Source organism: Panicum hallii, chromosome 3, assembly GCF_002211085.1.
Source record: "Panicum hallii strain FIL2 chromosome 3, PHallii_v3.1, whole genome shotgun sequence".
In the NCBI taxonomy this organism is placed as follows: Eukaryota; Viridiplantae; Streptophyta; class Magnoliopsida; order Poales; family Poaceae; genus Panicum; species Panicum hallii.
The window spans coordinates 40,681,180-40,825,358 of record NC_038044.1 but is presented as its reverse complement, the minus strand read 5'-3'; the positions used below and the strand labels follow the sequence as shown (position 1 = coordinate 40,825,358).

The following is a 144,179-nucleotide window of genomic DNA, read 5'->3' as shown; positions in this document are numbered from 1 at the left end:
TAAAGAGGTGCATGTTAGTATCTTCACCGGGAGGGCAGTTGAGGTCTCATGTTTTCTGTCCCAGAGTCAGTGTGGCTATAAGGGGGGTAGATTTCGTTGCGAATCTGATGGTGCTAGACTCCAAAGGCATCGATGTGATCCTCGGAATGGAGACTCTTGCTAAGTGGGGAGTCCGGATAGATTGTGCTCAGAGGACTGTTCTTCTGTCAGCACCGGATGGTCAGGAGGTCACTGTTGGTGCCACAGAGCCTTCTGGATTTCTTCATCAGATGGAGGCTAGACCCACGGATGGTATTCGCGTGGTGTCTGAATTCCCGGATGTCTTTCCGGATGATTTGCCAGGTATGCCGCCTGATCGCGACATTGAGTTTTCTATTGATCTCTTGCCTGGCACAGCTCCTATTGCTAAGAGGCCCTATCGTATGGCTCCTGTCGAACATGAGGAGGTTAAGAAGACTGTCGACGAGTTGCTAGCCAAGGGCTATATCCGTCGGAGTTTCTCTCCTTGGGCTTTTCCTGTATTGCTGGTAGAGAAGAAGGATGTGCTTGACTGGGTTGTACCGCAGACGGTGAAGGAAGTCCGCTCTTTTCTGGGCTTAGCAGGTTATTATCGGAGGTTCATTGAGAATTTCTCCAAGATTGCGAAGCCTTTGACTTCCTTACTGGAGAAGGACGTGGGTTTCTCTTGGACTGATGAGCGTCAGAAGGCCTTCGAGGAGCTGAAGAAGAGGTTGACTACGGCGCCAGTCCTTACTCTGCCAGACCAGAGCAAGAGGTTCACAGTGTATTGTGATGCTTCGAGGGATGGTCTTGGTTGCGTCCTGATGCAGGAGGGCAGAGTGATAGCTTATGCCTCGCGGCAGTTGCGCCGGCACGAGCTGAATTATCCCACTCATGACCTGGAGTTAGCCGCAGTTGTGCATGCTCTGAAGATATGGAGGCATTACTTGTTTGGGCAGAGGTGTGATATTTACACCGATCACAAGAGCCTCAAGTATATTTTCACTCAGAGTGAGCTGAATATGCGGCAGAGAAGATGGCTAGAATTGGTCAAGGATTATGACCTGGAGATTCACTATCATCCGGGCAAGGCCAATGTTGTAGCAGATGCTCTGAGCAGGAAGAGCTATGTTAACATGGCCGTGGCTTTTCAGATGCCTCAGGAGTTATGCGAGGAGTTTGAGCAGTTGAGTCTGGGTTTCTTACATCATACCTCGGGTACATCGTTCGAGGCAGAACCTACTCTGGAGGCAAAGATCAGGCAGCATCAGAAGGAAGATCAGAGGCTGCAGGAGATTCGTGAGTTGCTCAAGATGGGCAAGGCTCCTCATTTCAGAGAGGATGAGCAGGGTACCTTGTGGTACAAGGGTCGTATATGTGTGCCGGATGTGGCAGATCTCAGGAAGCTGATTCTGAGTGAGGCTCATGATACCGCATATTCTATCCATCCAGGCAGTACGAAGATGTATTACGACCTGAAGGAAAGATTCTGGTGGTATGGAATGAAGCGTTCCGTTGCGGAGTATGTGGCTATCTGCGACACTTGTCAGCGTGTCAAGGCAGAGCATCAGAGGCCAGCAGGTTTATTGCAGCCGCTGAAGATTCCAGAGTGGAAATGGGAGGAAATCACTATGGACTTCATTGTTGGCTTGCCTCGTACTCAGAAAGGGTACAACTCCATATGGGTAGTAGTGGATCGGTTGACGAAGGTTGCTCACTTCATTCCGGTGAACACTACTTACTCCGGTGCTAGACTCGCAGAGTTGTACATCTCCAGGATTGTCTGTCTGCATGGTGTTCCAAAGAAGATTATATCCGATCGAGGATCTCAGTTCACTTCACGGTTCTGGGAGCAGTTGCACGATTCGTTGGATACAAAGCTGCGCTTCAGTACCGCTTATCATCCTCAGACAGATGGTCAGACAGAAAGAACCAACCAAGTGTTGGAGGATATGCTTCGAGCTTGTGCTATTCAGTATGGTACCAGCTGGGATAAATGCCTGCCGTATGCAGAGTTTTCGTATAACAACAGTTATCAGGCCAGTCTGAAGAAGTCCCCTTTCGAGGCCCTGTATGGTCGGAAGTGCAGGACTCCGCTGTATTGGGATCAGATTGGCGAGAGGCAGGTGTTTGCTCCGGATATTGTTGAGGAGGCCGAACAACTGGTACGGCAGGTGAGAGAGAATCTGAGGGTCGCTCAGACTCGTCAGAAGAGCTATGCGGATGTTCGTCGCCGAGATTTGACCTTTGCAGTGGGTGACCATGTATATCTGAAGGTCTCGCCGATGAGAGGAATCCGCAGGTTTAATGTACGAGGGAAGTTAGCCCCTCGATACATTGGTCCGTTCAAGGTGTTGGAACGGAAAGGTGAGGTGGCATATCGGTTGGAGTTGCCGCTCAATCTATCGGGAGTGCACGATGTGTTCCACGTGTCTCAACTGAAGAAGTGCTTGAGAGTGCCAGAAGAGCAAGCACCGATAGAAGGGTTGGATGTGCAGGAGGATCTGACCTATATTGAGCATCCGGTGAAGATTCTGGAGATGTCTGAGAGAGTTACTAGAAACAAGAAGTTCAAGGTGTGCCGTGTTCAGTGGAGTCATCATACGGAGGATGAGGCTACTTGGGAGCGAGAAGACGAGCTGAGGAAGACATATCCCGATCTCTTTGCTAGCTAGCCTATCCGAATCTCGGGACGAGATTCCTGTAAGGGGGGTAGGTTTGTAACACCCTAATGCAATTTTCCCAAATTTTAAGGAATTTATTTTGGGCTCAAATAAAATTTTCCAGAGTTTTCTCTAATTTACCTTGCATTTAAAGTAATTTTAAAACGTAAAGAAATAAAATTTATTATAAGGTCAACATGTTTGTGCATTCATGCTGGTGCATAAGTTTTATTTGGTTGAGTGCATACAAGTTGAATTCAAATTCGAACTGAATTCCAATAGATTTGAGTGGAAACAGGAAAGTGAGTCAGTCATTCCTTCTTTTCTCAGTCACTCCCGTAGTCCCTCTTTTCTCAGTCATTCCTTCCTTTTTCTCAGTCATTCCTTCTGTTCTCAGTCATTCCTTACATTCTCAGTCATTCCTTCTGTTCTCAGTCATTCCTTCTTTTCTCAGTCATTCTCGTTCTTTCCTCAGTTATTCCTTCTTTCTCGGTCATTCCCCCAGCTCGACTCCTCCTCTGTTTCCCTTCCCCGCCGGCCGGCCTCCCTGTCGCTGCCCGTGGCCCCGCTCTGCTGCGCGCCCCGAGCCCTTGCGCCGTACCCGAGCCCGCGCCCTGGCCAGCACCCGAGCTTCCCCTTGCTTCTAGAAGCCGCAGCGCCTGGATTGAATCAAGCCGCAACGACTCCGGGAAGGGCGGAGTTCCGTTGCCCGATTGACCGCACGCCGAGGACCGCCCCCTTCTTAGCCGCGACCACTTCTTCACGTTTCCCCTCGGCCGCCTCTGCCTTCCCCAGTTTTTCCCCCAAGCCCCGCGTTGCCGCTCCGCCGCTCAATCCGAGGGCTGCGCCGTCGTTGACCGAGCCGCACCGTCGCAATTACATTCCGGCATCGCCACTTCTCCACCGCCAGCAGTCGTCGCGGTTTCCAGACGTGGTAAGGGTCGCGCCGTGCTTCTCTCCCTTCTTCTCTCCCTCCGCGTGAGCATGTTCCGCTTGTCACCGTGAAACCGAGCCGCCCCTGCCGTGGGGAACCCCAACCCAAACCCTAAACCGCTTCCTTGACCGCCTAGATGGGTTTGCCGTCGTCCTCTCTTTCTCCCAGTGCCAGCCGTACCCCGAGTAGTGGCCGGAAATGCCCGACAGCGTGTCCTCCGGCGAGCCCCGGCCGCCCTCCGCCGTGCCCAGTAGCCGCCGCCACCAGAGCCGCCGGAAAGCCCTCAGCCGCTCGATCTGTAGTGGAGGTGTAGGATTAGATCTCGCTTACCTCTTGGACCAGCACCCTTCGATCGAGATCCAAGCGTCCAGATCCGTAGATACCCCTTCGCCGTGTGAGTCTAGTCCCAGCCCTCCGATCAGGATCCAGTGGACCGGACCCCCTCGGACAGATCGGACCGTCCGTAAACGGCAGTTAGATCGGACCGTCCGAACTGAATCGCGTGTAAACCGTTGGATCTAGATCCAGCGGCCACGATGCGCACATACCCCTTCGCGAAATAGATCTGATCTGGGCCGTAGAAGTTAGATCCAATGGTCCAGATTAGCGCGTACTGCTTCAGCCTGGCCATTTTGTTAAAGAGCCCCTGAGTTTCCTTGGAATCAACCCGCAGTCCACCCGTAGTTCAAAAATAATTACGGTTAGGTCCTTTTCTTCTCGTTTAGACCCCTGAGCTCCCGGTATTTTTGAACCCGCAGTCCATATCCAGTGTTTTCTCGTGCTAGCCCCCGAGTCTAGGGTTTATTTACGTTTAAGTCCTCAGTTTTTGTCCAGAAGCCCTGGTTTTCCTGTTTTTTTTCGCAAATAGGTCCCTAGAACTTGTTTTAAGTGTAGTTTTCGCGTTTTAGCTCCGTTTTAAGCGTTCTTTATATCCACGCGATCGTTGTAACGTGTAGAATAGTTCTAGGCCAGAATTATGTGCTGTTTCATTATATTGGTGTACTGTTTCTTATAGTTTGCCATTGTTTGTGCATGTGTGTATGTATGGACTATGTTTTGATGATCGTGAGTAGACGTGGAGCCTTTAGACGAGTACCAGGAGCAGCCATCTTCCGAGCAGTTCGAGCAGCAGCAGGGAGAGTACGAGGAAGGCAAGTATAACATGAACCTCCTATCACTTTTAGATACAATTTCATACTGCATTTAAATTCTGTATGCCTATAAGGATTTCCTAGCCACTTTATATCCTAAATATATATCCTTTGGGTTGCATTGTGGTTAGTTGTGCTAGGTTGCTGCGCTATAACACACTTGGTCCTTTTTAATTAATTTGTTAATGGTTATATGCAACTTAATTCTGGAGCCGACCCTCTGTGCTGTGTGCTTGAGTGGTTTGTGCGTCCTTAAAAGATGTTTTTGTTAGAAACCTGGTTTAGGGGGCCAGCACGGTGCTTAGTGCTTGGTTGGCCACTCTCCATAAGGACCGGTTCATAGAGTGACAACCTGGGATAACCGCGCAACCACAAGACTGGAATGGGACGGTCTTGACCTACTAATTAGGTCATTTTGGTTCGGGAGTAACTTACCTGCGTGGGCAAGAGGGGTGGTAAGCTTCAATGGTCCCTGCTCCTCCGGCTTGGTCTGTGCTGTGTGTCTTGTACCCCCGGAGGTGGGCCCCATCGTCGCTGATCCAGAATCCTTAGCGGTTACACCTTACCAACGTGATCCTTTGTAACGGTCTCGTAGTGTGCTTGCTAGCCATCTCACCTAAGGAAGTGTGATGAATAACTAGCGTAGCTCACGACTTGTGGGTAAAGTTGTGCAACCTCTCGAGAGTGTAAAACTGATATATCAGCTGTGCTCACAGTCATGAGCGGCCCAGATCCTCCGTCTGATTAGTGGGGTTATCAACCTTTGACGAGGGCGATTCCCCGGGTGGTTTTGGTTTGGATGGTTCTCAGTAGTTCTTAATTAATACTGATTAATTTCTTATGCAACTTGGGTTTATGGTAATTCATCCACTTGTAGTAATTAGCTTTAATAAAATTTGCCAAGACTAAAAGCTAATGCAGTTGAGTCAGCTAACCTTAGAGCCTCATGCTCGTGTTATACTTGTTGAGTACTAGCTTGTACTCACACTTGCCTCTCTACTCTTCTGTTCTATTTTGGACATCTTCGACTGCTGCTCAGTGCCCGGCAACGTGGAGGACTACGTCAGCGGCTTCGACGACTTCTAGGCGTTTGTCTCCCAGTCGACGTCCCTGTGGCGCCCAGCTCTTCATGTATTCATTTTACGCTTCCGCATTCCTTGAACTGATTCTTGATTCAGTTGTAATAAAGATACTCACATATTAATTTATACGCTTTTATTCGTGACATGTGTTGTGATATCTTGATAATCTGTTGTATATATGCGTGACTTGATCCTGGCGCATATATGATTGCTCGATTTATGTTCTTATAAATCGGGTGTGACAGGGACGGTTGGCGCTCGTGGGGGAGGTCAGTGCAGGCCTGCTCCAAGCTTCTGATCCCCTCGAATCGGCTCGTGGTGTTCCTGCGAAGGTGCTACGGGGGTTATGACGATCGGGGAAACACCGGTGGCAGAGAATCGAGGCGGCGGAGCTTCTCACCGGCCGCGGTCCTCGGTGCGATTCTGGCCGTCGCGCGGGCCGGGTCACGGTTGAAGGCCTCGGGAGGCTTCCTGGCACCGAGGTGGAGTTGATGCGGGGCTTGGCAAGGACGGAGATGCAGCGGGGCGACCGGACCACGGCGGGGCAGAGAGCTCGGTGTGGCGGAGCAAGGCGGTGACGGCGCTGGAGCTCGGTGGCGGCTGCAGGTCTTAGGGTTAGGGTTCCAGGGGCGGGGAAAACCCTTTTGTAGGGCAGCGGGGCACCCTTGACGTGCGGGCCCGGCGTGAGAGCCTCACTCGAGATCTCGGGCAGCCGGTGCTCAGGGAAGAAGAAAGGAAATGGGGAAGGAGGCGCTGACTTGCGGGCCCGGGGTGTCAGCGGGAGAAAGAAAGAGAGGGGAATGGGAGATGGGCCATCGATGGAAAGCGGGGAGCGACCGATGGGAGGCGGAGGCGGGGGCGGCCGATGCGGGGCGGCCGATGTGGAGCGGCCGATGGAAACAGGGGGAGGCGGCCGATGGGGACGAACTGGGCAATCGGCCGCAGGGGAAAGGAAAAGAAAGGGGCTGCAGGTGGGCTGCTGGCTGACTTCTCTTTTCTCTCTCTCCTTTTCTTCTCTTTTTCAAACTAACTCAATTCTATTTGAATTCAAATGAGATTCGAATTCAAACTTAACCATTCAAACAAACAAAAGAGATGTACCAGCATGAATGCACAAACATGTTGACCCTACAATAAATTTTAGTTACTTGTGGTATAAAATTAATTTAAATGCAAGATAAGTCAAAGAAAACCTTAGAAATTTTATTTAAGCCAAAATAAATTCATTAAAAATTAGGAAATTTACATTAGGGTGTTACAAACCTACACCCCTTATAGGAATTTCATCCCGAGATTCGAATAGGCTAGCTAGCAAAGAGATCGGGATATGTCTTCCTCAGCTCATCTTCTCGCTCCCAGGTAGCCTCATCTTCCGTGTGATGACTTCACTGAACACGGCACATCTTGGTCTTCTTGTTTCTGGTAACTCTTTCAGACGTCTCTAGAATCTTCACCGGATGCTCGGTGTAGGTCAGATCCTCCTGCACTTCCAACCCTTCCAATGATGCTTGCTCTTCCGGCACTCTCAAGCACTTTTTCAGCTGAGATACATGGAAGACATCATGCACTCCTAAGAGACCGGGAGGTAACTCCAAACGGTATGCTACCTCACCTTTCCGTTCCAACACCTTGAACGGACCGATGTATCGAGGGGCTAGCTTCCCTCTCACGTTAAACCTGCGGATTCCTCTCATCGGCGAGACCTTCAGATACACATGATCATCCACTGCAAAGGTCAGATCTCGACGACGAACATCCGCGTAGCTCTTCTGACGAGTCTGTGCGATCCTCAGGTTCTCTCGCACCTGCTGTACCAGCTGTCCTGCCTCCTCAACGATATCCGGACCAAATACCTGCTTCTCGCCAATCTGATCCCAATACAGCGGAGTCCTGCACTTCCGACCATACAGGGCCTCGAAAGGAGATTTCTTCAGACTCGCCTGATAGCTGTTGTTGTATGAAAACTCTGCACACGGCAGACATTTATCCCAGCTGGTACCATATTGAATAGCGCAGGCTCGAAGCATATCCTCCAACACTTGGTTGGTCCTCTTTGTCTGCCCATCCGTTTGAGGATGATAAGCGGTACTGAAGCGCAGCTTCGTATCCAACGAATCATGCAACTGCTCCCAGAACCGTGAACTGAACTAAGATCCTCGGTCAGATATGATCTTCTTCGGAACACCATGCAGACAGATGATCCTGGAAATGTACAACTCTGTGAGTCTAGCACCAGAATAACTAGTGTTCACCGGAATGAAGTGGGCAACCTTCGTCAACCGATCCACTACTACCCATTTGGAGTTGTACCCTTTCTGAGTACGAGGCAATCCAACGATGAAGTCCATAGTGATCTCCTCCCACTTCAACTCTGGAATCTTCAACGGCTGCAACAGACCTGCTGGCCTCTTATGCTCTGCCTTGACACGCTGACAAGTGTCATAGATAGCCACGTACTCCGCAACGGAACGCTTCATTCCATGCCACCAGAATCGTTCCTTGAGGTCATAATATATCTTTGTGCTGCCCGGATGAATGGAATACGCTGTATCATGAGCCTCACTCAAGATCAGCTTCCTGAGATCCTGTACATCTGGCACACATATCCGGCCCTTGTACCACAAGGTACCCTGATCATCCTCTCAGAAATGAGGTGCTTTGCCAATCTTGAGCAATTCACGGATCTCTTGCAGCTTCTTATCATCTTTCTGATGCTGCGGATCTCTGCCTCTAGAGTGGGTTCTGCCTCGAATGATGCACTCGAGGTGTGATGTAAGAAACCCAGACTCAACTGCTCAAACTCCTCACATAACCCCTGAGGCATCTGAAAAGCCACGGTCATGTTAACATAGCTTTTCCTGCTCAGAGCATCTGCTACAATATTGGCCTTGCCCGGATGATAGTGAATCTCCAGGTCATAATCCTTGACCAACTCTAGCCATCTTCTCTGCCGCATGTTCAGCTCACTCTGAGTGAAAATGTACTTGAGGCTCTTGTGATCGGTGTAAATGTCACACCTCTGCCCGAACAAGTAATGCCTCCATATCTTCAAAGCATGCACAACTACGGCTAGCTCCAGATCATGAGTGGGATAATTCAGCTCGTGCCGGCGCAACTGCCGTGAGGCATAGGCTATCACTCTGCCTTCCTGCATCAGGACGCGACCAAGACCATCCCTCAAAGCATCACAATACACTGTGAACCTCTTGCTCTGGTCTGGCAAAGTAAGGACTGGCGCCGTAGTCAACCTCTTCTTCAGCTCCTCGAAGGCCTTCTGACGCTCATCAGTCCAAGAGAAGTCCACACCCTTCTCTAGCAAGGAAGTCAAAGGCTTCGCAATCTTGGAGAAATTCTCATTGAACCTCCGGTAGTATCCTGCTAAGCCCAGAAAAGAGCGGACTTCCTTCACTGTCTGTGGTACTACCCAGTTAAGCACATCCCTTACGTTGCCGGGGTCCACAGCAATACCTCCTTTGGAGATGACATGACCGAGGAATGGAACCCCATCAATCCAGAATTCGCACTTGCTGAGCTTGGCATACAGCTTGTGCTCTCTGAGCCTCTGTAACACGAGCCTCAGATGCTCCTCATGTTCTGCCTCTGACTTGGAATATACCAGGATATTATCAATGAATATCACCACAAAGGTGTCCAGATAATCCATGAAAACCTTATTCATCAGATGCATGAAGAAAGCCGGAGCATTGGTCAAGCCAAAGGACATGACCGTATACTCGTATAGCCCATACTTGCAGGTGAATGCCGTCTTCGAAATATCCTCGGGACGAATCTTCAACTGGTGATAACCCGAGCGCAGATCAATCTTCGAGAATACACAAGCACCCTGAAGCTGATCAAAGAGATCCTCAATACGAGGTAATGGATGCTTGTTCTTGATGGTGACTGCATTCAGATCCCGATAATCGATGCACATTCTCTTCGCGCCATCCTTCTTCTCTACAAGCAATACAGGAAAGGCCCAAGGAGAGAAACTACGACGGATATAGCCCTTGGCTAGCAACTCGTCGACAGTCTTCTTAACTTCCTCATGCTCAACGGGTGCCATATGATAGGGCCGCTTAGCAATAGGAGCGGAGCCAGGCAAGAGATCAATAGAGAACTCAATGTCGCGATCAGGCGGCATACCTGGCAAATCATCCGGAAAGACCTCCGGGAATTCAGACACCACGCGAATACCATCCGTGGGTCTAGCCTCCACCTGACAAAGAAATCCAGAAGGCTCCGAAGCACTGACTGTGACCTCCTTTCCATCCGGTGTCGACAAGTGGACAATCCTATGAGCACAATCAATCCTGACACCCCATCTAGCAAGGGTCTCCATTCCCAAGATCACATCAATAGCCACCGAGTCAATGACGATGAGCCCGGTGCAAAACTCTACCCCCCTTATGATCACACTAATCCTGGAACAGATAGAGCACGTATGGATCTTGCCTCCAGGTGTAGTAACTACCATAGGAATCCTCATACAGGATGCCGGTATATGATGTTTCTCAGCAAATGACCGGGTAATAAACGAATGCGGAGCACCAGTATCAAAAAGAACTGTAGCAGGGTGAGTATTGACCATGAACGTACCAATAACCACGTTGGGAGCCTCGGCCGCTGACTCGGCCATCACGTGGTTCACCCTGCCATGGGATGGCGCCTTGGGCTGAGCTGGGCGCCCCTGCTGTCCAGACTGCGCCTTCCGGGGACAAACGTTGGCGTAGTGTCCCTGCTCGCCGCAGTGATAGCACGCCTGTGGGAATGCCGGAGCTTGCTGTCCGGCAGAAGGAGTAGGCACTCCCTACCGCGGAGCTGGTGGAGCCGGTGGAGCAGAGCGTGCCGGAGGCGCTGGAAGCCTCTGACCCTATCCCGCCTGCTGCTGCTGAGGACGAGGCAGGTACTGCTGCTGTCGCTGCTGGTACGACTGGATCTGCCTCTGCTGCTGCTGCGGTGGAGGAGGTGGTGGCTGCGCATGGATTTGCTGCAGAGTCTAAATAGTGTTGTTCAGAGTGGCCATCATCTGCATCTGGAGCTGGAAGAACTGCTCCAGAGTCAGAGGTGGAGGCATCGGCATCGGCGTCTGCTGGCCGGTACTCTGGTTATTTTGCTCCTGCTGACCAGAACCGGGACCGGTGCTCCTGGTGTTCACCATCTGTTTACAGCAGAACAAAATTTATAAGAGACAAAGGTGGCACGATTCCGAAAAGAAAACTCTGATGGAATAACATAGAGAGTAAAGAGTGTACGGTTTTAACCCCCAACGATCTATCTCAATTTTATTACTTAACTCAAGTTTGCATTGAAAATCAATTTGCATATGCAAGTTTAACTACTAGACTATGCAATCAACCAAAGATCCAAATCAAACATTTTGCACAATCACAAACACTCAATATTCAAACGTTAGTCGAGTTTATCACACCACTCGACTAAAACAAGCAGGCGCTCTAGCGTATTTTTCTTTTGCAAGGCAATCCTAAGCTTATGAGAACAAATAGAAAATTGCAGACCAACGTCTACGGAAAATACCAGACTAATCCTCGGAAAATGTAGAGAGGATTAGCAAAATCGAGGTTTAGAGCTCAAGGAATAGAAGCAGAAACAAATGTTGAGTTTTGCGGAAGCAAGGCAAGAGAAAGGAATTCCCTAAACTCGACCATTTCTTGACCATTTCTATCTAGACTTCGTCCTACAGTCGACACGGCTCTCATACCAATTCTGTCACACCCGATTTGTAAGAACATAAATCGAGCAATCATATATGCGCCAGGATCAAGTCACACATATATACAACAGAATCTTCAAGATATCACAACGTGTATCTCAAAATAAAAGCGTATAGATTATAAATGAATATCTTTATTAAACTGAATCAAGGATCAGTTCAAGGAATGCGGAAGCGTAAAATAAATACATGAAGAACAGGGCGCCACAGGGACGTCGGCTGGGAGACAAACGCCTAGAAATCATCGAGTCCGCTGATGTAGTCCTCCACGTCGCCTGGTACTGAGCAGCAGTCGAAGATATCCCCAATAGAACAGAAGAGCGGAGAAGCAAGTGTGAGTACACAACTTATACTCAACAAGTATAACATAAGTTATGAGGCTCTACGGTTAGCTGACTCAACTGCATTAGCTTTTAATCTTGGCAAATTTTATTAAAGCTATATACTACCAGTGAATGAATTACCGTAACCCAAGTTACATAATAATTAATCCAAAATTAAACATGAGACTACTGAAAACCAAGCCAGAACCACCAAGGTAAACCCCACTAATCAGATGGAGGATCTGCGCCGCTCATGACCGTGAGCACGGCTAGTATACCAGTTTTACACTCTCGAGAGGTTGCACAACTTTACCCACAAGTCGTGAGCTATGCTAGTTGTTCATCACACTTCCTTAGGTGAGATGACTAGTAAGCACACTACGAGGCCATTACAAAGAACATGTTGGTAAGGTGTAACCGCTAAGGATTTTGGATCAGCGACTATGGAGCAAGCCTCGAGGGGGTACAAGCACACAGCACAGACCAAGCCTCGTAGCGCGAGGGCCATAGAAGCTTACCACCCCTCTTGCCCCGCAGGTAAGTTACTCCCAAACCAAAATGACCTAATTAGTAAGCCAAGACCGTCCCATTCCAGTCTTGTGGTTGCGCGGTTGTCCCAGGTTGTCGCTCTATGAACCGGTCCTTATGGAGAGTGGCCAACCAAGCACTAAGCACCGTGCTGGCCCCTTAAACCATGTTTCTAATAAAAACATATTTTAACGAGACGTGAGCCGCTCAAGCACACAGCACAGAGGGCCACTCTCAGAATCAAGTTGCATATACCATTAATCAAATTTAATTAATAAGGACCATAATGTGAGAGCGCAGCACCTAGCACAACTAACCAAAATGCAACCCAAGGTGTTTATATAAGGGATAAAAGTGGCTAGGAAATCCTTGTAGGCATACAGTATTAAAATGCAGTATGAAATTGCATTTAAAAGTGATAGCACATTCATGTTATACTTGCCTTCCTCAAAGTTCCCCTGCTGCTGCTCAAATTGCTCTGCAAGAAGGGGCTCCTGGTACTCGTCCAAAGGCTCAGCGTCTACTCACGATCGCAACACCAAAACATGGTCCAGCACATACACACACATGCAAACAAAGACAAAAGATAAGAAACAGTACAACATTACATAAAAACAGCACACAAAACTATGATAGGACTGTTCTACGCGTTACAATGATCGCGTGAGCACGAAGGCCAACTAAAACGAAGCTAAGACGCGAAAACTAGGGCTAAAACAGGGTCCAGGGACCTTTCTGCAAGAAAACAGAACTTCCAGGGGGTTTCTGGGCGAAAACCGGGGACCTAAATGTAATTAACCTATAGACGCAGGGTCTAGCGTGTAGAACTGCACTTCAGGGAAAGCGGACCCTATTTCTGGAAAGCTCAGGGGCTTCGGCGTAAAAACTAGGACCTATCTGGAATTTCTTTTGAACTGGAATGGACTGCGGGTTGATTCCTAAGAAATACAGGGACTCTTTAGCAAAAGCGCGAGCGCTGACCGGTATCTTCGGTCGTAGGCCGTCGAATCTGGATCCAACGATCTGGACCCCTACTTGTCCTAGATCTAATCCTGCGCATTGAACACGGATCGGGCAGTTCAGGGGAATTGGGGGGTCCGAGCGGCGGCGATTGCTCGCCGGAGACCACTCCCGCGGTGGCCCTTCGCCGGCGTGCGGCGTTCCGGTCCAAGAGAGAGCTAAAGGTCTACCACATCTAGCGCAAAGGACCAGGGGGACATGCTGATGCTCACCGAGGGCTTGAATCGGCCGGAGCGATAGCGCAGGGTGATTGGCAGCGAGGTCCGAGCGGCGGGGACGGTTGGTGCTCGTGGGGGAGGTCAGTGCACGCCTGCTCCAAGCTTCTGATCCCCTCGGATCGGCTCGTGGTGTTCCTGCGGAGGTGCTACGGGGGTTATGACGATCGGGGAAACACCGGTGGCAGAGAATCGAGGCGGCGGAGCTTCTCACCGACGGCGGTCCTTGGTGCGATTCCGGCCGTCGCACGGGCCAGGGTCACGGTTGAAGGCCTCAGGAGGCTTCCTGGCACCGAGGTGGAGTTGATGCGGGGCTTGGCAAGGACGGAGATGCAGCGGGGCGACCGGACCACGGCGGGGCAGAGAGCTCGGTGTGGCGGAGCAAGGCGGTGATGGCGCTGGAGCTCGTTGGCGGCTGCAGGTCTTAGGGTTAGGGTTCCAGGGGCGGGGAAAACCCTTTTGTAGGGCGGCGGGGCACCCTTGACGTGCGGGCCTGGTGTGAGAGCCTCACCGGAGATCTCGGGTGGCCGGTGCTCAGGGAAGAAGAAAGGAAATGGGGAAGGAGGCGCTGACTTGCGGGCCCGGGGCGCCAGCTGGAGAAAGAAAGAGAGGGGAATGGGAGATGGGCCATCGATGGAAAGCGGGGAGCGACCGATGGGAGGCGGAGGCGGGGGGGCCGATGCGGGGCGGCCGATGTGGAGCGGCCGATGGAAACAGGGGGAGGCAGCCGATGGGGATGAACTGGGGAATCGGCCGCAGGGGAAAGGAAAAGAAAGGGGCTGCAGGTGGGCTGCTGGCTGACTTCTCTTTTCTCTCTCTCCTTATCTTCTCTTTTTCAAACTAACTCAATTCTATTTGAATTCAAATGAGATTCGAATTCAAACTTAACCATTCAAACAAACAAAAGAGATGCACCAGCATGAATGCACAAACATTTTGACCCTAAAATAAATTTTAGTTACTTGTGGTATAAAATTAATTTAAATGCAAGATAAGTCAAAGAAAACCTTAGAAATTTTATTTAAGCCAAAATAAATTCATTAAAAATTAGGAAATTTACATTAGGGTGTTACAACTCAGCAGAGGAAATCAGATGCCATGTCTTGCTCCAGTCGGCCCGCTACTTACAAGGAGTCCATCGTTACCACGACCAGAATGTTCAACGACGTTCTTTCAATGTTGGAGATATGGTTCTTCGACGAATCCAGGACGATACCGGGTTACACAAGCTTAACTCATGATGGGAAGGGCCTTCATTGTGCACAAGGTTATAGGCCATGGGTCGTATCGATTATAGTACCCTGATGGCCAGGAGGTTCCTAATTCTTGGAATATCGAGCATCTATGCTATTTTCATCCTTAATCAACCAAGACATCTTCCGTCGGTGCCTGGAGATTAATACTTCCACTATAACTCCGTTTTACTCATTTATGATTGGTATTATATGCAAGTTTGCTGAAGGGGCTTCGCTCCTATACTTCCAATAACAAATTACTAGTTTCCGACTAGTATCTTATATTAGTGAAGGGGCCTCGCACTCATACTTCCAGTATAACTCCGTTTTACTGGTTTACGATTGGTATTACACGCAAGTTTGCTGAAGGGGCCTCGCTCCCATACTTCCATTAACAGATTACTAGTTTCTAACTAGTATCTTATGTTACTTAAGGGCCTCGTACTCATACTTCCAGTATTACTCCGTTTTACTGGTTTACGACTGGTATTACGCGCAAGTTTGCTAAAGGGGTCTTGCTCCCATACTTCTAATAACACATTACTAGTTTTCGACTAGTATCTTATGTTACTAAAGGGGCCTCACGCTCATACTTCCAGTATAACTCTATTTTACTGGTTTACGACTGGTATTACACGCAAGTTTACTGAAGGGGCCTCGCTCCCATACTTCTAGTAATAGATTACTAGTTTCCGACTATTATCCTATGTTACTGAAGGGGCCTCGCTCCCATGGCAAGAGGTTTACTAGCTTACGACTAGTTCTACACCTGTTCAACTACTTCGACTACTCGTCTCGCCTACAAATCTAGTTGAAATCAACTCCAACTAGATGGCTTTATCGACTGTTCAAGATCCAGCGGTTACTTGGCCGATGCCTGGGCTCGGGGGCTGGCGCCACTGACTGCTAGGTATATACTATGCTACTCATCTAGCTCCCTGGCTCGGGGGCTGGATGTGATAAGGAACTCAGCGTGTTTTCAGTGACAGTTCTCATGCTTTAATGCTGGACGCTGTAAAGCTACTCAAAAGTTCTCGATTCAAGAGGCTTTTGAAGATTTATCTTGGAATGATGATTCTTAGCCATTATTTTGGGGATTTTATTCCGAAATAAGTGGTTTTTTCAGATTATTACCCAGAGGTCTTATTTAGTCATTGATTCAGGGAACAAGATCTGATTTGAGAGGTAATTTTGGGCACTTTTTGGAGAAGTTATTTGCTTAACCATTTTTTAAGGGAATTCTTCCTAAAAAAAAGGTTTTCATATTTACTGAACCGATTTGCCCATCTTAACCATCAAATCTTTACTGTCACATATTGCATGCCATGATTCTTTGGATCCTTTATTCCAAACCTTGGGAATTTGGATTCAAAGCTTGGGGGCTGCGGAACATGTGTCATCAGCGACTTATGTTTCAAATCTGTTGGAAGATAAGAACAGAAGACTCAAGATTAAATTGACCCTCAGCCTGATTCTATGAGTCAACCTAAGCCTCGGGGGCTACTCCATATGGAGTGCGAGTTTGATCACACCCCATATAAAAGAAGACTTGACAACTACTCGGGGCATGAGCACCTCACAACCTCGAAGCAGCCAAGGGAGTACTTGGAGGACAACTTCAAGATGAAGTTCGGGAGAACTCGAAGACGCCTTCAGAAGTACTCGACTATGAAGACTTGGGGGCTTGTCAGACCCGAGCCCATGGGACTGTGCACATAGCGTACATCTTACAGGATGAGGGGTGGGATATAGCCCACGCCCTACACCAGTTGTAACTACTTGTACTATAGTAGAACTACTCGAGCAGTAGTAGAACTAGTTGGAAATGGTAGGAAACTACCCGAAAAGTACTAAGGTAGGACTCCTAAACTCGTACCTAGCTAGAATTTCCATGTAACCCTGTTCCCCCAAATTGTATAAGGGCGGATAGGGACCCCTCCAAATAGGAGATCACCCGATCACCATCTAAAGCAATACAAACCACACAGGATGTAGGGTATTATGCTCTCGGTGGTCGGAACCTGTCTGAAATTTGTGTTCCTTGCACCTTCGAGTTCCTGATCTTGGCGACACCCTACCTACAAACTCACCACCTCGGGGGTATCCCTCGGTGGGCATGGCGGTAAAACACCGATACTGGCTTTGTTCTGTGGTTCATGGACCTCTGTACTCGAGAGAGATGGTCCTGATCCACAACTCGGAGAGAAAGGGGAAAAGTTGTATGGGTGACTCCCCTGGGCCCATGCATGTGTATGGGTGACTCCCCTGGGCCCATACATAAAACTAAGGATTGATCGGCCATATTTGACCGATATGGAAAACAACTAGAATCGGCTTGGATCGGCCGATAGAAAGAATCTTAATGTGACAGTTCATGTACTGTAAGCTAGGCATATAATTTGTTAGTGTGAAATATGTGCTTGTTAGTGTAAAGCTTGTGTGTGTTTACGTGAAGCTTTTGAAAATTTAAAGTGCAAGTAAAAAGGGTATTTTTGTAATTACAGAAAAACCTAGGGTTGCTTTTGTAAAATGTATTTGGATTAGGGTAATTTCAAAATAAGTGAAAGGTGGATTTGTAAACATGTTTTTCTTATTTTATCCCTTGTAAAAAAAATATATATATTTATCCAAAAGTTTCATTTGAAATGTGTGTGTTGAAATATGTAAAAAAATTTTTGGGTAAAATGGTGAAAATAGGGGTATTTATGTAATTTTATAAAATTACAAGTCTTTTTATGCAAATATTCAATTTACAAAAGTAACTTTCAAAATTGCTCACGACTAAAGTGTAAAAGGTGCAAGTCATCATGACATGTCTATCCAATCATTATGATGAGTCTATCCCGTCATCATGACGTGTCATAAATGCTTGCATTTAGGTCCTGAATTTTATAAAGTTACGCTATTTAGGACAAAAGTAATTCAAATCCAACTTTTGTTCAAAAACCTCACGTGTAAAAATATAAATTTTGAGTTTTTGAACTTGAGCCCTAAAGCAATGTTGTAGAGTTTGAAAAACTCTCCAACTTTCGTTTTGGGCGTTTCTTCATTAGGGTTTTGGATAGATTGATGGGATATTTTGCTTTACAGAAAGGTCCCTGCAGTTTTTCTAAATTGCGCACAAGTCCTTGGAAGAGTTCCACTTCTCCTTCTCAGCTTTTCCTTTCCTGGTGCCCTTCCTTTTTCTCCCCACCGGCAGCACAGCCTCCTCCTTATCCACTTCTCCCTCTCTCTCTCCTCCTACGCCCGGTTTGGCACAGAGCGGCGCGCGTGAGCTGGGCGCTGGCGCGTGGGGGCACAGCCGCGGTGGGCGGTCCCGGGCGGCGGCCGCAGGGGCAGGCGCGAGCTGTAGCAGCTGGAGCGCAGCGCGAACGGCAATGGCTCGGCTCGGGCGCAGCGGATCCAGGCGGCTCAGGCAGGCACGCGGTAGGGAGTGGCGCTGGGTGCTGGCGCGCAGCGCGTGAGTGCAGGCGAGTGGAGGCGCGTGGCAGGCGCGGGCGCGGAGGCAGGTGCGGGAGCTGGGCAGGAGCAGGTGGCCCGAGCTGGCGCACGGCGGTGAGCGGAGCGGGGACGGCTCGGGCGTGGCGCTGGCGGCGGGCGCGGCTTGGCTGGGCAAGCAACGGGAGGCTGCAAGCACGGTTGGCGATGCAGCTCAGGCCCAGGCGCGACTCGCGGGCGCAGGCGTGGAGCTGGCGGCTCCAGGCGGCAACTAGGCAGAGCGCTGGCGGAGCGGAGATGGCGCGGGGCGGCCGCAGCAGGGCTGGTGCGAGGCGCGTGGCTCGGGCGCTGGCCCGCGCGACAGGCGCCGGAGTGGGTGCGGCGCAAGCACGCGGTGCAGGAGAGCATGTGCGGGCAGTGCCAAGCGGGCGGCGTGAGCGAGCGCGCAGGTGGAGCCTTAGCGCGGCAGTTTGACGTGGGCTAGCACGAGAACAGCAAGGCCCCGTGCGTGAAGTACCTGGTGATGGTCTGGCACGGGCAAAGCAATGCAGGCAGGACGCGATGCGGGCCAAGGACGCGCGCTGTTCGGGTGTGCGCGGATGAAGGAGAAGCGTGGCGGCTCGAGGCAGACCCACACGGAGGGCAATGAGGCCGCGCACGGCGGTAGCTTGGCGAGGATGGCCGCGGAGAGACCTGCGATGCGGCAAGATCGGAGCGAAGCGCGGGTCCGGCAACAGAGGAAGGAGGAGGAGCTATGCAGAGTGACGACGTGCAGGGCAGCGACGCCGCGACCAAATTGGTGTACAGGAAGGTCGCATGCGGTGCGGGAGGTGCTGCAGCGCGACAATTCGGGGCGGACCCACCCAGGGGGCAGTAGAGTCATGCGTAATGGACATTAGAGGCCGTCGAGGAAAGGGCAGCGGAAGGCACGGCCCTAATACAGGCAGACCACGGTCCTCGCGAAGGCGGAGGTGTGAGCGTGGCGTGGCAAATTGGAAGGAGAAGCTGCGGAGCGAAGGCGACGGCTGGGCATGATGAGCTCGGAGGAGCCACGGAGCAGCCAGACACGACGAGCTCACTCCACCCATGCAGGGATCGAAATGAGAGCAGCGCGCAGGGGTTGCGACCAAACACAGCGGTCCTGCAGGAAGCTATGCGGGTGTGCCGGCCATGCTTCAACGGCACACGTGCGTGAGCAAAGAAAGCTTAGCTCGTGAGCAGGTGGACCCTGGAGGTTCGCGGAGGAGTTGGCCTAGCGAACCAATCCGGCTCTATCGTCTCGTCCCAAAGGTCCACGATGTCCAACAGTTCCTACTCTCGTCGATCGCTCAACGAACTGCCATCACCACAAATCACCGCGAGGATTACCTCTTCGGCTATTCTCTACCCACTACAATCCCCGGCAAGCTTCTTCGTCACCCACGGAATCTCGTCATCGTCGAGCTCATCTTATCGCCGATTCTGTTCATTGCGGGAAATTCACTTTCCGCCCGTTCTCCTTCACAACCAAGGCTACCCCAAGGTTTGCCCTGATACACTGAATCTTCCTAATGCCGGCGACTCCTTTGCCGGAATATCATCGTTATCTTCCTGTTATCTGTTTTCCCCCGACCAGAGACTTAATTGCTTCGATTTAGAAAGTTCTAGGGTTTTTTCTATTAGATTTCCAGAACTTTCTTTATTTCAAATCAGTGAACTTCTACATTTCATAGATTTTCGTAAGAAGTTCATAAAAGTACAAAATCAGTTTTGTTTAAAACCCTAGGTCAAAATCTACAAGTTTTATGTTATTATCTTGAATTGAAATCTTTGATTTGTGATCTAGGTTGAATACAAGGAAATGAATGCTTTATTTGTACCTTGAATTGTATGCATGTGTTGTAGCTAAAGGGTTAATCATAGGATAAATATCTTAGGCAGAAAGGTGTGAGGTCTAATTAATCCTTTCACACGAGTGCTCATATCCCTGCCATCAAGACTCTGTCCTTGTTTTGATTGCCGTTTCCTTAAGGTCCTCTTCGTATAAAGCTCCTTGTTAGTTCGTGTGTATCTGCTGCTTATCCAATACATCTCTGCAGCTATGCTTCAGCGTCGGCTATCAGCTCAGTCGCTAAGCATCCGTTTCCTTTGAATCTAAGATGTTTCTGTATAACGGCTATCAGCCGATGCATTTCTTTTGTTATGCTTCTACCATCGGCTGGTTAGCTGATGCGGTTGTTATCTTCCTAATATCGGCTACTGCCAATACACTTCTTTTGTTCTGTCGTACATCGGCTGCACAGAGTCGATGTATCGAAGATGCACACACAGCCTTAGGAATCTTGCTATCGGCCGATCCAAGCCGATTCTAGTTATTTTTCATATCAGTCAAATATGGCCGATCAATCTTTAGTTTTTCCATCCTTATCCACACACTTCTATCAGCTGATTTATTGACTGAAGGATCGGCTATATATCTATCGGTCACATACCCTCAATCACACTCCAATCGGCTGTACGTCACTCAATTGTTGTGCTGACGTAATCAAGCCGATACAACCACACCTAGTTACCCAGCATAACACTTAAGCACATCTCAATTAAGACACAGCTGCTTTAGGAATCATCCCTCTGCTAAAGTAATCGATGCTTTCATCGATCAATTAGGAAACCGATGCACCTTTCAATCGACTAAACCCCGTTGTTTCCAGTCGGCTCTGTTGTAACCCTCAACAAGCAGCTGATTCTAATTAGTTGTCCACCTAAAGCTCTATCTAAGTTTAGTTTCAGATCTTTTTGGTTGTGATGTGAATAGTGTGTTATATGAGTGCTGGATTGCAACTGTATTGTAAAGTAAGGTAGTTTTATGTGCACACTTTGAATGAAATGTTGCATTGCATGTAGATACGACTACTTCTGCAAACGGTACCTACAAGATCTCCCAGAGATATGCGGAGGATCTTCCTGAAGACCAAGTGAACGTCACCAAGGGATTAACTGAAGCCCCGAACCAAAGTTCGGAAGATATTGACATTTCTGACTTCAGCCCCACCAGTAAAGGCAAGCCCCGGACATATCCCACTACTTTATTTACACTGCAATCTATGTCTATTTATATTATATCTTGCATTAAGTCTAGGAGTTGTAATAAAACTCTAGATGCATGAATCTTAGGAATCCAATGTATTGTACCCGAGTCCTTATCGCTTAGATGCACTGCTAAATAGGACCGGTAAAAGTCGGGTGATTTCCTGTCACTCGCGCGATATAGGAGTTGCTTGTTTACAATTCTGCAACCACTATAAGGATAATGGACAAGGTCATGTGCTGTATCATGACCTGAAAGTTTGCCCTGTCTGTTTTGATAAAAGTTTTAAGGTCGAAATGTGTGGTAGTGGTGGCTAAGCGTTTGAAAGTACTAACCACATACCGCGAAATATGGTAAGCGGTAAGCCTAGTAACCAATCGGCCCGAGGAGTGGACATACCTCCCACCACTCGTCTTGCTTCTTCTGGTTACTTAAGTTCGACGTGTGGGAATACGTGTTGCAAGGGCAACCAGGAGTACGGGTTTTGTAGTCGCGCTACAGACGTACGTCCTGCACTTTGGAAGTGCGTATGGTCCTGCAGTCGCTTGTGGTGGATCTGATCCACGAGTCGGAATGAAAGGCAAACGGTTGCTTCGGAACGACCCTTTGGTGTTCCAAGCGTGTGAGTTAGGTTTACCTTGCAAGGTTGAATTTCGATTCAGGAATCGTCCGCCTCTCACGATGAATGAGACTGCTTATCCCTTTTACCACATAGAGTAAGAAGTGTAACTAATGACGGAACAGTCTTGATGGATGATAATCTCTACCTTGCTTGCTTAGTGTAGGTGCTAACCTAGAATGGATAATCAACTAGAATGTGAAAGCTAAAATTTGAAAGTAGTTCATACTCTTTGTTGCTTTTCAGCTGAAAATAAACCCAGAACTTTTACAATGCCTCCATGAGTCTAGTTATGCTCTAAAGTATACCGCATCCCGGGTAAGCCTTGCTGAGTATTAGTATACTCAGCCTTGCTAGTTTTATGTTTTTTAGGTAAAGTCTGTGAAGACCCTACTCTTCCCCTGTCTTGGCCCTGTGCTCTTCCAGAAGGTTGGTTCGTGGAATGGGATCCGTCCCCGACCAACACTGATGATCCCGAGTGATGTCGTGCCCGGGCTTAGCATGACATCCGTCTTGACGACGTGTTCTAAATCATCGTATATGTTTTTCCGCTGCCAAAACCATAACTTTAACAGTTTGTAATAATCTCTCTGAGTTGAAACTTCGTACTACTTTTGGAAACTCTTATAATGTAATTCCCTGTGATGTAAAATATGATGGTGACTGTATCTCTGGACTCACCTTCATGTGAGGTAACCTTATAGTCTGTGAAGACCCTACTCTTCCCCTGTCTTGGCCCTGTGCTCTTCCAGAAGGTTGGTTCGTGGAATGGGATCCGTCCCCGACCAACACTGATAATCCCGAGTGATGTCGTGCCCGGGCTTAGCATGACATCCGTCTTGACGACGTGTTGTAAATCATCGTATATGTTTTTCCGCTGCCAAAACCATAACTTTAACAATTTGTAATAATCTCTCTGAGTTGAAACTTCGTACTACTTTTGGAAACTCTTATAATGTAATTCCCTGTGATGTAAAATATGATGGTGACTGTATCTCTGGACTCACCTTCGTGTGAGGTAACCTTATTGATCCTGTATTCGGTGGTTTATCGGGACGTTACCCGACAGGCCAAGTGATTATACCGTTTGAAGCACGTTGGAGCCCTCAGGAATGGACTCATGTACTTGAGCCAGTATAATTCAGGTTGGTTCTGCCACACTTAAGATTGTGTGTGCATCTCCGATACATCGACTATGTGCAGCCGATGTAGGACAGAACAAAAGAATTGTATCGGCAGTAGCCGATATTAGAAGGGTAATAACCGGATCAGCTAACGAGCCGATGGTAGAAGCATATGAAAAGAAATGCATCAGCTGACAGCGGTTACACAGAAACATCATAGACTCAAAGGAAACTGATGCTTAGCGGCTGAGCTGATCGCCGTTGCTAAAGCATAGTTGCAGAGATGTATTGGATAAGCAGCAGATACACACGGACTAACAAGGATCCCTATACGAAAAGGACCTTAAGGAAACGGCAATCAAAACAAGGACAAAGTCTTGATGGCAGGGATATGAGCACTCATGTGATAGGATTAACTAAATATCACACATCTCCACTTGAGACATACATCCTATGATTTACCTTTCAGCTACAACACATGCATATCACATAAGGTACAAACAAAGCACACATTTCCTAATATTTAACCTAGACCACAATTCAAAGACTTCAACTCAAGAGCACAACATAAAACTTGTAGATGTTCACTGATTTGAAATAAAGAAAGCTTTGGAAATTTTACAAAGAACACCCTAGAACTTTCTAAATCAAAGCAATTAAGTCTCTGGTCGGGGAAAACAAAGAACAGGAAGATAACGACGATATTTCAGCAAAGGGGTCGCCGGCATTAGGAAGATTCAGTGAATCAGGGCAAATCTTGGGGTAGCCTTGGTTGTGAAGGAGAACGGGTGGAAAGTGAATTCCCGCGATGAATAGAATCGGCGACGAGAAGTGCTCGATGGTGACGAGGTTCCGTGGTGATGGTGGTCGGTTGAGCGATCAAAGAGGGGTAGGAACTGCTGGATGTCGTGGACCCCTGGGACAAGACGATGGAGCCAGATTGGTTCACCATGCCATCTCCTCCGCGAACCTCAGGGTCCTTCTGCTGACGGGCTGAGCTTCCTCTGCCCACGCACATGCGATGCTAAAGCATGGCCGACCGAACACCTCTGCTCGCACAAGACCTGACTGCTCAGGTGCGTGCACGGCCAGCATACTTGCGCAGCCATTCGCAAGGCCGCCGCTCCCGTTTTGCTTCCACACCAACGGCCCCCAACTTGCCTGCACGTGGTCTGTTGCCTTGCATACGCACACGCCTGCGGGATCGAGCCGAGCCGGCCACCGGTAGAACACTCCCGCTTGCACCCGCGGACGCGCCGGTTCAATTCCGCTCGGACCTCCGGGTCCTGTAACTCCGCCGCCCTCTCCATCTGCTGTGACGCCATCAGGACTGGTCTACACCGCCGCTGGTCATACGCTGCGCATCGAACCCGTGCCGCGTTGCTCCTGCCCTGACCGCCTTACCGCTGCGCAGCTGCTCCTTCCGAGCTCGACGCGCTATAACCGCCGCCTACACTTCGTCGCTTCTCCTTCCGGCTCGCCTTGCCATAACCACAGCCGCATCACTATCCGTGGCCTCAGTCGCCCCACGCCGAGCACTCGATGTGGTCGAACCCTGGAAGGAAGCCCTGGATGCCATGCTGTTTGCAGACAAGTTGTTGCCAAACCCACCTCTGCTGCTCCTCTGCTCCCTTGCGCGTGCTTCTGCCGCTCGCACATCCGCTCGTCGCTACTCTTCCTCCTCTGCCGCCGGACCCGCACTTGCTCCGGCCTTGCCACGCCTTAGCGCCATCTGTGCACGCCCGTGCCGTGTGCGTCCTTGGCCCGTGTCGCGTGTGTGCCGCAGTTGCTCGTCTGCACAGGAGTTCGCGGGGGAGTAGACCCAGGACGTCGCCGCCGTTTGACCCCGGGTGCCCGCACCGACTCGCGCAGAAGCCCTTCACTGCCACGTCCTGCGCCGTCTGCGTCTGCTTCCCCCGCGCCGGCTCACGCCAGCGCTCTGCTCTTGCGATGCCTGCTGCTTGCACTGTCGCTCCCGCGCACGTCGTCGCGCGCTGCTCTAGCGCCGCCCGCTGCTCGGGTCGCCCGCTCGCGCCTGCCACACGTCTGCACCGCCCGTGCACGCGCCCCGCACGCCTGCTGCCGCCCAGCGCACGCGCCGCCTGGGCTCCGGCCGCCCAACGCCTGCGCGCGCCCAAGCCAAGCCGCCCCGTGCCGAGCCGCGGCCGCGCCGCGCGCGACCCGCTTGCGCCGCCCAAGCCTGCTCCGCCCGAGCCTGCTCTTGCGCCCGCCGCCTGAGCGCCTGGTGGAGGAGAGAGAGGGAGGGAGGGGAAGAACCAGGGTGGAGATGAGGATGGAGCTGCCGGTGAGGAAAAGCAAAGGGGCGCCAGGATAAGGGAGAGCAGAGAAGGAGAAATGGAATTCTCCCAAGGACCTATGTGCAATTTTAGAAAACTGCAGGGGCCTATCTATAAAGTATAAATTTCACATCAATCTAAAACCCTAATGAAGAAATGCCCAAAACGAAAGTTGGAGAGTTTTTCAAACTCTACAACATTGCTTTAGGGCTCAAGTTTAAAAACTCTAAACTTATATCTTTACACGTGAAGTTTTGAACAAAGGTTGGATTTGAATTACTTTTATCCTAAAGACTGAAATTTTATAACATTTAGGATCTAAATGCAAGCATTTATGACACGTCATGATGACGGGATAGACTCGTCATAATGATTGGATAGACATGTCATGATGACTTGCACCTTTTACACTTTAGTCCTAAGTAACTTTGAAAATTACTTTTGTAAATCAACTACTTGCACAAAAGGACTTATACTTTTATAAAATTACATAAATACCCTTAATTTCACAACTTTACCCAAAATTTTTTACATATTTCAACACACACATTTCAAATGAAACTTTTGGATAAATATATATATTTTTTTACAGGGAATAAAGTAAGAAAAAGTATGTTTGCAAAACCACCCTTCACTTGTTTTGAAGATATCCAAATACATTTTGCAAAAACAACCCTTGTTTTTCCATAATTACAAAAATACCCTTTTTACTTGCACTTTAAATTTTCAAAAACTTCACATAAACACACACAAGCTTTACACTAACAAACACATACTTCACACTAACAAAATATATGTCTGGCTTACAAACACATGAACTGTCACAGCCTTCCCCCCTAAAAAGAATCTCGTCCCGAGATTTAGGACGAAGGACTCTTAAGGGAAGAGAAGCAAATCACTCATCAGAAGTGGCAGGAAGCAATCACACCAGAGAAGGTTGATGTTGATGGTAAAAGCCATTGGAGTTTGACAAGATGAGTATAACGAGAGCATGGATAGATTGTACATGGATGAGTTTGACGAGAGAAGAGAGAGAAAGGTGATCAAATTCTCATAGAACTAAGATCACAACATGAGATCACAACATGAGGACGATAAATGTTGGCGACATTCATCATAAACTTATGGATAGCAAGTGAGGATAGTACGAAAGATTGATGAGTGATGTTTGAAACATTTCTGCTCAGAGTTTATTACCTGAATGATTTAGATGAGGTTGATTGCAAAACATGCCTATTTATACCGATGCAAACAAGGGATAGTGACAAAATGCTCCAACTCAGAGTGCAATGCTCGATATATAACCATGAACATGATGCACTATGGTAATGTATGGTTACTATGATGGTGCAACACGGGGATGGAAGATTCCATGCATGACCAAAATGGTGCATATGACACAATGCAATTATCATGATGCAATGTTTATACCATAATGCACGGTTTGCACTATGATGCAAAGATGACGATGCTTGCAATGTATGCACATAAGAAATGCATAAAGTATGATGCATACCGTCATGAGTTGATGATGCACATGACTCATACTCTGCAACCGTTCTCTCGTAACTAACACCTGGGTAGTTCTATATCCTTGAGCGAGGATCAAAAGTTAGGACACTAGTAAGGTTGTATAAGAAGAGATTGCAGTGGGGTTACATCACATATACCTAGTCACCAGTGCGCTCCTAATGGCTCAATCATGTGGCTGCAGTGCACATGAGGCCTTAGGTTCTGACACGGCATCATGGTCATGTAATTAAACACCACCACAAAAGAGGAACAACAACCCTGTAGTGCCAACAGCAACAAGATAGATTTAGGAAACTGAAAACAACCCGAAGTTGTACTGGAGGCACACCCATTAGTCAGTCTATGGATGTTCGATGACGATGCAACACCATGCACTGACCAAAGATGGTATTTGTTATGATGCATGACTTTTGCCGGGAGAATTGTATTCAAAAGCAGTTATTGTCATAAATCTTTTTAATTTATCCAAAATCATCTGAGCAAAAATGGAAGGTGCAACTTTCAAATGTTGTAACCAGAATAGCCAACGATATAAGGTACAACATCAAGAGACGATAGATGAATCACTGAATGATGGACTGAAGGGTTTACTAACAATTATCAAGGTTTAACCATCAAAGGAGAAGCTCAATGTTTCTGCCGAAACAGATTCAAAGCACGATCAAGGGTTTGATTTGGCTGTCAAGCTAAGATCAGCGATAAGGTTCAAACATGACCCACCCCACTTGATTCTCAAAAGACTTTCCCAACTCTAAGATAGCCTAGCAAATTACATTGGCTCCTACAACACAAAGTCTAGACAGACACTCAGATACAAGCAACATATTTTAGTACAACAACGTAACAAGCAAGGCAATCAAATCCATCCAAGATGTCATGATGTATGCACGTTCTACACGTCCTCACAAACAAAAATAATTGCCAAGTAATCTTGGTCTTACGTGGTTAATTACGGTGGCACAATATAAATACGCCTCTCCCTGTAATATCTAGTCGATAATCCTAACCATTCAGAACCTATCGAATCGTGGTTAGCATTCCTGCAGAAAACACAATATGTATATACTGAACCTTTCATGCCAGCATGTCATGAAAGCGTTCCCAAACATTACTGTTCACTATAGAAACAGCATCTGTACAATTACCGTCGTACAAATAACGTTAACATACGTCGTGAAAACAACGTATTCACGGTGTACCGCAAAATGCGGGGGTATGAACTGCGATCGCCATACCCTGCGCCGAACCATATACTCCCAATGTAGTCAACTGAACTTGGTACATTGGTAGCATCTCAAGTCGGCCACTACTTGAGAATCAGCGTTCGGTTCGCATCACCGACGGGAAGGCTAACTCCCCAGTTAGCTGAGGATCCTTACCTCCTTACCTCATCGTCGAAGGTGTCGTTACATAATGTAAAGTTGGGGTTGTGCATGAATTTAAGTTTTGACAGAAAAGTAATGCTGGTAGTTAGAGTTATATATATATAGCCACCTCTACTTCCCTCATAAGCATTACCCTAGGGCTTTACGTACTAAGCACAATCCTTAACGAATCCAACGCGGCTTTGCCAAACATTTTTATTGGCCAAATTTTTATACTGAAAGCATTTTTAAGGTAAAATGTATCTCCAGAGTAACCTTATAGCTCTCATACCAGCTGTGGTAGAACCAACCTGAATTATACCGGCTCAAGTACGCGAGTCCACTCCCGAGGGCTCCAACGTGCTTCAAACGGTATAATCCCTTGGCCTGTCGGGTAACGTCCCGATAAACCACCGATACACAGGATCAAATAAGGTTACCTCACACGAAGGTGAGTCCAGAGATACAGTCACCATCATATTTTACATCACAGAGGATGACGTTACAAGAGTTTCCCACAGTAGTATGAAGTTTCAAGTTTAGAGAAAACATTACAAACTGTTAAAGTTATGGTTTTTGGCAGCGGAAAACATACACAATGATTTACAGCACGTCGTCAAGATGGATGTCATGCTAATCCCTGGTACGACATCACTCGATATCATCAATGTTGGTCGGGGACGGATCCCATTCCATGGACCAACCATCTGGAAGAGCACAGGGCCAAGGCAAGGGAAGAGTAGGGTCTTCAAAGACTTTACCTGAAAAACATATAACTAGCAAGACTGAGTATACTAATACTCAGCAAGGCTTACCCGTCTCATGGTATACTTAGCCATGTAACTAGACTTATGAAGGCTTGTAATGGTTCTGGATTTAGTTTCAGCTGAAAAGCAACAAAGAGTAGATCCTTAACTTCAACTTTTAGCTTCCAGGTTCTAGTTGGTTATCCATTCTAGGTAAGCATCTATAACTACTCAAGCATGGTAAAATCTTTAACCAAACATCATCTTTGATAATCATAACATTGCTCTTGTTACTCTATGTGGTAAAGGGATCAAGCAGTCTCAATCTTCGTGAGAAGCGGACGATTCTGAATCAAATTCAACCTTGCAAGGTAAACCTAACTCACACGCTTGGAACATCCAACGATGATTCCAAAGCAACCGTTTGCCTTTCATTCCGACTCGTGGATCAGATCCACCACAAGCGACTGTAGGACCATACGCACTTCCAAAGTGCAGGACGTACGCCTGTAGCGCAACTACATGTCCGAACTCCTGGTTGCCCTTGCAACATGTATTCCTACACGTCGAATCAAGTAACCAGAAGAAGCAAATACGAGTGGTGGGAGGTATGTCCACTCCTCGGGCCGATTGGTTACTAGGCTTACCGCTTACCATATTTCGCGGCATGTGGTTAGTACTTTCAAACGCTTAACCACCGCTACCACACACTGCGACCTTAACAAATTCAACAACACAGACGGGGTATCATCTCAATCATGATACCATACAAGGATGGTAAATGCGTGAATGTGATGGACTAAAAAATCTGCGGTTCCTAATGGAATAGGTAACAAAGCGACTTTGCCGTCCGTCATCCTTATAGTGATTACAGGAATGTAAATATTACAACTCCTATATCGCGCGAGTGATAGGAAATTGCTCGACTTCTACCGGTCCTATTAGCAGAGCATCTATGCGATAAGGACTCAGACACAATACATAGGTTCCTAGGATTCCATGCATCTAGGGTTCCATTTCATTTCCTAGACTTAATGCAAGATATAATATATAAGTATAAGATTGCATAATGTAGTAATTTGAAATACTGGGTTATGCACCGGGGCTTGCCTTTACTGGTGGGGCTGAAGTCAGTAAAGTTAAGATCTTCCGAACTTTGGTTCGGGGCTTCAGATAATCCCTTGGTGACATTTGCTTGGTCTTCAGGAACACCCTCTGCAGACTCCTGGGAGATTTCGTAGGTACCGTCTGTGGAAATAGTCACATCTACATGCAATGCAATATTACATTCAAAGTGTGCATATGATACTATCTTATTTTACAATAAAGTTGCAATCCAACACTCATTTAACATACCACTCACATAACAAACAAAAGATCTACAACTAAATTGGATAGAGCTTTGGGTGGACAACTAATTAGAATCGGCTACTTGTTGAAGATTATAACAGAGCTGATTGGAACAACAGGGGTTTAGTTGATAGAATCGGTAAAGAAGGGAGCTCTTTATACAGTTTTAGGAGATCTACTGATTTCTGTTTAGAAGAGAAATCGGCATGAGTAGTTTCTGTATATGAGCAGAAGAGATTAACCGGTTTGGTTTCACCAAAGGTTAAAACGGCTGATAGAGATAGGAATATTAAAGGTATAGTGTTACAAGGATAGATCAAGGGAAGATCTTGCCGATTGGATTATCAGCATGTTTCTGGTCTATCTAATTGGTTGGTGTATTGGTCTTGGCCCTAACCAATGAGGATGCATCAGGTTTAGCCGATTTATGTGCTTTGGTCGTGCCTAACAGAGGCGTGTTTACTGTGCTATCTTACTAATCTATGGTTGTGTACTTTGGCCTGCATAGCCGATTGATAGTGTTTCCTAACTGATCGATGAAAGCATCGATTACTTTAGCAGAGGGATGATTCTTAAAGCAGCTGTGTCTTAACTGAGATGTGTTTAAGTGTTATCCTAGATAACTAGGTATGGTCGTATCGGCTCGATTATGTCAGCACAACAATTGAGTGACGTACAGCCGATGGGGTTATGTTCTACAGATGTGCAGCCGATTGGAGTGTGGTTAAGGGTATGTGACCGATAGGAATATAGCCGATTTCCTAGCTGATAAATCGGCTGATAGAAGTGTGTAGATAAAGATGGGAAAACTAAGGATTGATCGGCCATATTTGACCGATATGGAAAACAACTAGAATCGGCTTGGATCGGCCGATAGCAAGAATCTTAAGATCGTGTGTGCATCTCCGATACATCGACTATGTGCAGCCGATGTAGGACAGAACAAAAGAATTGTATCGGCAGTAGCCGATATTAGAAGGGTAACAACCGGATCAGCTAACGAGCCGATGGTAGAAGCATATGAAAAGAAATGCATCGGCTGACAGCGGTTACACAGAAACATCATAGACTCAAAGGAAATGGATGCTTCATGTGTTCACAGAAGCATAGTTGCAGAGATGTATTGGATAAGCAGCAGATACACACGGACTAAGCAGATACACACGGACTAACAAGGATCCCTATACGAAAAGGACCTTAAGGAAACGGCAATCAAAACAAGGACAAAGTCTTGATGGCAGGGATATGCGCACTCGTGTGATAGGATTAACTAAATATCACACATCTCCACTTGAGACATACATCCTATGATTTACCTTTCAGCTACAACACATGCATATCACATAAGGTACAAACAAAGCACACATTTCCTAATATTTAACCTAGACCACAATTCAAAGACTTCAACTCAAGAGCACAACATAAAACTTGTAGATGTTCACTGATTTGAAATAAAGAAAGCTTTGGAAATTTTACAAAGAACACCCTAGAACATTCTAAATCAAAGCAATTAAGTCCCTGGTCAGGGAAAACAGAGAACAGGAAGATAACGACGATATTTCGGCAAAGGGGTCGCCGGCATTAGGAAGATTCAGTGAATCAGGGCAAATCTTGGGGTAGCCTTGGTTGTGAAGGAGAACGGGTGGAAAGTGAAATCCCGCGATGAATAGAATCGGCGACGAGAAGTGCTCGATGGTGACGAGGTTCCGTGGTGATGGTGGTCGGTTGAGCGATCAAAGAGGGGTAGGAACTGCTGGATGTCGTGGACCCCTGGGACAAGACGATGGAGCCAGATTGGTTCCCCATGCCATCTCCTCCACGAACCTCAGGGTCCTTCTGCTGACGGGCTGAGCTTCCTCTGCCCACGCACATGCGATGCTAAAGCATGGCCGACCGAACACCTCTGCTCGCACAAGACCTGACTGCTCCGGTGCGTGCACTGCCGGCATACTTGCGCAGCCATTCGCAAGGCCGCCGCTCCCGTTTTGCTTCCACACCAATGGCCCCCATCTTGCCTGCGCGTGGTCTGTTGCCTTGCATACGCACACACCTGCGGGATCGAGCCGAGCCGGCCACCGGTGGAACACTCCCGCTTGCACCCGCGGACGCGCCGGTTCAATTCCGCTCGAACCTCAGGGTCCTGTAACTCCGCCGCCCTCTCCATCTGCTGTGACGCCATCAGGACTGGTCTACCACCGCCGCCGGTCATGCGCTGCGCATCGAACCCATGCCGCGTTGCTCCTGCCCTGACCGCCTTACCGCTGCGCAGCTGCTCCTTCCGAGCTCAACGCGCTATAACCGCCGCCTTCGCTTCGTCGCTTCTCCTTCCTGCTCGCCTTGCCATAACCACAGCCGCATCACTATCCGTGGCCTCAGCCGCCCCACGCCGAGCACTCGACGTGGTTGAACCCTGGAAGGAAGCCCTGGACGCCATGCTGTTTGCAGACAAGTTGCTGCCGAACCCACCTCTGCTGCTCCTCTGCTCCCTTGCGCGTGCTTCTGCCGCTCGCACGTCCACTCGTCGCTACTCCTCCGCCTCTGCTGCCGGACCCGCACTTGCTCCGGCCTTGCCGCGCCTCAGCGCCATCTGTGCACGCCCGTGCCGCGTGCGTCCTTGGCCCGTGTCGCGTGTGTGCCACAGTTGCTCATCTGCACAGGAAGTCACGGGGGAGTAGACCCAGGACATCGCCGCCGTTTGACCCCGGGTGCCCGCACCGACTCGCGCAGAAGCCCTTCACTGCCACATCCTGCGCCGTCCGCGTCTGCGCCGCCCGCGCCAGCTCACGCCAGCGCTCTGCTCCTACGACGCTTGCTGCTTGCGCTGCTCACTCCCGCGCACACCGTCGCGCGCTGCTCTAGCGCCACCCGCCGCTCGGGCCGCCCGCTCGCGCCTGCCGCGCGTCTGCACGGCCCGCGCATGCGCCCCGCACGCGTGCTGCCGCCTAGCGCCCGCGCCGCCTGGGCTCCGGCCGCCCAGCACCTGCGCGCGCCCAAGCCGAGCCGCCCCGTGCCGAGCCGCGGCCGCGCCGCGCACGACCAGCTTGCACCGCCCGAGCCTGCTCCTGCGGCCGCCGCCTGAGCGCCTGGTGGAGGAGAGAGAGAGAGAGAGGGAGGGGAAGAACCGGGGTGGAGATGGGGATGGAGCTGCCGGTGAGGAAAAGCAAAGGGGCGCCAGGATAAGGGAGAGCAGAGAAGGAGAAATGGAATTCTCCCAAGGACCTATGCGCAATTTTAGAAAATTTCAGGGGCCTGTCTGTAAAGTATAAATTTCACATCAATCTAAAACCCTAAAGAAGAAATGCCCAAAACAAAAGTTGGAGAGTTTTTCAAACTCTACAACATTACTTTAGGGCTCAAGTTCAAAAACTCGAAACTTATATCTTTACACGTGAAGTTTTGAACAAAGGTTGGATTTGAATTACTTTTGTCCTAAAGAGTGAAATTTTATAACATTTAGGACCTAAATGCAAGCATTTATGACACATCACGATGACGGGATAGACTCATCATAATGATTGGATAGACTTGTCATGATGACTTGCACCTTTTACACTTTAGTCCTAAGTAACTTTGAAAATTACTTTTGTAAATCAACTACTTGCACAAAAGGACTTATACTTTTATAAAATTACATAAATACCCTTAATTTCACAACTTTACCCAAAATTTTTTACATATTTCAACACACACATTTCAAATGAAACTTTTGGATAAATATATATTTTTTTATATTTTTTTACAGGGAATAAAGTAAGAAAAAGTATGTTTGCAAAACCAACCTTCACTTGTTTTGAAGATATCCAAATATATTTTGCAAAAACAACCCTAGTTTTTCCATAATTACAAAAATACCATTTTTACTTGCACTTTAAATTTTCAAAAACTTCACATAAACACACACAAGCTTTACACTAACAAACACATACTTCACACTAACAAAATATATGTCTAGCTTACAAACACATGAACTGTCACATGCCCACCGAAGGGTATACCCAAGGTGGCAAGTTTAGGTGAAGAGACGCCGAGATCAGGAACTCGAACGTACAAGGAACACAAGATTTAGACAGGTTCGGGCCGCGAGGTGCATAATACCCTACATCCTGTATGGTGGTTTGTATTCCCTTGGGTGTTGAATGATCTTGATGATCTGTTTTGAATGGGTCCCTGCCCCCTTATATATCCGGGAGGTCAGGGTTACAAGAATCCTAGTTCAATACTAGATAAGGAATCGTAACTGAATACAACTCGAGTAGATTCCTTCTGTACCGACTAGCTTTATCTCCTATTTATACGGGATAAATAAGAGATAAATGAGATAAATAAGAGATAAGACGGGCTTTATCTCTTAAGCCTGTTTAAACTACGTTATGTACACAGTTCCGTGGCCCCGGGTCTGACAAGCCCCCGAGCTCTTCGTAACTGAATACTGCAGGCTTCTTGAGTACTTTCGAAGTAGTTTTCGGCTGCTTGCAAAGCTTCGCCTTGAAGTTCTTCTTCGAGTACTTACTTGGCTGCATCGAAGTTATGAGGTGCTCATGCCCCGAATTATTTCTTTGGTATGGCGTGCGATTGAAAAATCGCACTCCATATGGAGTAGCCCCCGAGCCTTAGGTTGAATCAGAGAATCAGGTTGAGGGTCGCATTAGTCTTGAATCTTCCTTACTTACTCTTCAAATAAATTCAAAAAAAAAGTAGCAGATGCCACTGTTGTCGGTCAAAACCCGCCGGCGGGCAGCGACAGGCAACACGAGGAGCCGGGAGGCTTCCGGGACGGCTGGCAGGCCCCGGTCCCTCGGTCAACGGCCCAGCGATCCGGCACACGCCCTGGCTTGGAGTCGCTAGGCGTGCCACCTGATCCTGCACCCGATCAGGAGGGTGTGACGTGTCAAACTCCTGCGTGCACAGACATGTGTAAAGATTAATCTGAGCCGTGATCGGCTCATCACCTCCTCCCCGGTATCGGCTATAAGGAGCCGATTGCATCAATACCGGATCGGATCTTTGGAACGGGCAATATAGAAACATATGCATATATTTAAATAGAACTTGCTCCATAAATATCAATCTAATCCAATCTACGACGACCTAGCTCTCACTGCACGATCGGAACATCCTACACGTGATTGAGCCTAACAAATACGCGAAGGCATCGGAATAACAATCCAAACAGAGATCGAAGAAACAACCGAAAAGCTGATTCCTGAAACAACCTCTATTCAAGCGACAAGCCGATACACAGCATATCATCGGATTATTCAACTCGTTTGCAAGGCCTAATCATGCACATATCAAACCAAGCTTCTAAATAAATAGAAACCAGCCATAACAGATTGGATCTACTGACAACTACGAAACAAGACAAAACCATCGTATCCATGAACGAACACGACGATCAAACATGCAAGAGCAACACATAAAGCATGATTAAAGCACAAAAGGAAAAGATTACTCTACGCATGCTAAGATAAATAACGCTACTCGCCATCTACAAGGCTTCAGCATGAGCAACGTGTGAACGAACGAGCAGGGATAGTGCTACCCCGATCACGCAGAACATGATCGGGGTCGCATGGCACTTACTCAATGAGAAACCCTAGAACAGGGAAGGCGATGCGCCGAGAGTTGATGATGAACGATTCTGTCTTTCTTGTTTATTCGTGATACATATTTATAGTCCGTAGACTTGTTCTCTTTAACTAACCCTAGCCTAACACGACACGAATCTTAACTGCTTATTCCTAACTTACACGGCCTTACTGGCCTCCATTATCCGCACCGGGCCCAATTCGCAAGCTTGTCACGACTGCCTTCTAAGCCCATCTTGCTCCATGGCCCACTTCTGGCCCGGTCAAAATACGGCGATAACACATGCCCCCCTGGTTTCGGTAATGGTAATTCCGAAATCATCACCGCCTTGACCCTTCGTCTTCCGATCCGTACCACCATGCCCTTTCGACTTCTGACGGACGTGACTGCTCTGCGCCGGCTTCCTAGGGAATCGTTATGGTGCTGATTCATTTCACCCACTCGTTGGCTTTTATAAACTTGACTCCGGCACCTTCCTTAACCACTTCCCCTCACGACCATTGCCAACTCCTCCTCCCTCCTTTTACCATGGCCTCTTCCTCTTCTGCCTCTTCCGTCATCTCTTATGAATCCGAAACCACACGAGAACCAACTCCAGAATATGACCCAATCTCCGCTTATAAGGTTCGTGCTCCCCTGCATTGGGATGCAGAGGAGTGGGACTTCCATTACCAGTCGGAGGACGACGCATCTTTGACTGATGGTGAGGATCTCACACTCCTCCTCGGAGCCGAGCTGGAGGAAGAGGAAGACGATGCCCTTTGGGGAGAAGACCTTTCTCTCTCAGAGGAAGAATCCGATTCCATCTCCTCCAAGGAAGATCCGATGGCAGGTACCTTTCTTTTTGACAGGTCATCGGACGATACTTCCGACGGCCGCGAAGGAGCCGACGATGATGACAGCTTCACCAGCAGCAGTGGCGAGGACGACGATGATGGCCACAATGGTAGCAGCAGCAGTGGCACTAGCGTTGCTCCACCATCCAAGCGCCGCAAGACCTCTGATGTGTACTGGTGGTAGACCGTAGTATCCCTGCTAGGTCATCTTTAGGACTAGTTAGCTCCTCTTTTGTTTTACTGCCTTGCTGTGAATGGAATTGGCTTTCGTATTAACTCCTCTTCTTGTGCACAATAATTTGTTCAAGAGCCGATGGCAACGCATCGGCCTTAGGATATACCAATACGGATCTGAAACCGCCCTTCAATTTACTTTACCTTCTGCCGGCCTTTCAATCCAGCACAAATCTCTGAAGGTTAACTCCGATCTCCTTTTCGCTCACAAACCCTAGCCGCAAGATCCCCCTTAGTCCTTGAGACACCCGTCCGACCTTGCGCCGCCGAGCCTAAATCCACTCTCCAGGGTCTCGATTCAAGATTCCCGATGGCGGAATCCTCGCGTACCGCCACCGCCGCCTTTGGTCTGAAGGTAAACTCCAACCCCTATTAATTTAATGCAGCATCCGCAAATTTTCACTGCGCAGTTAAATGACTTTTCCCTCAGCAATCTTGATTTCTTGGGGATTTTCAGGCCTCCGATATCTTCTTGCCACATCCTTCTTCGCCCAATTCCTTCTGCCTTGGACCTCGTTCCTACGAGAAACCCGTAGATCTGATCTCGTGTGAGGCCAACCGGATCCCCTTTGTGAGCCAGGATGTAGACCTAGAATCTTGGTCGGATAGCCTCCGCGCCTGGCCAAACCCCCCTGAAGGCTGGACAGTTTGGTACAACAGGGTAGCGAACACCTACCAGCCCTTATGGGAATCAATCGGGATAGCCGATGCTCTGTCTTTGTCCCTCTCACCCCTTGAAAAAGATGAGAACCTTCTAAAGACCATCGGCTATTTCTGGTCTGACGCCTTGAATTGCTTCCTCTTCGGGCATGGCCCATTGGCACCAACGTTGTTAGATGTTGTGATGATCACCGGCCTAAACATATCTTCAGCTTGCCCTTCCGCCTATAGCCTCCATGTAGTCCCTTACAAACTGTCTTCAAAAACTGAATGCACCAACTGGAGCACATACCTGAGCCAACACCAGAAAAGCAAAGGCCCTGTATCAGAAAAAGAGCACACGGCCTTTCTGAACCTATGGCTTGAACACTTCCTCTTCTGTGGTCCTTCCCTTGCCCCGACCAAAAAATACCTCTCCTTAGCTTATGAACTGGCCAGGGGTCAACCTGTTGGCCTCGGTAAACTATTTCTGGGGGAAATTTACAGATATCTCCATCTGATGACTTCCAGCCTTCTTACTCAGAAGAAAATCATAACTGGTGGCCCATGGTGGTTCATCCAATTGTGGGCTCGTCTTTATTTCCACAATTCTGACCCTGATTTCCCCTCCTTAGTCGGCAATTCCTTCCCTGATCTGAGTGGGAGATAGATTAGATGCACTAGTTTCGGGCAGGCCCTATACAGTCTCCCTGGTAGGAAATTGAATCCTCCAGATGCTTCCCGTTGGTTCAAGATTTTCTATAAAGGCCTTGATAACCCAGACTTTCTTCCTTATGCCAATTCTGAACTCTTCGAGAACCCGGCTACCTTCCGTTTGGCTGATATTGCCTATGATGCTGACACTAGACACCTTTACTCCCTTATGGTTCAGCCCTGCCTTCTCCCAGTCGGCATGAGCACCTCTAACCGGATTCTTAAGCCCGGTTATGAGTTTTACCAGCCGGTCGTAGCAGCCCGGCAATTTGGCCTTGCGCAGGTGCCTCCCAACTTCCTTCTCCACCTGCTGACATCCAACAGGGTAGATCTTCCTGACGCTCTGACCGCCCAAAGATGCTACAGCTTGTTTACGGACCTTTCCTTATCCGTTCCTGCCAATTTCACGTTTTCCGAAGAGCTCTGGGTCCGATGCTACAGCAGCTCCACCCCGAATATGACATCCCCGATGGAGAGGTACCAACTTTTGGATTAACATTCCTTCTTTAAACTTTGCTAGATCCCTCCTGAATTCACCTTATTCCGGCAGCAAGAAGATGGCTCAGAGCCGATGAACGAGGATGGATCGCCTTTTTATTTCCGGGCGGTCGCTCCTGTAGTCCTTTTTGGCAGGAACGCACCCCCTCCATCAAAGAGTGTGATGCAGATTCAACCGAGCATCGCCAAGTTGACCCCCAAGCGAAAACGGCTTTCTGAGGCTGCTGCCCCCCGGGCCCGCACTAAGACGAGGAAGACTCTCGTCAGGAAGGTCCGGAAGGAAGCCGCGCCGTCTTCCCCTAATCCTCCATCTCCAGTCACCAACCAGGTTTGGCCCCTCCTCCCGCTTTGCAATCGGGTTTTTGTTTATATCCCTTTTAATGATACTTTCTTTTCTTGTAGCCTGCCGTTGTAGAAGTCTCCAGCGGGGAGGAGCCCCCGTGCCAAAAAGGTTCGTCTTCGGAGGCGCCAGAGGACGTGGATGCCCCCATCAGGGCCTTGATCACTCTCCGTGATCCTGGTACAACAAACTTGAAAGGCCCTTCTGCATCGGCTGCTGTCCCAGCTGCTTCGCCAGGTCTGCAGGTCGTCGGCCCCTGTCTGGAAGGACCCTCTCCTGCCCCAGCTATTGCTGATGCCCCTGTGCGAGAGGTACGCTCAGCGGAGCCGATCGCTATTTCATCGGCTGTTGCCTCCGTAGAGCCAGTTGCTGCCCCATCGGCTGTCGCTTCTCCCTCTGGAGGGGCAATCCATATGGCCTCTGCCGCCACCGTTCATTCCTCGGAAGGAACGCACTCCCGGGAGCCGATCACCCCTACGTTGGCCATCGCCGCTTCCTTCTCAAGACAGGTTCGTCTTTTCTTTGTAGCCTTTTTGGTCTTTTCCCGTAATGCCTGTCTCACCCTCTTTTCCTTCAGAACCTGGACCTTTTGAAGCTCCTTGCGTTTGACCCTGCTTCGATCGGGTCAACCATATTGGAAGCCGATGACTCCTCCTCAGGCCTAACCAGCGCTGCCGATCAACTTCTCCGCGTGAAGGATCTTCTGTCGGGTTCCATCTCCGCCTTGATTCAGGATTCCAGTGCAATCAAGCAGATCCTCGACGAGGTTAACTCCCAGCTCCCTGTAAGCCTCCAGGTCAAGCTCTTGCCAGCAGGGTACCTTTCTTCCTTTCAAGCAAAAGTGGCAGAAGCTCGCCGCAGGATCGAGACTCGGCGTTCCCTATCGCTCTTAAGGACCATTATCGCTGAGATGTGTCAGTCGATCAACAAGAAGAAGGCCGCACTCGACGCTAAGATCGACACATCTGCTTCTGCCCATCGGCTTCACCTCTTGGAGAAAGAACTGGAAGACCTTGAAGCTAAGGTCCAGGCCACCAAGCAGCGCATCCAGGAGGAGAAGAATCTCATCGCGGGTTCCAAGCAGGAGGCAGAAGTCTTGACCACCGAGCTGAAGACAGACTTGGCCGAGCTGAACAGCTTAAACAAACAGGTGGTGCCGGGGGCAGACGAAGCAGTGCTTGCTGAGGTTGACCGCATCCGTCTTGATGCTATCGCTGCTATCGACGCCTTCCTTCTGCAGTCCTGTCCAAGATAAACTTTGCGTTTGTGTGGTGAACCTGTGGTGTTTTTATGTAGCGAACCTAGAGTCGATGGTGGCACATCGGCTGTTTGATAACCTGTTATGCTTGATTGCCATAAGCACACCTCTAAAGTCGATGGCACCGCATCGGCTGTTCTAATCTGATCGAGCCGATCAATACTTATTGGTCTTTTTTGTTTCCTGTATTGCCAACGCCGATCGTTGTCGACTCAGCCTTTGCCCCCCTACTTAGCTTGCTGGTTGCATTGGCTTGTAGCCTGATGGGTATCATCGGCTTCATTGTTCATTGGCCCACATACTCGGGAAGTATTTCTTAAGGTGTTGGCCATTGACTGCTACCGGGAACTTAGTGCCGTCTAATTCTTCAAGCATGTATGCGTTCCCAGGTAGGACCTGGTTGACTCTGTACGGCCCGTGCCAATTTGGGGACCACTTGCCATATGCCGTGTCTTTAGTTCCCAATGGTAATACTGCTTCCCAAACCAAGTCTCCTACTTGGAACTCCTTTGGCTTAACCTTTTTATTATATGCACGGGCCACTTTAGCCATATTCTCCTTGATCTTCTCTAGTGACCATAGCCTGAGTTCTGTGAGGTCTTCCACATTATCGCTCATCAGAGTAGCATATTCTTCAGCGGATAAGTCATTCTGGAATTCCACGCGCCTTGACCCGGCCGTAACCTCCCATGGTAACACGGCCTCCTGCCCATAGACCAAGTGGTAAGGAGAAGTTTTTGTCACCCCGTGACATGATATGCGGTATGCCCAAAGTGCTTCTGACAAGACCTCGTGCCAACGTCTAGGGTACTCATCGATCTTCCTTTTGATCAACTTGATAAGACTCTGGTTGGACGCTTCGGCCTATCCATTTGCCTGAGCATAATATGGGGACGATCTAATCAGCTTGATTCCCATATCAGCAGCAAACTTCTTGAATTCTTCTGAAATAAAAACTGAGCCACCATCTGTTGTAATAGTCTGTGGAATCCCGAATTTGTGAATGATGTGCTCCTTGACGAACTGAATAATGTCCCTGGATGCCACCGACTTCATCGGGACCGCTTCCACCCATTTGGTAAAATAATCTGTGATAGCTAGAATGAACTGATGACCCTTGCTAGATGGAGGATTAATTTTGCCGATCATGTCCATACCCCAGCCTCTGAACGGCCATGGTTTAATGATGGGGTTCATAATGGACGCTGGCACCATCTGGATCTTTCCGAACCTCTGACATGCTTGACACCCTTTGTAATACTTAAAACAATCTTCCAGCATGGTGGGCCAGTAGTATCCTGATCGCCTAATTAGCCACTTCATCTTGTGGGCCGACTGATGGGTCCCACACGTTCCTTCATGGACTTCATGCAGGAGACGATTGGATTCAACTGGCCCCAAACACTTAAGCAGTAACCCCTCCAAGATCCTGTAAAACATATCATCCCCTATGAGGACATATTTCATAGCTTTGTATCGTATCCTCTTGGGTGCCCCCCGAGCCGAATCCTTCAAGTAATTGAAGATATCGGCTCTCCAATCTCCCTGGTTTAGGAAATATGCCTAATGATGTGACCCATCGGCTTTATACCCTGAAGCCAGTTGCGCTAGATCATTGGCTTCGGCATTCCGAGCTCTAGGTATCCAATAAAAATTAATGTACCTGAACTGAGCTATTAGCTCCTGGCATTGGACCCACATTGGGAACAGCAGCTCGCTTTCGCACCTGTATTCTTCTGTAAGCTGGGAAATCACTAATTTTGAATCCCCAAAAACTTCCACTGCTTCGGCTCCAGCCTCTAGAAGCAATTCCATACCTTTTCATACCGTCTGATATTCCGCAAGATTGTTGGTACAGGCAACAGGTAATCTGATCGAGAAAGAATACGTTGCCCCCGAGGCGATACCAGTAAGACGCCAATGCCGCATCCATCTCCACAAACTGATCCGTCAAAGTACATAGCCCAGGCTCGTATAGAAAGTGCTGTAATACTGGTGTTAACCCTCTCGGCAATGAGATCTGCTAACGCCTGCCCTTTAACCGCTTTTGCAGGTTGATATCGGATATCAAATTCTGACAACGCGAACATCCATTTCCCCAATCGGCCTTTCAAGACAAGAGCCGATAGCATGTGTTTTATGACATCCGACTTGCAGATGACGACCACTTCAGCCGATAGCAGGATATGGCGAAGCTTGGTGCATGTAAAAAATAAACATAAACAAAGTTTTTCCATATCGGGGTACCTTGTTTCTGCATCCAACAACCTTCTGCTGAGATAAAAGACCACCTTCTCTTTGCCATCATATAATTGTACCACTACTGAAGCAATAGAAGTGTTGCCCACTGATAAATATATATATAGAATGGTCTATCTTGTTGTGGTGGCACCAGCACAGGCGGTTTTGACAAATATTCTTTGATTTCTTCGAATGCCCGTTGCTGTTCTGCCCCCCAGCGGAACTCGTCAGTGGTTCTAGTCTTGACTAACTCCATAAAAGGCTCAATTCGTCCAGATAAATTAGAGATAAACCTCCTGACAAAGTTAATCTTACCAATGAGCTGCTGGAGCTCCTTCTTGGTGGTGGGTGGCGCCATGGTGCGTACGGCTTCCTGACTTTTTAGGCCAATTTCTATTCCTCTTTCATGAACCAGAAATCCCAGGAACTGCCCAGCCGACACACCAAAAGCGCACTTCTTTGGGTTCATCCTGAGCCCGAACTTTCTAGTTCGTTCCAGAACCCGCCGCAGGTCGTCTAGATGTCCCTCGACCGATGCTGACTTTACCACGACGTCGTCGATATAGATTTCTACTAGGCTGCCGATCAAATCATGGAAGATGTGGTTCATCGCCCGCTGATACGTAGCACCAGCATTCTTCAAGCCGAAAGTCATAACCACGTACTCGAACAAACCCACTGCTCTAGGCACTCTAAACGCAGTTTTGTGTATATCTTCAGGGGCCATGAAGATTTGATTATATCCTGCATTACCATCCATGAAACTCAAAATCTTGTGGCCGGCGGCAGCATTGATCAATGTCTCTGCAATGGGCATTGGGTATTCATCCTTTGGAGTGGCCCTATTAAGATCCCTAAAGTCCACGCACACTCTCCATCAGCCGTCTTTCTTTTGTACAGGCACGACGCTCGAAATCCATTCAGCGTACCTGCAAGTCCTGATAAATCCGGCTTCCAACATCTTTTCTACTTCTTTCTTTACTTCAACCAGGACTTCGGCTTTCATCTGCCGTGCCCGCTGTTGGAACGGTCGAAAACCACTCTTAAGGGGGAGCCGATGCTCGACTATACTCCTATCCAGTCCCAGCATCTCTGTGTAATCCCAAGCGAAGCAATCGGCATATCCCTTCAGCAAAGCTATCATCGGCTCTCGTAGTGACGGGTGTAACTTCCTACTTATGAAGGTTGGTCGTGGCTTATCCCCAGGACCGATGTCTATCTCCTCAAGTTCATCAGCCGATGTGAAACCATATCCTAACTTCCCTTCTTCCATTAGATCAACATTGCAGATGAAGAAAGGACACAGCATAAAAAAACTCGGCCGATCGTTAAGGTCGGCCGTTCCACACATCCCATTATTTTCCAAGTTTTTGTAAAAAGAACAAGGCCGGCTGCCAATGCTGACCAGCTCATAACAACCATGTAAAATACTTGTCTTTACAACTTCGACTTTTCGGGGCCGATTGCAAGAATCGGCCTCTATGGCTTTGCTACAACGCGTCGCCCCTGGCTGCGTTTTTATTCTGTGAGGCCGGTGGAAGCGGTCCCGATGAAGTCGGTGGCATCCAGGGACGTTATTCAGTTCGTCAAGGAGCACGTCATTCACAGATTCGGGATTCCACAGACTATTACAACAGATGGTGGCTCGGTTTTTATTCTGTGAGGCCGGTGGATAAGACCAGCCTTACTCCGTTTTTTGTAGCCTCGATGCGGTCACACCCTTCTAGGCTCATCCCTGAAATCGGCTCTTGGTCCTCTGCATCCTAAATACTCATGGCAGCATGTGAAATTTCGATCGAGTCGTCCGCCTGGATCACTTCCACCTCGTCTCCATCCCATTGGATCAAACATTGATGCATCATGGAAGGGATGCAACAGTTGGTGTGGATCCAATCCCTACCAAGTAAAACATTGTAGGTGCTCTTGCTGTTGACGACGAAGAACGAAGTTGGGACGGTTTTGTTTCCAATGGTGAGATCCACACTGAGGACACCTTGGGCTTCTGAAGTCTGCCCATTAAAATCACTTAAGGTGACATTGGTCTTTTTTAAGTCCGTAGTGGACCGTCCCAAACGGCGCAGGACTGAGTACGGCATAATGTTGACCGCCGCTCCCGTATCCACCAACATCTTATTCACGGGCTGACCATTAATAAACCCCTTAAGATATAAGGCCTTCAGGTGTTTGTAATTCTTAGCTTGCGGCTTCTCGAATATCACCGGCCGAGGTCCCAAATCAAGTTGAGCTACCGATGGCTCCCCCTGAGGCCGAGCATGGAACTCTGCAGGAAGTACAAAAACCATATGTGCATCAGCCGATACCTTCTTATCGGCTTTTGTTGACTTGGGCCGCCATTCCTTCCTGGGCGGGCGCAACTCCTTTTCCTGCACATAATGAACTTGTTCTGCCAAATCCGGTCGCGCCTTCCTTAAAGTCTCGATGTACTTGGCTTCGGCCTCCTCCAAGCTACGCAGCCGCTGAACCCTGCGCTTCTGGGAACGATTAAGTCCATCGGGGCACCAACGAGGACGATGACACCTATCTTCTTCTTCGTCTTCCTTTCGTGGTGACCGAACCCGCACTTGCCGGATTGGGGCAGGTCCTATCCGCTGGAAAACCGAATCCCTTGCTTCTGGTCTCCTTGTTCCACACTCTGGGCAATCCCTGATTGTAGGCAATCGGCTCATACCAGAATCCCAACAGTATCTGAAAAACGGGTAATGCCAATGATCGCGGGCATCTTCGTGCTTCCTCAAGCGCTTCCCAGTGCGGCGCTCATACTCCTCTTCCTCAGATTCCCGATGGAGGCGCTGCTGGTACTGGTATTCGTACTTCCTGAGAAGATCAGAAGAAGTTGGCCGTTGATTCCTTACGTACCTTACTTGTCTTTCTGTAACATATTCATTCTTTTCTTTTTGGGGCCGATTGCTCGAATCAGCCTCTCCATCCTTGCTCTGACTGCGTGATGCCACCCCCGCCATGTTGATGCCCAGCGCGAAGTCCAGTTGTCGCCTTGCCGTCCGATCGTTGCTTTCCACCATATTGACACCAGGGAACGGCTGAGTGTCAACTTTCATGGCGGTCTGACCCAAGATCAATCGGCCTTGCTCAATAGCCAATTGGATCTACCGACGAAGCTCCTTACAATCGCTTGTGCTATGGGTGAAAGAATCATGCCATTTGCAATATGATCTTCCTTTCAACTCTTGCGCCGTAGGGGGTTTGTAACCTTCTGGAAACTTCAACTGTTTTTCTTTTAACAATAAGTCAAAAATTTGTTCCGCTTTGCTCACATCAAAATCAAACCCCTTTACCGGTCCTGTTTGCTTTACCCACTTGCACGATACGGGATTTGCACCACGAGCCCATTCTGCAACCGATACTTCCACTTCTTCCCCGGAGTCATCGGCTTCTTCAGTGTCAGCTAGCGCTACTTGGCGCTTGAACTTTTCCTGGTACAGCTCAGGGTGACGCTGCTCATGCATCGTCAACTTCTGGACGAGATGTGCCACTGTTGTCGGTCAAAACCCGCCGGCGGGCAGCGACAGGCAACACGAGGAGCCGGGAGGCTTCCAGGACGGCTGGCGGGCCCCGGTCCCTCGGTCAACGGCCCAGTGATCCGGCACACGCCCTGGCTTGGAGTCGCTAGGCGTGCCACCTGATCCTGCACCCGATCAGGAGGGTGTGACGTGTCAAACTCCTGCGTGCACAGACATGTGTAAAGATTAATCTGAGCCGTGATCGGCTCATCACCGCCTCCCCGGTATCGGCTATAAGGAGCCGATTGCATCAATACCGGATCGGATCTTTTGAACGGGCAATATAGAAACATATGCATATATTTAAATAGAACTTGCTCCATAAATATCAATCTAATCCAATCTACGATGACCTAGCTCTCACTGCACGATCGGAACATCCTACACGTGATTGAGCCTAACAAATACGCGAAGGCATCGGAATAACAATCCAAACAGAGATCGAAGAAACAACCGAAAAGCCGATTCCTGAAACAACCTCTATTCAAGCGACAAGCCGATACACAGCATATCATCGGATCATTCAACTCGTTTGCAAGGCCTAATCATACACATATCAAACCAAGCTTCTAAATAAATAGAAACTAGCCATAACAGATTGGATCTACTGACAACTACGAAACAAGACAAAACCATCGTATCCATGAACGAACACGACGATCAAACATGCAAGAGCAACACATAAAGCATGATTAAAGCACAAAAGGAAAAGATTACTCTACGCATGCTAAGATAAATAACGCTACTCCCCATCTACAAGGCTTCAGCACGAGCAATGTGTGAACGAACGAGCAGGGATAGTGCTACCCCGATCACGCAGAACATGATCGGGGTCGCATGGCACTTACTCGATGAGAAACCCTAGAACAGGGAAGGCGATGCGCCGAGAGTTGATGATGAACGATTCTGTCTTTCTTGTTTATTCGTGATACATATTTATAGTCTGTAGACTTGTTCTCTTTAACTAACCCTAACCTAACACGACACGAATCTTAACTGCTTATTCCTAACTTACACGGCCTTACTGGCCTCCATTATCCGCACAGGGCCCAATTCGCAAGCTTGTCACGACTGCCTTCTAAGCCCATCTTGCTCCATGGCCCACTTTTGGCCCGGTCAAAATACGGCGATAACAGCCACGTACCCCGCAGCCCCCGAGCCTTGAACCCAAATCTCCCAGGTTTGGGAAAAAGGATCCAAGAATCGTGGCATTGGTGTTACTCTGAAGTTCCGAGAAAAACTCTTCGCCTTCTGCATAGTGAAATTAAGCCTCCCGCTGGTTTATTTAACCGCGCGGTGACTTAGGGTTTCTTTTGCACTCTCAGTCTTCATATGAGTCGTCTTCGAGTAGTTTTGTAGCGTCCAGCCCCCGAGCTTACGAGCCAGGAGAGCCGAAGGAGCCATGTCGAGTAGTGTGCATCGCCCAGCCCCCGAGCCTGGGAACTAGCGGAACTGTGATGGCACGCCGTGCTGCCTTGAGGGTTGTTGCCGAAGCTTGATCTGAAAAAAAACAATGCATACATTATGTAGCATAATGCGAAGATACCGAGTAGTACTCAGTAATAACGTAAAGACACCAAAATTTATTCGGTGTAAAAATTGCTGTGTCGAGCTCTTTTTTAGGCCATTTAATCTCCCGATCAGTCCACCTGTTACGTTTAAGCACCTGGTCCTTTTTTAGCCATTGCTCATAGCGTGTATGAGATCTTTGTCTCGTGTACGCGTAGAGGCGTTAGGTGTGACAAAAGAGCCGAGGTTTCACGAATTAAGGTATGTGCTACTCAAGTAGATTAGCGACCGTTAAGAGGAGACAACGAGCAGAAAGTAGTCGTCATGCCACAAAGAGGATGCGCAGTGCGCAAAAGTAGTCGACGAAGTGTATCTCTGGAGGGTTTCAATGCCCGTCGAGAGACGTACAGAGATAGGTAGTCGGCGAAGTATAGCTCTGGAGGGATTCATGCCCGTCGAGAGACGTACACAGATAAGTAGTCGATCATGGTGTAGCCCCCGAGGGTTTCATACCCGTCGAGAGGCGTACCCAAAAAGGTAGCCGATCCTAGGAAGAACAAGTCGGAAAAGGTATAAGTCACTTAGCTTGATTCGTGGATGAATGTCGATGAAGCCGTGGAGCTCGTTGATGGAGTTGTGACGATTTGTTGATGAACCTCGACTAGTCGGAGTCGATTCCGACTAGTTTTCAAGTCGAGGCGAGTAGTCGAAGTAGTCATCGGCAGGCCGCCGATCGTCCTCGCGAAGTCGAGGTGCCCCACGGTGGGTGCCAGCACGGCCTTCTGGTGAACTGGAAAGATGCCATCGAGTTCGCCGGTGGATCTTCGATGCGCTCCCCTATCTGGCACGCCAGCTGTCGGTGTTTTACCGGCTACCCACCGAAGGGTATACCCAAGGTGTTAAGTTTAGGTGAAGAGACGCCGAGATCAGGAACTCGAAGGTGCAAGGAACACAAGATTTAGACAGGTTCGGACCGCGAGGTGCGTAATACCCTACATCCTGTATGGTGGTTTGTATTTCCTTGGGTGTTGAATGATCTTGATGATCTATTTTGAATGGGTCCCCGCCCCTCTTGATGATTTGTTTTGAATGGGTCCCTGCCCCCTTTATATATCCGGGAGGTCAGGGTTACAAGAATCCTAATCCAATACTAGATAAGGAATCGTAACCGAATACAACTCGAGTAGATTACTTCTGTACCGACTAGCTTTATCTCCTATTCATACTGGATAAATAAGAGATAAATAAGATAAATAAGAGATAAGACGGGCTTTATCTCTTAAGCCTGTTTAAACTACGTTACGTACACAGTCCCGTGGCCCCGGGTCTGACAACTGTCGTTTTACTCTATTTTAAGTGCGTGTAAGCCCGGATTGCCTCTACAGTGATGGTTAGCGCACTCAAGCCGGATTAATTCATGCGGTTCTGCTATAGTGCACCAATCAAAAAAGGGTCGGTTTCAGAAAGCACCATGGCCAAGTTAACAGTATATTGTGAGCGTGAGAGTACGTGCGTATTTGTGAGTATCTACGTTTGTACTGTGTTTCGAAAGAAAAGGTTAACAGTATATTGATTAGTGTGTTTTCTTTTCCATTTTCTTAAAGGTTCCATAGTTTAAAATCATCGTTCTAGTTCATCCTTTTCGTCCTTATTTTGTTAGTGGTAAATTGGAAATTTACCTTGTTGAATTTGAAACTTTCCATTTTTTCATTATATAAATTGTGAGATTACTTGGAGGGAGTTAGAAGAGTGATAGGGCAATGCTTCCTCCATTTTAAATTATTAGACACTTTAGATTTGTTATAAATCAAACCTCTCTAACTTTGACTAAGTTTAAAGAAAAATATGTTAATTTGTACAATATCAAATAAATATACTATTATTTCATGGTGGATTTAATGCTACTAACGGCTGATGAAATATGCTATTGATACTTGGTCAAAATAAGTTGATTAGGAAAAAAGAATTTGAATATGCAGAAGAGATGCACGTCATTATATTAAGATAGGAAGGAAAGGTCAAAATAGTTGTACAACACACTCCACACACAGACCCCCTTGAGCTTTTAGACTGGATGGCGCCTTAAAAAAACTAACACAACGACCCTAGACCTTACAAACACAACGCTGTGGTCTAACACAACCAGCGCCCTGAGCCCTTTGCCGCCTGCAAGCATCCAGAGATCGGCTTCTTCTTGTGCCAAGAGAAGTGCCTGATCAATCCTTGGAGATGCCCCATTGAACACCACATCGTTCCTTGTTTTCAAAGTATAAGGCCCCTAGCATGACCAAGGTGTTCCACGCCGAGCGTCTTTTTTTATTGCAACACAGGCATGCTGCCACCAAACAAAAAAGATCAGCCGAGTTGGCTTGAGGTGTGATGTTCGGGAGACCAAAAAGGCGCAGCATCCTATGCCAAAACTGTTGAGTAAGGGCCTGTTTGGGACTGCTTCACTTCACCAAATTTGACTTCGCTTCGTGAAACTGTAGCCAAACACCCTCAGCTTCACCAGCTCAGCTTCACCAAAAAAACGTGAAGTTGGCCCCAACTTCACGAAATCCATGAAGCAGCCAAAAGGGTACTTCACGAATAGCCGTTTTGAACTCCCTCGTGAAGTTGGGGGAAAATTACCCACCAATGCCACTGATTACACACCTGGAATGAAACATTTTTCTTCTATCTCTCCTGTACCCGCGACCCCCCCTCTTCCTCCCTCTGTCCGCTCCCATCCCTCTGTCCGCTCCCATCCCTCAAAACCCTAGCTGCCGGCATGTCCACGGGCGGCGCGGGCCCCGGCGTGGGGCACGGCACGGGCGGCGTGGGGCACGGCGCGGCGGCGCGGGCGGCGCGGTCGGCGCGGCGGGAGCGGGGGGCGCAGGCCACGGCGCAGGCGGCGCGGCGGGCGCTGGGGGCGCGTTCCACGGCGCGGGCGGCGCGGCGGGTGACGGCGCGGGCGCGGGCGTCACGGGCGCGGGCGGCGCGGGCGCGGGCGGCGCGGCTGGCGCAGGCGGTGCGGCCTAGGGTGCGGCCGGCGCGGGAGGAAGAAGGGGAGGCGCTGGGAGGGGCGGCGCAGGCAGGGGCGGCGCAGGAGGCAGCAGGGGTCATGCCCGCATCTCCAGTCTTCCGAAATCGGTATAATTTCTTCGCTTGGTTTCTTTTATGGCTGCTGGTCAATTCCATTGCTGCTGAGTGTATGTATGCTAGTCAATTACATAATTTGTCTTGTCATGTATGCTTGAAAATATTGCTCCACATAATTGTTGATTAGGGTGATTCTATGGAATGGACGGATGATTATAATCGCATTGTATGTGAGTTATTCACTGAACAAGTAAGGAGAGGGAATAGGCCAAATACACATTTGAACACTTTAGGTTACATTGAAGTGTCGGGAAGATTTTACCAAATGACCGGAATCGACTTATCAAAGACACAAATCAAGAACAAGTGGGATAGGTTGAAGAATGATTGGTCAATTTGGCAAAAGTTACTGTGGAATCAAACCGGAACCGGTTGGGACAATACAAGAGGAGTAATTAACATGGACAATGAATGGTGGGAAAAAATGAAAGTGGTAAGTATTGTTTTGTTCACAAATTTTAGCTGTTCATCTATGTTCACAATACCTTCTTGGGGTTCTGATTACCTTCCTTGTTCAGGATGTGCCGGGTTCTGGAAAATTCAAGAAGAAAGCGCTGCAAAATAAAGACTTACTTAGAGAAATGTTTGGTGACATTTCTAATGATGAAACTGATCATTGGAACCCGATGAGTGACAATCCTGTTATACCCAAAAGCCAAAAAGACACTGAAAACATAGATGGAGCAGGAGAGGAGGAAGAGGAGGACAATGTGTTGCATGATTGGTCATATAGAGAGGAAGAGGATGAGGAGGTTCAGGAGGTATCTCCTGCTAATGGAAATAAAAAAAGAAGAGCTCGTGTTGTTCTAGAGGTTCCTAAAAAGCAAAAGTCAAGTACAGCTCTTATAATTCAAGAACAAATTACAAAGATTGCTGATTCGGCCGAGTCGTTTACATCAAAAAAGTAAGCAGAAGTCGTTTCTATCAAAGAAGTGATGGATGTTGTCTTGGATTGTGGGGCACAATATGATAGCAATGAGCATGATATTGATACCCAATTGTTTGTGAAAAAGGAACAAAGAGAAATGTTCTTGACCCTTCCTACTAGAGAAATTCGTTTGAATTGGCTTACAAGGAGATACAACGACAAGTATAGGAATTGAAGGCTTTGAGAAATATTTTTGGGTGCTTTTTTTCAGTAGTGCTATTTTTTTATTTTATTTTAGTTTTCAGATTGCTGCTAGGGAGTACCTTGTTGTTGAGTAAATGTAATCATGACATTGTTACTACTACTTGTATCCATGACATTGTTACTATTGCTACTTGTTATTATTTTCAGATGTATGAAAGTGAGAGTGATGGTTCGGAGGAGCCAGATGATGATAGTGCTGAGTTTTGGAACTTGATTTTGTGTGGTGCTAAAGTGGCAGAGAAATATGTTGATATCTACCTTAACAAAAATCCACCAAGGATAGCGGAACAAAGTGGCATGGGCTGGTTACAATATATCTTCAGAACTCCAGGTGAATGTCATTCTTAGTTGCGCATGAGCACGGAAATATTCATGGATTTGCATAATTTATTGGTGTCAAGGTATGGACTGCAACCATCTATGCACATGAACACCTATGAGGCTCTTGCAATTTTCTTGTTCATATGTTCTGAAAATGAGTCCAATAGGAAATGTCAAAATGGTTTCAATCACTCTGGTGAAACTATTAGTAGGAAATTTACTGAGGTTCTAGAATCTTTGATGGAAATGGCAAAATATTTTCTTGTTCCAAAAGATGCAAACTTTCGTACCATCCACAAAAAGATAGCAGATGATAGAAGGGCATTTCCACACTTCAAAGATTGTATTGGTGCTCTAGATGGGACACACATTAGGGTATCTCTACCCCCTAGTGGACAAGTAAGGTATATTGGAAAAATAGGGATACCGACTCAAAATATCCTAGCAATTTGTGACTTTGACATGAGATTCACTTATGTTTCTGTGGGGCAGTCGGGTTCTGTGCATGACACCACTGTGTTGTATAATGCAATGAAGTTGGATCGAGAGTTCTTCCCAAAACCTCCCAAGGGTAGGTAATTTATGGCTGGTTTCTATATTTTTCAATTTTGCAACTCTAGTTCTTTATTATCTAAACATATCATATACTTTTTATTTGTAGGTAAGTATTATGCTGTTGATGCCGGATATCCTAATAGACCAGGATACCTAGCACCATACAAGGGTGAGAGGTATCACTTACCCGAATGGCATAGAGGTGTAGAACCAAGGTCTCCTAAGGAAAAGTTCAATCGTATTCATGCACGAGTTCGTAGTATTATTGAGAGGTCATTTGGAGTCTTGAAAATGAAGTGGCAAATTCTCTATAAAATACCGATGTATCCATTATGGAAGCAAAAGATGATACCGATAGGACTTATGGTGATCCATAATTTCATCCGTGAGCATAACAGTGGTGATTTAGACTTTGAACGTGTGGAGCGTGATGAAAATTATGAGCCTACAATACCGGAAAGGTATAACAAGTATGTAGTGCCCTCGGATGGATCATCTCCAGTACCCAATGCGCCTACTATGGATGTTTTTCGTGATACATTAGCAACGGCTATTTCTCAAAGTTGGATGTAGTATGAGTAGTAGATCATTGAGACTTGATATGTAATGGAATTATTTTGGAATATTTGTACTTTATTATCTATCTATTATCTATTTATAATGTACTGTTATTTTTTAAATAAGCATTTAGATGAAAAATCATAAATGAAATCCTCTCATACATTGTTCAAGGGCATAAGGGACTTTTCCGATCCGAATCTCTTTTTTCTGAAGCTGAAGTTGATCTGCTAGCCAAACACTTTCAAAAACTCTGCAACTTCAAAGCTGAGCTGCTCTGCTGTGAAGTTCATGAAGCTGAGCTGCGATTTGTGAAGCAGAGCAGTCCCAAACAGGCTCTAAATAGACAATCCCTGTATTAAATTTTATATCAAATAAATCATAATGAACACAAGAATTAACATAACAGCATAAACAACAAAGTTAGTTTGGATCTCAAGATTCATGCTTAAAAAATAGATCAGATCACATATTACATACTAAGGCCTGGCTGGAGGATTGACGACGACGAACTGCCGCTGCTGGAGACGACGAAGACGGTTGGCCCGTGAAGCGACGGAGTTGGGTGGAAGGCGCGCCGTTGTGAAGATTTTAAGATGTCGCGCGAAGCGCTTCCAAAAACCTTATTCGCCCTCTCCCGGTGCAGGATCCCAAAGACGAAGGGTTCCGAAGACCTGCTCTCCCGTTCACCAGTGCACACCGGCGCTCGGGATGGAGAAGGCTACGGTGGCGGCGCAGCAGTGAGAAGAAGCAAAACCGTAGCTTGTTTAGATGTGTTTTTGGTGGATGCCGATAGGTCTCATATTCTCTCTCCTATCACAGGGATGAAGATAATTTCCATATTTATGTTGCCCATCCTACTCCTCCACTGTCAAGATGGGACTCTTACACACGTATGCCTTTAAGATTTATAGGAATTTTTGAAATTGTTAATGGGCCAAGCACACGAATGGGCCTAAAATTCCAGTAAAAACTGCTGCGAGAAGACACATGCTAACAGGAGGTGTTCGATTGTTACCTCCTGATCGCGAAGAGGGCAACACACTGGTTGGGGGAGGCTGCGCTTTGCAAGTCTGTCCGCCGTCCAGCAGCGATTGTAAGCAGCAAGTCAAAGGAAAATTTTGCATTCCCTCGGTGCCCACCACGTATTCCAGATCAATTTGCTCGGCGCAAAGAAAGTTGAGCCATTGAACAATGCCTCGTAAGCAGATTTGGTTGTGAATTGTCCTGTCGTCCTGATGGATCCAGACGCCACTTGTGTACATCATCATCAGGTTGGAATAGCACTTCCTGTAACAAGTCTTAAATGTCCAAGAACTTAGAGAGGACAGCCACGAGTAATGCCCTCTGAATATCCTGTAACCAACAATTCTCAAGGAGAGCATCCTGCACAGGACGCCTTTTAGCTCGCCGCTTTGGTACACATGCCAAGAGGTGGGGGGCAGTAGGGCAATAGAGCAACCATGCAGCCATTTATCTGTCCAAAATTTAGTATTTGCCCCATTATCGACATCTGAAATCACTGCAGAATCAAAGAGGGCCTAAGAGCAGTTATGGACTGAAACTTAAAATGCTACCCACACTACAGGAAAATAGTGTAATTTCATCGGCCAGAAACCGACGAAAATAGTCCGAAAGCTATCGAAAATAGCTATTTTCGTCGGTGGGCCGACGAAATAAAGTAGATGAAAATAGCTTTATTTTCGTCGGCAACCGACGAAAATAAAGCTATTTTCGTCGGCCAGCACGGCGATGAAAATATGTTCACATTTTCGTCGGTCTCGCTGGCCGAAGAAAACAATGGTAATATTTTCGTCGGCCACCTGGCTGACGAAAATACTGGACACGCTACAGTATTTTCGTCGGCCAGATACTGGGATCCTATTTAAAAAAACAGCTGCATATAATAGCAATTATGAAATGCAATCATCCATAAGCAGTTACTTAACATATCCATTATGAAATACATCATCACACAATCATCAAATACATCCAATAAGTACAATCATCAAATACATCCAATAAATACATCATCCAATAATCATCAAATAAAGCAAGTTACTAAAACCTCAACGAAGTTAGTAACTCGGTACACAATGAAGCCCATTAGAGAAGAAACAAAGGTAAGAGCTGACCTGCATCAGGGCAAATGATAGGATCAAGTTCATCCAAACATATTGGTTCAGATTTCTGATCCACTTGGCAATTATCTTCATTTTTACGTACCTGTGCCTAGACAAGTTGCTTCAGAGATCATAACAAGGCAGATAATTTAAAAATCTTATTGGTGAGTACTGTAGCTAAATTTCAAGTGCATGCAGTGAAATCCAGCAGATTTGTACTTATCAGTTATCACTCTTCAAAAACTTGAGTTAGACAAAAATCAACACATAGTTCAAGAAACAGATGATCATGGATGATTGCCAGATTATCTAAGAACGAAATAACCACAGATATACCTGATGGGGAAAGCAAAAGATGGATATACCTTATTGAACAGGCTTAGCTGATTGCTAATCGTGCAGAGAGAAACAACCACCAAAGGACAAGAGAAAGATCAGAACAGTTATTGGACGTTGTAAATCGAAATTTAGATGGTGCAGTTGAGGGTCCACTATCCATCCATGGTATAGTGGGATATCCAGAAGATCAAATATGGCACGCTCTCGGGTGAACTCAAAGTCATCAATCCTGCAACATACACACCCTAGTGAACATCAGAATAAACATACATTCACACAAGCACACGATAAATCACCGATCAACAAGCTGAAAACCCTTACGCACTTCCTGAACATAATAGTCATGTCAATACTTGTCGTGAGGCGCGGGAGAAGGTCGATGGCATCCGCGATGTTCTGCTCCCGGTTGCAGACGTACTCCTCATCCTTGTCCTATGAATTGCATCCCAAAACCATTATCACACCGATCAATACCACAGCCCGCAACCTAATTTAATCTAACCTGCACACTGCTGTTGCATCCCAACACAACACCATTCTCATGTTGATCAACTGAACAGAAACAACCCCCTATAGAGAGAATTAAAACCGAACCTGTACGGCGCTGTTGGAATCGATGAGGCGTTGGGCGACAAGTGATAGCAACTTCTACTGCGACACCTTGCTGGCGTCCGGGTTCAGGCTGATCACATTCTTCAACGGTAGCACGTTACCTGCACAAACAAAAACCGAAGACATAAGTACCGCTGGAAAAGCACTTCGCGCGTGCGGTAAACTCGCAGGGGGTTCGGAATCGAGCGGGAGCTCACAGATGGCGAGGAGCGGGCAGGGGCCATTGTCGTTCTGGTAGACGATGGGCGTGCAGCATCCGAGGAAGTCGACGGCTCTCGTCCGGTGCATCACCTCCGGCGGCTCGGCGGGTGGCGCGGCCGGCTGGGACTGGGGATCCACCTCCGCCGCGCCCGGCGGGGCCACCGGTGCGGGGAGGTGGGGCAAGGGGTTGGACGACATGGACGGATCTCCCACGTGATCCCCGGGGCGCGGAACTCGCTGGAACCCTAACCCTAGGGCGTCGCCGCGGGAGTCGCCGTCGCGGGAGGAGGCGCGCGTGCGATGTCACGAGGTGGAGCGGCGGCGGCGGCCCCCGGTGCGCCGCGGTAGAGGGTCGGCCGCGGGGTGGCGGCAGGGAGCCCCCCGGGGCGACGGCGGGTGGCAGCGCGGGGCAGCGGTGGGGGCCCACGGGGCTGGAGGAAGGGGGCCGCGCGGGGTGGCAGGGGGCGGCGGTGGCGGGGGCCCCCGGGGCGGCGGCGGGGGCCCGCGGGGCGGCGGCAGGGGGCGGCAGGGGCGGCGGCGGTGGCGGCGGGGCGCTGGGGGGGCGGTGGCGGCGGGGTGTGGGGGCGGGAGGCTCGGGCGCGGGGGGAAGTGCTATGCGGGCTTGGAACAAGACATCAAAATCCTAATAATTAGGGTATCTATATTTTCGTCGGCCGGAGCGAGCCGACGAAATTAGGTTTATTTTCGTCGGCCTACAGAAGGCCGACGAAAATATGCTCTTTCTTTCGTCGGCCCGGGCCTGGCCGACGAAAATATGAACTGTTCTTCGTCGGCCTACGCTAAGCCGACGAAAATAAGTTCAAATTTCGTCGGTTTGTGTTGGCCGACGAAATAAGCTAGTTATTTTCGTCGGCTTGTGTTGGGCCGACGAAATTACATGTGGCCGACGAAATTGAGCTGCTTTGGTGTAGTGCCAGGGCTTTCCAGGTTCAGTTTAGAAAGGTCCTCTTGAAATGCTGCCCAGGGCTTCTACTTCTGTACGGCTAGGTCTTGCTACTTTTAGAAGGTTTGAAGAACTATACATAGTTCCATACCTCTTCCTATATCGATTCAGTAGGACTACATCGATCAAGTTCAACCCATTAGGATGACTGATCAAGTTAGGAACGGTGCATCTAGTGCCTCCAGGATCACCCGGCTTCAAGGTACCTCATGAACTTCTGGGCTTCGCTAATCCGCGGGCAAGCGCCAGGAGGCCTACTAACGATCGGTCTCTAACTGCACGCAACTTTTTTCAGGAAAATTTCTTTGTCCACAATTTTCTATATTTAGAAGTGAACAACTTATACGTAAAACTTTAACATATAGTTTTTTTTGTACAACTTATAATAAGATGATATTTTAGTATAACTTTTTGTGCACAACTTTTATGTATAACTTCTTCCCGTCAACTTTTTAGAAGGATAATCTTTTAGCACAAATTTCATGATAGATATAACTTTTATTCATAACTTTTTTTGAAATCCTATGGAAGAAAAGTTTTGAGCACAATCTCGTTTGCACACAAAGTTGTATGCAAAACTTTTACAATCAAATCTGAAACAAAGTTGTATGTAAGGAAGAAAACGAAATTGAAGGAGAAAAAAAACAGCGATGTGTCTCCACGCCGTCGCTTCCATCGGTGGAAACTGGGGATAAAATAGAAGGAGAAAAGATAAAGGAATGAGAGAATGCGAATAGAAGGAGTGGATAAGGCCAAAAATCCACCGATAAAATAGAAGTGGCGGTAGGTCCCACAGGTGGCACGTGCGCACCCGGCTCGTATGACCGATCGCCACAAGGCGTCCTAGCGGGCGCTCTTGGAATTAGCTTCATGTGAACTTCTTGTGGTTCATATTTCTTTTCATATTAAATAGGAGTTTAAGTATGAACATGTACATATGCTACGTTCTGATAATATCATGATTTACCTAATATATTTCAAAATCAAAATATATTGTAGAATAATGCCTATATTTCTCGCCATAACGATTTCTAAAATAAAAAAAAACTTTTGAATGAGGCTGAATGCCAACTCAACTAGACTTGTGTTGATTCTCAGGTATATATGATACATGTACAGCACACCTAGCACTAACAGAAACGCTAACAGCTTTAGCTAAAAGACCGGGTCAAGCAGATTACAAAGAGAATGTGAGGCAGTCCGTTAGGAGACCGGGTCCTCCCCTAACACTCCGCCGCAGTGGATGCTTTGTTCTTGTCGATGCAGAGGCTGGACCGAAAATCATTGAACAAGACAGTGGCCGACCCTTTTGTCATAATATCTGCAAGCTGTTGGCCGGTAGGGACATGAAGAACACGCACAGCTCCTATGGCAACCTTTTCCTGTACAAAGTGAATATCCAGCTCAATATGTTTGGTTCGCCGATGATGCACCGGATTTGAGGCCATATATACAGCTGAGATGTTATCACAATACACGATTGTAGCTTTACCAATTGGAGCTTGAAGTTCGTCAAGTAGCTGCTTCAGCTATGAGCATTCAGCAACACAGTTTACAACTGCATGATATTCAGCTTCGGCTGATGATCGGCTGACAGTGGTTTGCCTTTTGGATGACCAAGAAATCAGCGAATTTCCCAAGAAGACACGGTAGCTTGATGTCGATCGTCGTCTGTCCGGACATCCCGCCCAATCCGCGTCTGAATACGCCACAATATCATTGTTGCTGGAGCCATGGAGATGAAGACCGTGATCAGAAGTACCACGAATGTACCGTAGAACTCTCTTTGCCAGTGACCAATGTGCATCTCGTGGAGCATGCATATGAAGGCAAATTTGTTGAACAGCATATGTGATATCTGGACGAGTAATCGTCAGGTATTGTAGAGCCCCTGCAATGCTGCGATAATATGAAGGATCTGAGAGAAGATTTCCATCCGACGAAGATAACTTAGGCTTCGTATCAACAGGGGTTGGCAACAGCTTGCAATTTGCCATGCCAGCGCGTTCAAGCACATCTTCAGCATATTGACTTTGGCTGAGAAAGAACCCAGAGGAAGAACGTTGGACATCCACGCCAAGAAAGAAGTGCAGAGGCCCCATATCTTTGATCTTGAACTCTTGCTGCAGCTGTGCAATGATAGCCCAAAGCAGTGCATCAGTTGAAGCAATCAGCACCATGTCATCAACGTACAGAAGAAGGAAAGCTGTCTCTGCGCCCCGCCGTAGTACAAACAGCGATGAATCAGACCGTGTTGCCGTGAAACCCAGCGTCTTGATGTGCCTTGTGAACCGAAGGAACCAGGCACGAGGCGCTTGCTTTAGTCCATACAATGATTTGGACAGCGAGCAGATATGATGTGGCCGAGCTGGATCAACAAAGCCGACTGGCTGCTGTGCAAACACTTGCTCCTGAAGATGCCCGTGAAGTAAGGCATTAGAGACATCAAGTTGATGCGCTGGCCAATTCTTGGAGGCAATGATAGACAGCACGGTACGAATTGTTGCTGGCTTCACCACTGGGCTAAATGTGTCACCAAAATCAATGCCGGGGCGTTGAGAATCAAGGGAGCCATCAGGATTAAGCTTGTGACAAAAAACCCACTTTCCACTGACAACATTGACACCAGCAGGCCGTGGCACCAATGCCCAGGTCTCATTGGCTCGTAGAGCACCAACTCAGCTTGCATAGCTGCAAACCAGTTCGGATCCTGGAGAGCAGCACGAGCAGACTTGGGAATGGGAGAGATGGCAGCCGTAGAGACTGTGTGAGAATACCGTGGGTTGGGTTTAAAAACCCCAGCACGAGCTCGGGTGAGCATATGATGGCGAGGATGATCATCAGATGTCGAGGTGTCGGTGCTGGCGGGAGGCTTGCCATCAAGGGCAACAAGAGGCATTGACGATACCCCAGGAGTCGGTGGAGGCGCAGCTGATGCCGGCGAGTCCATCGTCGCGGGTGCTGGCGAGTTCGACGTCGACATGAGCGCTGGCGAACGCGGTGTCGAAGGAGGGGGCGAGCTCGGCGTCGTGGGCGCGGGCAGGCTCGGTATTGCGCGCGGGCGAGCTGGAGACGGCATGGTTGCCGGCGAGCTCGACGTCCTGGCTGCAGGCGGGGGCGACGTCGTGGGCGCAGGTGGTGTCGACGTCGTGGGCACGGGCGAGATTGGCATCGTGGGCGTTGGCGAACGTAGTGATGGAGATGCCGGAGAGCGCGACGTCGTCCGTGCGGCCGACATGGTGCGCGGAGTCGTGGCTGGAGAAGCGCGCTGCGTAGCACGTGTTGGTCGTGCCGGCCGTCGATGTGCCTGTGGCATGTCAATAACAAGAGCGCCAGGGCGGATGGATGCGCCAGGAGGAGATGATGGCAAGCCATAGGCCGGACGAAAGGGGAAAGGAAGCTCATCAAACACGACGTGGCGAGACGTATGAACTTTGCGAGTGGCCCGATCATAGCACAGATAGCCAAGATGATCAGGTGAATAGCCCAAGAAGACACATGGTGTTGAGCGCGGCGCTAGCTTGTGCGGCGTGGTCGTTGAGAGGTTCAGGAAGCACAGACACCCAAAAACCCTGAGGTGCTCATAGGCGAGCGGCACACCAACGAGAAGCTCGTATGGTGTTGGCATAGTGGAGGAGCACGGTCGGCGATTAAGGAGGTAGGTTGCTGTGGCGAGAGCCTCAGCCCAGAAGGATGGGGGCACGGAGGCATGGAAGAGAAGTGCACGAACACCGTCGTTGAGAGTACGCAACATACACTCAGCCTTCCCATTTTGTGCTGATGTGTAAAGACAAGAGAGGCGAAGAATGATGCCATGCGCAGCAAAGAACGACCATAAGGCATGATTATCAAATTCCCTACCATTGTCAGTTTGCAACGCCAAGATAGGTCGTTGAAATTGTGTCTGAACAAAAGCATGAAAAGAGAGTAACAGCGGTAAAACGTCAAACTTGTTGCGCATGGGAAAAGTCCATACATAGTGAGTAAAATCATCCAATATAACAAGATAATATGTAAAGCCGGAATTGCTTGCAATTGGAGATGTCCAAACATCGGAGTGCAACAGTTGAAAGGGGAACTGAGTTTGTGTTGTGGAAGTAGTGAAAGGCAGCCTCTTATGCTTACCAAGCTAACATGCATGACAAAGATGCTCAGCTGATTTATTACATGTGAAATCAAAGGAAGCTAGAATAGAAGCCAAGGAGGGACAGCTAGGATGGCCGAGCCGCTGATGCCAGAGCTCGACGGTGGTCGTGGCCGATAGGTTATGTGGTGGAGAAGGCCGGAAAGGGTAGAGATCGCCGGAGCTCTCACAGCGATGAATCACCTCCCGTGTGCAAAGATCCTTGATGGAAAATCCAAAAGGGTCAAACTCCACAGAAACATTTTTACCTCTTGTAACTGAGTGCACAAATACAAGATTCTTAAGAAGGGTTGGAGAGTATAAAATGTTCTGCAAGGATAAAGAAGTAGAAGTTGTGGAGAGGGCACTATTTCCGGTCTTGACAATGGGAAGAGCAGTGCCATTTCCGACAATAATGCAAGATGGAGAATTAGAGGAGCAAGGAGAATGGAGTATACCGAAGTTATTGGTCATGTGTGATGAGGCACCGGTATCAAAGAACCATTCAGAGGTCCCGCCGGACGATGGAGGGGCAGAGGAGTTCAGAGCCGCCAGGAGAGCCGAGTGATCCCAAGGGTTCATGCTTGGTGCCTGAGTGGATCCAGCAGAGTTGGCGCCATGGGCCAGGTAGGCCTGCTGGTTGGAAACAGCAGGCCGAGACCCAAGAAGCCTAGTAGTCGGTGGACACCAGTTGACAGGCCAGGCCTGAACTAGGCCTGTCCAAGAGTTGACGCTGGTGGCCCACGGTCCAGTGGGGGAAGGACCAGCACCGTCGCTTGTTGTTCCAGAGGAGGCGCCGCCGGCTGCGGCGGTCGATGTGCCGCCGTCGCGCCCCTTCTTCTTCTTGCTGTAGGTGTTCAAGCGATTGCCAGTGTAGTGGCCACCGATGTTGGATCCATCAACATCGGGCGCAGTCGGGGATGGCGCGGTGGAGCGGCAGGCAGTGTGGCTAGCTTACATTGCCTGAGCACCAGCCTGGCGAGCTTCATGGTCCTTATGAAATTCCTCCATGACGAAGAAGGAACACCCCTCCATGAATGAGGGGAGCGGGTTCTGTGACATGATGGAGGGGACAGAGGTGCTGAGCTTGGGATTCAGACCGCGAATGAGATTCAGCACCTGGTCAGTGTTGCTGATGGGCTTGCCGATGTCGCGAAGATTATCGGCGAGATCCTTCAAGCGGGTGCAGTACTCGTTGACGGTGAGATCCCCTTGGAAGAGAGTGCGAAACTCAGCCTCGAGGTAGACCGCGCGGGAGTTGGTGTTGTCGTGGAAGACGCCGTGGATCGTGCGCCAAACATCATGGGCAGTGTGGTCGGGGTCCATGATCATCTTGAAGAGGGGGGTGGAGACGGAGGTGTACAGCCAATTGACGATGCATTCGTCAACCTTGACCCAATCAGGGTCATTGCGACAAGGATGGCCTGTGGAGGAGATGTCGCGCAGCCCGAACTTGCTGAAGACGGTGTCAAAGAGCCGGCGCCATTGGGAGTAGTTGGAGTCGCCGAGATCAAGGACCAGAGGTACGTGTGCCTTGATGTTGACCATCTGAACAGTGCTGGCAACAGAAGATGGTGGAGGCAGAATCGTGGTTGCCGGCGGAGGCGTCGCGGGCAGCGCGTGAACTGGAGGCGTTCGGGTTGCCGTGGCGAGCGCGATGCAGGATGTCGCGATGTTGATCCGGCGAGCTGGGAGGAGAGGATTCCGAAGAGAGGTTGAAGGAGGCATCCATGACAGCGGAAGCGATTGGAGAGGATCGAGAAGCAAATGGATTGGTGAATGGTTCCTCGAACCCGTCTGATACCATGAATGAGACTGAATGCCAACTCAACTAGACTTGTGTTGATTCTCAGGTATATATGATACATGTACGGTACACCTAGCACTAACAGAAACGCTAACAGCTATAGCTAAAAGACTGGTCAGGCAGATTACAAGGAAAACGTGATGCAGTCAGTTAGGAGACCGAGTCCTCAGCTAACAACTTTCTATAATATAAATATCCTCATAAAAAAGGGCCCGTAATTTGCTTTTATATATTGGAGCTAGTGTTTTACACTAATTTGTGATTCGTGGTACCATCGATTTCATTCTGAACAAGAAAAGAAATATGACGCAACCGGCAATCCTGATCAGTTCTGCCGATAAGCGATGAACCGCGCCAGGTGACGCAGTGGCGCCGCGCGTCCGGCGTCGAACCGGTCGAGCTCGGCCTCCGCGCTTGCCACGAGCTCGGCGGCGTATGCGCGCGCCCCGTCGATGCCCATGAGCTTCGGGTACGTGGCCTTGTCCGCCGCGAGATCCTTGCCGGCCGTCTTCCCCAACTGCTCGGACGTGCGCGTGACGTCGAGCACGTCGTCCACAACCTGGAACAGCAGGCCGATGCACCGCGCGTACCTACGAATGCTCTCAACCTCTTCGTCGGTGCCACCGCCGACAATGGCGCCGCACACGGCCGCGGCCTCCAGGAGCCGCCCTGTCTTGTGCACGTGGATGTACTCCAGGGTGGCCAGCCCGACGGCCGCGCCCTCGCTGGCGAGGTCCACCACCTGGCCGGCGGCCAACCCCTCAGCGCCCACGGCGTTGCCGAGCTCGGCCACAGCACGGAGCGCGCGCTCGGCGGGGACGCCGCCCGCGCAGCCACGGGCCACGTGCTCGAACGCGAGCGCCAGGAGCGCGTCCCCGGCGAGCAGCGCCGTGCTGATCCCGAACGCGACGTGGTTGGCGGGGCGGCCGCGGCGGAGGTCGTCATCGTCCATGCAGGGCAGATCGTCGTGGACGAGCGACATGGCGTGGACCATCTCGACGGCGCAGGCCACGGGCGCCGCCGCGGCCTCGTCGCCGCCCATCAGCTCGCAGGCCGCGATCGCGAGCACGGGGCGCACGCGCTTGCCCCCGGCGAGGAGGGAGTAGCGCATGGACTCGTGGAGCCGCTCCTGGTGCCGGAGCGGCAGCGCGCGGTCCAGTGCCTCGTTCACGGCCGCGACCTTGGACGCCATGTACTGCTTGAAGTCGTCGAAGCCGAAGCACTCCTTGTCAGGTTGCAGTTGCAACACGCTGCTGCTGGCCGTGCTCGTCGGATCCGCTGCGGCGCACCTGAAGGAGACGGCCGAGTGCTTAGTTTTGAGTGGAGCGGTTCTTGGAGGGATGTGGAGCTTGAGGTTGGGCGCCATGGGAGCAGCATGGTGCAGGAGACCGCGGGGTCCAAACTTGGCCATCCTTTTGTGTGTTACAGAGAGTGGTGTAGGAGAGTACAAGTTCCTGTAGGCTGCAGGATGGCACGCACTTGGTGGTATATATAGCATTACACGCTAAAGGAAAGGCACAATGGATGATTTCTCAGTTTTTCTCTCTATAAATCTGATTAGTCCATGTCAATTACTGACACACCTGCACACCACTATATAATGTTGAAGATTATATATAATATACTAATAAGTAATAATTATATCTGCTAGATCACAAATGCGTATCCTTCCTTACAACATTAGAGGTGCAAAGGATATTATTTTTATTATGTTTTAGATGATCTCCAAAATCAAGTGTGTCGGAGTGAATTTGAGAATATACACATGATCCTTGCAACTTACAAGATTAGCATCTGATTGTGTAGGTGTGAGGATCTACCTGGGTACCTCGCCTGTTTAGGGTGTTTGCTTCTTTAGGACTAAACTTTAGTCCCATCACATCGGATGTATGGACACCAATTAGAAGTATTAAATATACTCTAATTACAAAATCTATTTATAATGTATAAATAGAGGCTAATTCGCAAGACAATCCATTAAGCCTAATTAGTCAATGATTTGATCATGTTGTGCTACAGTAAATGTGCTAATGTTGGATTAATTAGGCTTAATAAATTTGTCTCGTGAATTAGCACCAGCTTATGCAATTAGTTTTATAGTTAGCTCATGTTTAATTCCTCTATTTTGTATCCAAACATCATATGTGACCCGGATTAAAATTTAATATGAATCCAAACACTCCCTTAATAGCTGTTAATTATTGCTGTTGACGAATTCAATAGTTGAGCCAAGGAAGATGCCTTTGTGGCAGTAAACAGGGAGCAGATAATATTCCCTCGAGAGCAGTTTTGTAGGCACGTGGTCAAGTAGCTTGCTCTGTTTTCTTTCGGAGACAGGAACACAGGGCATCTGTCTTGTGAATCATGTGATGGTTGGTCCAGCAAGATACCCATTTGGGGATATGCATACTAAAATGGCATCAATTTCTGCTGCTCCTATGGCTCCATTTGTTCGATCTTACTATCGGTTTTGAAGGTTCGATTTTGAAAAATAAACTCAGATGACTCTCAGAATCTAGAATCGAGAATTCATAATCAGCTAGATTCTCGGTTCTAGAGTCATCTAACTTTTAGATTTTTCAAAATCAAACTTTCAAAATCAGCCATAAGCTAAAACAAAAGATCTTAGGATTAAGAAACAAACTACCCATAATCCCTAGATTAAGAAAAGCCGAGGTCTTAGAGAGCAGAGGGCCCTTAGGATGTCGGGGGAGGGACGCCCTTTGAAGACGGGAAGGATGACAATGAGCTTCCACAAGAGGAAGAAGAAAGAAAGAAGGCTGTCTGATGGTGATGGAAAGGTCCCAAGACCATTGAGGGTTTCTCTAATTTTAATCCATGAACGCTTCCATCACCTTATTTCTTTTCTTATTGAGATAGAACGGTCGCAAGTTAGTTTCAAAAGAAAAAAAAAGAAGGAACATTTGGAAGTTCATAAATTGATAATTTAGTGGCCAAGGTTCACGGAACCACGTGAGCTTGTTTAGCGTTCGCTTTCTTTTGTCTGCCAGCAAACCCCTCCTTAATTGAACCAAACTTCTCTTACCTACTTCCGTTTCAAAATACATAGTACTCTCCTAACGGAAAACTTTGAACTGTAACGGTTATCTGCATGTGATGCCCGTGCAGTACAATATCTAAGCCCGATTACATGAGCAAATCCATTTTGAACTGTGACATATCTTCAGCATAACCACTTTGACCAACTTCTTCAAATGTTGCGTGCAACAAAATAAAATCACGAAAGAAATGTTTGTGATGTACCTAGTTTTATCAATTTTCTTTGGCCAAAACAAAACATATCTTACCGGCATGGTAAATGCTTGTTATTGCGAAAGGATGGAGTAATTGCAATCTTTCTTATGGGTCCAAAATGGTTGCCAGTGACACATTATCTGAATTTTTATAAACCAATTCTATGACTTTTTTTTTAAGAAATGGGAGGGGTTTGCCAATATTATTGTGGGGGCAATGCAGTCATCTTCATTTACCTTTTGCCCAACAAGCATCAACAGGTGCCATGAGTCTACCTTGGGAGTCCTAGCAATCCACGATACTCTGCCAGCCTGCCTGCTGCGCAAGCAGTAATTTTAAGCTTCGACGAGAGTTGCACAGCAGGACCTTTCGCGGCCGTGCACAATGCCGTGCAATCACAAAGACAAGATAAACAATGAGTAACTGCAGCCGATTAAGCATTTAGCAGGAGTCACGCCAACGCGACATGTAGACATGGTTTTTTGCAGGTCGTTTTGCCTAGCCTACTACTTGTTCAATTAAGGCTAGAGAATAATATACGCCAACGCATATTAACAAAAATGGATCAGGAGATCCTAGCACCAGCATAGTTCTCTAACAGTTTTACCTTAACGAAATTCACAGACAAATTCGCTTCAGACGAACTGCTGAAGCCAAGGATTGTCAGCTGCATCTTTCTGCAAGTCAGCTTTCAGTTTGGTGGCTAACTCCATGGTCTTGCTCCCATCCATCTCATCTATAGGCAACGCTGCCATTTCCTCCAGGAAAAGCCGAGCTCGAGCAGCCCCTCTGGTCACGTCATCTGGGCTAAATACCCTCTTGCGCTTTGACCCAACCTGTACAGGACAACACTCACTATCTTAGGTCAAGTTTCAGCACAGTATGGGTAGGATACCCCAAGCAACCTGTCACCACCGAAGCTCCCACTAATTATGCAGTGGATCAAAGTAATTATTTTACCGTATTTGCAGATACACCAATAGGAACTCCCAAAATTTAGTAAAGCGAGAATTCTGAATCCAATATTCAATTGTTTATGCTAAGATCGCTAGCATAGGAAGCAGGTGCATTTTAATTGATATTGAATCTATAGCATTTATTTTGAATTTTTTAGTTGTACATACCTCATCTTTTGAGTCGTCAGAAAATGCGGGTGTAGTAGAAAAGTCTTCTAACTCTGCTGCTTTGCTTTTTGCAAGAGCAACAACAGCTTCTGGAAAATTAGCAAATTCTGCAACGTGAATACCAAAACTTTGGTCGCATGCCCCAGGTTCAACCTACAACACAAACAGGAAATATCCATAGAGGCATCAGTTCACACGCCACTAATGCTGACTTGCTTCTGAAAGCTAAAAAAGGGAATTTCAAATGTGGTTCAGAATTTCACATCATGAAATACCTTGTAAAGCATAGTTAACTTCCGACTTGATGGGTCTATGTGAGCACCCACGTGATAATTTGAAATTCCAATATCAGAAACATGTCGGTGCTCATCATCATTTCTATGTGCTAATGCAGTTAATTCATGGAAATGGGTTGCAAACAAGGTAGGCGCTCGAGTCACTTCCACTAGATGCTCACATATAGCCCATGCGAGACCTGATAAAAAAATATATCAATCCCAATAAGAATTAAAAGTTCCAGTTTTCTGGAAGTCTGAGCATATTGCAGCATTAAGAAAACAACGCTGATTAACTAGTATCTCCATTGGAGCATGAAAAGGGAAATCCTTGTAGTTTTTAACTATATTCATCCAGTGATGTCTCTGATAACATGTAGATTGACAAAAATGGATGCACCAAACTTCACAATTTTCTAAAACATGCAATGCTAGTAGAACGACTTTATAAGTATGTGGATTGCCTGCTTCAAATCTAGTACTAACATCAGGAGCGGAACCAGGCCCTACTCAAAAAATTGAACACACACACACAAAAAAAAAAAGTTTTGCCCTGTGTCCACCCCTGACTAACATGATTTTAAAAGACAATATAGCTTTAGTAGTAATGCAGATGAAAGTTTGCACATGCAAAAAGAAACAAAACCAAAGATGATTATCAAACTTGAAAGAGAAAAACGATGAAAGGTTTCCAACACTTACCAAATCCATCATATGTGGAAGTTCCACGTCCCAGCTCGTCAATAATAATAAGAGACTTGTCAGTGGCGCCTTTCAGGATGGATGCTGTTTCAAGCATTTCTTGCATAAAGGTTGATACACCACGAAGCTGTCAAAAAAAGTAAAAGTAACAGTTCGTGACATTAATATTTTGCATAAATATATAAACTTAATGCTTGCTCAAAAGTAACAGAAAGTTTCCATCTTCCTATTAGAAAAGACTCTGCCATTATTATCCATTTAATTTAAATAAAAAGGAATTTTTACACAAATGGTATATGAGGATTTGTATGCTCTAATGTGCCAAGTCAATTTTCGAATTTTAATTAGGATCAAGGGCTTTAGAGGAAGAAAGTATTGAAAATTGTACAATTTTTAGTCATTAGAAAAAAAACAAACTTGATTGATATAGCAAAGGTGCTACTCATCTAATATTTTCCTGCTCATGTGCATCTTTAATTTGCTACATTTGTACGACTATGAGTAGCTAAAGCAAGAGAATATGCTGTACAGTATGAGTGATTGCAACAGAAGTTTATATAAGAACAAAACGCATTTCCAATATAAAGCTTAAATAACAAAATATTTTAATAGTGGAACCAGCTTACTTGGCAATCACCAGCACCAACACGAGCAAAAATACAATCTCTCACACTAACACTTGCTTGATCGCAAGGAACAAAGGAACCAACTTGTGCCATCAAAACATTTACACCGACCTGGTTCCCATACGAAAAGTAATGAAGCAGTGAAAGGTATTATTGGTTGCTTCAAATAATATGTTTGAAACAATATAAATTAAATTTCAGTAGCCAATGTCCAAGAATGAGAAGACCGAGGAGCTATGACAACATGGAGGAAATTCAAATTATATGTTTGAACATGTCCAAATGTACTCAAGCTGAATCAAACTGGTTTGCGGTCGATTAACTAAAATGCACTGATCAAGGAGTTACAGAGTAATGCTCACACTCTTTACTTTATTGTATTCTTGGGATAACAGATCACAGAAACATGATCACATAACAAAGTTTGCACCAACAGCATTTTAAATAGCTGAGGTCCTGGTGAAACCCTTCTTTAGCAATTATGAAAAATTTAATTTCTGGGCAATCCATCTGCTACAAGAAGTTGTGAAATGTTCTAGCATCAAATATGTATGAATAGAACTACTGAATAAGTCACCCACATGGCTATCCAGAAAACAAGAAAACGGATGAATTGAGGCGTGAAGCACACCAACACATTATTATTATAGTATTGCATTGTAATGCATTTGTCGTGCATACAGGGTGGAAGTGTTGAATAATCATCACAGACAGTTGGTACTTGGTAGCTCAATATATATGGTTATAAGAATGAAACAACACATCAAGATGCGGATGCAAGTATAGCAATAAATTACATATCTATACATTTAAGTACATAGATATTTTGTGTCTTATTTTAGTGCAGACATAAATGAAGAGCTCTACTGAAATTAGTAAAATAACTATATGCAAAATTCTGCACAACTGAAAAGAAACGCTGAATTATTCACTCTTAGTCATGCATGATTGGTCATAGTAACCCTTCTCAATTACTAGACTTTACAAATTGTGCATAAGTTGGCTTATCATCTCACAAGGTCTCCATTCTCTCTGCCAATATATGTAATACATATTCACAGAGATGAAGGTATCTACATAATTTCTTTAAAAGAAAGAAATACTGTAATTAGATTATGATAACAGTAGGGACCAGTCATCCAAGAACTTATTGGTCTGGCGTTTTTCTTTCCTGAAGATCTTGGTCTGCTATTTAAATTATAAACATAGATTGAATAATGTCATAAAATTAAACAGCATTTTAGAATATTCTAGTGCTGACAACTCTTATGAACCAGTATGCATAATGCAACAAGTACCATCCATGCACAATAAAAGATATTTTTACATACGCCCAACTTGTCACCAATGTGCAACTGACTACCCAACTTTTTGCAGAAATATGATAATAAGAACTTATAAAATTACTATATTATCAAAAGTATTTTACACAACAGATTCAATGACACATTTTCAACTGATCAATACAAATAGCTTTACTCAAAATCAATGGTCAAAGCTAGAGAGGTTTGATTGCATGCATTCTAAATACATTTATAAACAGAGATAGTATCATACAGTACTGGACAGGCCATGTTTCCTATAGATGAATCCATAACATTTATAAATAAATTCCTTGAATGGGTCATCATAAATTTTATCATGAAAGTACAAATCTAACCTGTCTTATAAATGTGGATTTTCCTCCCATGTTTGGCCCAGTAATGATCTGAAACCAACTTTTCCCTCTTACCTGTTTAGGGCAATTGAAGCATCACTAATTTCACCTGACTAAGTGCTGTAATTGCATATATCATAACACACAATACTTACCAGAGTGCAATCATTGGGTATAAAGTAAACACCATCTTGTGCTTCCAGACAAGGATGTCTGCTACCTTGTAGAATAATATCTCCTTCATCCTGAATTACGCTCTCAAGATTAGATCTGCATTTCAAATTTCTCCTTTCATAGGGTTTTTAGCAAGTGATTTTCTTACCGAAGCTGTAATGTCTGGCCTTACATAAGGAACTGGGCAACTAGTTGCCAAATCAGCAAAACTTTGTAAAACATCCAACTCTGAAAGAACCGCAGCAAAATTTTCAAATACCTGTACCAAGAATTGACAATTTATCGCAATCATGTACAAAGGAAAAAATGAATCCTGAAGGTAAAAGAATTATTAATGTACCTCTGAGAAGGTGCCAGAAACCCTCACTACATCATCAACAACCTTTTTCTGACAACTTGTGTACTCACTAAGCAGTGCCTGGTATTGATCACCTAGCTTTTTCAGCTTCGGACTAGTGAACTTCACGCCATCTTTACGAGTTTCTATGATTATGTAGTTGCTAGTCAGTTTCTTCCTGACTTTCTGCTCCTCTTTCTTTGAGATTCTGAACACATGTCCAAATGGTCCTTTTTCTAGCTTCAGATGCTTATCAACAGAAAGATCCAGATCATTAGCTGTATGCATGTGCAAATTATTTATGTGATCTTCGACAACAGAAAGCTCATCCTTCAGCACTGCTAAGTCAGAAGAATATAGGGGAGATATTCTGTACTCTCCATTGTCCAGCTGATCAAGGTCAATAGCTGTCTCAACAAGAGAAGCGAACCTACCAAATCGATTCTCTGTCATCCATTCTTCCAATGGGTCAAGAAACTTTGTCCTTATCAATGTGGAAAATTGGCCATTGTATTGCTGAAGAACACCCTTGATGATTGAGATTCTAGAACAAGACTGCAAAACCAATGAGTAAATGAGTTAAAAAAAATTGAGGTAAAAGGCATGATCTTAGAAGGTGCTTCCCTTGCTTAAGAAACATAGTCTACTCTGTGTCCTGCAAGGCTATGCACAAATACAGAGCAACACAAGTACAACAAAGGTTCAGTGCACTCCTTTCATAACATGTTACTGGCTTTGAATTAGCAGCTAATAAACCAATATTACAAAATATTTACTGTATTAAATCTATTTCCCAAACACATTTTTAGGCAAACAATCATCTTTGCATGTCATTAACAGAAAATAATAGTAGGTTGTAGCAAAAACCTGGTAAAGCTTAACAACAGGTTGTAGATTAGTTGATTTCTTGCGGAGTGAATGCGTTAGACGACCAATATCTGATATCCTTTTAAGTTGTTGCCTGAGTCCCTGACGAAGCTCTGGGTCTTCTATGATAGCCTGAACCATATCTAATCTGTTATTGATTTCATTCACATCTAATAGAGGTTGTTTCAGCCATCTGTTCAGCAATCTCTTTCCCATCCCAACAGTACAGGTTCTGTTCATCAAACCAAACAAACTGAAGTTCTTGTTCGCATCAGTTTTCCCTTCTGCAATGTTTAATGCTCGCACCGCAGCAGAATCAAGTCTCATGTAGCAGTTCAAATTGTACTTCTCAATTGTGTAATTTCCATAGTTAGTATCATCTGCTAGCAACTCGGCATAAGATAACAGAGCTCCAAGGGCACCAAGAGCATAGTCAAACTGAGATAGCAGGTCACGAACTGGCTCAACAGAACCCCTGATTATTCTACCAAGATCTTGTGCAAGATCTCTGGATTTGAAGTCAGCCTTCTTTTTTTCAGTCACCAGAACATTACAATTCCTAATGGCACTGTGAAGGGGATTCAAATCAATGGATTTCTCACAATCCGCTGGGAGAAGACACTCCTTGCAACCTAATGCAACAAGTGCTGATTCAACATTTGTGAATTGGCTATCTTCAGGAAACTCAGCTAACCCAAGCTTCCTGTTGGTCATATCCAAAAAACTAAGCCCTACATACAGCTGACTTTCCCGGAACACTGGAAACAAAGCAACAATTATTGGTGAATCTTGCATGTCATTATTTGCAAACAGAATGTCTTCAAAACTACTAATATTTCCAGGTGTTCCAGACTTTGTTAACCTCCAACTCGACCCACTTCCCTCATAGAGCTCCAATGTACGGTCAGTCCGCTCCAACAAAATGTTGCGGGCAATGGTCTCAAACATAGCCTTGCTCACACTGGCACTTGAGATTCCCTCAGAGCTGCTACCTAGTTGACGCAAGGCTGACATTGTGTGGTAGTATGTCCTTGCAATAAACGTGGCATTCTCACCATGAGCAGTGTAATAATCCTGAACCACATTTAAGCACTAGTTATAGCATGCCATTCTACAGTAGAAGGTCAATGCACATAGGGATCAAATTCCCAAAGAATAAAAAGCTAAATTTAACTCTACCCGAACATGGTATGCCTCAACAATTGTGATTGTTGTAGTATGAAGATAGCAACAGAATGCAAACAGAATGCAGGAAAGGGTGCCAATAGTAGAAACAAGTCCAGAAGAAAATGCCAATTTAAATTTGCATGAGTTTCACGAACTTCCTTTTACTAAACATTTATGGCCCCTTCCGAGGAAATATTTCTGGAGTGTTAATCATTTCTTTAAAAGCACTTTCAAAAAGGAAAATAAATCCTATTGGGCACACAAAAAAATTATTCATATAATATGTAACCCAAAGTATGCTGCGTTACTCCAAAATGTCGAACAGTTCCCTCCTTAGGTACCTCATAATTACCAGCTTTAAGTTATGGATGACACTGAAAAACATATGCACGGAACTGATACTAGGATTAAATCCATTAATTCTGGCTGAGACAAATTCGTATGATACATAGACTGTCAAGAAAATTGAGTTACTGTAGTAACAGTATCATTGTTATCTATGGTTTATCTGCAATGTATGTGTTCACTTACCAGGTGAATAAAAAGCACAATATTCCATATTTCCGTACAGTAATGACACAACCAGAGCTATCACCCCCCCCCCCCCAAAACCCCCATTCCTCTAGTCCATCCTATTGCTCATGAAAAGAACGACATGTATTGGAATAGTATGGCACCATCAGCGCTACGCACTTACCCTGCGATCGAAGAGACGAACGGCCCGGGGGTCCTACCAGACCAAAATTAGAATAAATCAGAAAAGGGGGAAATAAATAAATCAGCCAACAAAAAGTATTATCCTCCAAAATAATCGCCCAAAACTAGGACCCAAAAGGAGAAATCGAGGGAGGCGCACCTGCGGCAGTTTCTTGAAGAAGGAGATGAAACCCTGCGCTTGCCTCGCATCTGTCCAACCAAGAGAAAATAGGACGGAAACAGAGTGAGTGGCCCGACGAATCGAACGAAACCAATAAGGGGGCCGCGCACGGGGGGGGGTCCGACGGACGGACCTAGCTTCAACTCCGGGAGCTTGCCGCCCTCCGGCGTGAAGTCGTCTCCATCCATCGCCACGCCCCTCGCCCGGAGCGCGGAGGTTGTAGTGGTGGCGGTGCGGGGCGCAGACGATGTGCTCGATGAAATGCGCGCGCGGGCGGCGGGAAAAGTTGGGGTTTTCGCGGGAGACGAGGGGGGGTGCCCGCGCGCGGGGAGTGGTGTGGGGGCTGCCGCCACGGTGAGAAAGGACCTTTTGTGGGTGAAGCGCGGGCGCGCAGAGCCGAGGTGCGGCAATCGGGGAATGTTGCGCCGGGAGATGTGCAGCCACTATCAGCGCATTTACAACGGGTTTATCCCATGATTTCGCTTTGTGCTAGACAAATTTTAAAATAAATACAATTTCACTTTGCGCTAGATAAATTAGAATGTGGAAAACGAAATAAGAAAAATATGAAAAACGACGGGCATCAGGCATCAGCCTCGGCGCCCGTGCCTACGGTGAATACTAGGAGTGACGTGCGCGGTGCGAGCGAACTCATCACGAGGCGATGCAGGTGTACCAAGACTATTGTTTTTCTTCCCCCTCGCAACATCCACCGCGGGAAGGGGAGCTGCCGGGGGTGTTTAATATGTCACCGCCGGAAATAGAAGGATATCGGAGGATGGTAGGGAGGTCCGGCTGCGGTGACAGGTCAAGGGGGTGGCGCGGCGAGACGGCGGAAGCTGTCGTCCGCCAGTGGTCAGGAAGGCAATCGATGTGCTAAGCATTAGGCAGGGAACGTGAGAAGTTGTTGGAGGTGGTTGCTTGGCGGCGGATCTGGCAGCTCCCACTACCGCAGATGGAGGAGGTGGTAGTGGCAGGTGAGCTGCTCGTGGACCGTAGATGGGTCTTTCGCATCGCACCTACTAACCCGAGCAGCCTCCCGTGACTTATTGGAATTTTTTTAAAAAAGACTTAAAAAATTTAAATTCAAAAAAGGAGTGCCAATTCGCAAATTTTCGAAAAATGGGTACCTCCCGCCCGATCAACGGGCGGGAGACGTGGGGCCGAAGACCTCCCGCCCATCCAACGGGCGGGAGGTGCCAAAACTTTTTCCAGGCCCCTTCCGAGGGTCTCTTCGCGAATAAAAAATTTTTCTTATTCGCAAAGAAGCCCCTGACACGGCCGCGGGGGCATCCCGCCCGCCCAACGGGCGGGAGGAACGGCCCTACAGTGCGGAGGGGCATCCCGCCCGTTGGGTGGGCGGGAGGTCCCCCCCCCCCCCGCTATATAAGCCCCCACCAGCCCCTAAATTCCTATTTTATTCAGCAAAAACCAGAAAAAAAAAGAAAGAGAGGAGAGGAAGAGAGAAGAGGAAGCGGCGAATTCTGTTCACACGTCGGTTTGGAGGTATATTCTCGTTCTAGTCATATAATTACTTGAAAATAACTATAATCTAGGAAATATTTCTTAGGGTAGTTATATTTTGAATAGTTTTTAGTATTTTCAATTATTTTTAGTATAATTTATATTCTTAATAGTTTAGAATCTGGAAAATATAATCTGGGAATCCCTGAAAATTAGGGTCGTTGTGTATTAATATGTAGTATAACTAGTTTATTAATGATTGACAGATATATCTTCCGAGAAGGGTACTTTCAGTATATATTACGGAGAAGTAAATGTGATTTATGGGCCGAATGGGGTAGATTTAAGTGAATTCAACTGTGCGGTCAGAGGAATTACCAGACTGCACAAGAGGACATTTGAATCCCTATGCAACTGGTTAATGAGCGGATTAAGGATTAATCAGGAGACACACACTGTGAGTGTTCAGTGCGCCATAAATCGTACCACTCACGCTTTGATCTGGGAACTGATGCCACTTGCAAGCAACGAGGACTGGTTAAGTTATCTGCAAAATGCAAGTCATTGGCAATGGCCACTGGTACTCCTTGTCAGTGTGCACCAGAAGCCTTTGATAAACATCGAAGCTGCTGCGGGGAATGAAGATGTTGATGAAGAAGTTGAGGAGCCAAACATTGAGGCAGGTGGCACCGCAGCACCTCAATGCGTGGCTGATGAGGGGGAGAACATACCCCGTATTGTTGAACAGCTGCGAGACTAAGAACGCGAATTGGATGAAGCAATGAATGTCGATTTATCTGATGATGATGAGGATGTGCCTGAAGAATGGGTAAGCAGCGATTTCAGTCATCTTGTCATAGATGAGGGACCCAGCGTGCCTTAGGATTGCAGGGAGAATGAAGTTGTCCAGGGTGCGAGGTACCACTCAATTGATGAGATGAAGGAAACTATTAAGTGTAGGTCTCTCTCTTATGCGAGAGTTCAAAACAGTCGAGTGCAAGTCTCGTAGGTACGATGTGGTATGTGTGAAGGAGGGCTATCCGTAGCGGGTGTATGCCTATAAGGGCAAATGGAAAGATTATTGGGAATGCTCAATTGTCACTCAGCACACTTATCATTTGTCGGGCGTGCAGAAGTCCCATCGCAACCTTACATCGCAATACATTGCAAACGAGATGTACGGGATGATAGTAGACAACCTGTCATTTGAACCAAAGTCTATTATCAGACATATTGAGGAGAAGTACAAGTATACCATCTCGTACGGGAAGGCGTGGAGTGCAAAACAGAAGGTGTTAGAGATGAGGTTTGGGATGTTCGAGGCTGCATATGATAATATTTCTCGATTGTTGGCCATCATTTGTCAGAGAAATCATGGATAGGAAAGATGTGTACCTGCTACATGATCATCACGCCGGCATACTAAGGGCAATACTAGGTTTGCAGGAGGGGTGTGTGGAGACCGGAGAGCCGTCCAAGTGGCATGATGTTCGCAGTAGGTGGTGCATGAGATACATTGGTGCAAACTTTTTCAGGCAATTCAAGAACAAGCACCTTATAGATATGTTCAAGAGGCTATGCAAAGAAACAAATCAACAAAAATTTAACAAGCAGTGGTAGAAACTTGATGAACTGACGGGGAAGAAAAGAAGCGAGGACGCAGCAAAAATCAGAACTGCACAGGACGAAGGAGAGGCTTTGTATCCTTTGCCAACAGATACTGCACCTACTCGGAGAAGGTTTGGGTCAGCGGCGAAAACCTTTTCTGAATGGATTGAGAATGAACCGAAGGAGAAGTGGGCATTGCTTTATGATACTGATGGTGCAAGGTACGGCACAATGACCACCAACTTCGCCGAGGTTTACAATTGGGTGATGCGAGGTGTTCGTAGGCTTCCACTGGTTGCAATTGTGGAATTCATCGTCCACGGGTGTACCGATTACTTTAGGGATCGGTTCACTAAAAATCAGGCATACATGCAAGATTTTGACCGACATTTTGGGAGCATGATGACAGATTATATGACCAAGAAGGCAGCTAGCGCCCAGCTACACCACGTACGGCAATGTGGTACATAGGAGCTCAAGTTTGAGGTAGCTCCCAGAGACAGAGCACGACGTGGCATGAGACGTCAGACTCCTGTAAAGGAGTGCATCCTCAAGGTTGATGGTACTTGTTGCTCATGCATGAGGCCAAAGTTGCTGCACATACTTTGTTCTTATGTAATGGCTGCTTGTGCGGATATTGGACATCCTGTCGATATATTTGTTTTCCATTACTTCAGAAAGGAGATAATTGCAAGCACCTGGCAGTATGAGATCTATGGGTTCCGTATGGTTGGAGCATTCACTGAGGCAGCGAATCCTGTGATCTATATTCCAGATCCGAGAACAACTCAGGTTAAGAGAGGGCGTCGTCAGACACGGCGTATTCGTAATGACATGGATGAGTCAGAGCTCCGTACGAGGATACAACGCTGCATTGCATGTAACCAGAGTGGACACACGTATAAACGTTGTCCGAACAATGATGTTGGGCCTAGTTCTACTGAAGCTGGCCCTACAGGTGATGCTACAGATGGAAGACCTCCGGTTGTATCAAGGAGTGGGAGACGTCGCCGATCGAGTGCTACTACGATATCAGGCATCGTTTAGTTGTAATTTTATTTGAACGTTGTTTGCTCATGTATAATATTTGCCGCGTTGAGTTTGTATCAGACCTGGATGTGTATTTGTAATTTTAACAGACCATTATGTGTATTTGTAATATTTACCGCAGTGACTTTTAACAGATCATTATGTGTGTTTGTAATTGTAACTGTGACTTGGCATTTGTATATTTAAACTATTTTTTATATCATACTATTTTATTTTTAATGGCTTGATGTATCGTACTATCGTAATATTTGAATTCTACGTTGCAAAACGTTATCGCTTAACCATCTTCATACGAGTTTTAGATACCGTAATCTTCTTTGTAAAATTGAACTATAATTTTTTATGTATACAAAAGAGTATGGCGAATAAATCTTATATTTGAAAAAAGTATGAATTTTAAATAGTTCGTAAAATATAAATTCCAATAAAAAATAAGAAATAGGGCACCACCCGCCCGTTGGGCGGGCGGGATGCCTCAAGGGTCTCTTCGCGAATAAGAAAAGTTTCTTATTCACAAAGAGGCTCTCGGGAGAGGCCTGGAAAAAGTTTTGGCACCTCCCGCCCGTTGAATGGGCGGGAGGTCTCCGGCCCCACGCCTCCCGCCCGTTGATCGGGCGGGAAGTAACCATTTTTCGAAAATTTACGAATCGGCACCCCTTTTTCGAATTTAATTTTTTTAAATTCTTTTTCAAAAAAAATCTGCCTTATTGTGTGGCTTGTTTGCTGAACTTCGTGGCCCATTAAAAGACAACAACAAACAGCGGCGTGATGAGATATTTTAGAATTTGAGTCTCAGCTCACATGTCTTTCATTATTTAACACCTAATCCGTAAGTTCTTTCAAAATTTAACACCGAGACATCCGAATTCTTGTGTCTCTTCTCATTTTCTTTATTTTCCTTTCCCCAGCTCACACGAAAGGACAAATTTGCCCCCACCTTATCGTCTTCTTCCTCCTCTCCTACCCGTCAGTTTCCGGCCGGCGGCTCACCGTAGCACGTGCTGCTCTCTACGGGCCGCGTCGAGGCCGCCGCTGCCATCCTACTTCCCTTGCTCGCATTCCTCCTGGCAGCATCGCTCAACCCCGCCTTGGCACCATCGTCAGCATCCCCATCCTCGACGGCTCCATTTTCTCCATGTTGACGGGCCGAGCAGGACACAACCATGGTTCCGTGGGGGCATGGGTCGCGTTGATTTGGCAAATGGGAGGTTGGAGATGACGATGGTGCTACTGTTCAGGATGTGGAGCAAGAGATTCATGGTGCGAGTGATTGGAGCGGCGGTGCTTTTCGGCTTGCTTGCTTTGGTGGATTGGATGGCGGAGGACAGAGATGTCCTGCTCTTGGCTCGTGGATTAGAAAACAACAAAGAGAGAACGGTGATGGTTTGGATCTAGAATGTGTCCGGTAGAGTTCTATCTGATTCTGATCGTTTATGGAATCTGATTCTTTGAGAGAAGTGATTATATGGTTAAAAATGATTTTATTTAATTCTCTAGCATAAACTCTTCAGAATGTAGAATCACTCCACGTAATCAGGAGAAGCTACTTTTTTTTCCGCTCCTAATGTGTTAGTTCATTTCACAGAATCCTCCCGACGGTGCCCGGACTGTGGCAGAACCAACTTGAATTATACCGGCTCAAGTACGCGAGTCCTCTCTTGAGGGCTACCTCGTGCTTCAAACGGTATAATACCTTGGCCTGTCGGGTAATGTCCCGATAAACCACCGAATGCAGGATCAAACAAGGTACCTCGCACGAAGGCGAGTCCAGAGATATAAAAGCCATTACATTTTACATCACAGGCAGTTATATTACAAAAGTACACCAAACATCATCAGTTCCCAGTGAAGGGAGATTATTACAAAACAGGTTTAAGTTTTTAAGCCAAAGCAGCGGAGTTTAAAAGCGTAAATATCGTACACGTCGTTATTACAGATATCATGCTAGCCCTGGCATAATATCACTCAGCGGAATCTGTGTTGACCGGGGACGGATCCCACTCCACGGACCAACCATCAGGCAAAGGGTAGGGCCACGGTGTAATGAATGCTGGTTCATCAGTGGGATTACCTGAGGTAAATCAACAAAAGCAAGGCTGAGTATACTAATACTCAGCAAGACTTACCCGGGATTGGGTATACTTTAGCCCATAACTAGACTTATGAAGGCTTTTCAGGTTCTCGTAAAGTTTTCAGCTGAAAAGCAACAAAGAGTAGATCCTTATTTTCAACTTTTAGCTTTCAGATTCTAGTTGATTAACCATTCTAGGTAAGCACTTATAACTACTCAAACATGGTAGAATCTTTAACCAAACATCATCTTTCATAATCACAAAGTTACTCTTGTTACTCTATGTGGTAAAGGGATCAAGCAGTCTCAACCATCGTGAGAAGCGGACGATTCCTGAATCGAATTCAACCTTGCAAGGGTAAACCTAACACACACGCTTGGAACACCAAAGGGTCGTTCCGAAGCAACCGTTTGCCTTTCATTCCGACTCGTGGATTAGGGCCACCACAAGCGACTGCAGGATCATACGCACTTCCAAAGTGCAGGACGTACGTCTGTAGCGTGACTACAAAACCCGTACTCCTAGTTGCCCAGCAACACGTATTCCTACACGTCGAACAAAGTAACCAAAAGAATCAAATACATGTGGTGGGGGGTATGCCCACTCCTCGGGCCGATTGGTTACTAGGCTTACGCTTACCATATTTCACGGCATGTGGCTAGTACTTTCAAACGCTTAACCACCGCTACCACACACTGCGGCCTTATCCAGTTCAACAACACAGACGGGGTATCATCTCAACCATGATACCTCACAAAACTCCCGTCCGTCATCCTTATAGTGATAACAGGAATGTAAACATTACAATTCCTATGTCGCGCGAGTGACAGGAAATCACTCGACTTCTACCGGTCCTATTAGCAGAGCAGCTATTCGGACTCAGTTCTAGTGTTCATTACATCGGTTCCTGGAATTATGCAACTAAGGTTTCCAAACAACTCCTAAGAACGTAATGCATAAAGATATAGATAAATAGTATAGTTTGCAGTGTAATTAAAGTAGGGGTTATGTCCAGGGCTTGACTTCGCTGGTGGGGTTGGGGTTAGTCAAATTAATATCTTCCGAACCTTGGTTCGGGGCTTCAGAGAACTCTGCGACAAAATTCCCAGGGTCTTCAGAATAACCTCCTTCTGGTTCCGGGATTAGCTGATAATCTCCGTCAGCGAGAGTGGTCGAGTCTATATGAAATGCAAAGTTACAAGTTATGGAATGCATATACTTTTATGTCATTTCACAATAAAGTTGCAATCCAACTAAAAGAATGTTACATTTCAATAAACAACCTAACTACCCTGCACTGGGCGGTCATTTATCGAGTATTAACTAAACTAACTAGTCTCGATAGGCAACAGGGTGGGTTACTCTAAACATTCAATTAACTACATTAGGTAGCATATCTGGTTACCATATGCAACACTAAACACACTTAGCAATCTCCATTTATTTTATTAGCTAAACATTGTAATTAGCCTTAGGTTATTATTTAATTATGGCTAACTTTGGATTAATTAAGCAAATCTTAAATTATTAAAAATAAATTAATACTTATGAAAATTATCCTAAGTGGGTTTAATTGAAATAACATTACTCTAAATATTTTATACAATAGATAATTAGAACAATTCACTTAATTAAACAATATGTTTAACTTGAATAATTTTTACAGAGCAAGATATTTCAAAACAGAAGCTACAAAATTTACTGAATATAGATTGGTATTAGATCTGATTACTGTAGTTTTATTGGAATTTTATTCTAAAATGAACTAAGCCACAAAATTAAACAAGATCAAGATTGAAATTTCAAGATGCAATTATAACTAGAGTTTTACACTAAAACTAGGATTCAAAACTTAAGGACATCATAAACTACTCAAGACTAGCATTCCAGAAAAGTTTCATAATTTTTCATGCATAATAATTATTATTTATGAATTACCTTTGAATTTAAGCTTGAAATTTATAACTCAAGTTATATTAGGTTTCTGATTCTCAAATTTTTATGATGGATCATACTTATAAAGATCAAGTTATGGTAGAAATTTCATCCCTAAGTATACACAGATGCTTTTGAAATTAATTTGTGAAGCTTTCATGAACATATAACAAAGATAGCAAAAACATTCTAGCTAGAGAGCTGATCTAAGCCTCAAAAATTTACACAAGGCTACTCAATTCATATGCAACATATGCTCCAAAAATCAACAGCAGCAAAGCTATGGATTACAAGATTTAATTAAAGCATCCCTTTACTTTCATTTAAAATACAGAACAAACTATGCACTTTCATAGCTTGGTTATGAAATAAAAGTTGTAGAATTCATCATAAGGATTCTAACCCAACAAGTTTGGTATTTTTCTAATTTTTCTACTGTTTTCTATGCATTTTTAAAGTTCACAGCAGGAAATAAGAAAAACTCAAACAAGCTTTACAGAATAGTCCCTAGATTTAGCACAAAACCCCCTGAAATTCCTTTATCTTCTCCAATGGAGCCCCTGGCCGTGGTCAGAGAGGAGCGGCGGCATTTGACCGGCCAAATCCGGTGGACTCGGGTGACGATGGCGAGGGAAGAGAGGGGGATTAGCTAGAGGAGATCAAGGGCTACCTGGGGAAGTGCTTGGTTGGGTTTCTAGGGTGGTGTAGCGGTCTGCCCGCGGGGAGCAGATGGCCGGCGGCGAGGAAGACCTCGACGGCGGCACTCCGGGCAAGCTGGGCGGCGAGGGCCGGGTCCAACAGCTTCAGGGAACCAAGGGAGAGCTTCTAGTAGGGTTGGCTTGGGTGGAGGAGGGCGGTAGGGACGGGTCCACGGCGGCGTCGAGCTCGCCGTGGTTACAGGAGAAATGGCGACGGCGTTCCGGGGTCTAGGGGCGAGGAGATGACGAGCTAATGGCAGGAATGGGTCGAGGGGATTCTAGTGGTACTGATGCGCCCACAAGATAGAGCTCGAGGGCTTCAACGCTTCCTCCACGCGGTGGGGCGGCGAACAGAAGGAGGCCGGTGTTCAGGCGGCGCTGGCAGTGCCAGAACATCGTGGCATTCGGTAGGAAGGCCAGCACCGGGGATTAGGAGCGGCAGTAGGGCTGTGGAGCGACGCGTGGAAGAGAATTCAGCAGGAGGTGGCGCTCGGGGTGTTGTGCCGGCGATGGGCGGCGGGAGCAGAAGCAGAGCAGAGAGGAAGCGAGGATGACAGAGGATGAAGAACAGGCAAGTGTCAGGAGGACCTGTTTGCAAATAGAAAAACTTCCAGGGACTCCTCTGTAAAGAAAGATTTCCCATTGATACAAAATCCTAGTGAGAAAAATGTCTAAAGCAAAGTTGTAAGGAATTTCAAACCCTACAATAATTCTTTAGGGTTCAAGTTCAAAATCTCAAAGGATAAAGTTTTATTTTAAACTTTTGAACACAACTCAAATTATAAACTTTTTGTTATAATTCAACAAAATGCTTTAATGATTAGGGTCTTTTTGCAAGATTGCCTGCAGTGTAATCATGACTAGCCTTTTTACACTTTAGCCCTTAAGTAAAACTAAGTTTTACTTTTATCTTTCAACCATTTTACATGTAAACCCTTATACCTTTGTGTTAATTACACATAGGTCCTTAGTTTCCAACAAAAGTTTATTTTTCTTAGGTTTTACTTAACTTTTGCACTTTTCTTTTCTATAATCATTTAGATTTACCACTTAAGAGTACGTTTACCCAATTACACTCAAGGATTTATATAACTCATAAATTACAAACATACCCCTAACTCTCTTTACAACTTATATACACCATATCATGCATATATACAAAACATCCAAACTTAATGTCTAGATTTCTAACTACCTGGATGTTACAGCCTTCCCCCCCTAAAAAGAATCTCGTCCCGAGATTCCGAAGCTGAACAGAATCAGATAATTAGATTTGGGGATTGGCTTGAAGGAATTCTGGGAAATTTCGTTGAAGATAAGACTCTGTTTCCCAAGTCGCTTCTTCCTCGGTGTGATGATCCCATAAGATTTTGTACATCTTAACTGCCCTTCTTCTGGTGAGTCTTTCCTTGGTATCCAGGATTCGAAGAGTTTGTTCGATGTATGATAGATCGGGTTAAATCTCAAGGGCACATGTCTCAATGATTTCCGTGGGTACTTTGACACACTTCTTAAGTTGAGAGACATGGAAGACATCGTGAATAGCAGCCAGTTGAGATGGAAGACGAAGCTTGTAAGCCACTGGACCACAAACATTGAGAATTTCGAAGGGTCCGATATAACGAGGTGCTAACTTCCCCTTTATGCCGAAATATTGGATGCCTTTGGTAGGAGATACTCGGAGATAGACAAAATCTCCTACTTGGAATTGCAGAGGTTTCCTCCTCTTATCTGCGTAGCTCTTCTGTCTGGACTGAGCGGTTTTAAGATTAGATTGAATAACCTTAACCTTATCTTCGGCTTCAACGACTAGGTCTGGTCCGAAGACTTTGCGTTCACCGGTCTCTGACCAACTCAAAGGAGTTCGACATCTGCGACCGTATAACGCTTCAAAAGGAGCCATTTGAAGACTAGCTTGATAACTGTTGTTGTAAGCAAATTCAGCCAGAGCAAGGTACTTGTCCCAACTTGTACCATAGTGAATAATACAAGCTCGGAGCATATCTTCAAGAATTTGATTAACTCGCTCAGTCTGCCCATCAGTCTGGGGATGATACGCGGAGCTTCGAATCAATTTGGTCTCTAGAGCTGACTGCAATTGCTCCCAAAATCGTGTGATAAATTGGGGCCTTCGATCAGAGATGATGGTTTTTGGAACCCCATGTAATCGAACAATTTGATCCAGATAGACTTCGGCATACTTCTTAGCAGAGTAAGTGGTATGCACAGGAAGAAAATGAGCTATTTTTGTGAGTCTATCCATGATTACCCATATGGAGTCATGCTTTTGAGATGTGTTGGGAAGACCGACAATAAAATCCATGCTAATGTCTTCCCATTTCCATGACGGAATGGGTAATGGCTGAAGTGTACCAGATGCCTTAAGATGACTAGCTTTGACTCTCTGGCACGTATCGCACTCGGATACATATTTAGCAATTTCTCTTTTCATTCTGGTCCACCAAAAATGTTGCCGTAGATCTTGATACATCTTGGTGCTACCAGGATGAATAGAGAACTTGGATAAATGTGCTTCATCAAGGATTTGCTTGCGAAGCTGATGATCTTTAGGAACAACAATTCGATTGTTGAACCATAATGTTCCTTGATGGTCAGTGTGAAAACACTTATATTTGGTTTCTCCCTGAGATAGCTTTGATTTGATGATTTTGATACCCTCATCATGTAGTTGCGACATGATGATTCTATCTCGAAGAGTAGACTCAATGGATAGTAACTTCAGACTACCTTGAGGAATAATCTCTAAATTGAGTTTTCTCATCTGATGGCAGAGAGTGTCACTGAAAGTTGTTATGGATAAACAATGACAGTGTGCTTTGCGGCTAAGAGCATCCGGAACCATATTAGCTTTGCCTGGATGGTAGTGTACCTCAAGGTCATAGTCTTTAATCAATTCTAACCAACGCCTTTGCCTCATATTTAGGTCAGCTTGAGTGAAAATATACTTGAGGCTCTTATGGTCAGTGTAGATATTACACTTAGCACCCATAAGATGATGTCTCCAGATCTTGAGAGCATGGATAACTGCGGCCAATTCAAGATCATGCGTTGGATAATTTTGCTCGTGAGTCCGGAGTGCTCGGGATGCATAAGCGATGACCCGGTTGTTTTTCATAAGGATACAACCAAGGCCAATTCCAGAAGCATCGCAATAGACATCAAAAGGTTGAGCACTATCTGGCTGAGCTAGCACTGGGGCAGTTGTTAGGAGTTTTCTCAAGGTATGGAATGCTTCCTCACATTTGTCATTCCAGTAGAATTTAACTTCTTTCTTTAATAGCTCAGTCATGGGTTTAGCTATTTTGGAAAAGTCTGGAATGAATCGGCGATAGTATCCCGCCAATCCAAGAAAACTTCGAATTTGATGGACTGAAGTGGGAGGGTTCCAGTCCATAACTTCTTGAACTTTGGTTGGATCAACGGATATGCCTTCACTGGAAATAGTATGTCCCAAAAATTTCACACTATCCAGCCAGAATTCACACTTCTTGAATTTGGCATAAAGGCGATGATCACGTAGTCGTTGAAGAACGACACGTAAATGATTAGCATGGTCTTCTTTAGTTTTGGAGTATATGAGAATGTCATCAATGAAGACCACGACGAATTTGTCGAGTTCCGGCATAAATACTGAATTCATGAGATACATGAAATATGCCGGTGCATTAGTAAGTCCAAACGACATAACTAGATATTCATAAAGTCCATATCTAGTCGAGAAGGCCATTTTTGGAATGTTACAAGGCCTAATCTTGATCTGATGATAACCAGAGCGTAAGTCAATCTTAGAGAAGACCTTAGCTCCGGCTAGCTGATCGAACAAAATGTCAATGCGGGGAAGAGGGTACTTATTTTTGATGGTAACCGCATTGAGTGGACGGTAATCGACACATAGCCTTAGGCTATCGTCTTTCTTCTTAACAAAGAGAGCAGAACAACCCCAAGGTGAGGCACTTGGACGTATATATCCCTTATCAAGAAGATCTTGGAGCTGGATTTTCAGTTCGGCTAATTCATTTGGAGGCATGCGATACGACCTCTTTGAAATAGGAGCAGTACTCGGTTGAAGTTCAATGATAAACTCGATGTCTCTATCTGGTGGCATTCCAAGCAAGTCGTCTGGAAAGACATCGGGGTATTCACATACTATAGGGATATCCTTAACTTGGATATTTGTGATGGTATAAGTGCAAGGAAGCAGACATTCTGGCTGAGGCAGATAAAGGGTGGTGATCCCATAGTATGGTGAATCAATTTCAACAACTCGGGAAGAAATATCTAGCCGTACTTGATGTTTAGTCATCCAGTCTGTCCCAAGTATAATATCAATACCCTCCAAACTCAATAAAACCAAATCAGTTTTGATTTCTTTACTACCTAACTGTATTGGCACATTTCTACTCATTTGGTTGGAGGTAATATTTCCTCCAAGGGTAGAGATCATATATGACCCCTGGGTAGAACTAAGATCGAGTCCTATTCGGGTACCACAGTTGTTACTAATAAAACTATGTGTTGCTCCTGAATCAAATAATGTAACAACTGGTTTGTGATGAATAGAGAATGTACCCGACATGACGGGAGCTCCATCGGGAAGTTCTGCCAGAGTAGTGAAATTAATCCGCCCTTGCCGGACTTGCATCACCGGTTTCTTGCCCTTGTTCTGGTTACCCTGAGTAGAACTCTGCCCTTGATTAGGTTTCTTGGGCCGTGGACAATCACTGATGAAATGATCCGCACTTCCGCAATTGAAACAGCGATAATTGCTGCTTCTCTGTGGCACTTGTTGAACAGTTGGCCGTGGGCCAGACTGTTGTAGTTGTTGCGGAGGTGCAGGAGGTCTATACCTTCCTTGCTGTTGGGGCGGCCTGAAAACCAATCTACCAGTTGGGGCATTCCGCTGTGGTGCTCTGAACGGTGTATTGGGAACAACCCGATACCTCGGTGATTGAGTACTCGAGGGTCCAGTAGGGTTCTTTCTCTTTTTCTCAGCATGATGTGCCACGATGCAATCTTCTTGGGTTAAAGCCATATTAACCAGCTCGCTGAAAGTATTAGCCTTCACAAGATTCAGGCGTTCCTTGAGCTTGGTACTAAGGCCTCGACGGAAACGATCTTGTTTCTTGGCATCATTATCCGCATGATATCCCGCATATTGACACAGATGATTGAAGTTCTGTGCATACTGCAGGACTGTACTGGTGCCTTGAGTAAGTGCCAAGAATTCATTCAGCTTTCACTCCAGCAATCCTTCAGGAATATAGTGGGCTCTAAAGGCTGCCCGAAACTCATCCCAGGTGATAACGTGCCCTGCAGGTTGCATGGCGTAGAAATTATCCCACCAGATCCGAGCAGCACCTCGGAGTTGCTGGGCGGCAAAGGAAGCTTTGCTTGAGTCCGCACAAGGTATTGTCAATAGAGCGAACTTCGATTCAATGATATGGAGCCAAGCATCGGCATCCAAGGGTTCTTCAGCTTTACTGAAGAATGGAGGTTGGGTACTAATAAAATCCTGGTAACTGGCCACGGGAGGATTGCGGTCATCACGACCTCCGCGGAACTGTTGATGTTGCTGGTTCAGTTGTGCTTGAACCAGCAAGTTGAGCAGCTCAGTTTGTCGATCCATAACCTCGGCAAGGTTAGGAGGTGGTGGTGGCGGTTGTTGAGAACCACTAGTCTGATCTGCCCGGAAACCTTCCGGGGTTCCGCACGTGGCTTCAACCATCTGAAACAAAGGAGATGTCCATCATTAACCATATAGCCTTACTCCCAATTTCAGAAGATATATGACTTAGATAAACAATGCTCATACTCCATTCAATCATCTCATTTCAGAATCATAAGGATAATGAACAGGATGATAAAACAGGAAACTTATTTTATTACATTGCTTCTGATCGTTCTCCACATCACACCTCCGAAAGATCCCTACGCAGGCCATCTATGTTACAACAAATGGCATAAGATCTAGCTAAGTTACATACTACCTAAGTTATTACACTTCCCACAAGTTACATCTAGCTAGTCGACGATCTACGAAACTAGAAATCGTCGAAGTTGCCTACAGAAGACTGACTGCCAGAGGGAGAGTGATAGGGACTAAGAACAGGATCCCCGTGCTCGGAGTCAATCTCTGAAACACCCTCAATCTCTTCTGGATCTTCTTCTTCTTCTTCAGGCATTGCTGGTGCAGCGGGAAGTATCGGTTGCTGCTGCAGTTCCTCAATGTGAGCCTGGGCATCATCAGCCACAAGTATCAGATCATGAATTTGTGCCTGTAGGAACTCAATAACAGTATCACGCTGAGTGATAATATGATTACTCTCATTGATCTGATCTTCACGATGGAGGATTGTCTCATCCCTTGCTGCAATGATTTCATCTTTTTGAGTCACCAAAGCTTGCAATTTCACTATTTGGGTCACTTGACGGTCAGCATTCCGATAGTGGCTTTGAGCCACACCAGTTAACTGACTCATACCGTGACGCAGTAGAATCTGGTAATGATGTTGCACATCCATGAACCTGGTAATAATACGGACGGTTTCTTCAGCCAGATCTCCTAGTATATGACCAAGATGCTCTGTCCGAAAATTCCATTCCGAATTATCAGGATCTATGGTAGGAAATAAACCAATAGGATATGCGGCAACTTCAGTCGGATGCTGATTGCAGAAAAGTTTGATAGCTTCCAAGGCAGCGGTTTCAAGGGTATCAACCAGACGATATCCGACCACTTCCACTTCTATGGGATGCCACGAGGAGCGGAAAGGGTGTTGAGGAATTATCATCTTAACCCGACACCGAGGAACTCCTTCCTCACGATATTCTACCCCATCGTATTGAGGAGGCTCTATATAGTGGAACAGACTTAAAGATTCCCACAAGAGACGAGGAAACCCTTCCCAATGTACAGCATTGGTGTGGAAGTGCCCCTCCTGATCCCAAAAGGCATTGGAAGGAGCAGCCATCTGCGACAACATTGCAAATGGTAAGATATATTTACCCTGCGGAAAGCTCACAAGGTAAATGGATTAAGATAGCTGATTCTGATAACAGCAAAGACTGGAAATCAGATGGATACTTAAGGGACTCAGCTAAAGATTGCAATTCACCCAAACTAAAAAATACCAACAGGTTACCTATTTCTTAAAGCAACAGAATTAAAGATACCTTTTGTTGATTAATGTATTATGCATGCACGCACTATTCGATCTCACAAACAAAAATAACTGCCAAGTAATCTTGGTCTTACGTGGTTAGTTACGGTGGCACAATATAAATACGTCTCTCTCTATTAACTAGTCGATAAGTTCTATCCGTCCTAGTTTCGTAATCGTGGTTAGTGTACCTGCAGAAAACCACAATACATATATATATATGTCCAATGAACCTTTCATGCCAGCATGTCATGAAAGCGTCCCCATTCATTACTGCTCACTATAGAAACAGCATCTGTACTATTACCGCCATACAGACAACGTTAACATACGTTATCGAAACAACGTATTCACGGGGGTACCGCAAAATGCGAGGGTATGAACAACGATCGCCATACCCTGCGCCGAACCATCTACTCCAAATGTAGTCAACCAAAGTTGGTACATTGGCAGCATCTCAAGTAAGCCACTGCTTGAGAAACAACGTTCGGTTCGCATCACCGACAGGAAGGCCAAGCTCCCTCAGTTGGCTGAGGATCCTTACCTTCTTACCTCACAATCGAAGATGTCGTTACAGAAAATAAGGTCGGGTTGTGCATGAATTTAAGTTTTGATAGGAAGTAATGCTGGAGGTTAGATTTATATATACATAATACAGCCACCTCTATTTTCCCTTAATCATCACCCTAGGGCTTTACGTACTAAGCACAATCTTAACGAATCCAACGTACCTTTTGCAAAATACTTTGTTGGTCAAATTTTATACCGAAAGTATTTTTTTAAGGCACTTCATATCTCCTTCTGGTTCCGGGATTAGCTGATAATCTCCGTCAGCGAGAGTGGTCGAGTCTATATGAAATGCAAAGTTACAAGTTATGGAATGCATATACTTTTATGTCATTTCACAAGAAAGTTGCAATCCAACTAAAAGAATGTTACATTTCAATAAACAACCTAACTACCCTGCACTGGGCGGTCATTTATCGAGTATTAACTAAACTAACTAGTCTCGATAGGCAACAGGGTGGGTTACTCTAAACATTCAATTAACTACATTAGGTAGCATATCTGGTTACCATATGCAACACTAAACACACTTAGCAATCTCCATTTATTTTATTAGCTAAACATTGTAATTAGCCTTAGGTTATTATTTAATTATGGCTAACTTTGGATTAATTAAGCAAATCTTAAATTATTAAAAATAAATTAATACTTATGAAAATTATCCTAAGTGGGTTTAATTGAAATAACATTACTCTAAATATTTTATACAATAGATAATTAGAACAATTCACTTAATTAAACAATATGTTTAACTTGAATAATTTTTACAGAGCAAGATATTTCAAAACAGAAGCTACAAAATTTACTGAATATAGATTGGTATTAGATCTGATTACTGTAGTTTTATTGGAATTTTATTCTAAAATGAACTAAGCCACAAAATTAAACAAGATCAAGATTGAAATTTCAAGATGCAATTATAACTAGAGTTTTACACTAAAACTAGGGTTCAAAACTTAAGGACATCATAAACTACTCAAGACTAGCATTCCAGAAAAGTTTCATAATTTTTCATGCATAATAATTATTATTTATGAATTACCTTTGAATTTAAGCTTGAAATTTATAACTCAAGTTATATTAGGTTTCTGATTCTCAAATTTTTATGATGGATCATACTTATAAAGATCAAGTTATGGTAGAAATTTCATCCCTAAGTATACACAGATGCTTTTGAAATTAATTTGTGAAGCTTTCATGAACATATAACAAAGATAGCAAAAACATTCTAGCTAGAGAGCTGATCTAAGCCTCAAAAATTTACACAAGGCTACTCAATTCATATGCAACATATGCTCCAAAAATCAACAGCAGCAAAGCTATGGATTACAAGATTTAATTAAAGCATCCCTTTACTTTCATTTAAAATACAGAACAAACTATGCACTTTCATAGCTTGGTTATGAAATAAAAGTTGTAGAATTCATCATAAGGATTCTAACCCAACAAGTTTGGTATTTTTCTAATTTTTCTACTGTTTTCTATGCATTTTTAAAGTTCACAGCAGGAAATAAGAAAAACTCAAACAAGCTTTACAGAATAGTCCCTAGATTTAGCACAAAACCCCCTGAAATTCCTTTATCTTCTCCAATGGAGCCCCTGGCCGTGGTCAGAGAGGAGCGGCGGCATTTGACCGGCCAAATCCGGTGGACTCGGGTGACGATGGCGAGGGAAGAGAGGGGGATTAGCTAGAGGAGATCAAGGGCTACCTGGGGAAGTGCTTGGTTGGGTTTCTAGGGTGGTGTAGCGGTCTGCCCGCGGGGAGCAGATGGCCGGCGGCGGGGAAGACCTCGACGGCGGCACTCCGGGCAAGCTGGGCGGCGAGGGCCGGGTCCAACAGCTTCAGGGAACCAAGGGAGAGCTTCTAGTAGGGTTGGCTTGGGTGGAGGAGGGCGGTAGGGACGGGTCCACGGCGGCGTCGAGCTCGCCGTGGTTACAGGAGAAATGGCGACGGCGTTCCGGGGTCTAGGGGCGAGGAGATGACGAGCTAATGGCAGGAATGGGTCGAGGGGATTCTAGTGGTACTGATGCGCCCACAAGATAGAGCTCGAGGGCTTCAACGCTTCCTCCACGCGGTGGGGCGGCGAACAGAAGGAGGCCGGTGTTCAGGCGGCGCTGGCAGTGCCAGAACATCGTGGCATTCGGTAGGAAGGCCAGCACCGGGGATTAGGAGCGGCAGTAGGGCTGTGGAGCGACGCGTGGAAGAGAATTCAGCAGGAGGTGGCGCTCGGGGTGTTGTGCCGGCGATGGGCGGCGGGAGCAGAAGCAGAGCAGAGAGGAAGCGAGGATGACAGAGGATGAAGAACAGGCAAGTGTCAGGAGGACCTGTTTGCAAATAGAAAAACTTCCAGGGACTCCTCTGTAAAGAAAGATTTCCCATTGATACAAAATCCTAGTGAGAAAAATGTCTAAAGCAAAGTTGTAAGGAATTTCAAACCCTACAATAATTCTTTAGGGTTCAAGTTCAAAATCTCAAAGGATACAGTTTTATTTTAAACTTTTGAACATAACTCAAATTATAAACTTTTTGTTATAATTCAACAAAATGCTTTAATGATTAGGGTCTTTTTGCAAGATTGCCTGCAGTGTAATCATGACTAGCCTTTTTACACTTTAGCCCTTAAGTAAAACTAAGTTTTACTTTTATCTTTCAACCATTTTACATGTAAACCCTTATATCTTTGTGTTAATTACACATAGGTCCTTAGTTTCCAACAAAAGTTTATTTTTTTTAGGTTTTACTTAACTTTTGCACTTTTCTTTTCTATAATCATTTAGATTTACCACTTAAGAGTACGTTTACCCAATTACACTCAAGGATTTATATAACTCATAAATTACAAACATACCCCTAACTCTCTTTACAACTTATATACACCATATCATGCATATATACAAAATATCCAAACTTAATGTCTAGATTTCTAACTACCTGGATGTTACACGGACGGGCCTCTTCCTTAAAAATTGTTTGGCAGAACTTCTGCTGGATTCAACAGAGAATCAGCTCTGCCAAACGCACCCTTACGCTCTTAGCCGTTGAGCATCAGGTAGCCAGGGATGGTGTTTCCCTGCTCTGCTTTGAACTTGAGGGGCAGGCAGCCATGGATGGCGATGGCCTTGACCGCATATTTTTGCATGTGCCGTTTGACGGCAACGTGCTTGCATGCTGGTCCGGGTACGGTCACAAGGTCAGGAGCCTCGCTGTCGTTCCGCTTCTCTCGCCACCGGCGAGCCCGTCAGGAGAAAACTGTCCGCTCATGTGATCCAAAAGAGAAAAGAAAAGAGAAGGAAAGAAAATAAGTAGAAATACCTAAAATGATGAATTCACAGATCTTGGTACTAAATTTTGAAAGGCTTGTGATCTGGGTGTCAAATAATGAAAGCCGTGCGAATTGAGATCCAAATACTGAAATTTCTCCTCGATAATGGTTCAGTCGCCGGTCACCTCTTTCTATAATTCTCTCTCTATCACTGAAAATTAACAAAATTCTCTAGACGCTACCGGAAAATTACTAAGGCTTCATGCCATGGAAACTACTTTTTGCATCTTTGTGTGCCATTGGCGTATAAAGTTGGTCCAAAGCCGCTAGCTGCAATGGAAAAAGATGGTCATACACTTCTCCTATATTATACCTCTTCATGCACATAGAAGCAATCACACAACAGCAGCTCCCTCCCCTCTCTCAGTTCTCCCTTGATCCCATAAACTAGGACAAAATGGCGATTTCATGAGAGGAGGCGTATTTTCATGAGAGGAATGACGACCCTATAAAAATGGTATTTTAGCGAAGCCTGATTTGTGAGAGAGAGTTGAACTTCATGAATCATTTTCTTGACGGATTTTGTTATTTTTGCGACTATTTTCAGCTCACGGGATCTCCAGACTCTAGTGGTGATAGAAGCAATCACGCGCACCCAACCCTTGCCCCACCCCAACGTTCCTCACTGCAGCACGAGTTGATGCCATCCGGGAAGTCGGGAATGCGCTGGCAGTGGAAACAAACCTCAACACTTTTGCACTCCCCGCTGCCCTGTACATACCGATCCACAGTTCTAGGTCCTCCATGAGGAGGAGCAACCACAGGGTGGTGTGTCGGAGCAGCATGCCGAGGTACAGTTCCATGGCTACCATGTCCAACGTGGTTGGGTGAGTGAACGGCGAAGATTCGTAACTCGCGACGCCGCTACTCCATCTCGTGGGCTGCAGGTAAGGGCGCAGCACATGCGTCTAGCTGTGGCGGCACACATGCAGCACTAGGTGCTCGCGACCGCCGCCACAAATGTCCTCGGCATTGGTCCACGTGAGCCACGGACCGAGGAACTGTCCCGTGTTGTGTCCAGGATGAGCTGGAGCGAGAAGCTATTGTTGATCATGGTTGCGGGCGAGAGATTCCGCGACGCTGGCCGTGCAAATGACACCATCGCCGCGAAAAGGTGTTCCTATGCCGGGTGTGGTGAGCGATGCGAAAAGTCTAGGGGGGCAATGGCATCTTGTCCGCCGTAGAAGACAACTGGCGCCAGACCTTCTCGAGCTCCTTCCTATTCCCCCTCACTTTCCCTCTCTGTTCTCCCTTGGTGTAGGCGTGACTCTACATTTTTCAAGGGTAAAATGGTAATTGTCCAAAAAATGTTGAGCTAACGGAGTCACGACCTAACACTTGCGACGGCAGGGGCACAACAAGTTGGAAGAAATAGATTTGATGGCATGGAGGGTGTCAGCAATTTTCTAATGGCTAACATCAAGCGGTGTGGAGAGAATTGTTTCTTTCTTGTTAGACGCGGAGCAGCGGGAGGCATAAAATCTATAATAGGGAATGGGGTATGTCACGTTTGTTGTAAAGTACTCGGATACGAGTAGTTCTAATCGGTACGGAAGGAACCTACCCGAGTAGTATTCGGGTAAGACTCCTAAGCTAGTATCGGGTTAGGATTCCATATAACCCTATCCCCCGAAGTATATAATGGCGGGCAGGGACCCTCCAAAGGACAACACAAATAATAACCAATTCAAGACAATACAAACCACTATATCAAGGAACATCACGGCCAGAACCTGTCTACACATTGTGTTGTTTGCACTTTCGAGTTTCTGGTCTTGGTGATATCCTACCTACAAGTCTACCACCTTAGGGTACCCCTAGGTAGGCTTGCCGGTAAAACATCGACAGCTGGCGCGCTAGGTAGGGGTTCATCGAAGATCCCCTAGTGAACTCGATGGCATTGTTCAACTTCACCACCATTGCGCTCGAGGAAGGTGCGACTTTCGTCTTCGGCTCATGTGTCTGCGTCGCCAACGGCGCAGGCGACTTCCTTCGGTACCTCGTCGACACCAGAAAGCTGGAGGCATCAGCCCCAAAATCCCGTCGCAACATCGACGACCTCGTCGATGATCTCGGCGAAATTTGACTTTATTGGGAACCACGAGGGTAGATTGTCGAGATCATCGGGCAAACTGGAAGGACCTCCTCGTCAAGATCAATCCACTCAACGCAATGTATTTCCACTTTGTACAGATGAATTAGCGGATCAATTCGTCGAGTTTGAGACCAGAACTCTGAGTGAACGACTACATCGATGTTCGGCTTCATCAACTCGCCGACGGCTACCTCGACTACTTGTCTCAACTAGATACTAGTCGGGGACAAGTCTTAAACTACTCAGCGATGAATTCCGCACGATCAATAACTAGTCTGAAAAAACTACTCAGCGTTTTCGGAATGAGATCCCTGAAAAAATGGTTAAACAAATAACTTCCCCAAAGAAACCCTAAATTAGTGCTCAAAACAAATCTTATTCCGAGAAAATCTCTTCAGCTTACGCACAGTGATACATCGAGTTGTTTCCTGCGCCTAGCCCCAAGTATGGGAGCCAGACAAGCCGTCAAAAATATTCTGAGTGCCCTATTGCGTGCAGCCCCCGAGCATGGGTGCTAGACGAGCCACCGAAGGTACGCTGAGTAGCGTAGGTACCAACCGAGTCGGAGGAGATACGCCACATGGTCGACGGTGCCAGCCCCCGAGCCTAGGGTCGGCCAAGTGGCCGCTAACACGCCGAGTGGTCTGTGCCGATGAAGTGATGGCCAAGTAAGGTAGCTCTCGGGAGCATACCTCACCCAACGGTATGATCCAGATCTGGTCCCCTGCAAGGTAAACATAAAAATATGTTGTAACTGATATACATGATATCTAGTCGGGAGCGAATCCCAGCATTGTAAAATGCATGTAAAATGTTTCCCGTCTTGCTCTTGCTAGATCACATAATTTCCCCGGGTAAGTAGCCTTTTATGTTTAAGCACCTGATCTCTGACAGCCGTAGCCCATAGCGCAGAGAGCATGGCCACATGCACACGTAGGAACATAGGCGTACAGAAGAGTCGAGGTCTCATGGATTAAAGCGTGTGCTACTCGGGTATTTTAGCGACCGTTAAGAGAAGAAAACGAATGCAGAAAAAAATAGTCGGCATTCGACAAAGAGAATGCGCGTTACGCATATAGTAGTTGACAAGAGCGCGTGTTGCGGCGCGCATGTCCGTAGGGTGTAGCCGCTGTGAGCCCGACACAACTCGGTGTACCAAGCGCGTGGGTTGTTAGTCAGCAAACCTTAGAAGTAGTCGATCATGGCGTAGCCCCTTGAGGGTAACTCCCGTCAAGAGGCGTACCTAATATAGTAGCCGATCCTGTGAAGAACAAGTCAAAAAAAGGGTATAAGTGACTTAGCTTGATTTGTAGACGATTGTCGACGAAACCGTGGCGGGCGTCGGTGGAGCCGTGGCGGTTTGTTGATGAAGCCCGACTAGTCGGAGTAGATTCCGACTAGTTATTGATGGTGTGAGGCCTACTCTCGACTAGTTTTCTAGTCGAGATGAGTAGTCGAAGTAGTCTTTAGTGGGTCGCCGAGCATCCTCGCGAAGTCAAAGTAGTAGCAACATGATTCTTGCTGGTAGCTTCCGTGTAGTAGTCGGAGCAGTCGTCTTCGATCTTGAGCAGGCAATCCAAGCCCTCCTCCAATGCATAGAGGGTCTCGAATTGCATGGCCTTCTGGTAAACATTGGTTGTGGTGCAGAGCCCGAAAGGTAATCGGGTACATAGATCCTCAGACCAAATAAGATCCGATCTGAGGAGTCCTGGTTGTTGGCACTCCTTAGCCTATACGAACTAATCCGCAAGCGCACCAGTACTGATGTAGCTATCACCAGGGAGTTTACCTAAGATATCGAATCCAAGGAACGATAAGCGCTACCAGATCTAGAACTATTCAACCAGACCCACCAGGGGAGAAGAGGTAAGAGGGTAGAGGGCTTAACTTCAGTTAGCCAACTCGTTACCTAGACAACTTGCTATCTACTATCTTGATCTGCTTCGGCGGCTGGAAGAGGAAGGACTTCAGAAAGGGGTGAGAGGGTAGTCCAACAGCAACCTGCTACTACTACTATGAAAATACCCGAACGTGGTGGACTACGAGGGACGGACAGGGCTGTAACCACTTGCCGCCTACCACATTGTTCCGTGGGGTGGAACACAACCCTAGGTAACTAACCAAGTCTAAGCACCTCACCGAAATTATCGAGTCACTGACTTCTGCCTCACATTAAGGCCGGAAGAAACCCTAAATGGATAGATCTTGCTAAGCACGTAGACAAGGGATCCTATAGATCAACAAAAGTAAATAAACAAATTACTGAAAATAAGAGAAGAACTAGTGAGACACTGAAGATAAATGAGGAATTTACTTGAATAAGCTCTATTCCTCTGAGGTGGCTATAGAGTCGGAGTAGGATCGAGGGAACCCGGCTCCTCTCCTAGCTTGGATCTCACCCAAGGTCTCACCTCACTTTCTCCCTATTCTACACTAAGGTAGAGTGACTAAACCAAGAACTCAACTTCTCTCCAAGGATGGTGTGTTGTGAATGGAGGTTTGGGCAGCTATTTATAGCCTCTTAAGGTCGGTACTCACTCCTTAGCTTGTCTTGTAAACAGGTATGACAGTTAACGTAGCTTGTCTTATAAACAGGTATGACAATTAACGGCCTAGGGATGCTGCCATGTGTCACCACCTTTCTTTTGTACGCCTCTGATCACTCCAGGAGGTCGGTAACAGTTGCGTCGCTTTGAGGCATGGAAGTTAGCGGCCGGCCGGCCTGGATGAGGCCGGTCGGCCTATCTCTGGCTCCTCTCAGCCCTCTGATGCACCAACGCGTTGATCAACGTGTGCAAATGCCTCAGGAAGGCGGTTTTGAGCCTGAAGACCTCGGTAGTCACTGCAAGTGGGCCCATCAATCCTTGGTTCAAGCCTTCGACCGTAGGATGTTTTACTTGATGATATACGGGTCAAGGTTGATTGGATTTGTGTTTGAGGCCCTGCAGGTGAATTTTGGCATGTGTTCGCCTCAGTGCCAGGCCGACCGGGTTTTCTCCCAATTTGGCCAAAATTTATGTAGTGAGCTCCAGCAATCAAATAATCACCAAAACTAGTGGAACTCATCACGATAAATAATTTAAGCATGATTTTGGCCATAAAAGTATGAAATCCAGGGAAATGCTGGCGGTAAAAATCATGGAAATCGACCGCTAACACTGGTGCAGACGAGTTCAAGTCGCATTGAAAACGGACTCCTCCTCGATCTCCTTGCCGAGATCAGAGAGCAGCGTCTCGTCGAGGCCGCTGCGTTGGCTTGCCGCATATGCCTCCTGCTTCGTGTTGTCAACGAGGTGCCGACGAAAGCTGCGCGCGCCATCAGCGACGTAGACCCACAAGCCGAAGATGAAATTTGTGCCCTCATTGAGCACAACGCTGTTAAAGTCAAAAAATACCATCGAGTTCTCCGGTGGATGCTTGATGAAAATCCCTTCCTAGCATACCAGCTATCGGTGTTTAACCTCCAAGCCCACCGAGGGATACCCCCGAGGTGGTAGATTGTAGCTGGGGAGTCGCCGAGATCAGCAACTCGAAGGTGCAAGGAACACAAAATTTTAGAGAGGTTTGGGCAGCCGAGAGCGTAATAGCCTACGTCTTGTGTGGTGGTTTGTATTGCCTTAAATGATGTGTTATTGGATGATGCTTTGGAGGGGGTCACTGCCCGCCCTTATATAGTTGGGGGGACAGGGTTACATGGAAATCCTAGCGAAATACGAGCTTAGGAGTCCTATCCGAGTACTACTCCGGTAGTTTTCTTTTATTCCGACTAGTCCTACTCTTATACGAGTAGTTACAACTGGTGTAGGGTGTGGATCATGTCCCATCCATTGTCCTAGTTACAACTGGTGTAGGGTGCTTGTCAGACCTGAGGCAGTGGGACTGATTATAAGTCATAGAAATATCTAGAATAAGGGATGGGGCATGTCCTATAACTTATATCTGTTGTAAAGTACTCGGATACAAGTTGGACTAGTCGGTATGGAAGAAAACTATCCGAGTAGTATTCGGGTAGAACTCCTAAACTAGTATTGGACCAGAATTCCATATAACCCTATTCCCCCGGAGTATATAAGGGTGGACAGGGACCCCTCCAAAAGACAACACAAACAATAATCAATTTAGGGCAATACAAACCATCATACAGGATGTAGGGTATCAAGGAACATCACGACCAGAACCTGTCTACACATTATATTGCTTGTACTTTCGAGTTCCTAATCTCTACGACACTTTGCCTATAAGTCTACTAAGAACCCCTCGGTAGTCTTGCTGGTAAAATACCGACCGATAAAATACCGACATTTCTTCCTCTTGCTTGTCTCCTTTAGCTCATCTTGAACAAAACCAAGGCTGACGAAATAAACTCATGATTTGATTCCACGCCATCAGCACTCGCAAACGGGCCCTGCTTTTGTGCTGCAGCTGATCCAAATTAGTACAAGGCTGCAAGCGGCGCGACGGAGGGCGCAGCAGCGCGCGGCCGTATCGAGCTCGCAGTTGACGGATGTGAGCACGCAGCCAAATATGGTGGTAGTGTTGTATATAGTTTGAGATAATTCGGTCGAATTACAAGTTTCTCGGCCGCAGCCGCCGCCAACTCGCCGCCGGAGCACCAGCCGACGCCTAACAGGTTCAACAACCATACGATGGATCGTTACAACAGAACAGCTCCAGATAAAAGAGAAAGCTACACGCACACGCCAGAAAATTGCTGGGCCTCAGATGCAACCCATTGTCCGCCAATGTAACGTGGATTGGGCTTGATGGTGCGCGCATTCCTCCTTCCAGGCTCACGAACGCCTTTCTCCTTCGAGCTTGCCTGCGCCAGTCTGCTGACATCTTCCCCTCCTTTAGAACCAGCTTGTCCCCAAGCAGGACCCGCTGGAAACTGTTCCTTGACCACCTGTTCATCCTCCCATGTAGCCATCGATTCAGGCCATCCTGACCACTGAATCAACACTTGAGGTACTATCTTGCCAGCTCTTGAACATAGGCGCTTGTCCAACACAGCAACAAGATACTGCAAGTTAGCGGTACGATCAGGAATATCAACACTTACCTGAACCTCTACACCCACAGCCGGCTTAAGTTGCGACACATGGAAAACCAGATGAACCGAACTTGAACTGGCAACTGAAGTTCAAAAGCCACTTCATTGATCTTCCTGATTATCTTATAAGGGCCGAAGTAACGAAAAGCCAGCTTGTAATTGGCTCGAGCAGCCACTGATGTTTGCACATAGGGTTGAAGTTTAAAAGACACCATGTCCCCTACTACAAAAGTTCTCTCCATTCTCTTCTTATCTTTCCTGCAGTTTCATTTTTTTGCTGAGCACGCTGCAAATGTAACTTAACCAAGGCTATCATCTTCTGCCGTTCAGTTAGCCATTCTTGTAAATCTGGCAAAGCACAACTGTCAAACGACTCAGCCCCAAAATGTTTGGGCGAATGTCCATAGAGTAACTCAAAAGGAGATTTACCCAGAGAAAAATGTGGGCAGGTTTTATACCAATATTCAGCTAAATGCAGCCACTAACACCACTGCTTTGGACAGCTATGTACAAAACATCTGAGATGGGCTTCAAGACCCTGGTTCACCCTTTCTGTCTGCCCATCCGTTTGTGGATGGTAAGAAGTAATCATTCTCAACTGAGTATCTGTCGGCTTAAACAATTCTTGCCAAAAGTAACTGGTAAAAACTCGATCTCTATCAGAAATGATAGCCGTAGGCAATCCATGTAACTTATATATGTTGCTCATGTATGCTTTTGGTACTGTAATGGCTGTGAATGGATGGGCTAAAGGTAAAGTGTGCATACTTGGAAGACTTATCTACCACCACCAAAATGCAATTGTACTGTTTAGAGGAGGGCAAACCTTCTATGAAATCCATTGATATAACTTGCCAACTATGGTCAGGCACTTAGCTTGTTGGCAGATGATTGTTGGCATTTCTTAACGTTGCTACCAGAATTGTTAGTCCTTGGCAACATCGTCAGAAATGCCGTGGTGAATGTCTTAACGATTAGAGAATGAATCCGCAAGCGCACAGATATACCGTTGTAGCATTCACCCGGAGAGTATTCGGGTATCGTTATTTATATTTTCCCTAGGATGGCATAGTGTAATAGAGTTTACTAGGTATATAATCAGAACAAAACGATTAAGCTATAGACTATATTTTATACAGGGGTAAGTCATGAAAAATGATAGATATGGGTAATGTGACACACACACAAGCCAATCTCAAGAATAAAGAATAATGAATAAACCAAAGGTTAGCGGGAGCGGGAGCATAGGCAAACAAATAAAGTCCTAATAGCATCTATTCATACAAGCAAGGGTTAAACAAGATAAATGATCAGAGCTTAGAGCTAAGACTCCAGATATCAGGGAGAATGTCTCGCACTGGTGTACAACTAGTCCCGTTACATCTTTCAGAACTCCTACACCATACCCAAACGTGGAGGAGTTCACAATCCACGGCAAAGCTGTAGCGGATGGATAGGGCTGCCGCCTACCCCTACAATACCGTGGACCGTGGTCATATCCGAAGGATCCCGCATACTTAGGCACCACGCCCGTGTATGAGGTTACTACCCTAGCGCCCCCGGGTCTCCTACCCCTCGGATGGACAAGTAAAGTGCTAAAGCAAGTCCAAAGGCACAACGAACCAATATCCTTACTTAGTTCATCTGGCCTAACCACATATATTGGATATCTTGTGATAAAGTAAGGCATGGTATGATAAACTATCAAGATAGCATAACAACCATGACTGAACTTTGAATTATTAATAAGATATTGAAAAGTCGAATACAATGCCATATCAGAGGCCGAAGATTGCTCAACGACCTCGAGTACGACTTGGATTTGCTAAAGAGAAGTTCTAGCCTAACTCCACTAGCCTAAGGATTACAAGTCACAAGAGTAGAGAGGGAGAGAGACTTCAATGTGTGGTGTGTGTGGAATGAGGGCTCCTCCTTCTCCTTTTATAGCTTCCAAGGGCAGCTCCCAGCAGAGGTAAGTATGGAAACATTAGCAACCGACTTCAGGAGGATAAGATCAAATCTCCCGCCAAGCTGCACCTGGACGGGAGCTCGTCTTGGTTCGGCCGACCCTGGGGTTCGGCCGAATCCTAGGTGGGCCTTCTAGCCACCGCCTTCGGGTGCATGGCTGATAGGTGGGTCCTAACCTTATCCTTTGGGTGTTTGCCGCCTTTGTACATCAGTTTGCCATATGTTGACGCTAGTTACGGCTCAATTTTGATCTTCAATTTGATTAGAAAATTGGGAGAACTAGCATTTCTTGCACGTATATTTATTTAGAATAATGTCATTCCACATGTCCCTAGAAAAATAGTGCTATGCAGGGATTTGAGCAGAAATGGAGAGAAACACGCCCTTGAATCTAAGGCAAAAGCTATCGACCAATCAGAACGCGTCGTTCAGCATCACATGGATCAAAGGGCCCACCAGGACATGCAACCGCCTTAAGACAACACCAAGCCGTGCACCATTGGCCTGAGGGCCCATCTGTCAGCCACCTAGCCAAAGATCAGGCCGGTTGGAGCCAGGCTTGGGTCGGCCGAACCAAGACCAGCTCCACTGACTTAGTTCTTCAACATGGTGCCTCCCCATTAGTCCCCAACGTCGGTTCTCCAAGGCTCCAGCTATTTGCACAGCATGAACACCCCTTGGACATACCTATAAATATGAGGGGAGGGGGGTAGAATTAAGGCACACCTCAAGTTGCTCTCTCTGAAGTTCCTGTCTTGCTTAGTCCATAGGTTAGTGGAGTTTAGGCTGAAGTAGCTCACTTCGGGTTCCTGGCTTGCTTAGTCTATAGGTTAGTGGAGTTTAGGCTGAAGTAGCTCTCTTCGGATTCCCGAGGTTGCTTAGGAGTTTTCGGTATGGGTTTATCTCTTCCTCTCTTTTGTAATTCTCGGATATCTTTAATAGAGTTATCTTCTAGATTTATACACTTGCATAGTTTATATATTGCGGTGTCAGACATGTATGCTATTATTAGTTTGTATTCATACCTTATGCCTTGCATGATTAGAAGAGTAAATCTAGTGTCACGGCAACGGTTTTGGTATTCATATGTTTGCTCTAGTGTGATGTCTATCCATCCGGAGGGTGGGGGTTCCGCGCGGGATGCTAGAATATCGCTCATTAGCGTAGATGTGGTGTTTGGTCTAGTCAGTGTTGCCGGATGCGGTCCTATCCCATGGTTTGATGAGGTAGGCGGCAGGTGGTGACAGCCCTGTCTGTCCAGCGTAACTCTTCGTAACCCTTCGCGTACAGGTAGTGGCTGTAGGAGGTCTATAAAGTTGCCGTGTTGTCTGGTGGCTCCTCTGCCAGTCATGTGCGGTTCTCCTCCGATAGTGCCTGGGAGTCTAGAGCTGAGGATAATCACATGTATATGTATGTGTGTATAGTACGAGCTGTATATCTAGATAGAAGTACATAAGATAAGTCCCTAGTAGCTTTCTTCTTCCTTTCTCCCTGCCTATATCTTTGCTTGAGTTTGAGCTCGAGTAAATTGTGTGCCACACTACCTCATTATAAATATATATCTTACCCCTGTTTATACAATCGAATACTCAACCAAGATTTGATCATGAACTTACTTATTCTATGACCGCCGTATTCCTGCAGAAATATAAATACGACACCAGAGATTACTTACACGTAAAATGCTACAACGATATTCTGTGCGCTTGCGGATTTATCTATGATGTAAAAAATAACACATGGCGTTTCAGGAACCATTGCTAGGGATTAACGATCCTAGTGATGACGCTAACAAACGCCAACACCCTACCAAGTGAGCCCTCCTTGTAAGTGCGACACAGGATATGATCTTCTGTGCTTTTCTGTCGCGTCTTCTAAATGTTTACTTCTTATTCCGAACTTGCATCCCTGAAATGGCTTATTGTCTGAAACAACTGTGGAACTAGGTTAGTGATACAGATATGTGAGTAAAGTGCATAGTTTTTCTTTATTTATGATTAAGGTTGACGGTCGGATTTGGTATTTAAGGACCGTCAACAATGATACACTAGGCTACAAATTCTTTGACTGACCTCTTCAGTTTGGGCCATGTAATAACTGCTTGATGCGTTTATAGGTAATAGGGAAGCCTGAGTGACCCCTTAGAGCACTACTATGCAAACTAGAGAGTATTTGAGTCTGCAGCTCCTGATTATGACCAATCCATATCTTGCCTTTGAATCTGATTACTCCATTAGTGAGAGAAAAATCCTTCAGTTTTATCCCCACAGATAGCTCTGTTAACAGCTTCTTGGTTTGATCATCTTTTCCATAGCCCAACACCACTTGTTCCAGCCACACAGGTGTTGCTTGAGAAACAGCAAATATTTCCAAGGGATGAGAATCTGACTGAAAGTTAGGCCTTCTAGACAATGCATCAGCAGCTTTGTTATCCAACCCTTTGTTGTACACACAATCTGAAATTGTAATCCCATCAACTTGGTGAGTGCCTTATGTTGCCAAGGAGTAGTTAAACCATTGATCATCCAAATGGATAAGGCTTTTATGGTCAGTCCTGATCTGAAATTCAGCATGTTGTATGTATGATCTCCACTGATCCACTGCAAACAGTATGGCCAAACATTCTTTTTCATTAGGCTGATAACCCTTGATGCTGCAATTGGATGTCCGGATGTCCCCCTTTGATGCAGCATAGCCCCAATACCTCTGTCACTAGCATCCATCTCAATTACAAAGGGCTGATCAAAATTTGGCAAAGCTAACACAGGAGCAGAAGTTAAAGCTTGCTTGAGAGCCAAAAATGAGTCCTGAGTTTCAGCTGTCCGCACAAATTGCTGCCCTTTCTTTAACAAATTTGTTAGAGGTTTACTGATAATACCAAACCCTCTAACAAATTTCCTATAGTATCCAGCCATACCTAGGAACCTTCTCACATCTTTGACACATTCTGGTATGGGCCAATTCTGCACAATGGAGACCTTGGTAGGATCAGTAGCTACTCCTTCCTTACTAATCACATGACCCAAAAATTCCAGTTTATCCCTGGCAAAAGAACACTTGGACAGCTTGAGATGTAGATTGTGAGATTTCAACAATTGAAACACTTGCTTAAGATGGTCCTTGTGTTCCTCCATGTTTCTGCTATAAATCAACACATCATCCAGAAAAACTACCACACACTTCCTCAGTAAAGGAGCTAACACAATGTTCATGAATTCTTGAAATGTAGCAGGGGCCCAATCAGACCAAAGGACATGACCTTGTACTCAAAGTGGCCATTGTGAGTCTGGAAAGCTGTTTTATATTCATCTCCTTCCTTTATGCGTACTTGGTGGTAAACTGATCTATGATCCAATATATAAAACACAGATGCTCCAAATAGTTCATCAAGCAACTCATCAATAATAGGCATAGGGTACTTGTTTTTTAGTGTATAGGCATCAACTTTTTATAGTCCACACAAAGACGTCATTCCCCATCCTTCTTATTTACCAACAGAACTGGGGAAGCAAAAGGGCTAGAACTATGCTGTATAATACCATTTTGCAACATTTCTCGTATCTGCTGCTCAATTTTATTTTTTTGCTTTGGAGTGTATCTGTGGGTCTCAGCCTAAAAGGTTGAGCTCCAGGTAATAAAGGAATGGCATGATAAAAAATTCTCTTGGGTGGCAAACCCTTGGGCTCTGAAAACAAACAAGCAAATTCTTCAAGAAGATGCTCAACTTCAGCAGGAACAGAACTAGGTTCAGCACAGCTGGATAACATGGACAGTTCCAATATTTGTTCCACAGCTTCCCTCCTTATCAGCCCCTCAAACTGCTCTTTACTTATCAAATTGCATTGAGACTGTTTGGGTTTGACCCCTTGCAATTTCAGTTGGCTGCCCTTGTACTCAAAAGAAAGCCATTTGTCTGCCCAATGAATTTCCATAGGATTAAACTGCTCCAACCAGTCCATTCCTAGAATAAGGTCATAACAGCCTAAGGGTAGCACCTTGAGATCAGACACAAATGTGTGCCCCTGACACCACCAAGAGCACTTAGAAATTTGATACTGACAGCTCAACACTCCCCCATAAGCCACTTGCACTTTCACAGGCTGGGACAACTTCTCCAATTGAGGAAACAGAGGCATAAGATGGCTGCCAACATAACTCGAAGAGCTGCCAGAATCTACAAGCATAAGGAACTCCTGACAATGAATGGACCCCTTCAACCTAATGGTCTTGCTGCCTTCAGAGCCATCCTAAGCATTTTTTAATATAGCCATCAAATTTTCTCCTGCGTCAGAGGAAACAGACTGCTCATCCAGTACCTCACCTTCTTTCACAAGTGTCCACATTTCTTCCACCAAGTGTAGAGGAACAACTGTTGCACACTTATGGGATGAATGCCACCTCTCCCCACACTTGTAACATAAGCCTTTAGCTTTTCTATAGGCCATCAGGACAGCCATTCTATCATCATCTTGAGAACGGCCTCTGGAATTGGGAGCAGAAGGACTGACCACTGGTTTTCTATCTTCAGTAGCTGGGGTCAGAGAAACTCTCGGAGGTGGTGGTGGTAGAGGCATGGGTGAAGCTCTGACGAAAGGCTTCACATAAGAATTGCCTTCATTTCGACGGCCATCCCTCTTGGGAGCATGGGCCAGGACCTCCTCCTGCAAAATGGTGAGAGAACAAGCAGTGTCCAAGTCTTTTGGTCTTTGAATGACAACTACAACTCTAATCTCTTCTTTTAAACCATCAATAAAACGAGCAGTGAGAAATTCAGCACTCATGGTGTCATCATAAGCTAGCAGCTGATGCACAAGGGCATCAAACCGCTCAATGTAATCCCATACATCACCTGACTGGAAAATATGAAAGAATTGCCGAATCAAGGTACTGTACTGGTCTCTACCAAACCTATTAGCCAAAGCAAGATCCAATTCTTCCCAATTCATATACATGACCTTGTTCCATGGATTGCAGCCAGAAAACTGTAGGACCATCAAAGTGCATTGTAGCCAATTTTACCCACATATCACAAGGAACTGCATAGAAACTAAGAATGTCTCACAGCGTTTCTTCCACATTTTTGGATTCGAACCATCAAAAGTGGGAAAACTGACTTTAGGCAAGTTAGCACCTAGACTCTGCGACAAGGAAGCCAAGCTGGCACCCGACTCCAGGACTCGCGAGGAAGGACAAGTGTGGTTACCTGTGACCGGAGGTGGCACTGGAGTCGCACCAATCGAATCGAAGCACTGGAGTTAGCACCTAGACTCCTCGTCCTTCTTCACGTTCTCCTCCAGCTTCGCGAGAATCGAAGCCATCGGGTCTTCAATCCGTGGCGGCGACATCGCACCAATCTTCACATGGAACCAAGTTCGATGCTCGTGAACTAGATCCAGGCTGAATACGGAAGGCTCTGATTACCAGATGTGAGCACGTGGCCAGATATGGTGCGAGTAGTGTATATAGTTCGAGATAATTCGGTCGAATTACAAGTTTCTCGGCCGCAGCCGCCGCCACTCGCCGCCGGAGCACCGGACGACGCATAACAGGTTATACAACCACACGATGGATCGTTACAACAGAACAGCTCCAGATAAAAGAGAAAGCTACACGCACACGCCAGCAAGTAGCTGGGCCTCGGATGTCAACCCATTGTCCGCCAATATAACGTGGACTGGGCTTGATGGCGCGCGCACTCCTCCTTCCAGGCCCACGAACGCCTTTCTCCTTCGAGCTTGCCTGCGCCGGTCTGCTGACATCCGGGTCAGGTCGACCGCGGAGAGCATCTACTAGGCAATTGATTTCGGCCACCATGTTGATTTTTCATGGATGAGCATCGATTCCTGCAAGACCGCGGTGGCAGGCGGCGAGCTGCGCACACTCTCAACGGCGACGGGGCCGCGAGTGCACGCGAGCATGCATGCCCGATGACGGCGGGACCGCGAGCGCACTCGCGAAAGACGGCAACGAGGTCCGGTGGCCGGCACGAGCGACCGTGTGCAGCGACGTTGAGCTCCACCCCGGCCACCGCGAGCCGCTGTTGGCCGGCGCACGACATCAGCGCGAGCAAGCGGTGCGCGACGCAAGCGGCGGCCGGCACGGCAGAGCCTAGCTCTCCGGCTTGGAGAGCGCTGGGCCCCGCAAACTTGCGGGGAAGAAACGCCCCCTCGCCTCCAACGCGGGTCGGCCGGTTTCCTCGCTGCTTGGTTCCCGTGTCAACACCGTTTCCTGCATGAGAAACGGTTTCTCCAAATTTTCTTCCCTCTCTTCGTTAATTCATCTACCCGTGTTCTTTACAACATCCAAAACAAGATAAAAATAACAGCTCATTAATATTGGATCGCAAGAGATCGTAAAAAAAATAAACTCCGATTGTAACAAATAGAGATTCGTAATTTTTTTCTTTAGCGGAGAGAAAGATGTGGATGGAACGAGTGCGGGAAGTACACGGTAACCATGTAACATCGGTGGGAGCGAAATACGATCGGAGGAGTGGGCCGGTGGAAGATCCGAGCGTCCGAACGAACGACTGAGGCCCAGCATTACCGATCAATTAATGGTCTACTTACGGTAAAAGTCTTGCCACAAAGGTGAAAAAATGGCACGGCGTGATGTGTGCTCTAGGACCTCTGGATCACACGTCACTCGGAAAGGACAAGATCTGTGGTTGCTAAATCGTAGCAGGAGTCCTGCGTCCGGACCTAATCACGCTATAATAAAATTTCATCTGGCGCTACTCTCGTATGTCCATCCATTTTATATCTACCAGGACCCGTGATGCTTTTTGCCTCCACACAGTCACACACCACATAATTTCAGAGTAGATTTACTGGCGCCTGAGATCCAATCATCCAGACCCATGGCTTGACTAAACTTTGTGTGTAACCTTCTGTGCCGTTGGCTCTGATGGCAAAGCGAAGCAGCGAGCAGAGTGACCACGCCATTTGTTTCCACGGACAAGTTTGCCCTCGTCGCTCTGCGGGAACCGCATCTCTCCGGCCGCAGGCCAGCCACACGCATGCTCCAAGCGCGCGCGTCAACTGCCCGTTTTGGAGAGTAGCGTCGTGACCCGTCGCGGATTTGGGGACGGGCGGCGCGGCGTGGACGGGGCCCGGGGGTAGGACGAGGAGCGGTGAGAGGAGCAGCAGCGATGCGGCCAGCCGGGGCACGGCACGTCGGCGTCCGCATCGCGCCGGGCGCGACGACGCCAGCAGTGACCGAAGCACCCCGTGCGCTCAAGAACCGGCCCGGTCCCCTCCTTCCGCCTCCACTTCCCGCTGGAGTATAAAGCAGCCCGGCGCCTCTGACAACTCTTTTCATCTCTTCAGTGCAGTAGTGCACGAGAGTAAGTACGCTGAGGCCTCTTCATTCCATTACCTGAATCTTTTCATGAATCTGAGATCTTCCTATTCCTGTTCGTGCTTGGTGCCTTGGTGGCACCAAAGATTGTGCAGACCTGACCCACGCCACGGTGCCATAAAGATTGGATGGGACTCATGGGTTCCCTCACAAGTCAGTACTCCTCTCACATTTCTCATCGTGCATGGTGCATTTCGACAGTGAATTTCGTAGCTGTAAGGACTCCCAACCTGGGATATTTCTTACCGATTCTCTGTAACGATGTTTCAGGTTCTTGGATGATGAACTTGTGCGGGTGCCCAATTTGCTCCAGGCAAGCTGCAGTCTCGTGCGCATGGAAGGAAGTTTTCGACTCCTCCACTTGCTTGAACCATCTGCTGGTGTCTGGTATCGCCACGCTGATCGTCATCATCCTTGCACTCCAGCTGCTCGTCAGAATTCCTAAGAGCAGAGCATCCACGGTGCAGCTCATCGTGCGCGGTTCACCGCTGCATTTGGCAGCTGTGGTGTTCGATGGATGCCTGGGGCTGGTTTATCTTTGCCTAGGACTGTGGATGCTGTGGAGTAGTAGCTTCAATCAAGGTGCTTCTGTTTACCTGCCGCACTGGTGGCTGGTAAACTTGGCTCAAGGATTCAGTTTGATCCTTGTCAGTTTTGCTTTCAGCATCAGAGGACGGATTCTCGGAGCGGCATTTGTCCGGTTTTGGTCGGTTTTTCTCACCATTTATGCTGCATACATTTGTTGCTCCTCAGTTGTTTACATGCTCGTGGATAAGGCGGTCACCATGAAGGCTTGTTTGGATGTTCTGTTCCTACCAGCCGCACTACTACTTGTCTATGGAATTTGGCACGTTAAGGATGATGGTTATGAAGGAATTGAAAATGCTTTATGCAAGGCCCTGAACACCGAGACTGTTGCGGAGGCAACTGATTTTGAGGGTCATGTGACCCCTTTTGCTAATGCTGGGTTTTTCAGTACGATTTCATTTTGGTGGTTGAATCCACTGATGAAGATGGGTTATGAGAAGCCCCTTGAGGAGAAAGACCTACCACTTTTAGGCACCACAGATCAAGCATATAACCAGTACTTGATATTCTTGGAGAAGCTGAATAGCAAGAAACGGTTGCATCCACATGGGACTCCTTCAGTCTTTTGGACTATCATTTCTTGTCACAAAAGCGGGATAATCGTCTCAGGTTTCTTCGCATTGCTCAAGGTGCTCACGCTGTCTTCAGGTCCGGTGCTTTTGAAAGCGTTCATTAACGTTTTGCTTGGGAAAGGGACCTTTAAATATGAAGGCTATGTGCTGGCTGCAGCATTGTTTTTTTGCAAATGTTGTGAATCTTTGTCAGAGAGGCAGTGGTTTTTCCGCGCTCGGAGGTTAGGACTTCAAGTGAGGACATTCCTATCAGCTGCTATCTATAAGAAACAACAGAGGCTATCAAACTCAGCAAAAATGAAGCATTCTTCTGGAGAGATCATGAACTATGTCACTGTTGATGCCTATCGGATTGGGGAATTTCCATACTGGTTCCATCAATCATGGACAACAAGTGTCCAACTTTGCATTGCTTTGGCAATTCTATTTAATGCAGTTGGTCTTGCTATGATTGCATCACTGCTTGTCATCATTATCACTGTACTTTGCAATGCTCCACTAGCCAAACTGCAACACAAATTTCAGAGTAAACTTATGGAAGCGCAAGATGTGAGACTGAAGGCCATGTCAGAGTCCTTAATTCATATGAAGATCTTAAAACTATATGCATGGGAAACTCATTTCAAGAAAGTCATTGAGGGGTTAAGGGAGGTTGAATACAAGTGGTTATCAGCATTCCAGCTTAGGAGAGGATACAACAGTCTCCTCTTCTGGTCATCACCTGTTTTGGTTTCAGCCGCGACCTTCCTTGCATGCTATCTTTTAAAAATTCCTCTTGATGCTAGCAACGTCTTCACCTTTGTTGCAACTCTGCGCCTTGTTCAAAACCCGATTCGGCAGATACCAGAGGTAATTGGAATTGTGATACAAGCTAAAGTTGCTTTCACTAGGATAGCAAAGTTTCTTGATGCACCTGAGCTGGATGAACAAGTGAGGAACAAATACCATGTTGGGTCTGAGCATCCAATAGAGATAAACTCCTGCAGTTTCTCATGGAATGAGAGCCCATCAAAACCAACTCTAAAGAATATAAATTTCGTTGTCAGAACTGGAAAGAAGGTTGCAATATGTGGCGAGGTAGGGTCAGGAAAGTCAACACTTTTGGCTGCAGTACTTGGAGAGGTTCCAAAAACTGAAGGCAAGGTATGCCTTTTATGTTACCTTACAATTTATGAAACAAAAAATCATAGGGCTCTCTACTTGTTGGGTTATGATACACACATCTAAAAAATGGCACATTGATTGAGTTTGTTTTGTGCTCGATAGCAAATTTTTAAAAATATACCTCTCGGTTGTAACTACAAGATGGGTCATATTCAAAGTTTGTTGCCTAATAGTTAGGCAATACAATATTACTTTGTGCAGTTGGGAAGCCTCGTTGCTAATCGTTTTCTCAAAATACAGTCTGCAGACAACTGCATCGTGTTATGTTCTACGAAGTTATGTTTAATTTACTTGGTAATCAAATTTTCATAATCCCAATCTTGAATAGATCAGAGAATCTTCGATATCAATGGAGATCATAGGATCGATATAATATCTAAGATTCTTTTTATTCTACATAGTAAATATTCCTTAAATCTCCATGCATTTTTAACATTAGTATAATTTTCAAATTACTCTAGGACTCGTATAAAAATGTGCTGAAAATGAAAAAACTAACATTAGAATTATACACAAGTGACTATTCATAGTAGTTACTGGAGTTGGTAGAATCAAGTAGATTGTATGAAAGTTTGGATTATGATGATACAATATTTTTGGTAGGTATCAGTCGCCAACATGAATGATGTTAGATCCTTATTAGAACTTAATATCAATTGATTCTTCCTTAAATCTCCAGATCCAAGTTTGTGGCAAAATTGCATATGTTTCTCAGAATGCATGGATCCAAACAGGAACTGTCCAAGATAATATTCTCTTTGGATCTTCAATGGACAAGCAAAGATACCAAGAAACACTGCTGAAGTGCTCTTTGGTTAAGGACCTTGAACTGTTGCCATATGGAGACCATACTCAAATTGGGGAGAGAGGAGTAAATCTTAGTGGTGGTCAGAAGCAGCGTGTTCAGCTTGCTCGTGCACTATACCAAAATGCTGACATCTATCTCCTTGATGATCCTTTCAGTGCTGTCGATGCCCACACAGCAACAAGTCTCTTTAATGTAAGGAACACACAACAGCACTCAACTGCAACATATTTGATTATAAACAGTTTTAGAAACCTTTTTTTTGTCTAACAGGAATATGTTATGGGAGCTCTATCAGACAAGACTGTTCTTCTGGTGACCCACCAAGTGGATTTCCTTCCTGTATTTGATTGCATCCTGGTTAGTTTTTACACCTCAGGAGGGAGGGAAGGCTGGGACTGGCCCCCCTCATGTTCCTAATAAACTTTTAGTAGCTATGTTATATAGCTCCTCAGTAAACGCTATCTCTTCTAGGTCTTTTTAGCCCCTATTACGCAGCCGGTTTTTCATACTGAAACTAGCTTTTAATAGTTCATCCTTCTAGCAGATAATTGGATGATTTTTTTTTCTCTGAAAGATGCATGAACGATATTCTGCTTAGATATAGTTATCTCTCGAGCTGCCACTTAGGACAAAATTGATATGCAATGATACTGGTTCGTTTTGTGCAGTTAATGTCAGATGGGGAGATTATTCGATCTGCACCTTATCAAGAGCTATTGGCACATTGCCAAGAATTTCAGGGCCTTGTAAATGCCCATAAAGATACTATTGGTATTTCTGATCACAAGAATGTGCTGCCCCAAAGAGCAAAGGAAATATCAACCAAGGAGATAAATGACATTCATGGAAGCAGATATAGAAAACCTGTGAAGTCATCACCAGCAGATCAATTGATCAAACGAGAGGAAAGAGAAATGGGGGATACAGGTCTGAAACCTTATATGATCTACCTGTCCCAGAAAAAAGGCTTCTTATATGCCTTTCTTTGTGTTACTTCCCATATGATTTTCTTAGCTGCACAAATATCGCAGAATTCATGGATGGCCGCTAATGTCCAAAATCCTAGTGTTAGCACATTGAAGTTGATTTCTGTGTACATATTTATCGGAGTTTGCTCAGTGTTATTCATACTTTCTAGAACTTTATCAGCCATTGTTCTTGGGCTCCAGACATCAAGATCCCTATTTTCCCAGTTACTAAACTCATTATTCCGTGCACCAATGTCATTTTTTGATTCTACTCCTCTTGGAAGGGTGCTTAGCCGGGTAAGAATTCTTACCAAATTGGAAACCAAAATTCCATCTAATCTGGAGATTTTCTATTGATGGATTAACTTATCTTTTTTTTCATGCAGGTTTCTTTAGATCTGAGTATTATTGACCTTGATGTTCCAATGGTCTTCATGTTTACCAGTAGTGCCAGCTTAAATGCATATAGTAATCTAGGGGTATTAGCTGTTGTTACATGGCAAGTTCTGTTTGTTTCAGTACCAATGATAGTTTTAGCAATCACATTGCAGGTAATTTAGATAGGTTTTGTTGGTTAGATCATATTTTGTGGGTTATCTTAGTTACCAATCAAATCCACAGTTCCCTCTTGAATGAAATATGCTTTATTTGATTGTGCAGAGGTACTATTTAGCCTCAGCTAAGGAATTGATGCGGATAAATGGCACTTCAAAATCTGCTCTGGCTAATCACATAGGTGAATCAATTTTGGGGGCAGTGACTATAAGGGCCTTTGAAGAAGAAGATCGTTTCTTTGCTAAAAATTTGGAGCTTGTTGACAAGAATGCCTGTCCCTTCTTTTATAATTTTGCAGCAACTGAATGGCTGATTCAACGCTTGGAGACAATGAGTGCTGTGGTCCTTTCATTTTCTGCCTTTGTCATGGCTCTTCTTCCTACAGGAACTTTCAGCCCTGGTGAGTAATAGTAGTTGCAAATTTCACCTAAATTGTCTCAGGTATTGGTAAATGTTAAAAGAAAGAAAAACAGCTTGCAAACTCCATAAACTTTAGTTATTGAGTCTGATTTTCAATGAATTGTTAAATGCAATGCCAATGAAATTTTGCTTTTCCCTTCATGGCCTCCTATTGGAGCCATGAAAAGTTAAGGCAAAAGTAAATTGGTTACTCCCCAAGCTGGGCTAGGTATCTTGCGAAGATGAATACAGTTTTCAAGCTACCATTTCTGATGATTTTATATAATATTTGGTGCCTTTCATGTCTATACGCAGATTTAGTGATAGTTTTTAGTGTAGGGAATTTTCTGGCTACTAAACCTGGTGAAATATGATTTTGGCTATTGTTCTTTTCTGTGTCACCTTGTCTTAGTGACATACACAACTTGTGCATTTGATATATTCATGTTATGAAGAGTGAATACTCCCATCTGAAACACTAAATACTTTTGTTCATTCTCTAACAGGTTTTGCAGGAATGGCATTGTCCTATGGTCTATCCCTAAATGTGTCATTTGTTAACTCCATTCAAAGACAATGCAGCCTGGCAAATCAAATTATCTCTGTGGAAAGGGTGAATCAGTACATGGACATACAAAGTGAAGCAGCAGAAGTTATTGAAGAAAACCGGCCAGCTCCATACTGGCCCCAAATTGGCAGGGTGGAGCTTAAAGATTTAAAAGTAATCCAAGACAAATATTACATGTATTCCATGCATGGCCGAACCCTTTATTTTTATAACATTTTTTTGGTTCATTTTCATTCAACAGATTAGGTATAGGCAAGATTCTCCCCTTGTACTACATGGAATCTCTTGTACCTTTGAAGGTGGTCATAAGATTGGTATAGTTGGCCGGACAGGAAGTGGAAAGACGACTTTAATTGGTGCATTGTTTCGTCTTGTGGAGCCAGCTGGAGGGACAATTATTATAGACTCTATAGATGTCACCACAATAGGCTTACATGACCTGCGTTCATGTTTGGGTATCATTCCACAAGATCCGACACTCTTTCAGGGTACTGTAAGATATAATTTAGACCCTCTTGGGCAATTCTCAGATCAACAAATATGGGAGGTAAAGAAGTTTTATAGTATGCAAAGTTATTCATGTTTTTCTTTCTCACTGTATTCAGTTTTTATATAAATATATGGAAATGAATAGGCAGGAGAGCTGATTAGTCTCAGAGCAGATTAGTTTACCATGTAAAGGTTATTCTGAAAGAACCTGATGTAATGTTGAAATAATGATGCCCTTTCCTCTTTTGACAACAATGAAAAATTCAGCTCAGCCACTGTGGTATAATGCCCAAAAAAATTCAGCATTTCTGATACATGATGATCGCACAAATAAATTGTTTCAGGGGCACTCAAATTCAACAAAGTTGTCTCTATTTTTTTGACATATGTAAATGTTAGAACTTCAAAGGAATCATGTTTCTACTCTGATGTAGGTTCTTGACAAATGTCAGCTGCTTGAAGCCATGCAGGAGAAGGAACATGGATTGGATTCACTGGGTAGGTCACTTTGCTGCATCTATACTTCGAATTCTGGAATCCTTGTACAAATTTCAACCCTTAACATGTCCCCACACTAAAGGTTTTCAAACTGTACAGAATTCAGACTAGGAATGATTGCACATGTGATACTATGACAACCTGCTTTGCACAATCTTGCTTTGAAATGCATGGCCGGAGCTCCTGCCATTTCTTTTTCGAAAAAACTCTTCATAGGTAAATTCCCATGTCGATGAGGTCTGAGTAGCATAAAGAACTTTTTGCGATGAACTCCAGGTTTTCCATTTGAAAAACACATCATGAGTAATACTGTTTATTTAGAATGATACTGTTTATTTAGAATGATACTGTTTATTCATAGGTAAATTCCCATGTCGATGAGGTCTGAGTAGCATAAAGAAATTTTTGCGATGAACTCCAGGTTTTCCATTTGAAAAACACATCATGAGTAATACTGTTTATTTAGAATGATACTTTTTATTTAGAATGATATCTGGAATTGTCATATTTGCTGTACTGACTGATATCTTTTTGTGTAGTTGTGGAAGACGGTTCCAACTGGAGCATGGGCCAACGGCAGCTCTTCTGTTTGGGACGTGCACTTTTGAGAAGATGTCGTATCTTAGTTCTCGATGAGGCCACGGCATCTATAGACAACACAACTGATGCTATCCTTCAAAAAACGATCAGAACAGAATTCAAAGATTCCACTGTTATTACTGTCGCACACCGTATACCAACAGTTATGGACTGCACTATGGTACTCGCAATGAGTGATGGTATGTTTCCTCTCATTTAACTTGCTAGAAATACTGCAATCCTCTTGTATAGTTACTCTCATGAATCAGCATATTTAGATCTAAAATTGATGGGATAAGTCTTTACAGGTCTTTGTGGTCCTCGGCATGGTGGTCTTGCTGCCCCAACCAGGACAGCATTTAGCATCTTAGACTAGTTTTTAGACAGCATGTTGGACAGCATCTTAGACTAAGCATCACTAACTTTTAGACTAGTATCTCGGCATATGCTTCGCTGTCTTGGCCAGTTATAAATATGTATTCCCAACCCCTCAGGTTGGTATGGCATTGTGTGAGAAATAAACCAGAAAATTGCCCCAACTCGTAGTGTCATCCTCTCGATGAGAGTAAGAGTTTTGATACTAACAAGTGGTATCAGAGCCGTTCTATCCTGTAGCTTAAACATCTCCCGCTCATCTCCTTACCACGCCTCCCTTTGTCCTCAGCCGACAGCAGGAACACCGGCTGCCCTTGCTCATCCCTCTTCCCCTGCGCCAGCAGCTCGTTTGAGGCAGCCTCTTCCCCACGCAGCCCCCCACTAGCGCGCCATGTCCGAAGGACAGTCTCAGCGCTCGGTCGCCTCGAGCGTGCGGCACAGGCAGGAGGCCGAGCTCGCCGCGGCAGAGGAACGCGAGCGAGCGGCGGCAGAGACCGTTGCGACGACGGCGAGGGCGTCAAGGCTGGCGGCGGATGCAGCTCGTGCGGAGGCAGTGAAGCTCAAGGCTCTACGCGGCAGTAGCATCAGCAGCTCTGCCTCTATTGACGGCAGCACCGATGTGGAACTCAAGCTGGCGAGGGAAGCAGCGGACGGCGCAGTGGGCAGCCGCGCACCCCCTCGGGCGCGGTGGCGGCAGTCCAGACGGGCGTGGATGAGCCGGCGGCGCTCCTGGCAAGGGCGTGCGCAGCGACCGCGCTCCTGGCAAGGGCGTGCGCAGCGACCGCGCTCCCGGTGGTGGCAACCCAGACTGGCATGGACGCGCAGGCGGCACTCCTGGCGGCGGCGGCCGCGCTCCTGGCGGCGGCGGCCGGGTCGACGTAGATCGCGGCCTTTACAGGCGGCGCGGCTCTCCCTCCCCGGACCGGTGCCATGGTCACCACGGGATTCAGGCTGTTGTCAGGGACGTTGGCCCCGGCGGTGGGTGGCCTACCCTCACCAAGACCAACTATGTCGAGTGGGCCGCGGTAATGAGGGTAAGGCTCCAGGTGCGGCACATGTGGGAAGCAGTTCGGTACAGCTACGTCGACTACGACGAGGATTGACGGGCGCTGGATGCTCTCATTGCTGCAGTCCCGCCCAAGATGCAGTTCTCGCTTTCCAAGAAGCGGACTGACAAGGAGGCCTGGGACGCCATTGCTGCGGCACACATCGGCAGCGACCGCGCCCGCAAGTCCACACTGCAGGAACTTCGCAAGGAGTGGGAGAATCTGGCCTTCAAGCCAGGTGAGGATGTTGATGACTTTGCTTTCTGTCTCAACACTCTGCTACAAAAGATGGTGCAGTACGGCGACGACACCTACGATGAGGAGAGAGCTATTGAGAAGCTCTTCCGCTACGTCCCCGAGAAGTACAAGCAGATCGCTCGCTCGATCGAGTCTCTGCTAGACCTCTCCACGATGTCGATCGAATAGGCGATAAGTCGCCTCAAGCTTGTCGACAACGATGAGCCACAGCATCTCTCGGGGCCTATCACCATTGGCGGGAAGCTCTATCTCACTCGGGAACAGTGGGAGGCCTGCCAGGGTGACGGGAAGAAGAGGGAGCCCTCCTCCTCGACAGGCGGCCGCAAGCGTGGCAAGCCGCGCAAGGCGCGCGGAGGCGCCTAGGTCGGGTGCGAGGACGTGCCGAGGGTGGCGCCTAGGACGGCGCCGCTGGCACGCACAAGCTGACACGAGACGACGCCTTTCACAACTGCAGCAAGATTGGCCATTGGGCCAAGGATTGTCGACAGCCACGACGCGGCCAGGCCCACATCGCACAGGTGGAGGAGGAGGAGCCGGCTCTTCTCCTGGCCCATGCAAGCATCGAGCTACCTCTAGCGGCACCGGCCGCAGCGGCTCTCCTCCACCCTTACGAGCCGAGGGCACACGCCTTTCTCGACGACGCCTCCAACAACGACAAGACTGACGGGTGGTGCCTCAACACCGGCGCCACCCATCATATGACCGGTCGGCGGGAGTTCTTCACCAAGCTTGACTCCAGCGTCCGAGGCTCCGTCAAGTTTGGGGACGCCTCCGGCGTGGAGATCAAGGGCGTTGGCTCCATCATCCTCACCACCGAGTCTGGTGAGCACAGGCTGCTCACCGGAGTCTACTACATCCCCTCGTTGAGGAACTCTCATCAGCTTGGGACAGCTGGATGAGAACGGTTCGCGCGTGGAGGTCAAGGACGGAGTCATGAGGATTTGGGATCGCCATCGTCGCCTTCTTGCCAAGGTAACCAGAGGCGCAAATCGACTCTACGTCCTTAATGTGCAGGTGGCACAACCCCTTTGCCTCGCTGCTCGTCGGGACGACGAGGCGTGGCAGTGGCACGAGCGCTTCGAGCACCTTCACTTCGAGGCCCTGAAGCGGCTCAATGCCAAGGAGATGGTGCGAGGCCTGCCATGCCTCGACCACGTGGAGCAGTTCTGCGACGTCTGCGTGTTGATGAAGCAGAGGCGGCTCCCCTTTCCCCAGCAGACGAGCTTCCGAGCCAAGGAGCAGCTCGAGCTCGTGCACGGGGACTTATGTGGCCCGGTGACACCGGCCACCGGGAGGACGACGTTACTTCCTGCTGCTCGTCGGCGACCTCTCGCGCTACATGTGGGTGATGGTCCTCGGCAGCAAGGGAGAGGCTGCGGACGCCATCAGGCGCGCGCAGGTTGCTGGAGGCGGAGTGCAGCCGCAAGCTGCGCGTGTTGCGCACCGACAACGACGGCGAATTCACAGCGGCTGAATTCACGTCGTACTGCGCTGATGAGGGCATTCAGTGCCACTACTCTGCGCTGTACAGCCCGCAGCAGAACGGCGTCGTCGAGCGGCGCAACCGGTTGTGGGGATGGCTCGAGCCCTCCTCAAGCAGAGGGGGATGCCAGCTGTCTTCTGGGGAGAGGCGGTGGTGACGGCTGTCTATATCCTCAACTGCTCGCCTTCCAAGGCTCTCAACGGCAGGACGCCGTATGAGGCTTGGCATGGGCGCAAGCCGGCGGTCTCCCACCTGCGGGTCTTCGGCCGCCTCGCGTTCGCCATGGAGCTTGGCCACGTCGGCAAGCTCGACAACATGAGCACTCCAGGGGTGTTCATCGCCTACGCGGAGGGCTCGAAGACCTACCGCATTCTCGACCCGAAGACACAGCTTGTGCGCACGGCGCGCAACGTAGTGTTCAACGAAGGGCGAGGATGGGTATGGGACAAGGCGGCGGAAGATGGCTCGACTCCAACGTACGATGACTTCACTATCAAGTACGTCCGCTTCGAGGGAACTGGGGGAGTAGGCAGCTCCTCTTCACCGAGCGTGCCTACCCTAGTCCCTGAGCCTCCACCGACCCCGGCGCCCGCTACTCCGGCAGCGCCACGCTCTCCAGCCACGACTCCGGCTGCGACTAGCTCTTCGCTGACACCACTACCACCGGCGACCCCACGCACTCCAGCACCACCAGCCACCCCTCCGGGCACGACTACTCCAACGCCAGCTCGTGTCGAGCATAGCCTGGTGGAGTTCGCTACTCCGCTCTCTCATGACGAGGAGCGCATCGACGCGTACCACGATGGCGAGTCGTGGTGGTATCGTACGATGGAGGACCTTATCGGTGACCAGCCGGTGCCGGAACTGGTACCTCACGATCTGGAGGCGCAGTTGCTCCTTGCATGCGACAACGGCGAGCCTTGGTCTTTCGTATAAGTCAAGAGACGCGGCATGGCTTGCCGCGATGCAGTCGGAGATGGACTCGGTTGAGAAGAACCGCACCTAGCAGCTTGCTGACTTCCCTCGTGGTCACCGCACGATCACCCTTAAGTGGGTGTTCAAGCTAAAGAGGGATGAAGCCGGTGCCATCGTCAAGCACAAGGCACGCTTGGTGGCACGCGGTTTCGTGCAGCGGGAGGGGATCGACTTTGACGATGCCTTCGCCCCTGTGGCACGGATGGAGTCCGTGCGACTCCTCCTTGCGTGGGCTGCCCAGGAAGGCTGGCGAGTTCATCACATGGACGTCAAGTCAGCATTTCTTAACGGCGACTTGAAGGAGGAGGTCTACGTGCACCGGCTGCCGGGATTTGCGATCCCCAGCAAGGAGGGCAAGGTGCTACGCCTGCGCAAGGCCCTCTATGGCTTGCGGCAGGCACCGACGGCGTGGAATGCCAAGTTGGATTCCACGCTCAAAGTGATGGGCTTCGAGCAAAGCCCACATGAGGCGGCCATCTACCGGCGGGGCAATGGTGGAAACACCTTACTAGTGGGTGTCTACGTCGACGACTTGGTGATCACCGGCACCAAGGATGCGGAGGTGGCGGCGTTCAAGGAAGAGATGAAGGCCACCTTCCAGATGAGTGACCTGGGACCCCTCTCCTTCTACTTGGGATTGAGGTGCACCAGGACGACTCCGGGATCACGCTTCGACAAACCACCTACACCAAGCACGTCGATGAGCTGGCTGGGCTCACCGACTGCAACCCAGCTCTCACACCGATGGAGGAGAGGCTGAAGCTGAGCCGCGACAGCACGACGGAGGAGGTGGACGCTACGCAGTACCGGCGTCTTGTGGGGAGCCTTCGCTACCTCGCCCACACACGGCCGGACTTGGCATTCTCCATCGGCTACGTTAGTTGGTTCATGCATTGACCGACGGCAGAGACCAGCAGGCCGTGAAGTGGATCATCCGCTACGTTGCGGGGACTCTCGACCACGGTCTCTACTACCCGAGGTGTCCTGGGGAGGCACACTTCATTGGGTACAGCGACAGCGACCACGCCGGCGACATCGACACCAGCAAGAGCACGAGCGGGACCCTCTTCTTCCTCTGCAAGTGCCTCGTTAGCTGGCAGTCTGTCAAGCAGCAGGTGGTGGCCCTGTCCAGCTACGAGGCCGAGTACATAGCGGCCTCCACCGCTTCGACTCAGGTGCTCTGGCTTGACTGCTTAGTGATCTCCTTGGCAGAGACACTGGAGCGGTGGAGCTCAGGGTGGACAGCAAGTCCGCTCTGGCCCTGGCAAAGAACCCCATGGAGCAAGTACATCCGGGTGACGTACCACTTCATCCGAGGCTGCTTGGAGGAAGGGAGCATTAAGGCGAGCTACATCAACACCAAGGACCAGCTTGCGGACCTGCTCACCAAGCCCCTTGGGAGGATCAAGTTCCTTGAGCTTTGTTCCCGGACCGGGATGGTCCAACTTTCCCACAAGACGACGCACAAGACTTAGGGGCAGAATGATGGGATAAGTCTTTATACCGTTGGTCTTTGTGGTACTCGGCATGGTGGTCTTGCTACCCCAACCAGAACAGCATCTACCAGGACAGCATTTAGCATCTTAGACTAGCTTTTAGGACAGCATCTAAAATAACATCTTAGACTAAGCATCACTAGCTTTTAGAGTAGCATCTTATACTAGCATCTCGGCGTATGCTTGGCTATCTTGGTCAGTTATAAATATGTATCCCCAACCCCTCAGGTTGGTATGGCATTGTATGAGAAATAAACCAGAAAATTGCCCCAACTCCTAGTGTCATCTCTCGATGAGAGTAAGAGTTTTGATACTAACACTAAAATATGAGGTTTATATAACTTATTGTTGATACAAGAGAACGATTCTTTTTCCACCTTCCTACTGATCTATGCAGTTCAGTTCTGTCGCACTTAAGAAAATAAGAATTGAACTATCCTGACCTTTTTTCCTTCTCCGTTCAACTGTTTATATTCTTATGAAAAGGTCTGTATTAACATAATATTCAGGATATATTACCATCGCCCATACTTATAAGTTCAACCTATATCCAGGGAAAGTGGTGGAGTATGACAAACCTATGAAGCTCATGGAAACTGAAGGATCCCTCTTCCACGAGCTCGTCAAAGAGTACTGGTCATATGCATCAAGTGGAAATATCTAGGATAAAGGGAAATTATCGATTATGTGTGCTTGCTCTTTGCAGTCTGCCTTGGTGTGTGTGCCCGGGGGGGGGGGGGGGGTGGTGTTGGCAGCCGTCGTTCAAGAAATGCTTTTGTCATCTGGGCAGCTTCTGTTTACGCACCCGTGCTGCCTTCAAGTGCTAAACAGAAAACGGGGTGTGTAACATGAAAAATTGAGCACCTAAAGCATGCAGATGTGGGTGCTTGGTTAGGCATTGAGTTATTATTCCAACTCCTTAGAAGGAAATTTAACACGCTTTGCTGTCTGGTGCTTGTATGAGAGGAGCTGTCAAAGAGTAGGCCCAGTGACTCTACTGACATGGGACCTGCTATGAGTACAAATTTTATATGTTCTATGGATTTCTGTTAACGTACTCTTGTATTCAACTTTTGGATTCTTTTAACTTGAACACGACAAGCTTTCTTTGTTCGTACTTAATATGGAAAAAAATTGGGACATGCCATCTGAATATCAGACACGCAGAAATTTTTTCGATACGTGGTTTTAAAGTTTCTCAATTTCAGGTTCAAAAGTTTAGATCTGTTACTTCAAGGTTGGAGATGTAGGAAGTTTTAATGTATGATTTTAATGTTCCTGAATATTGATGGTAGAAAGATTTTAATAAGTAATTTTAAAGTAGGAAATGTGGTAAGTTATGAAAATGTTGTTTGAAAGTTTTTGACTTCCGGATACAAAGGTTTTGATACGTGACATGAAAGCTAGAGATATCGCAAGTGTTAAATATATCATTTGAATGTTTTGAAGTACTGGTGCAAAGGTTTTGATTCATGGGCGGGGCTTGAAAGCTATAGATGTATGAAGTTTTAAATATGTGATTTGAGTGTTTAAAAATCTATAATACAAAGTAGATTTTAATATGGGACTTGAAAGATGAAGATGTAGGGAGTTTTGACTATATATGGGATTTGAAAGTTTGTGAATATTGGACACAAGTTGAATATATAGTCCCTTGTATAAATATTTTGATATGTGGCTTGAAAGCTAAAGTTGTAGGAAGTTTGAACATAGGGTTTAAATGTCTTAAATTCGGTGCTCAAAGGTTTTAATGCGTGCCTCGGTGCACAAAGGTTTTAATGCGTGCCTTAATAAGCAAGAGATATAGAAAGGCTCGAAAATGTGATAGATTCTAATGTTTTTGAATTCTAGTTACAAAGATTTTGATATGCAACTTGAAAGTTAGAGATGCATAATGTTTTGGACATGTGTTTTGAAAGTTTCTTTTGTATATCAGCTATAAAGGTTTTGATTAGATCTTTAATAATATTATGAAATATAAAAATTTGTAGAATACATCATGATATATATTTGAGAAACTAAAAATTTGTTGAATACGTCATGATATATCATGGATGGCGGTGAGCAGTGCCCGGAGGCCCGGAGTTGCGGGCAACAAGTTAGAAACAGGGAATTCAGTTTTGGGGCTTCAACTTGAGTTTTCTAGGCTTGGCGTGGCTACAGTGCGGTGCCTAGAGGGGATCCGCTAGTGCGCCGATAGCAAGTTCTGGATGACGGGCGACAGAGTTTAGGGAGGGGTTAGTGTGGAGCGGCTTGGGTGAGAATGGGTATTGGAGCATGCAGATTTGAGGTCTGTTTGGTTGCCTGCCGACGGCGCCACACCGCGTCTAAGGTGCGGTGGCCGATTCGGCCGCCACACCTGCGGCGCGAGATGTGTGGCGTGGCGCGGCATCCGAGACAGGCAACCAAACACGCCTTTGGCTTCGGAGTAGCTCACCTTGGAGTTGCAGGGTGTGATTGGTTACTTAGCTTGCTCCTAGCCCAATCCAGGCTTAGCTAGTACTGCTGGGCCTTGTTTGGTTGGCTGCATTAGCAGTTAGGCTGCATTGGTAGAGCTGGACCTGAATTGTTTGGTTGCCTGCTTATGGCCGTTCTCTTTCCCCAAGCTTTCCTTCTGTTCGTCCCGAGCTTGAGCAAAACCGCCGCCGCCGGCCAAAATTCGGCCAACTCCGGCCACATCTCTCCAAACCCTTGCACCCATAGCACCGCAAACTTCCTCTCTCTCTCCCCAACGCATTCCCTCTCCAACTTAGCTGCTCCCTTGCCGTGAATTTCAGATCGTGCGGCGCCATTGCTGCCCAAGCTGAGCTCCACCCGCCACCGCTGCCGGACACCTCCAGCCCTTGTCGTCATTGTCCAATCCCTCAAACGGAACTCCGGTGAGCTCCTGCTCCTCATGGCTTTGCTAGCTTGTGTCGTTCGCCATCATAGCATCGGGAACGCAGCCGTGCCGGCATGGTCGGGCCATCCGCATGCCGGGGGGGGGGGGGGGGTTGGGGAGGAGTAGGGCGTGCTGGCACTGTGCCCGACGGCGGGGAGGTTACCAGCCGCAGCATGGCCGACACGTACGCGTCTCAGAGCCGCACGAGCCACCGGCATGGCGACAACGCGCGGAGAGGCACCGCCCAAGCTAGCCACGGCGCACGCTCTCCCGGCGCCATCCTCCGGCTTCGATTGGGCAACGCCACCTCCGAACTCCGCGGTGGGGAGCGGCGAGACGTGCTGCGCGACGGCGGTGTCGACTTGTTGTGCGACGGCGGCTTCGACAATACCAAGATGCGACGGCGGCGGGCGATGGGTGGTGTCGGGGAACAAGCGAGGCAGGAGCATGGTGGGCTGAGGGTGCAGGAAATATCCGCTTGGCCGCGGACAGCAAACCCGACGGACGCGGATACGGGTTTGTATTTACGCTCGCGGGTGTGGGCGCGGGTACAATTTTAAACCCGACGGATATTTGCTAACGGATTTGAAAAAATAATATCTGCATCCGCAAACCTGCCAAACCCGATTTAGCAGCTGACATGTGGGTCCTAAACCGACTTTATTTAGGGTTTATGTTAATGTGTGATGTATCATGTATTCATATATGAGACTAGTTCATTTATATGCTCAGATTTATTTATTTTCTTAAATAAATGGTGTTTATTTGCTGTTGAAATGTAATGCGTGTTTGATTTTCTAAAACTTGCGGGTACACGGGTGTGCCCGCGGCTATGCGGATATCTGCGGATAGTGGTTACGGGCGTCATTTCGTGCCCGTGGCGGGTTGCGGGCGCGGATGCGGGTACGGATTTTAGTACGCGGGTATGGGTGTACAAAATTAGTATCCGCGCGGATTTTACCCATTGCCATCTATAAGGTGGTCATGCGGGCCACAATGCAGCCTGCATAATCGGAGACGGAACTCAAATGCGTCTCCCACAATGCTGGCCGTACCGGTCTTTTTGCATAACATAAGCCTAGCTAAGGACCCTATTTGTCGGTGTTTAACCGGCTGCCCACCAAGGGATATACCCAAGGTGTTACGTTTTGGGTGAGGAAACGCCGAGATCAGGAACTCGAAGGTGCAAGGAACACAAGGCTTAGACAGGTTCGGACCGCAAAACGCGTAACACCCTACGTCTTGTAAGATAGTTTGTATTGCCTTTGGTGTAGATTGATCTGTAGATCTTGTTTTGAGAGGGGTCCCTGTCCTCCCTTATATATCCGAGAGGCCAGGGTTACAAAGATACTAACCAACTCCAGCTAAGGAATCGTACCAGAACATATCTCAAGTAGATTCCCTCTGTATCGGTTAGCTCTATCTCCTACTTAAACAGGATAAATAAGAGATAAACGAGATAAATAAGAGATAAGAAGAACTTAATCTCCTAAATCTCTTTAAACTACATTATGTACACAGTCCCGTGGCCCCGGGTCTGACAAGCCCTCGAGCTCTTCGTAGCTGAGTACTGCAGGCTTATCGAGTACTTTCGAAGTAGTCTTCGACTTCTTTCAAAGCTTCGTCTTGAAGTCCTTCTTCGAGTACTTACTTGCCTGCATCAAAGCTATGAGGTGCTCATGCCCCAAATTTTGTTTCTGAAAATCGCACTCCATATGGAGTAGCCCCCGAGCCTTAGGTTGAATTGGAGAATCAGGCTGAGGGTCGCATTAGTCTGAAATCCTCCTTACCTTTCAAATAAATTTGAAAAATAAGTAGTCGATGCCACGTATCCCGCAGCCCCCGAGCCTTGAATCCAAATCTCTCAAATTTGAGAAAAAGGATCCAAGAATCGTGGCATTGGTGTTACTCTGAAATCCCGAGAAAAACTCTTCGTCTTCTGCATAGTGAAATTAAGCCTCCCGCTGGTTTATTTAACCGCGCGGTGACTTAAGATTTCTTCTACACTCTCAGTCTTCATATGAATCGTCTTCGAGTAGTTTTGCGGCGTCTAGCCCCCGAGCTTACGAGCCAGGAGAGCCAAAGGAGCCATGTCGAGTAGTGCGCATCGCCCAGCCCCCGAGCCTGGGAACTAGCGGAACTGTGATGGCACGCCGCGCTGCCTGGAGGGTTGTTGCCGAAGCTTGACCTGAAAAAAGACAATGCACACATTATGTAGCATAATGCGAAGATACTGAGTAGTACTCAGTAATAATGTGAAGACACCAAAATTTATTTGGTGTAAAAATTGCTGTGTCGAGCTCTTTTTTAGACCATTTAAATCTCCCGAACAGTCCACCTGTTACGTTTAAGCACCTGGTCCTGTTTTAGCCGTTGCTTATAGTGCGTATGAGATCTTTGTCTCGTGTACGCGTAGAGGCGTTAGGCGTGATAGAAGAGCCGAGGTTTCACGGATTAAGGCATGTGCTACCCGAGTAGATTAGCGACCGTTAAGAGGAGACACGCGCAGAAAGTAGTCGTCATGCGACAAAGAGGATGCGCAGTGCGCAAAGGTAGTCGGCGAAGTGTAGCTCTGGAGGGTTTCATGCCCATCGAGAGTCGTACACGGATAAGTAGTCGGCGAAGTGTAGCTCTGGAGGGTTTCATGCCCACCGAGAGACGTACACGGACAAGTAGTTGGCAAAGTGTAGCTCTGGAGGGTTTCATGCCCACCGAGAGACGTACACGGACAAGTAATCGATCGTGGTGTAGCCCCCGAGGGTTTCATGCCCATCGAGAGGCGTACCAAAAAAGGTAGCCGATCTTGTGAAGAACAAGTCGGAAAAGGTATAAATCACTTAGCTTGATTCGTGGACGAATGTCGACGAAGCCGTGGAGCTCGTTGATGAAGCTGCGACGATTTGTTGATGAAGCTCGACTAGTCGGAACCGATTCCGACTAGTTTTCAAGTCGAGACGAGTAGTTGATGTAGTCGTCGGCGAGCTGCCGATCGTCCTCGCGAAGTCGAAGTAGTCGAACTTGTTGCTGCTGCGCGCGGATATTGCGGCACAAGCCGAAGTTGAGCCGGGTCGTCGAGGTCGGCGGTCGCGGTGCGCGAGGTGAAGTCGAGCTGAGTAGTTGAGGTCGGCGGCAGCGTGTCGACATTGCAGCGCGAGCCGAAGTCGAGCCAAGTAGTCGATGCATGCTTGTAGATGAGCGAAGAGATTCCGATCTTATTCGTGCATCATGCCTCAGCAGCTTGCTAGCATCTCATTAGCATGTGTGCACTCACGCCTCTGGCAGCGCATGCCCAGGCGCCTGGTTGCAGATCGACCCCAGGGCACTGTGCGGCTTGTCGGGTCGTCGGCGCGATCGCCGCCTCCCGGCTCCTTGTTGATGGTGAGCTCGAAGATGATGAGGACGGAGGCCGCCGCCGGCGTGGTGCAGACTTGGACAATGCAGATCGGCAGATGAAGGTGCAGGCGTGAGTTCGGCTCCTCCTTTTCCTCTGCTCCCCTTGTGCCCACGCCGGTATAAGCCGGCCGATTGTAACAGACAAAGTGTGTCGCCGCCGCTTGATCGGAGGGGATCCACGTTATATGGATCCGGTTAAAGATTACTGCCATCGAGTTCGCCGGTGGATCTTCGATGCGCTCCCCTACCTGGCGCGCCAGCTGTCGGTGTTTAACCGGCTGCCCACCGAGAGATATACCCAAGGTGGTAAGTTTTGGGTGAGGAAACGCCGAGATCAGGAACTCGAAGGTGCAAGAAACACAAGGCTTAGACAGATTCGGGCCGCAAAACGCGTAACACCCTACGTCCTGTATGGTAGTTTGTATTGCCTTTGGTGTAGATTGATCTGTAGATCTTGTTTTGAGAGGGGTCCCTGTCCTCCCTTATATATCCGAGAGGCCAGGATTACAAAGATACTAACCAACTCCAGCTAAGGAATCGTACCAGAACATATCTCAAGTAGATTCCCTCTGTATCGGTTAGCTCTATCTCCTACTTAAACGGGATAAATAAGAGATAAACGAGATAAATAAAAGATAAGATGAACTTAATCTCTTAAACCTCTTTAAACTACGTTATGTACACAGTCTCATGGTCCCAGGTCTGACACTATTCACCCCATCCAAACAAACCGGCCTGCATTGTGCAAGCCTAGCTGGCCCCTAATGCACCCTACCAATCACAACCGTAGCGGCTAGCCAATGCTTCAAGCTGCTTTAGCTCGGGAATCAGTAGTCACGGTGTCAGCGGGTTGAGGTGGATCTCGGGCTATGGCTAGCATAAGAAGGGATCCGGTTCCTTTGAAGTTGCTGAATCTACCTCAGAGGGACGTCGTTGCTGCTGGCTATCTGTTCAGCATTGACGGTCCTGTAGAGAAACAAGGGACTTAGTCTATAGTTCAGCCCAATTGATTATTTGTCATACGGCACATAAACAAATAGCCTGACTGCCACACGAGGAGAAAGTTGCATCTCTCTGCGGAAGCAAATCCTCTGACGTACTCCTAGGGTCACTGCGCGTGGCTCCGGATCCACGCGTCAATGACGCGGGAGTACGTTGGAGGATCCTCGTCCCTATTTGCAGCGGTTTGCTGGGCGCCGCACATCTGGCCACTGCCCGCAACAACTGTATCGCAGCTCGCTCATCGCCGTTCACCGTCGCCGAGTGCCACGTCCCGCTCTCCGTCGTACATCGACACCTGGTTGAATTGAATTGTAAATTGATGTGAAAATAAGATCGTAACTTAGAGGTAAAATAGGTGAAGAAGTACAAATAAAGTTATCTAAACTTTAGTCAAGATTTAATAAATTGATGTGAAAGTAAGATGGTAACTTAGAGGTAAAATAGGTAAAAGTACTAAAGTTAGATCATCCAAACGGAAGTACTAATAAAGTTATCTACACTTTAGTCAAGATTTAAAAACTTTAGCACTCGAACATGTACTAGTGTTAATATGTGCTTAGTTTAGCACTCAACTATCCTCCAAACAGACCTTTAATATTAGTAGTCTATGCCTATTTCTAAAGTATGTAATATTTCCATCTAAATTTTTGGTTTGGTTCGTGTTGTGTCACAGACAGGTGGGTCTTGATCCATCCCGTATGCGAGTTGGACCAGCTCTCCGTTCACGACTCGATCATGTAGATCCCTATAAATTAACACATAGGTAACTATACATATTTAATACTTATACAAATTTTATCAGTTGCTATACATATTTAATACTTATTCAAATTTTATCCGTACCAACATTCGGATATATCTAGCTAGTTTAGAATAAAATTTGAGTGGGCTGCTTCTTCCACGAGAAAAGATGGACGAAGAGAGGAAGATTACTCAGACTACGTATAAGTTTGTAGTGCAGAGAAATTAAGCAAGCCGATAGTCAGCTCGCTCCTCCGGCCCGTTTCCGTTGGTCTCACACCATCGTCCTGATGCCTTTTTATCGGTCTCGCAAGTTTTTCTATCCCTCTGATCTGTCTGCAAATGGGCAGCAAGCAGGTTGGCAGCAAGTTTTCCGGCCAAACTAGGTGAACGCTCGTTCCTGTATGCTGCCGTCGGATGCAGATTGAACGGTGCCGCAGCTCCGACATCCCTCTCAGGTAACTCGAACAACTTCAGAGGAACCGGATCCGAAGGGAGAGGGGTGAAGTGAAAGTGAAGGCGTCCGAGTACTTTTATAAATTTTATAAGCCAAGACGTAGGAGCATGGGCGAGCTTATTAGCGAGAATCCAATTCTACAGGCGCGCGCTGCAGCTCTTCGTGGCGCGCGATGGACAGCCACGACGGAGCTGTGTTGCACCACCCACGTGACGGCCCAGGTATTGATTTATTTTGTCTTTTCGTTTCTATTTTTTCCTTTTACGTTCCATAATAGCATCTATTATGTGTTACCATTTCTTTTCTTTTCCAAATTTTCCCTTTTACCTTCTAATATGTTTGAAGTTTTCTTGACAACTTTTATATGAAAATAAGACTAAAAATTATACCGAGGATTATATTTAAAAGTTGTATACGCTGAATTTGTGCGTAAAATATTGTGGTAGAAATTTCCCCTATAAACATCTTCATACAATATATACTAAAAAGTTGTCCTCCTTAAGTTATTTAAAAAACTATGCATTAATTTGTATGTATCGTGAAAGTTATGCTAAAAATTTATTCTTCAAATTGTTAGAAAAAAGTTCTATGTCAAAGTTATGTATATCATAAAAAATTATGATGAGAATTTATCCTCGAAGAAGGTGTGCAAACAGTTATACGTAAAAATTGTCTTTACAAGTTGTAATTTTCTGAAAGTAGGAAGTTATAGAGAAATAAACTTTCTAGAAAAGGAAAGAGAACCACCGTCGGAGATCGCTCGCCGTGAGCTCTCCTGGCGCGCGCTCGGCCGCTCGCCGATTATTAGCCGCGCATGAGCACGGAAATGGAGGTGGCGAGCATGCACAACTGATTAAATGTGGGAGGGAGCAGACAAAGTGAAGGTGGTCGTGGGTGAAAGGATTTTGGTGATGCTTAGAGGGGGTGAACAGACGTAACTGTAAAATTTGAAAAATTGTTCGCAGCAATTAAATCTGTCAGAATTTTAGACACTGAATAGAAACTTTAAAAAAAGAAAAGTTCTTACACGAAATTCAAAATTAAACTTGAAACTGCAGAACCTGACTATATCTAAAGTTGCGCAATGATATTAGGAGACTTTTGTAGGTAATCTTTGCAAGCACAACAACTCGAGTACGTAGATCGGCAAAAAGACTCTAGATCAACAAGAATTAAATAAATGCATTACGCATAAGACACAAGAGATTTGTTCCCCAAGTTCACGTCCACTAACGAAGCTACGTCTCCGTTGAGGAGCTCACAAAGAGCCAGATCTTCTACTAACTCTTTACCTCACTCAATCAACTACAAAAGAGAATTGAGTCACTTACTATGAAATCCACAAAGGATAGGTAATACAAACTTTTCAGGGCGCACACACACGAGAGGACACTCCACGGGCGACACTAAACCTTCTAGAAGCAAGTTTTAAGAGTAACAAACACGAATGGAAGGATGAAGATGCTTCGAGTGCTCTTGAAATAAACTTGGCTGCCCTCTCACTTAAATGGTTGAGTCTCACACCTCCATCTTGCTCTCACCCAAGCCCTAGCTCAAATCAACTAAAGGATTAGATCAAGGAGAGATTGGGGAGGAGTAATAAATGCTCTTAGAGGTGTTTGTCACGGGTTAGATCAGCAGCAAATGAAGGAGGGGCTGAGGGGGTATAAATACCCGAACCCCAATAACTAGCCGTTAATGCACTGGTTAAGTGATTGTCGGAACTTCCGATACAAGGTCGGAACTTCCAACCTAGCTAAAATCAGCTGGCCGAGAACCCCCTGTCGGAAGATACAAGGAACTTCCGACAGGTGTCAGAACTTCTGACACATGATCGGAATTTGCGACCCACAATGAAACAGTTCGAAAATTAGGTACACAAGTGTGTGATTTTGTATCTCTCCTTGATGGTTAGCATCTCAAATAATCTCAAATAAGCACCTTGACACCTTCATGCTATCCATTCGTATCCCTCTTAATAGCACGGTATTTTGTATACTCAAATTCAAAATAGAAAGTAATAAAAGATCTTCTTTAAGCCCAACACCGTTCTTTAAGCAAATTTGGTATCTTTTCTTGTTTTTTTATTTCATTGAATTTTAACCTGTCCATAACTCAATGAACTCATTAGCTCCTTCATTTTGCATGTCATCAACACAAAACCCACTTAGGGGGCCAAATGCACTTTCAGTGCTGCACACACAAGGGCCATTATCGTGCGGCGCGCTATCTCCAATGCAATGCGGTGGCCAGGCGAAGGAGGCACTCCAACAAGCTATCAAAGTTGCACTAGGGAACGATGATGCGTCTAGGGGAAGCAAAGACAAAATATGGGTCGGACTTGGCCGAGCGGGCCGTTATAAGACCGATGGGGAGTTGGTTTCCACGAGGGAGGGTGTTGGGTCAGTGGCACCGGTGGGTTGATCTAGGGAATAGCTAGGGGAGAAGAGACGCTAATCTTCGCAGTCACGCGCGTGGGTGCCTGCCGTTTCATCGCAGAAGAATTTTCTTCGCGTGCGACTTGCGGCCCACAGTTTTGGCCCAAAGCTTCGCGTGCGGCCTACTTCTTCCCCTTCTACCTTTTTATGTTCCATGGCAACAATATTGTTTCTTTTCTATTAAAAAAATTTATTCATTTGTTTGTTTAGAGACAACAAATTTTATTTTTGATGAAAATTTATTATGTTCCAAGTTAATAATTTTTTGTTCCACAACAACATAGTTGATTTGTTTCTACTAAACAATTATTTTTACCAAACAAATTTTATGTTCTTGTTGTCGATCAAAACTCACCGGCAAGCAGCGACAGGCAACACGAGGAGCCGGGAGGCTCCCGGGACTGCTGGTGGGCCTCGGCCTAGGATCCGGCACACGACCTGGCTTCTGGGTTGCTAGGCATGCCACCTGACCTTGTACCTGATCAGGAAGGTGTAGAAGTGATTTCAGTTAGTTTCCTGCATGCACAGACACGTTTAAACATTAATCCGAGCCGTGATCGGCTCATCGGGTGATTCCCGATATCGGCTGTAAAGAGCCAATTGTCTTCCAAAATCAGATCGGATCTAAGTATTTAAACAAAGCACGCATATCCGATGGTAATATAAAACTTGCTCTGTAATCAATAAGCTAATTCAATCTACAACGATTAAAGCTTTCACCGCATAATCGGAACATCCTACGCGTAATTGAGCCTAACAGATATAAAAAGTAACAGAATAGCAATATAAACAGAGGCCTAAAAACCAACAGAGAGCCAATTCCCGAAACAATCCCTCTTTAGGTTGATACAAAGCATCAAGTATACTGCCGGAACGTTCAACCCGTTTGAAGGGCCTAATTATGCGGATGTTAAGCTAAATCTCCGATGAACAAAGACTAACCATAACAAATTGGATCTACTAATTGAAACAGAGCAAGGTGCTGCCTTCATACCCAAGATCGGGTACGAGGACAGCTAAACATTCATAGGTAACAACCGATGCATGAATTCAGCATGAAAGAGCCAATGCTACCCTGTAAACGCTAAGATAACTAGTGCTACTCGCCATCAACAATGCTTCAGTACAAGAAACACCAAGGTAAACAGGCAGGAACGATGTTGCCCCAATCACGGGAAGCGTGATTGGGGCTGCACGGCACTTACCCGAGAGAAACCCTAGAACAGGGGTGGCGATGCGCCGAGAGTTGTTTGTGAATGATTGTTCGTATTTTATCCGTGGTCCAAGGTATATATTTATAGTCCGGAGACTTACCTTTCCTAACCAATCCTAACTAACTATGACATGAATCCTGGCTATCTCTATATAAACTAATTTAAACGCGCACACCTATCTAGATACATGGCCAATCCTGGCCTCAAAATGCCCGCGTAGGGGCCGATTCGCAAGCCCACTACGATTATCTTTTGAGCCCATCTTGCTCGCGGCCCACCTTCTGGCCCAGCTAAATTATGGCGATAACACATGCCCCCCTGGTTTCGGCAATAATTATTCCGAAACTATTTTTTTCTTTTTCATCGCCCCGTCTCTTTGTCTTCCAAAATCCGTACACGCGTGCCACTTCCACTTCCACAGGATGTGACTACTCTGCATCTAACTCCTTGGAAACCGTCATGGTGCTGATTCATATTCCACTCCGTCTTTATAAACCTGTCCCCGGTAGTTTTCTTTTCACTCGTTCCCTTCCTTCAGCCATTAGCAACCGCACCAATACAACCTTCCTTCTCTCGCAATGGCTTCTTCTTCCTCTGCTTCCTCCGCCATTTCCTTCGAGTCTGAGTCCACTTGAGAAGCCACTCCAGAATATGACCCCATTGCTGCCTACGAGGCCTGCGCTCCTCTGCATTGGGGTGCAGAGGAATGGAACTTCCGTACTTGGTCAGAGGACGACGAATCCGTGACCGATTGTGAAGATCTCCAGCTTCTCCTCGGCGGGGAGCTGGGTGAAGATGATGAGGACGACGTGTCCTGGAATGGGGACTTCTTCTCCTTGGAGGAAGAAATCGATTCCTCATCAACTGAGGAAGACTCGGTGGCAAGAGGCTTCCTATTTGGCGGGTCATCGGAGGACGACGACGAGGAAGCCGGATACAGCAGCGGCTTCAGCAGCGACACCGACGAAGACAATATCGGTAGCGAGGGCGATGGCAGCGATGACGACAGTGACGCCAGCATGGCTCCCCCGATCAAGCGCCGCAGGGTCTCAGGCCCCTATTGGTGGTAGATCGTAGGATTAAGGCGATGGATCAGCTCTAGGAGCAATCGGCTTCCCTTTTGTAATCATTGCCCCTTATGAATAAAATCCTTTTACTTTAAACCGCAACTTGTCAAGAAGCCGATTTCTCAGGAGTCGATGGCAACGCATCGGTCCTTTCTCTCAAAATGCAGATCCAGATCCGAGTCGATCCCTGACCCAATTCCATGTTTTGTTTAAATCTGGAACCTTCCCAAAATAGATCTTCAAAGATTCCCCGAATCCAAGTTACTCTCCAAAACCCTTGCTCATAAATCCAATCGCAAAAACCTGGACCAAAGCCTTAGAGCACGAACTCGAAACTTGAGCAACAAACCCTAGATCCAGTTTCCAGGCTTCCGATCCTTGCTGAGGTTTCAGATGGTGAAATCTTCGAATGCCGATGCGGGCATCCTTGGTCTGAAGGTAAAACTCCAACCTTTGCTAATTTAATCAAGTAATTATTCGATCCCTCGCAGCATTAAATGATCTTTTCCGGTTATTTGGCTCTTATTGATTCTTCAGGTTTCAGATATTCTTTTGCCGCATCCTTCTTGTGGCAGAACCAACCTGAATTATACCGGCTCAAGTACGCGAGTCCTCACTGAAGGGCTACCTCGTACTTCAAACGGTATAAAACCATTGGTCTGTCGGGTAACGTCCCGATAAACCACCGAACTCAGGATCCAACAAGGTACCTCACACGAAGGTGAGTCCAGAGATACAATGCCAAAATATCTTACACCACAGGCAGTTACATTACAAAAATGTACAAAGCATTATTAGCTCCCACAGAGGAGAGATTATTACAAGACAGGTTTTAGTTTTCAGTCAAAGCAGCGGAATTTGAAAAGCGTAGTCATTATACACGTCGTCATTACAGATATTATGCTAGCCCTGGCATAATATCACTCGGTGGAATCTGTGTTGGCCGGGGACGGATCCCATTCCACGGACCAACCATCAGGCAAAGGGTAGGGCCACGGTGTAATGAATGCTGGCTCATCAGAAGGATTACCTGAAGCAAATCAACGAAAGCAAGGCTGAGTATACTAATACTCAGCAAGACTTACCCGGAATTGGGTATACCTTAGCCCATAACTAGACTCATGATGGCTTTTAGCTTTGGGTAAAGTTTTCAGCTGAAAAGCAACAAAGAGTAGATCCTTAATTTCAACTTTTAACTTTCAGATTCTAGTTGATTAACCATTCTAGGTAAGCACCTATAACTACTCAAATAAGGTAGAATCTTTACTCAAACATCATCTTTGATAATCCCATAATTACTCTTGTTACTCTATGTGGTAAAGGGAATAAGCAGTCTCATACATCGTGAGAGGCGGACGATTCTGAATCGAGATTCAACCCTTGCAAGGTACACCTAACACACACGCTTGGAACACCACAGGGTTGTTCCAATCTGTCACACCCAATTTATAAGAACATAAATCGAGCAATCATATATGCGCCAGGATCAAGTCACGCATATATACAACAGATTATCAAGATATCACAACACATGTCAGGAATAACATTAATATAAATCGTAAATAAATCATAATGAATTATTTTATTACAACCGAATCAAGAATCGGTTCAAAAGTTGCGGAAGCGTATAAAAGAGATACAGGAAGAGCTGGGCGCCACAGGGACGTCGACTGGGAGACAAACGCCTAGAAGTCGTCGAAGCCGCTGACGTAATCCTCCACGTTGCCGGGCACTGAGCAGCAGTCGAAGATATCCGAAATAGAACAGAAGAGTAGAGAGGCAAGTGTGAGTACAAACTCGTACTCAACAAGTATAACACAAACTATGAGGCTCTAGGCTGGCTGACTCAACTGCATTAGCTTTTAGTCTTGGCAAATTTTATTAGAGCTAATTACTACAAGTGGATGAATTACCATAAACCCAATTGCATAATAAATTAATCAGTATTAATTAAGAACTACTGAGAACCATCCAAACCAAAACCACCCGGGGAATCGCCCTCGTCAAAGGTTGATAACCCCACTAATCAGACGGAGGATCTGGGCCGCTCATGACTGTGAGCACAGCTGATATATCAGTTTTACACTCTCGAGAGGTTGCACAACTTTACCCACAAGTCGTGAGCTACGCTAGTTGTTCATCACACTTCCTTAGGTGAGATGGCTAGCAAGCACACTACGAGACCGTTACAAAGGACACGTTGGTAAGGTGTAACCGCTAAGGATTCTGGATCAGCGACGATGGGGCCCACCTCCGGGGGTACAAGACACACAGCACAGACCAAGCCGGAGGAGCAGGGACCATTGAAGCTTACCACCCCTCTTGCCCACGCAGATAAGTTACTCCCGAACCAAAATGACCTAATTAATAAGTCAAGACCGTCCCATTCCAGTCTTGTGGTAGCGCGGTTGTCCCAGGTTGTCGCTCTATGAACCGGTCCTTATGGAGAGTGGCCAACCAAGCACTAAGCACCGTGCTGGCCCCCTAAACCATGTTTCTAACAAAAACATCTTTTAAGGACGCACAAACCACTCAAGCACACAGCACAGAGGGTCGGCTCCAGAATTAAGTTGCATAAGACCATTAATCAAATTAATTAAAAAGGACCAAGATATGTTGTAGCGCAGCAACCTAGCACAACTAACCAAAATGCAACCCAAAGGATATATATATAGGATATAAAGGTGGCTAGGAAATCCTTATAGGCATACAGAATTAAAATGCAGTATGAAATTGTATTTAAAAGTGACAGGAAGTTCATGTTATACTTGCCTTCCTCGTACTCTCCCGGCTGCTGCTCAAACTGCTCGGAAGACGGCTGCTCCTGGTACTGCTCCAAAGGCTCCGCGTCTACTCACGATCATCAAACATAGCCCACACATACACACATGCATAACAAGAACAAACTATAAGAAAACAGTACAACATTACATAGAAACAGCACACAAAACTATGCTAGAACTATTCTACGCGTCACAACGATCGCGCGGATATAAAGAACACCTAAAACGGAGCTAAAACGCGAAACCTACGCTTAAAACAAGATCCGGGGACCTATTTGTAAGAAAAACCTAACTTCCAGGGGCCTCTGCACAAAAACCGAGGACTTAAACATAAATAAACCCTAAACGCAAGGGCTAACTCGCTAAAAAACCCTAAGCTGGACTGCGGGTTCTAATTCTATAAAGATCAGGGGCTTCGGTGCAAGAAATAGGGCTAAACTGCAATTACTATTGAACTGCAGTGGACCGCGGGTTTATTCTTGGAAAACGCAGGGGCTCTTTAGCAAAATGGCTCGGCTGAAGCGGTACGTTTTATTCTGGGCCCTTAGATCTACTCTCTACGGCTCGGATTAGATTCCTCTCGCGAAGGGGTACGCTTGATTCTCATCCATCTGATCGGGATCCAACGCACCAGAGCCTATCATAACGAGAATTCAATCCCGCACGCCGGATCAAGTATGGACGGCCGGGATTCAAGACAAGGGCGAACCGGTACGAGAGAAACACATCCGCTGGATCACGATCCTACGGTCGGGATCAAGGGGCTAAGGACCTAATCCTACCCACTGGCCGCAGATCGGACGGCTCAGAAGAGAGAGAGGGGTGCGGCTGGCGGCGCTGACCGCCGGAGAAAGGAGGGCCGCGGCGGCGCGGCTCGGAAGCTCGCCGGAGATACGCGGTCACGCGTTTCCGGAGACCAAACTGACCTGGGCTTGGGTCCGGCGTGGCCTGCGCGACACGTGTGGTTCACCTAGAGCCCAAACGAGGCACGGGGAGGGGTCTAGCGGCGAGTACGACGGCGAGGGCAGCTCGGCGCGGCGGCGCAACGGCGGCGCGCGCGTTCTGGGCTCTAAGGGGAGCTAAGGGCCACAACAACCGGTGCAAAAGGACCAGGGAGATGAAGTGCGGCTCACCGAGGGGCTGTGGAGGCCGGAGACGCGGCGGAGGGAGGAAGTCGACGACGACCGGCGGCGGAGGGATCGGGTGCTCGCGGGGAGAGGCGATCCCGAGGTGACCGAGGTCCTTGGCTGGCGTGGATCGGCTCCGGGGACTCCTGCGGAGGTAACCAGGGGGTCAGGGCGGCCTAAGATCGGCCGGCACCGAGGAAATTGGGGCGGCGGCACAGCTCACCGGCGGCGGTATCTTCGCAAAATTCCGGTGATGCAGAGGCTCGGGGCTCGAGTGCCGGGCTCAGGAAGCTTCTAGGGGCGAGGCGGAGCTACTGCGGTTGACGTGGTGGTCCGGAGTGCAGCGGGGCGGCCGATCGACGGTGAGGCCGAGGGGAGGTGGCGCGGAGGAGCGGGGAAATGGCGGCGCTAGGGTTCTGGGTGGCGGCGGGGTTAGGGCACAGGTAGGTGGGGGCTGCAGGGCCACTTAAGGACGGAGGTCGAGGCCTCGGCGTGCGGGCCCAGAGGGGAAGCTCGCCGGGGTTCTCGGGGGGAACCGTTGCGCCGGAGAAGAAAAGGGAGAGGAAGAAGAGGGCGCTGACGTGCGGGCCCAGGGTGACAGCGAGAGAGGGAAGGGAGAGGGCGGGCGGCCGATGGGGCTGAGCCGGCCGATGGGCTGGCGTGCGGCCCACGCGGGAAGGGAAAGAGAGGAGGGTGCTGGGCCTCGGTGGCCCACGCGGGAGTGAGGGGGGGGAAAAGGGCCCGAGGGGGGAAAGAGAGAGAGAAGTGGGCCGGGCTGAGAGAGAATGGGCTGCTCTTTCTCTTCTTTTCCTTCTTTCCTTTTTCTTCCCTACACTCAAACCTTCAAACAAACATCATTTGAATTCAAATAAATTTTGAATTCGAATCCTATAAACTCAACACAAGAAAAATAATGCTCCAGCATGAGTGCACATACATGTTGACCTTATGATAAATTTTATTTTCTTGCGTTGTAAAATTACTTTAAATGCGATATAAATTAAGTAAAAGGCTGGAAAATTTATTTAAACTCAAATAAATTCATTAAAATTAGGGAAAATTTACCTTAGGGTGTTACAAACCTACCCCCCTTACAGGAATCTCGTCCCGAGATTCGGATAGGCTAGCTAGCAAAGAGATCGGGATATGTCTTCCTCAGCTCATCTTCTCGCTCCCAAGTAGCTTCATCCTCCGTGTGATGACTCCACTGAACACGGCACATCTTGATCTTCTTGTTTCGAGTGACTCTCTCAGATGTCTCCAAAATCTTCACCGGATGCTCAATATAGGTCAGGTCCTCCTGCACATCTAACCCTTCTATCGGTGCTTGCTCTTCTGGCACCCTCAAGCACTTCTTCAGCTGAGACACGTGGAACACATCGTGCACTCCTGAGAGATTGAGTGGCAACTCCAGACGATATGCCACCTCACCTTTCCGTTCCAGCACCTTGAACGGACCAATGTATCGAGGAGCTAGCTTCCCTCGTACATTAAACCTGCGGATTCCTCTCATCGGCGAGACCTTCAGATATACATGATCACCCACTGCAAAGGTCAAATCTCGACGACGCACATCCGCATAGCTCTTCTGACGAGTCTGAGCGACCCTCAGGTTCTCTCGCACCTGCTGTACCAGCTGTTCGGCCTCCTCAACAATATCCGGACCAAATACCTGCCTCTCACCAATCTGATCCCAATACAGCGGAGTCCTGCATTTCCGACCATACAGAGCCTCAAACGGGGACTTCTTCAGACTGGCCTGATAACTGTTGCTATAAGAAAACTCTGCATACGGCAGGCATTTATCCCAGCTGGTACCATACTGAATAGCACAGGCTCGAAGCATATCCTCCAACACTTGGTTGGTCCTCTCTGTCTGCCCATCTGTCTGAGGATGATAAGCAGTACTGAAGCGCAGCTTCATATCCAACGAATCATGCAACTGCTCCCAGAACCGTGAAGTGAACTGAGATCCTCGATCAGATATAATCTTCTTCGGAACACCATGCAGACAGACGATCCTGGAGATGTACAACTCTGCGAGTCTACCACCGGAGTAAGTAGTGTTCACCGGGATGAAGTGAGCAACCTTCGTCAACCGGTCCACTACTACCCATATGGAGTTGTACCCTTTCTGAGTACGAGGCAAGCCAACGATGAAGTCCATAGTGATCTCCTCCCATTTCCACTCTGGAATCTTCAACGGCTGCAATAACCCTGCTGGCCTCTGATGCTCTGCCTTGACACGCTGACAAGTGTCGCAGATAGCCACGTACTCCGCAACGGAACGCTTCATTCCAGATCACCAGAATCGTTCCTTCAGGTCGTAATACATCTTCGTACTGCCTGGATGGATAGAATATGCTGTATCATGAGCCTCACTCAGAATCAACTTCCTGAGATCTGCTACATCCGGCACACATATACGACCCTTGTACCACAAGGTACCCTGATCATCCTCCCTGAAATGTGGAGCCTTGTGAAGCGCCCCCCCCATCAGGGAAGACTTAAAAGTGTCACTTTATCAGTCCCAGGAGGCTGATAACACTTTTATTACATCAGATGGTACATCACCGTACAACTCTTCGCGGTAATGGGCAGTGAAGCGCCACTATCGCGAGGATTACAACAAAAACCCATACTACTACACTAACTACAAACAGGGGATCATCAGAGTCTTGCGCCATGCGGAGCTCCAACGGTGACCTCACCCACAGGCAAGACTGGGTGCAGGACGGGACCCTACTCGTCGTTCTCGGGGATATAGTCGGGATCCTCCACTGTAACGTAAGAACGGGGTGAGTACAAACGTACTCAGCAAGTCCAATCACACCCACGGGGGGGGGTTATAACAGGATTAAATGCACAGGATAATCCAAGGATAAAGTTACGGTTCTTTTGCGGAAACACAATTATATGTAAGGGTTCGTTTTTAAAAGCATTTTTCAAAAACAAGTTTTCGAGTGTCTAAGAACTCACGATGTTGATCCACACGGATCCCAGTTTCCATCCGCTACCGGACTCCCCGTCCGTCGTAGCACACGGCACCATTGCCGAATACTTTCCAAACAACTCACACCAGTTCAACCCTTCCCAAGAAGAAACACTAGTTATGTGACCACACCGTA

At 46.8% G+C, this 144,179-nt stretch overlaps 4 protein-coding genes, 1 long non-coding RNA gene and 1 pseudogene across 9 annotated transcripts; 3 read left to right on the top strand and 3 right to left on the bottom strand.

Moving 5' to 3' along the window:
* The first annotated feature begins 51,097 nt into the window (after positions 1 to 51,097).
* Positions 51,098 to 52,064, top strand: LOC112885429 (annotated as a pseudogene).
* A 3,486-nt stretch (positions 52,065 to 55,550) lies between these two features.
* On the bottom strand, positions 55,551 to 56,399 carry LOC112886591. The gene is made up of 3 exons (XR_003227406.1): positions 56,315 to 56,399; positions 56,016 to 56,218; positions 55,551 to 55,759 (listed from the first exon to the last, which is right to left on the bottom strand). It is a non-coding gene; the product is annotated as an uncharacterized LOC112886591 (long non-coding RNA).
* A 7,481-nt stretch (positions 56,400 to 63,880) lies between these two features.
* On the bottom strand, positions 63,881 to 65,165 carry LOC112884002 (geranylgeranyl pyrophosphate synthase 7, chloroplastic-like). Its single transcript, XM_025949284.1, has one exon. The coding sequence runs from the start codon at positions 65,105 to 65,107 to the stop codon at positions 64,022 to 64,024; it is 1,086 nt and encodes a 361-aa protein (XP_025805069.1). The 5' UTR covers positions 65,108 to 65,165; the 3' UTR covers positions 63,881 to 64,021.
* A 2,200-nt stretch (positions 65,166 to 67,365) lies between these two features.
* Positions 67,366 to 109,980, bottom strand: LOC112884001 (DNA mismatch repair protein MSH2). 2 transcript variants are annotated; one of them, XM_025949283.1, is made up of 14 exons: positions 109,259 to 109,980; positions 108,972 to 109,181; positions 74,737 to 74,786; positions 74,578 to 74,610; positions 72,714 to 73,787; positions 71,850 to 72,401; positions 71,658 to 71,768; positions 71,491 to 71,580; positions 71,339 to 71,410; positions 69,679 to 69,789; positions 69,053 to 69,179; positions 68,351 to 68,550; positions 68,076 to 68,228; positions 67,366 to 67,787 (listed from the first exon to the last, which is right to left on the bottom strand). In XM_025949283.1, the coding sequence occupies exons 5-14, from the start codon at positions 73,725 to 73,727 to the stop codon at positions 67,587 to 67,589; spliced, it is 2,631 nt and encodes an 876-aa protein (XP_025805068.1). In that variant the 5' UTR covers positions 73,728 to 73,787; positions 74,578 to 74,610; positions 74,737 to 74,786; positions 108,972 to 109,181; positions 109,259 to 109,980; the 3' UTR covers positions 67,366 to 67,586. The 2 variants fall into 2 exon arrangements, with proteins under 2 accessions (XP_025805068.1, XP_025805067.1); XM_025949282.1 differs by lacking the exons at positions 108,972 to 109,181; positions 109,259 to 109,980 and adding an exon at positions 74,891 to 75,268.
* An 860-nt stretch (positions 109,981 to 110,840) lies between these two features.
* On the top strand, positions 110,841 to 125,041 carry LOC112884880 (ABC transporter C family member 10-like). Of its 3 annotated transcripts, XM_025950502.1 has the most exons (14): positions 110,841 to 111,113; positions 111,214 to 111,280; positions 111,398 to 113,430; positions 114,131 to 114,451; positions 114,530 to 114,616; positions 114,928 to 115,524; positions 115,614 to 115,778; positions 115,888 to 115,963; positions 116,081 to 116,182; positions 116,688 to 116,902; positions 116,991 to 117,296; positions 117,673 to 117,736; positions 118,276 to 118,515; positions 124,503 to 125,041. In XM_025950502.1, the coding sequence occupies exons 2-14, from the start codon at positions 111,256 to 111,258 to the stop codon at positions 124,610 to 124,612; spliced, it is 4,341 nt and encodes a 1,446-aa protein (XP_025806287.1). In that variant the 5' UTR covers positions 110,841 to 111,113; positions 111,214 to 111,255; the 3' UTR covers positions 124,613 to 125,041. The 3 variants fall into 3 exon arrangements, with proteins under 3 accessions (XP_025806287.1, XP_025806285.1, XP_025806286.1); XM_025950500.1 differs by having other exon boundaries at positions 115,888 to 116,182; XM_025950501.1 differs by having other exon boundaries at positions 111,101 to 111,280; positions 115,888 to 116,182.
* Positions 119,043 to 120,196, top strand: LOC112884881. Of its 2 annotated transcripts, none has more exons than XM_025950505.1 (2): positions 119,043 to 119,724; positions 119,822 to 120,196. In XM_025950505.1, the coding sequence occupies exons 1-2, from the start codon at positions 119,082 to 119,084 to the stop codon at positions 120,160 to 120,162; spliced, it is 984 nt and encodes a 327-aa protein (XP_025806290.1). In that variant the 5' UTR covers positions 119,043 to 119,081; the 3' UTR covers positions 120,163 to 120,196. The 2 variants fall into 2 exon arrangements, with proteins under 2 accessions (XP_025806290.1, XP_025806288.1); XM_025950503.1 differs by having other exon boundaries at positions 119,043 to 119,736.
* Positions 125,042 to 144,179: the final 19,138 nt, after the last annotated feature.

Coding starts and splice junctions, on each gene's coding strand:
- LOC112884880 (XM_025950500.1), top strand. CDS start 111,256: ATGGGACTCATGGGTTCCCTCACAA. Junction 114,452..114,529: donor CAGCAACAAGTCTCTTTAAT/GTAAGGAACACA, acceptor TTTGTCTAACAG/GAATATGTTATGGGAGCTCT. Junction 115,525..115,613: donor TTGGAAGGGTGCTTAGCCGG/GTAAGAATTCTT, acceptor TTTTTCATGCAG/GTTTCTTTAGATCTGAGTAT.
- LOC112884881 (XM_025950503.1), top strand. CDS start 119,082: ATGTCCGAAGGACAGTCTCAGCGCTCGGTCGCCTCGAGCGTGCGGCAC. Junction 119,737..119,821: donor TAATGAGGGTAAGGCTCCAG/GTGCGGCACATG, acceptor TCATTGCTGCAG/TCCCGCCCAAGATGCAGTTC.
- LOC112884001 (XM_025949282.1), bottom strand. CDS start 74,945: ATGGATGGAGACGACTTCACGCCGGAGGGCGGCAAGCTCCCGGAGTTG. Junction 69,790..71,338: donor AATCCACATTTATAAGACAG/GTTAGATTTGTA, acceptor TATGGGAACCAG/GTCGGTGTAAATGTTTTGAT. Junction 68,551..69,052: donor TTCCACATATGATGGATTTG/GTAAGTGTTGGA, acceptor TTTTTTTATCAG/GTCTCGCATGGGCTATATGT.
- LOC112884002 (XM_025949284.1), bottom strand. CDS start 65,107: ATGGCCAAGTTTGGACCCCGCGGTCTCCTGCACCATGCTGCTCCCATG.